General features: G+C 43.8%; 2 protein-coding genes, 1 long non-coding RNA gene and 1 pseudogene across 5 annotated transcripts; 2 read left to right on the top strand and 2 right to left on the bottom strand.

Annotated features, from left to right (window-relative positions):
* Nucleotides 1-7,123: 7,123 nt before the first annotated feature.
* Nucleotides 7,124-7,214, bottom strand: LOC119815952 (annotated as a pseudogene).
* Nucleotides 7,215-24,385: 17,171 nt separating this feature from the next.
* On the top strand, nt 24,386-74,679 carry Rprd1a (regulation of nuclear pre-mRNA domain containing 1A). 2 transcript variants are annotated; one of them, XR_005285376.1, is made up of 8 exons: nt 24,386-24,605; nt 47,232-47,361; nt 50,524-50,630; nt 50,707-50,804; nt 52,218-52,344; nt 52,449-52,624; nt 71,254-73,185; nt 73,981-74,679. XR_005285376.1 is itself a non-coding variant. In XM_038329716.1 (7 exons), exons 1-7 carry the CDS (start codon nt 24,455-24,457, stop codon nt 71,401-71,403), a joined length of 939 nt encoding a protein of 312 aa, XP_038185644.1. In that variant the 5' UTR covers nt 24,386-24,454; the 3' UTR covers nt 71,404-74,679. The 2 variants fall into 2 exon arrangements, 1 of the variants encoding a protein (XP_038185644.1); XM_038329716.1 differs by having other exon boundaries at nt 71,254-74,679.
* A 4,565-nt stretch (nt 74,680-79,244) lies between these two features.
* Nucleotides 79,245-86,733, bottom strand: C5H18orf21 (chromosome 5 C18orf21 homolog). Of its 2 annotated transcripts, XM_038331907.1 has the most exons (5): nt 86,596-86,733; nt 86,483-86,505; nt 84,254-84,453; nt 81,757-81,956; nt 79,245-79,831 (listed from the first exon to the last, which is right to left on the bottom strand). In XM_038331907.1, exons 1-5 carry the CDS (start codon nt 86,670-86,672, stop codon nt 79,678-79,680), a joined length of 654 nt encoding a protein of 217 aa, XP_038187835.1. In that variant the 5' UTR covers nt 86,673-86,733; the 3' UTR covers nt 79,245-79,677. The 2 variants fall into 2 exon arrangements, with proteins under 2 accessions (XP_038187835.1, XP_038187836.1); XM_038331908.1 differs by lacking the exon at nt 81,757-81,956.
* Nucleotides 86,734-86,784: 51 nt separating this feature from the next.
* LOC119815662 lies at nt 86,785-88,540 on the top strand. The gene is made up of 2 exons (XR_005285551.1): nt 86,785-86,971; nt 88,336-88,540. It is a non-coding gene; the product is annotated as an uncharacterized LOC119815662 (long non-coding RNA).
* The last annotated feature ends 33,356 nt before the right edge of the window (nt 88,541-121,896 follow it).

Here is a 121,896-nt window from a genome sequence, read left to right as displayed (position 1 = left end):
TACTGCACATATAATAAAAATAAATAAATTATTTAAAAAGAGAGACAAGGAGACAGAGAGGGGGAGTGAAGCGGGGGAGTAAGGGAGAAAGAGAAAGGATTAGAGGCTAGAGATGGTTCTGGAGTTAACAATGCTAGTTGTAGGACTGGAGTTCAATTCCCCTTACCTTTGTCAAAGAGCTCGTAACTGTAACTGTAGTTCCAGGGGATCTGGCCTCTGTGGGCACCTGGACACAGTAAGAGGATGAGGAGCTTGAGAGATGACTTAGTGGTTAAGAGCACTTACTGCTCTCGCAGAGGACCCAGGTTTGGTTCCCAGAACCCCACATGGTGGCTCACAATTATCTGTAACTTCAGTTCTCTGAAGATCCCTAATCAGGTTTTGACATATTGGTAATGTTCTTGCGAAGTTAATTTATAAGTATTTTTGTCTTGTTTTCAATATTTTCGCTATGTTTTTGTTGCATCCAATGCCCTTTTCTGAACTCTACAGTCCCTGCATGTAGGTGGTGTACATAAACTCACATATATGCATATACACACAAAATGATTTTAAAATATTTTTTTTAAAATAAGGATGTGGCTGGACAGGAAGGAAAGGCAGGCAGGCCTCTGAGTTTGAGGCCAGCTTGGTCTACAGAGTGAGTTACAGGACAGCCAGGCTACATAGAGAAACCCTGTTTCAAAAATTAAAAACAAAACAAAATTTTTAAAGGATGTGGTACCAAGGCATGATGGTTCACACCTTAATCCCAGCACTCAGGAGGAAGAGGCAAGCAGATGTCTGTGAGTCTGAGGCCAGCCTGGATTAAATAGTGAAACACTGTCCCAGAAAACAAAACAAAATGATGGGGTATATTTGTCTCTTTTGATTTAATTATATTATTTATAACAGTAATTTATGCATGAATCTAAGTGTGTCCCTGTAGAGATTTTGAAGAGATGCTTTAATTAAACTTTAAATTTTATAAATTTACAAGATGATTAATTAAGAAATGATGCATATAGTTCAATTATTAGCCTTATTTTTTGAGTGATAACTAATTGGGATTTTTGTAACCCCTTCCCTCACCCATGCTGGGATTCTGGCTGGCTCAATCTTGTGGGGTCTTGTGGATACAGTGACAGCCTCCTCTGTGAGCTCATGTGTGCAGCAGCTTTGTCAGTCAGTAAACGGAGTTTTGATTCAGTCGTCCACTCCCTCTGGCTCTTAGTTGTCTGCCCTCTCTCACTTGTGGTACTTAGTGGCTTCAATGGCTTTTGGAAGAAGAAAAAAAGTCACATGAATTTGGGAGAGAATAGTGGAGCAGGGGAGGAGCTGTGTGTGGGGGGGAATGAAAGGTGAATCAGAAAATTGACTTTAAAAATTATTAAATAAGCCGGGCAGTGGTGGTGCACACCTTTAATCCCAGCACTCAGGAGGCAGAGACAGGCAGATCTCTATGAGTTTGGGGCTAGCCTGGTCTACAGAGCGAGGTCCAAGACAGGCTCCAAAGCTACAGAGAAACCCTGCCTCAAAAAACCAGAGAGAAAAAGAGAGAGAGAGAGAGAGAGAGAGAGAGAGAGAGAAAGAGAGAGAGAGAGAGAGAGAGAGAATAAATAAATTTAACTACTAAAAAGAAGAATTAACTTGGGGTTGAGGCTCCAGCTCTGTGGTGGAGTGCTTGCCTAGCATGCACAGGCCCAGGGTTCAACTCCCTATACCCTCTCACACATGCAATATAACTGGTTTCATTTAACATAGCTATGCAAGAGCTGTGTGAATAGAATTTCAATGCTGCTGTGGACATAAATATTTACATGAATATAAAGGTATTCCCTTTATAGATAGAAGAAAGAGACTGAAGACATGATCTGGGAGCTCGTGGGGGAAAGATAAATCTTCATCGTATAGAATGCTTTGTATCACAGGATTTCAGTCTTTCTCATAAGAGGATGTGACTTTAAAGGGAAAAAAATAAATACAATTCAAACATGAGCCAGATGGCTAGCTTTCGTATTGACTAAAGATGCTACCCAGTCTGCTAGGGGGAAAAACTATCAACAGTCTTCCCGAGCTGTGAGCCATGCAAGTTATGATGTTAAATTACCAGGCAAAATGTGTCCACTAGTTCAACAGTGGCACGGCTGTTATGGGGGTTGCCAACTGCTTTCCATGTTTGAGGTCTGAGGCAAAGGATGGAATTCATACCTGATACTGTAAACAGAAGGTCCAAGGAGGGACCCACTACTGTTTTGTTTAAATGGCCTTCTTAATGTTTATGCCCACAGGTTAGTCCTGCTTGACTCTCAGAGGAACTGCAATGAAAGTTGGCTAATGTAGAGGCTCACACTTAGCCAACCAAATTTGCTGAGAATAAGTGAGAATAGTATGTTCAATCCCAAGTGAGACGTCTATAACACGTCCTGCAAGGGCCAGGGAAGGTCATGAGGAAGGGCTGGTGAGTTGAGTTGAAGGACGAGGAGGATGTTCTGAAATGTCATCTTCTGGACATGGCGTGGCTGCTGCGCTCATGAACTCACAGCGGTGGCCACAGGAAGACTGTCAATTACTTTTCTATGGCTGCCATAAGACACCATAGCCAAGACAGCTGTGCTGATCTAAATGTGGGTAACCTCCACAGGCTCAGATATTTGAATGCTTAGTCACCAGGGAGTTGAACTGTTTGTGAAGTATTAGGAAGTGTGGCCTTGCTGGAGTAGGTGTGGCCTTGTTTTGTCGGGGGGTTGGCTTTGAGGTTCAAAAGCAGAGTCTACCCCCCCATGCCTATGAATCAGGATATAAAGCTCTCAGCTACATTCCTGCTTGTTTTCCACCATGATGATCATGGACCAACCCTCTAAAACTGTGAGCAAGCCTCGGATTAAATGCTTTCTCTTTTAAGAGTTGCTTTGGTCGTGGTGTCTCTTCATAGCAATTGAACAGTAACTAAGACAGCAACTTATAGAAAAAAGTTTATTTTGTGTTTACAGTTCCATAGGTTTAGCGTCCTTGATGATGGAACAGAGGTAGCGGCAGCAGGCATGTAGCTGGAGCAGCAGCTGAGAGCTCAAATCACAAACAGGGGAGCATACTCTGGTGCTGTAGGAACTCCTTCAAAAGATTTGGTTTGAAAAAGAGAAACCTTGAGAAAGAAATGACAGCTCATTCACAGAGGTGATAGCCATACAGGTAGTATAGAAACCTCATAAAGGCTGGGACAGGGTTCTGCTCTTGTCTTTACAGGAAAATAAGCATCAAAAAGTCAAGAGACCCTGGATGTTTGGATGCCTAAAGAGGAAAAAATAAATATCCAGAAAGGCTCACCAAGCAAAAAGGAATATGACTTATGAGAACAGGTCATCTGAGGGTATAAAAATTCATTATATATATATATATATATATATATATATATATATATATGTTAGATTTGGAGCTGGACAATGGCTACCCTTCTCTAAATCCAAGTATTCTGTTAAAAGAAAAAATTCAGAGTTTCTGTCTCATGTCAGGAGCCATCTGGTATGGGACAGAAAGAAGAGAGATTTTAAGGAAATATTTTACTTTTCCCCATGTCTATTCTTGTCTATGTCATATCTTTCATTGAATATATGTCTATATGTATAATGTTTTCCACAATGAACAGTAGATTTTCCTGCAGTAATCTTTGAAGTTTCCAGGAAGAAGATGGGATCCCACAATGACTTCTCCTGGTTTCTATGACGTCATGATGCTGATAGCACTACTCTAAGACCTGTTTGGGGTACCAGATGCTCAAGATGGTTCCAACTTGGTTAGCTGAAATGGTGCAATTTTTTATAATGTTCTGGCCAGAACTCCAAATATGAACCTCAGAGAAACCCTACAGAATACTCAGAGACTATTTGCAATTATACCAGACAGTAATCTTGAAACATAACCATCATTTTACTTTCACAGGATCCCATAGAAAGAACATTGCCCCCATGACAGCTGGAAGTAATTCTAGAAGACGACGTCCCCTCTTCCAACCAAGTTTGTCCTCAGGGTTAGGGATATCAGTTAGGGGTTAATTATAATTGATGTAGGGTTGGGGTTTGAGGGTGGAAATTATGTGGCTCAGGGATCTCTTTGAAAAAAAAAGAGGGAAATTGGATGGGATAATAGGTAGATTAGTGTGATCTTACACTAATAATAATAGTGAGTAATAGAATGAATACTTATGAGCTATTATTTATAGGCAATTTACCTTGGTATAGATTCTTGTATATTGATACAAATTCAAATTATATTGAATATGCTCCTGCTTCTGTCTATAATATTTGTACAGCTAGGCAAAGTTATTTTGCCATATTGTATGCACACATGCTTCTTTCTCTGTTTAAGACATTTTGTATATTGATACAATTTTAGGACATATCATATTGCACTATATATTTTTACCTCTGATCATTGTTTATATTTTGAGGTCATTACTGTCATTTGTTGCATAGTTGCTTAAAGACTGTTCAATAGTCTAATATGAAATCTTAGTCTTTACGCTATACAGATATTAAGAATTATAGGTCAATAGTCATTCATGTTTGTCATACTTATAGTTAGTCTAATCAGGTTCTTTAGATACATAGAGATTGTATCCGCATAGATAGGTAATCTTCAACCACTTCAAAGAACTGTAGAATATGGTATTTAAATGACCAACCGGACGGTGGTGGTGCACACTTTTAATCCCAGCACTTGGGAGGCAGAGGCAGGCAAATCTCTGTGAGTTCAAGACCAGCCTGGTCTACAAGAACTAGTTTTAGGACAGGCTCCAAAGCTACAGAGAAACCTTGTCTCTGTGTGTGTGTGGGGGGGAGACAACTTAGGGTTCTGTTGACACGAGACACAATTGCTCCTGGCAGCACCAATCTATTCTCGAGAGAATGCTGAGCACCAAAGACATTCCACTTGAAGCTTGTTTTATTCTTGGCAAAATCGGCCTTTGGGCAAGGAACTGCCCAGGCATCAACCACTGACAAAATGCATGATGTCTGGACAAGACAAGCAGGATACAAGGAAAAAAAACTGTCAAATCTTGCCAAGACAGGGTAAGACAGTTTTGAAAAATTTCCTGCCTCTGAAAATGGTCTGTCAGTTACTCTAGGCCTCAGCCAAAGTTGGTTGCTCCAACGTTACAAATGAGACTTTGGGTGATTGCCCAGGTAGTCAGTTTTCTCTGTCATTTTTTGGAATATGTTTGATTGCTTCCTATAAATTTCCTGTTTACTCAAGTAATATTTCCCGTCTCAGGTCTTTGATGGGATTGAAGAATAGATAGTCGTAGTTAAATTCCTCTCATGACTTGACCAAGTTATTTATTATACAAGACTTAGACTCCTTAGGATAAAATAATTATTGTAATATTTATATGTTTCTTGCTTGATATTATTTATGCTGGTTGTAATTCTAATTTTTATACTTGATATATGCTCTTATTGTATATAATTTTGTATTAGGCTTAGAACTCCCTTATTTAAACAAAAGGGGGAGGTGCTGTAGGAATGCCTTTAATGACCAGCCCACTTGGGTGTGGCCTCTTAATCTATAAATGCCAATGTAAAGCACGCTCTTGCTCTCTTTCTTCCTGTTGCTGGATTCTGTTCCTGTTCCCTGATTGAGCAGAGGACTGTGATCTGTGAGTCTATCCCTAAATAAATAACCCTTTATTATACTCAATTCTGAGCTAGGGTGAGTTTTCTTTTTAGCATCTGTCTTCATTCTGGGGATGGCAAGAGCCCTTCAGAACCTCAAAGCCCGCCCCCAATGACATACTTCCTCAAACAAGACCACACCTACTACACACAATAACTACCCAAAGTTATTGGCAATTATTGGCTTCTGGGGAAAGGGGAGCCATGCCTCTTCAGTGGAATCCCCTGTACTCATGCTCATGGGAGCAACCCTAATTACACTCGATGTCACACACACTAACACACACACACACACACACACACACAAAGATGAAACAAGCCCCTAGGAGAAGGGATTTGTTGGGGGCAAATGGGGTTCAGTGGAAGGGTAAGATATATACATGCATGGAATTTTAAAAGTACAATGATTTTTTTTTTAAAGAGCAAGGTAGAGCTGGGGAAATAGTTTAGTTGGTAAAATGCCACACACACACGCACACACACACACACACACACACACGTAAAAGAAATTTAAAACTAAATGGGAGCAAGGAACATGTATTAGTATTATTGTTTTTAGTGATGGGAACAGAAAATATCTTGTGGGAGTCTGATTTCTTTTTATACCATGTGGGTCCCTGATATTCAGGTTGTCACACTTGGCAGTAGCAACTTTACACTGACCCTCATTTTTTTCTTAACAAAAACAAATTTTAAAAAGGCGAATTGGATATTGGATAGGCTCATGAAGTGAAAAAGAACCTATGTGGCATATATGTATGTATACACATATAATTTATGAACGTCTACTGCAGTCCTCTCTGTAATTCCCCCAGCTCTCCAAACAGCCAACAATATTGACCTTACTAGTTATATATTGCACTTTAATGAAGCTTTCTGAGTGCAGTCGTTTTCATGAAATTTCCAGAGTTTATTAAAGCCACAGATGGGGCTCGAATTCCTGCCTACCAATCTCCCAGGCTGAAAACTTTGGGAATTTCGATCAGGCATCTTTATCTGAAGTGAGACTTCCTACTTTGAAGCCTGATTACCTTCAACATTATTTCTTTTGAGAGGTGAGCTCCCCCATTGGAGCCAAGTGTACATACTGAGCTGTGAGGGTCCAGCTGATCAGAGATTTTGTTTTCTTTTCAGTTCCCAGGAAGCTGCGTGGTTCTGGCATGGTGTGGTTACGAGGTGCACCTGTCAAACAGGCTGGACTTGCTGGATTGCACCATAAAACACCAGGCTTTGAGCAGAGAGGAGCCTGTATCCCAGGACTTAGCTGAGAGCACAACCTGACCGTATTAGGTCATTTAGGAACACTGTCATAAGAACGAACTACCATTGCAATAAATTTGCAAAATGAATCCTTCTTGAGCTCCTACTGGGACCAGAAGCCTTGTATGTTGGTGGTGTTGTGTTTTGTTTTCTAGAAACATTTTAATAACAGTTTAGAAAAGTGTGCCATCCCACGGGTTTTTAATGATGAAGAATGTTGTTTGCGCCAAATCAGAATCTGATAATAGTTAAATGATGACAGTGTCACAAATAAACAAGAACACTCTCTTCCCTGGTGGGGAAGTTGTTCCAATGTGTTACTCAGGCTAGCCCTGAACTATGGAGTCCAGGCTGGCCTCAAACTTGCAGCAACCTTCCTGCTTCAGCCTTCCAAGTGCTAGGATTATAGGCATCTCATTGGATTTACTGTTATGCTAATTAGCAAAACAGACCCAAATCTCTGCCCTCATGAAGCTTTAATTTAATGTAATAGCAGGTAGACAAAAGAAAAGATAAATGGGTAAGTTATACAACATGCTAGATAATGATACTTTATTTTTAAAAATTGTTAAAGAAAGGCTGGAGAGATGACTCTCTTCAGTGGTACAGTGGTTAAGAACACTTGCTGCTCTTGGAGAGGACCCAAGTTTGATTCCTAGTACCTCCGCTGGGCAGCTCACAGCTGTCTGTTACTCTATCTCAGGGCATCTAGCACCCTCTTCTAGCCCCCAAGACTCCCAGATGCATATGCATACACACACACACACACACACACACACACACACACACACACAACAATTAAAATAATTCTAAGAAATGAGGTGTTTCTCCTGAAAGGCCCAGACAGGGCACTGCCAATTCTAATAGTGGAGTTTCAGACCTCATCCTACCATCTCCCAACAGAACTCAACAGCTGACTATTCCTGTCTTCCAAAGCATTTTCCCAGGTTCCGAGATTCCATACTGCTGTTTCCCCTGATGCCGGTGGTTATTATTTTGAATATTTGTAGTTCATCTCTTCTCCCTTCCCCAACTTCTGAACATTTGGGGCATTCGCCTGAATTCACCCATTGACCTCCATCTGTCTGCACGTCCTTCTTGGTGACCTCACCCTGTCTCAACTGTAGAGCCTACTGTCTATACCCGTGCTCCCCAAATTACAGCTGTAGCACAGACTGCTCTGAATTTGCCTACCCGACATTGCCACTTATTACTTCAAATTTAATATGAATTCCTGTTGTTTTTTTCCCTCAAACCTGTGGCTTCCTACTGTCTTCTTTGTCTTGGCTAATGATAACTCCAGTCTTCTGGTTTTAGCTCAGATGAAAACTTTAACATCTTTGACCTCTCTGTCTCTCATCTCCATCCCCATCTGTCAGCCTGGTCTGTTCTACCTTCCCAGCTCACCCAGAGCCTGCCTGCTCCTCTCTTCTTATGCCAGCAGTAATTGGTCTCTGTAGATCTGGTGTCCCACCTATTCTGGGTTCTTTGTGTTAGAACAGACAAGAGTGCTTTTGTTTTTTAATTAAAATGCCAGACCATGCCGTTCTCCTGTTCAAATGCCTTCCAACAACTTGCTATGTCTCTCAGAGTAAAAGCCAAAGTTCTTGCAGGTCCCCCCGTGAACTGTTTTCTTCCTCATGTCTAATGATCGCCTTTTCTTTTCCTGTCTGGTCACCGTTCTAGGCCCCAAGCCTTTCTTGTGCTTGCACATCCATGAGGTTCCTGCTTTCCTCCTTCACATTTTGGAATGTCATTTCAGGAAGGCTTTTCCTGCCAAACCAGTTGGAAAATTCCAGAACCCAAACACCTATTTCCTGCCTCAATTTGCCTTAAACTACTAGGCATAAACTGATGCCGTATTTTACACTTGACACTAAACGGCTTGTTCTTCGCTTCCACATAAGGACTGAAAAATTGTCTGTTTTAGCCACTGTTGTATTCCCAGTGCCTGGCCCATATTAATTGTTGAGAAGGCCCTTGCTCTCTGACAAGGACTGCCAGGTACAAACACATACCTGCAGCTAAGTGGGTTTTGACTTTCTTCAGTGAGAAAGCATGTACAGCAGGGGGCGCCATAGAGAAGCGACTATGAAGGGCATGTATGGAGCACGGATACTCCGCAGACAGGATTCCTGTGGGGCATTCTAGGAAACTGGCCTTTGTTATTTACATACTGACCCATCCTGCATGTATTTTTACTTAGATGAGACCTAATGAAATTATCATCTTAAAAATATTTATTTATGGGCTGAAGGGATGGCTCAGCAATTAAGAATATTTGTTGCTCTTGCCGAGGATCCCATTCACTTTCCCAGCATTCACATGGTGGCTCACAACTGTCTTGGGCTCCAGTTCCAGGGGGCCTGATGCCTTCTTCTGGCCTTCAGGGGCACTGTACTAATGTAAAACCCATATATTCAGGGAAAACACTCATATGCATAAAGTAAATAATTTATGCATGTGTTTTGCCTGCATGTAAATCGGTATACCACGTGTGTGCCTGGTGCCGGGAATTGAGCAACAAGTGCTCTTGCAGCTGAGTCATCTCTGAAGGCCTTATAATTTGTTTTTGTATCACTTTTTTGAAGATCACAGTGTGGTCTTACCTGATGCAGATGTTCTATGAAAGTGTTATCACCAGAATACCTGGTCTCTCTGAGCACAAGGCCAGCCTCTCCTGCAGCAGGGGTGGAGCTCTTACTCTTTCAACCCTGTGAGTAAACACCTGCCAAGCTCCTTTAGAGAGGAGGGATTTCATTCTGACTCACAGCTGAGAGGGATGCTGTCCATCATGGTGGAAAATGCCAGCCAGGGCACCACAGTCTGTGGGGGCCAAGCAGAAGGGATGCCAGAGGCCCAACAGCTTTCTCCTTTTTAGTCTAGTTTTTCCTTTGTAGTGACAAGTCATAGATTCTTTGAGACAGAATCTCCTGTGGCCCAGGCCATCCTTAAACTCACTATGTAGCCAAGGATAGCCTTGGACCCCTAAACTTCCTGCCTCCACGTCCCGAGTGCTGAGATTACAGGAATGTGCTGCTATACGTTTTCCTTCATTCCTTCCTTCCTTCCTTCCTTTTTTTTTCATTTTTGATTCAGTCTAGGATTCCAGCTATTGAAATGGTGCTGTCTATATTCAAGGCAAGTCTTCCCATCTTGGTTAAACACTTCAGGAACATCCAGAGGGGTGATCCTTCCTAGTCAACAGTGAAGATTAACCATCACAGAAGGCGAGCTGAGGGCCAGGGAAGTTCCATATCGAAGATGCTTTCAAGCTCTTTTTCACACATAGGTTTGGTAAATGACTGTATGACTGGTTATGATGTGGTTTTCACATATCTATTGAGGTGTCACGCAGAAGTCAAGATGGGCTCGTTTTGTACGTGCTGGAGCAATGCATGAATAAGCAAGCTTCTCACCTGCATCAGAACTGTAACAAAATGAACCCCCATGGGGAGAGGAATCTCAATGACTTGCTCATTCAAGAAAATGATGGCTGGGCTTCTGTAGAAATGACTAACACATTTCGGGAAGGCTGGACCATAAGGCCTCAGCTTTCTGCGGAGTTCTTTAAAGATCTGCCAAAGCTTATCTGACCTTCCAAAAGCTTCCTGTGGAGGTCCCAGTAAGAATTAACCACTGGCTACATTAAAATGAAGCCATGCCAGCCCTTAAATATTATATGTTCTACTTGGCAGTGGTGGTGTACACCTAATCGCAGCACTCTGGATCTCTGGGTTCAAGGCCAGCCTGGTGTACAGAGCAAGTTCCAGTACAGCCAAGGCTACACAGAAACCCTGTTTTCAACAACAACAAAAATTAAACACTCATATCCCAGAGTGGTGGTGAGCCCTTTAATCCCAGTACTTGGGAAGCAAAGGTAGGTGGATTTCTGTGAGTTCAAAGTCAGCCTGATCTACAAATCAAGGTCCAGGACAGCAAGGGACATTACACAGAGATATCCTGTCTTGGGGCGGGGAGAAAGGAAAAAGAAAAAAAAAAGAATTATATACTCATGAAGCAAAGGGGGATCTAGAAGCAATTCAGTGAAGTTTATCAGGGCAGCTTTGAAGGAGTCCTCACCGGAGGTGGTACCCGTTGCATGCCAGCCAGAGCACCTCAGACTGTGGTGGCCATCTCACAATGTCACAAGGTCAAGAGCTGTACTTGGTGGCTTACATCAGCCACCATGCTGCTAATCCACAGTACCACTTCTGACTTTGTTTGCTTCTGCTGTGGTAACAAAACTCCTGAGGTTGGATAATTTATTTATAAACAAGTAATTTATTGACTCCAGACTCAAGATCATGGTGATGGTGTCCACTTAGCCTATTAAGGATCTTATTGCTGCATGCTAACATCAAACGGCAAAACAAAACAGGCATGGAAGCTGAGTTTTGACTTTCTCTTCTCGGAAAGTAACCAACGGTGTCATAGGGGAACACACCCTCATGACCTCACCTCCTAGTAATCATTTCCAAAGGCTGCACCTCTGAACACCGTTAACCTTTGGGTATGACATCTCCAGCTCGTAAACCAGGTGTTGGTTATACACCAGGCATAGGGTTCGGGAGTTCAAGGCCAGTCTCAGCTATACAGTGAGTTTAAACCCTGCCTGGACTGCGTGAGACCAGGTTTGACACAACAACTACAGTCAAGTTTGTACCAATGAGCTTCGGAAGGACACATTTAAACTGTAGCAGACACTGAAGGATTACCTATCTCAAAGTATCAACCCTGCCAGTGTTTGAGATATGGTGTATCCGAGTCAGGCAGTCATAGACACACAGAAGAAGAGATGTGTTGTGCTCACTCTGGGACAATGAGGAAAAATCTGACAGAAGGTGTTTGGGGGTTTTGTTGTTGCTGTTTGACAGCTTCTCTGGTTACTCTTAGACTCATTCTTAGTCAAGGGTGACCTTGTGAGAACAGAGGCTTTCCTGTCCCACTGGCCAAGCAGCTGCTTTTAAAATAATCACTCAGAGGCATAACAGTAATTATAAACTGTTTGGCCTATTGCTCAGCCTTATTGCTAACTAGTTATTACATTTAAATTAACCCATTTCTATTAATCTATATATTGCCAAGTGGCCCATGACTTACCAGTTCTCTGACATCTTGTTCCTCCAGTGGCTGGCTGGTATCTCCCCTGTATCTCCCTGACTCTGCCCTTTTTCTCCCTTGGATTTCCTGCCTGGCTCTATCTGCCTCGCTATAAACCAAAGCAGCTTCTTTATTGACCAATGGTATTACAACATATTCACAGCATACAAAAAGGTTGTCCCTCAGTAACATGAACTTCTGATTCAATTGCTTCCACCTCCTGAGTGCTGGAATTGCAGGTGTGTGCTTATGTGGTCTAAGGAACAGAACCGAGAGCTTTGTTTATATTCTACTAACCCCAACCTGAGTTTTTTTTTTTTTTTTTTTTTTTTTTTTTTTTTTTTTTTTTGCCTGCATGTATGTTTGAGACGTTGTCAGACACCTGGAACTAGAGTTACAGGCAGTTGTGAGCTGCCATGTGGGTGTTGGGAATTGAACCTGGGTTCCCTGGAAGAACAGTCAGTGCTCTTAACTGCTGAGCCATCTCTTCAGCTACCCACTCCCACCCAGAGCCAGATCTCAGTTCTTAATGAGATATACAAATTTACTGGTAAGGAAACCGTTTATTGTAGAGAAGCATTTTGAAATAAAGACATATGCAGCAATGGAAAGAGTAAGGCTTGCGGTTGTGTGGTCCAGGATGTACTTAGTGTGTAAAGGATTAGCAAGGAATTGATAATTACTTGAAGCTGGTGATGAGTAGAAGAAAGTATATATATGGTCTTACTATAGGCCCAAAACTTGTAGTCCTCCTGTCTCAGACTTTGGCATACTGAGATTAAGGGTCTCTGCCACTACATCCAGCAAGTTCATTATACTTTTAACTTTGTATATTCTTGGAGTTTTTCATAATAAAAATTCAACATAGATTTTTCTTTTGTATTTCGGTAAATTATGGCTAACATAACATTTGCCATTTAGTCCTTTTGAATGCGGAACTCTGGCAGTAACTACACTTCAGTGTGGCACAGCCGCCATCACTGTTTACAGGGGACTCTTTTGTCATCCCAAACAGAACACTGCACCTGTTAATAGTAAATCCTTCCTTCCCTCCCATGCTTTCTGTCTCTGTTACATGATACCTGGCTTATTTCCCTTTGAGTCATGTTTTCAAGGTTCACCCTTGCTGCAACATCAAACAGTTTTCTTTTGGGTGTACGTTCTTCATTTAGTTTATCCTCTCATGTGCTGGCCCCAACTAACAGGGCTCCTTTAATTACATTTATTTGTGGGTGTATATGCATGGCACAGCTTGTTGGATGGTCAGTCCTCTACTTCCGCCATGTAGAGCAGGGATCGAACTCAGAACCTCAGGCTTGGCATCGGGAGCCCTTCCCACTGATCTGAATAAATATTTAAAAAGGAATTCTTTTGGGATGGAAGAGGTGGCTCAGTGGGTCAATGTCCATGGTGAAAATGTAAGGATCTGAGTTCATATCTCCAAACCTGGGTAAACTGAGACACAGTGGAGAACTTCTGTAATCACATCACTGCTGTGATGAGAGGAGAGAGGAGACCGGAGAGTCTCGGAACTGGAGGGCAAGGTAAACTGGAGTATCCCGAGCAAACGAGACCTATCTCACGGTAGAAGCTGAGGAGCGGCACTTGAGGATATCCCCTGACCCCCACATGTACGCCACAGCTCCGGTGCATATACAGAGAAGCACACACCCACTCACACACATCCACACTCTCACATATTCCCTCACAACATACTCTCTCACATACACTCTCATATACACACTCATATGCACATTCACACACTCATACACATACAGTCACATACACACTCTCTCACACACACCCTTTTTCCTCACACACATACCCTCACATACACACTTACACACACATTCACACACACTCTTTCTCTCACACATACCCTCACATACTCTCTCACTCATTCCACATTCACACACTTATACACACACACACACACACACACACACACACACACACACACACACACAACTATTCTAAAAAGGAAACTCCCGGTATGTGTGCTATATCAACATTATTAGAATAATCGTGTTAGTCTTTACATGTTCTTTGTTCCTCTGTTTTGATAATGCTGCTAATATAATAAATCAGGGAAAACAATTTAGTGTGGCCAAGGTAGATATGAACTACCACTGTTCTTTTGAGTCACCTATTCAGGTTCGCCAGATCTCAGCCTTGGAACTTTTAAGGTCTAGAGATAAGAGAAGGGTCTTCATATATGTTGTTTGGATATTTTATGGATGGAAGAAGTGGAAAATAGATTTGGGAAATGGAATAATTTGTCACTGCTAGAGGCTCAGGGATGGCTTAAGGGGCTGTGGGCTGCAGAGCTGTGAGAATTGCCCTGCTGTGTTTTTAGGGACAACAGCATCAGTTCTTCAGAAGCAGGGGCAGGTGACTGGGGAGAGAACTGGTCACTTTTGTGCACAAAGCTAGAAGGTGAAAGTTGGCGTGAGGATGTCCAGGTAAAGGAGATATAGCTATCCCTACTCATTTTGGGATGATATTAGCGGCTTCCTTTTTGAGTTCAGGATAGTTGCAGAACAAACTTGCCTACTGTTAATATCCTTCGAGGATACATTTTTTTAGGGGTACTGCAGCTTAGGTGGGGAAACCAATGCTATCTTTGTACTCCCTCGGTCCAACCATCAGAAGGTTGTGTAGAAAATGTGTTTCTCAACTAAAGTCAGCGTGTCATGGTGCTTCTGTTGGAAGATGGACTGTTAGTCACCTGGTGTCACCCTGGGTGTGCCACAGCATTTGTGTGAATGGAATTTAACCAAAGCGCCTCATTTCCATTTTCTGTTTCCTGGGACTGACTTAGTAATACTGAAGATTCTGGAGACGTGAGGATGGAAGCACAATAGATTGCTTCCTTTCTTTTCTTTTTTTTTGGGGGGGGGGTGGTTTTTTTGTTTGTTTTGTTTTTTGAGATGGGGTTTCTTTTCATAGCCCTATCTGTCCTTGAACATGCTCTATAGACCAGGCTGGCTTTGAACTCAGAGATCCATCTGCCTCTGCTTCCTGAGTTCTGGTGTTAAAGGTGTGTGCCACCAATGCCCGGCCTGATTTCTTTTTTTAAGATGGCATGTGTTTTATCTTTTTTTAAAAAGAAGATTTAGTTTTAATTTTTACTAGTTTTAAGTATGTGTGTGGATATGTGATACATGCGTATGATATGTATACAAGGTGCCTGAGAAGGCCTGAAGAGGGCATCAGATCCCCAGGAGCGAAAACTAAAAGTTGGTTGCGCGCTTGCTGCTGTGGGTGCTGGAAATTGAACTCGTCCTCTGCAGTTAAGTACTCTCAACTCATCAGTCATTTCTCCAGCCTCACACACAAATTCCATCTGCAGACAACGATATTTTGTCAGCACCCTGGGATCTTCTGTCATGTGAGTGTATAACTTGATGAAGTCCTTTCCGCTGTGGCTCTTCTCTGATCCCCTCTAGACCTAGAGGCTCCGGTTCAGCCTGATGAACCTGATTAAGTGACTGGTGAGGACCACGACAGTTCACGTCTGCTGATGCCAGGCTAAATTGCCTTTCCCAATTTATTGTATCAGCACATTATCAAAACATAGGAGAGCCAAAGACTTAACTAAAGACCAATTTATTCTAAGAATACTGCTATATTGTAGATAGCAAGATTATTTTTTCTAATTCCATGTGTTTTAATTTAGTTCATAAAATATACAGCATATAATATCAGTTGAGATGGATATTTAAACCTGGAAACCTGTAATTTTATCTTCTGTGGGTTTTTACTTGCAGTGTTTGTAAATGAGCATTTGTGTGAATCTTTACCTCTGGGAAGTACAGAAACATTTGTTGTTGATTTTAATTAAAAGAAACATTTACTGTGTGAAAGAGTGTGTAAGTGTAGTGTGTGTGAGAGAGAGGGAGAGACAGAAAGAGAGAAAGGGAAATGGGGGTACATGCAATGCAAAGATCATAAGATCCTGGTCCTGGGATTACCAGCGTGCACCACGGTGCCCAGTGTATATGGGGCTGGGGATTGAACCCGGGCTTCCTGCATGCCAGACAAACTTCCTTGTGGTGATTTGAATGAAAATGATCTTCATGGGATCATAGGGAATGGCATATTTGAAGATGTGGCCTTGTTGGAGGAAGTGTGTCACTAAGGCTGGGTTTTGGAGTTTTAGAATCACAAGCCAGGCCCAATGGCTCTTTCTCCCAGTTGCCTGCTGATCCAGACTTTTGACTCCTTCTCCAGCACCATGTCTTCCTGTGTTCTGTCATGCTTACTGCCATATCAGTAATAGGCTAAACCTCTAAACTGTGAGCCAGCCCTGAGTAATGTTTTCTTTTATTTTTTTAAAATTAGTATTATTTGATTTTTTGAGACAGGGTTTCTCTGTGTAGCCCTGGTTGTCCTGGAACTCACTTTGTAGACCAGGCTGGCCTCGAACTCACAGAGATCCACTTGCCTCTGCCTCCTGAGTGCTGGGGATTAAAGATGTGCTTCACCACTGCCTAGCTGTTTTCTTTTATAAGATTTGCCATGGTCATGGTGTCTCTTCACAGCAATAGAAACCCTAACATATACCTCTTTTCTTTTCTTTTTCTTTTTTAATCTAAATTGGTAAACCCAAGATCTCGTATAATAATTCTGGGTTAATTAAAATTTGAGGAATGTGACTGGAGATATAGCTCAGTGGTTTATCCTTAGCATGCATGAAACCCTGGGTTCAATAACCAGCACCCAGTAAAAAAACAAGTATTATTGATAAAATTGGAAATAAACCTACTTTTCCTATTACCTTCTTCCTCCTTTTTGTATGGAGGCAAAATTCACATAATGTGGAACTAATCATTTTACTTTAATTTTTAATTTGCTAATTAACTGCCTTTAAGCTTACAAGCCACTGCTGTTTAGTACATCAATACTCCAATGCAGTCATCAATGCTATCTAGTTTTAGAATGTTTTCATCACTCCAAGAGGAAACTTCCATTGAATAATCATCCATTTCCTCAATCCCTATGGCAGCCTCTTTCTATTTCTGGGATAGCTTATTCTGAATATTTCATATAAATGGAATCACAAAATATATAGTTTTGTATCTACCTTCTTTTAGTTAGAATTATGTTTCTTGTTTTGTTTTGAATCAAGATCTCACTGTATATACCTGCTGGCCTTGAACTTGTAGAGATCCACTTGCCTTTGCCTCCCAAGTGCTGGGATTAAAGGTAAGTGCCAATACTCCCTGACTATGTTTTTGTTTTGTTTTTATTTTTTCTGAGACAGTGTCTTACTTTGTAGTCTAGCTTGACCTACAATTTATTATGTAGTCCAGACTGTTCTTAAATTTATGATTATCTCACCCCAGCAACCCAAACACTTGAAATACAGTCCTGTCCCACAGTAACAGGCCCTCAGGTCTTAGCATAACTGAATCCGTGATGGAAGTGCCATTTGGGCCATAAAACTCAGCACATAGACAGCATCATTGCCAAAATGAAAACAAACACCTAATAGGTCAAAGTCCACAGTTCTGGGAGAGTCTCTATATGTACTAAGCTTGTTTATTTGGCTTTTGTAGTTCTGCTTCTAGCTAACTGCTCTTGTTAACTGAAGTATGTCAACCCAGGATATAGTGTTTGTGTTTAAAAACTCACCCTGAGCCGGGTAGTGGTGGCTCATGCCTTTAATCCCAGCACTCAGGAGGCAGAGGCAGGTAGATTTCTGTGAGTTCGAGGTCAGCCTGGTCTACAGGAGCTAGTTCCAGGAAAGGCTCCAAAGCTTCACAGAGAAACTCTGTCTTGGAAAAAACAAAAAGCAAAGAACTCACCCTGAAAAACATTTGACTGGGATTATACTGGGAGCCTGAACACCCAATGTAGTAGCTGGCCAGCTAATAAAGATTTTCAGTTGGCTCAAAACTGCGTCTGAGTGAGTAGTCTTTGCTTGTGGATACCCCTTCATACTCAGCAAGATTTCTATGAGGAGAGATCATCTTACCTCTTCCTTTCTAATTTGTGGTTAAGAGACAAAACCATAGCACACTCCTTTAATCTCAACACTCATAGGTCAGAGGCAGGCAGATCTCTGTGAGTCCAATGCCAGCCTGATCTACACAGCTAGTTCTAGGACAGCCAGATAAAGAGACCTTGGAGAGAGAGAGAGAGAGAGAGAGAGAGAGAGAGAGAGAGAGAGAGAGAGAGAGAGAGAGAGAGAGAGAGAAAGAGAGAGAGGAGAGAGAGAAAAAAATAAGTCATAAGTATGGGATACATATTATTATTATATATTAGTATTATATACTGTGAAAACAGCAGCGAGTAGCAGGCACACGTGTACAGAATACACTGGGTATTTAGGGCAGTCACAGATGAGTCGGACTGAGGACCAAGAGAAACAGAAGGTTCACTGACAGCAAAATCTAGCTGGCAAGAAAGCATGCATACTAAATTATGAGCAAATAATAGCACCAGTACTGAACAAGGCACACAAGTCACTGGGCAACGTAGGTAGGAAAGAAATTGTACATGTTAGATTGGGAGGGAAGAAAAGAAGGCTGGAAGAAGATGGATTGCAAAGTTGAGGAAGGAAGGATTGCAGTAAGAAAAGAGGGAGATAGAGCCCCCAGTGAACACAGGAATTGAGAGATGCAAAGAGAGAATAGCATTAAAGACACATGTGAAACTTGCGGTGGTGGCGCACGCCCTTAATCCCAGCACTTGGGAGGCAGAGGCAGGTGGCTTTCCATGAGTTCGAGGCCAGCCTGGTCTACAAGAGCTAGTTCCAGGACAGCTAGGATTGTTACACAGAGAAACCCTGTCTCAAAAAACCACACACACACACACATACACACACAAAGATACTTGTGTATCTCTGAAGATGTGTAGGTTTAAACTCAGACTATGTTAAGGACTAAAGACTAGGTCAAAGGAACTGGATAAACAGAAGGGCATGCCAGGAAGAGAATGAAGATTGTGGATATAGGAGAGGACACTGCAGGGGAGGTGGAAAGGGAGTCCCTCTTAAACTCCCTCCGAGCCTCAAGGTGTCGTACTATGAAAAACGGGACAAACTCTGCTTACAACTAGTCAGATTTGAAACATTCACGTTGTTCTTCTTGACACAGAGTCTTACTCTAAACCCCAGGCCAGCCTTGAACTCTCTGTGTTGCTCATGCTGACCTTGAATTTTCAGCAGTCTCCACGGCTGAGCCCACCAAGTGCCCAGACAGCAACCACACACTACTACACTTGGCTACCAAACAGATTAATAAACATTTGATGCCTGCTGCATCCAAGGTTCTTTGTCATTGGTTTGTTTGAGACAAGAACTCTTGGGGTCCAGGCTGGCCTCCAACCATCTATTTAGCCACAACAGCTTTGAACTCTGATCCTCCTGATTTTATTTCCCAAGTGTGAGGATACAAGTGTGAGCAACTACATCTAGCTTTGCTAGAGTTCTTGAGCCACTATGATTCTCAAAGGATGCTTTAGGAATGCTTGTGTTCTTTTTTTTAAAAAATATTTATTTATTATGTATACAATATTCTGTGTGCATACCTGCAGGCCAGAAGAGGGCACCAGACCCCATTACAGATGGTTGTGAGCCACCATGTGGTTGCTGGGAATTGAACTCAGGACCTTTGGAAGAGCAGGCAGTGCTCTTAACCTCTGAGCCATCTCTCCAGCCCCGAATGCTTGTGTTCTTATGTATCTTTCTGGAAACCAGCTTTGAGCTCATAGAGATCCATCTGTCTCGGCATCTCAAGCACTGAGATTACAGAACAGCACCAATATGGTTGAAAATTTCTTCCTTTCTTTTTTCCTTTTCTTTTTCCTTTTTTTAAGATAGGATTTCTGTGTAACAGCTCTGGAACTCACTCTGGAGACCAGGTTGGTCTCGAAACTCACAGAGATCTGCCTGCTTCTGCATCCCAAGTGCTGGAATTAAAGGCTCACACTAAAAGGCACCCAGCTGAAAGTTTCTTATATTAATATTCAGAACATGGCAATGCCCTCTTTTGCATCCTATGGTATTAAATGTGCTGGACTGATTCTGAGATCACTAAAGTTATCTGAAAAAAATTGAAGCTCTGGAGATTGAACTCAGAGTCTAGTTCATTACAAAGCATACCTGGGGCTGGGTATGGTAGCGTAGCTGGTAGAGTGTTTGCCTAGTTTACACAAAGCCTTTGGGTTCAATCCCAAGCACTAGATCCACAAGTCTGAACCCAACCTAAGAGACAAGAGACTCTGTGTCTTAACTAGGGTTTCTATTGCTGTGAAGAGACACTCTGACCACAGCAAGTCTTATAAAGGAAAACACTGAATTGGGGCAGCTGATTTACAGTTCAGAGGTTTAGCCCATTATCCTCATCATGGAAAGCAAGGCAGCATGCAGGCAGATTTGATGTTTGCAGTGATATTTTGTTTGTGTTTTAATAAATAAAGCTTGTTTGAAGATAAGAGTGCAGAGCTAAGCCACTCGAGGCCAAGCGGTAGTGGCTCACACCTTTAACTTCAGTACTAGGAAGGTGGAGACAGGAGTGATATGGCTGGGTGGAGAGAAGAATATAAGGCAGGAGGAAATAGGAGCTCAGATGCAGTCTGAATTGCAGTCTGAGTTGCAGTTTGCAGTCCGAGGTTTGGTGGACACAGATGCAGTCTGAGGATACAGTCTGAGCAGGCAGTCTGAGGACAGGATCTTATTTTTGGTCTGATCGTTGGTAGAGGTAAAAGGTCTCTCTAGTGGTTGGCCACTCTGCTTCTCTGATCTTTCAGTTTTCACCCCCTGATAGCTGACTCTGGGTTTTTATTTATTAAGAACAATTAGAATTCATGCTACAGGTGTTGGAGCTGAGAGTCCTTACATCTTGATTCAAAGGCAACAGGAAGAGAATTGTCTCACTGGGTGTGGCTTGAGCATAGGAGATCTCAAAGCCCATTCCCACCACGACACAACCAACTCCAACAAGGTCACAACAAGGCCACACCTACTCCAACAAGGTCACAACCCCCATTAGTGCCACTCTCTTTGGAGGCCATTTGCTTTCAAACCACCACACTCTGTCTCTAGAAGTAACAGCAGTAGCAACAAACCACCAGTCCGGTGAGATGGCTCAGCAGGTAAGGATGCTTCCCACATAAGCCGGACAACCAAGTTCAATCTCTGGAGCTCGCATAAAGATGGTAGGAGAAAACCAACACCACAGGGTTGCTTTCTGACCACCACTTGTGTGTATTCCCCACACCATACACACAGTAGTGATAATACAAACCCACACATTTTACTGAGCCACATCTATATATCAAAATAATTGAAAGTTTATGCCCTGGCAATGCTGAAGCATGCATGGGCAGCCTGTATATGTCGGGTTCTGTTGAGCTTGTCCATATTGGATTTCATGGTCTAAGTTGATGAGGACGACTGACCAGGTCTCTTCCTCACTGACCAGATCTCTTCCTCACATCTCTATATAGACTCACTTAAATGCCATATAAGTAATGCATAAACCTATTACTGTCATAAGCACGAAAATATAAAAGCAGCTTAAGGATTCAACTTGGATCCTTTCCAAATTCGACTGTAGAATATGTTGTGTTTTCTTCCAGACCATCTGTCACACCTAAGTGCTTCTCGATTCATATAAAATACCTACTTAAAAAAAAAAAACCTGGGTGCGGTGTTTTTTGTTGTTTGTTTTTGTTTTTTTTCTGTCAGCCTAGCAGCTACACCTGAATCTACTAATATTTTAACTACCATCTGTGACTTGCGGTCTCAAGTCAGAATCACGCTGGAACTGGCTTGGTTACCAAATGTAGATTTTAACTAAGTCTTTATCATTGTGTTTACTAATAAAGACTTGGGTCAGATATTGGGGTGAAAATCTGCTAGATCAGAGAATCCAAGAAGCAACCAACTGGCCTTTCTTTTTTGGTCAGAGATCCAACAAGAGAAGAGCCTCTCCACTTGTCTTCAGACTTCGAATCCCCACTCCTTCCTGTACGACTCTCTATCCACATTCCTGGCCCCTCTGTCTTCTCTGTGGTCTATTCCTGCCAATTAGTCTCGGCTCTGCCTCCTGATCCCAGGTTAATTTTATTAACACAGCTTTGGAGTCTCATATTGCAATCAAATATCCCAAAGCAATGGTGTACACCTTTGATCTAGCACTCAGAAGGCAGAGACAGATGGGTCTCTATGTGTTCAAAGCTAGTCTGGTCTAGGTAGCATGTTTCAGGACAGCCAGGAATACACAATGAGATCCTGAATCAAAAAACAAAACAATAAAAAATGCAAATTGTAATTTTGTTTCCATAACTTAAACCGATCCACTATCTCTGTCTTTCCAATTGCTATATGCATGTTGTGATGTGTGTGCTTCAGAGTTCAGCTGTTTACCCGCAGTGCTAAAGTTCCGCAGGGCTTGAACCTCAGCTCCTGGTGCCACTCACTGTTGCTCTGACTGTTCTGCTGTCACTGAAAGCACCGAGATGTATTTTTTCTATAGTCGTCATGTTTTCAGTAAATTGCGCTTCTTTTTTTAAATAGAATTCTTGACCTTGAATCTGATATAAAACAGCTGATAATAAACTTTGCTGTTGAAGTTGAAGATGTTGCACAGAAAAATATTGGCCAGCTTTCTGAGGGTAAGAAAAGTGCCCGGAGGGAGCCAGCACCCATTTCTTCCTCAGGGAGTTTTGCAGAAGCATGGATCCCATCTGCATGTGTGTGGTGGCCAGGCTACATGCACACCCCATATAGCATACAACACACATATATACAATAAAGCACACACTCACGTGCCAGGCAGTGTTGGTACAAGACTTTAATCCCAGCATTTGGGAGGCAGAGGCAGGCAGATCTCTGTGAGTTTGAGGCTAGCCTGGTCTACAAAGTGAATTCCAGGACAGCCTGGGCTGTTATATAGAGAATCCCTTTCTCATGCCACCCTCTACTCCCCCAAACACATGGTGACTAGCTTGGTGTCTGTAAGTCATGTGGTCTAAGCCTTCAGGGTCTGAAGAAGTACAACAAAGAGGTCATGACACTTAACTTCTGGTGGCACATTGTGGCCTCTTTCTGCACATTCCTCCCTGGGAACAGGTGTAACTTGTAGGAGATGGGCAGTTAGCATTGAGGACACGAAGCACCTTTCGGTTCCTGGGTTTCTGGCATTCAAGCCATATCTGAAGGAGCAGGAAAAGCAAGTACCGAGGCTAAGGCTTGGCCAGGGAAGCCACAGAGCTACGATGACTGCTGCACATAGTCTTGGCCAGCAGCAATCTTACTCACTTGGCAATAGCTGAGTCTGGGAAAGAAAAGCAGCCAAACCTTGTGGATCCCTTGGGTGAGTTATACTAGTTTTTGTTTTAATTTTAAAAAATGTATTTATTTTTTTTGTGTGTGTTGTTTATGTATGCATACATACCTAGGCAGCCAGAAAAGGGGGTTGGATTCCCCAAAGTTGGGGTTGCAAGTGGCTGTGACCCACCCTATGTGGGTGCTGGGAATTGAAATCAGGTCCTCTGCAAGAGCAATAATTACTACTAATAATTATTAAGCCGTTTCTCTGGTCCCCCACCCACTTTTTGAGACGGGTTTTCATTATCCTTAAGCTGGTCTCAAATTTGCCATGTAGCTGAGGCGGAGCTTCTGATTCTTGTGCCCCCACTTTCCAAGTGCTGGATTGCAGCAGCAGGCCAAGATTTTTAGTGCTGTGTTGGGGAAAGTGCGTAGAACTTGCTGCATGCTAGGCTTCTAGGCAAGAATTCTGCCAACTGAGCTACAGCCCACATTTGTATGTTCGCTTATTTAATTACTGACCTGAGGTTTGAGCCCAAGGCTTCATGCAAGCTAGGCAAGCAATGTACACCCCGAGCCCTGTTTCTTTGTAGACAGGGTCATACTTCGAACCTACGCGGACCCCCACCCCCAACGACCATCAAGTGGTCACCATCAGGATTATGCAGTATTTATGTAATCGATCAAGCAAATTGTCCTCCAAAGTGGCTGCACCAATATATACCAATGTACAGCCTACTCAGATACCCGTCATTCCTGTTAATGTAGGGGAGCAGTTTTCCCTAGAAACAAGGACTCAGAAAACCCAGTGCCTCTTCCAGGCCTGGCCACGGCCCAGGAGGCCCGCCCTCACCGCCCCGCCCCCTTGCCCCGCCCTCTCACAGTACCTGCCTTTTCCGCTCGTTCCTCCCTTTCACTCCCGCCTCGGGGCGTCGTCTCCTTTCCCAGGGTGAGCAGCGCGAGGGGCGGGGCCCTACGCATGACGTCACTGCCGGCCGGGCGCCATCTTGCTAGGTTGCGGCCGGCCTCGGACTCGGGGGTGGCGGTGGTGAGGGCGTGGGGAAGGGTGGGGTGTGGGGGCGAGGCGGCGACGAGGGCGGCGACACTCTCCTCCACTCGGCTCCACGGCGTGGGACGGCGCGGACGTGGTTTCGGAGGGATGTCCGCCTTCTCTGAGGCGGCGCTGGAGAAGAAGCTGTCCGAGTTGAGCAACTCGCAGCAGAGCGTACAGACCCTGTCCCTGTGGCTCATCCACCATCGCAAACACTCGCGGCCCATCGTCACAGTGTGGGAGCGGGAGCTTCGCAAAGGTGAGCGGCCGGGCGCGTCCGACCCTGGCTGCCGGCTTCCTGGATCCGGGGTCCTGCTCCCGGCTCCCAGTCTTTCCCCAGGTTCCTCGCTTCCCACCCCGAGCTCCCCGCGCCGACTTCCTGAGTTCCGCCTGGGCTCTCTAGTTTTTCCCAGGTTCCTGCCAATTCGATCCGTTCTCCCTGGCTTCCCTCGCCACCTCCCTACACCCTACCCCAGGTTCCCGGTGATCCGGTCCGGTGTGCCGTGTTCCCGCGCCCTGCCCTAGGCTGCCCTCTTTTCACTCCTGGATCCTAGCATCTCACGCCGCACCCCAGCTTTCTGGATCCCGCGTCCTTTCCCGGGCCCTGGCACTCGGTAAACCACTCCGACCCCTTGGTACTCTGTTTTTAGCCCTGTTTCTGCGCGTTCCACCCGTCCCCGCCGGGCTCCTGCGTACTTTCCCGGGGTCTTCGGGCGTAGGGATTACTAGTGTATCCCGATCTCATTCACTATGCCTCCTACAGAACCGGTGCTTGTTCCTCAGTGACAGACTAAAAGTGTAAATAATCAAAAAGTCCACAACCAAACACTAAATAATATCGAGAGATTTGGGCCCAGCACCAGTTTAGAGCCGAAATTCATACAGTCGGCGTTTTTCTCATCCTGTAGTTTTTCATGGAAGATAGGAGAAGGAAAAAAATCACAAAGTTGAAAGGAAAAAAAAAAGTAGCGTTGGGAGTTGTGCTTTTTCTGTGATAGATCAAATTTGCTCATGTATAACTAATACAGGTATGTCAGTTTTTGAACCGGGAGTTTGAAGACACGTGACGCGGAGTAAAAGAGGATCTCGGCTGGCGAATTCCTTTTAGCTTTTGGATTGTAGATGCCTTACCTGAAAATGACAGTAACCTGAGGACTCTTTAGTTCAGTGTCTTCATTTTACAGAATATTTAATAGTGATACCTAAAGCCAGGGGAACTTTTTGGAACAAATGTCTTTCGCTCACCGACACGCAAAAATTTAGTTCATTCCTGCTGAGTAACTTTATCTAAAGAGCTAGTTTGTGCTAGATCTGCAGAAAATAAAATAGGTATTGATGGACTGGTGTAGTGGCACACACCTTTAATCTTAGCACATGGGCGACAGGGGCTCTTGAGTTCGAGATCACCCTGGCTGGCCTATGTGAGTTCCAGATCAGCCAGGGCTACATTGTACATTGTGCTTGTCTTTTTTCATTGGCTTAATCTGAATTGTACATTACTTCTTAGATCATTGAACAGAGTGGCACTGTTCTTTATTGGTTCAGACATCTGCATAGCTTTCATATAAAGTGTCTGTGCTTAACTTTTTGTGTGTGTGTGTGTGTTTGTGTGTGTGTGTGTGTGTGTTTCCTGACAGGATTTCTCTGTGTGTCTTTGGCTGTTCTGGAACTCAACACCAGGCTGGCCTCAAACTTAAGAGCTCTGCCTGTCTCTGCCTCTCAGGTGCAGGGATTAAAGGTGTGTACCACCACTGCCAGGCAACTTTATTTATTACATTAATAAAATTAGTTTGATGTGTATGATTGTTTGCCTTAATTATATGTGTTCTCTTTTTGCTGTGCCTGGTGTCCATGAATGCCAAAAGAGGATGTTGGGTTGCCTGGAACTATAGTTACAGGTATATGTGGTTAGACTTGATGTGGATATTGGGAACTGAACCCAGGTCCTCTGCAAGAGCAGCAAGTGCTTTTAATTTAGCCATCTCTCCAGCCCCCTTATTGCACTTACTGTAGGGGAAACCCCAACAGAGCTGCAGTTGGTTTGATTCTGGGATGTTGGCACCTAGCCTTAATCCACCCTTTGTCTTCAACACCTTCTGTTTGAAATACGTAAATCGTGTCTGAGTTTCCCAAAGGTGCAAAGCCTATACAAAACTTGGTTGGAAAAAAAATCCAGCAAACTGTGATATTCCTTGATTGAGAATTTGTATTTGGCATTGTCCCTTTGAGAGACTTAGATGAGATGTTTTGGGATATGGAAATGAACTTGCTAAAGGTGTAGATTGGATAACAATAAAAAGCCCTGGGCTAAGGCTCATACCTGGAGATTGAAGTTGAAAGTGTGTGTGTGTGTGTGTGTGTGTGTGTGTGTGTGTGTGTGTATGCCTGTTGATGTCAATGTTCTTTTGCTAGGAATATATCCTGTAATAGAGCACAGATTGTGTATTGCATTATAAAATGGAAATTTAACTTAGTTTTTTCCTTTTTTAAAAGATTTATTTATATATTTTGTATATAGTGTTCTGCTTGCATATATGTCTGCACACCAGAAGAGGGCACCAGATCTCATTACAGATGGTTGTGAGCCATCATGTGGTTGCTGGGAATTAAACTCAGGACCTCTGGAAGAACAGCCAATGCTTTTAACCTCTGAGCCATCTCTCCAACCTCAAATAACTTTCTTTTGGGGGTGTTGTGGTACTGGGCATTGAACCTAAGGCCTTGTACACTGTAATACTGTTTCCTTAAAAGCAACATAACCCATTTTACGATACCGTGTACAGTGATAGTTTCCTAGTTCACAATAGTTAAATGATTGCCATTGGCTCTGTGCTGTAAGAGATGAGATGTTAAGTTGATAAACAAGAGTGTAGGAACGTGAAGAGGACACATGGTCTGGGTCCTTAAAGAATTCCATTGAGTTACATTTCCAGCCCTTACAAAGTGGAAACAGACATGCTGGTAGGAGAAAATGACCTTTATGTTGTGATATTAACACAAATTAGTAATGCTTAATAGTTTTGTTGTTGTTTTTAATTAGTGAACTAGATGCAGGTAAGTGCATTCTGCAGCTGGAGGGCTCCTTGCAGCCAATATAAATGTGCCCAACACAGAGTTTTGAACATGACAGTATGATTTTTTTAAACGTGTGATTTTATTGTTCTTTGGTCATTCTGTTGCACAGAAATTTTTTTAAATTTTATTTATGTGTATAGGTGTGTATGTATGTTTGTGCACCATTTGTGTGCCTGAGGAAGCCCGAAGAGGGTGTTGAAACCTCTGAAACTGGAGTTATAGATGATTATGAACCACCATATGAGTGCTGGGAATTGAACCCAGGTCTTCTGCAAGGGCAGGAAGTGCTCTAGACCACTGAGCCATCTCTCTAGCCCTATTGCATAGTTTTTTTTTTTTTTTTTTTTTTTTTGATTTTTCGAGACAGGGTTTCTCTGTGGCTTTGGAGCCTGTCCTGGATCTAGCTCTTGTAGATCAGGCTGGCCTCGAACTCACAGAGATCCGCCTACCTCTGCCTAAGGATGCCATAAGAGATCTCCCGGTTGTGAGCCACCTTGTGGGTGCCCGGAGCCGAACTCCAGTCCTCTAAGAACAATTGCTCTTACCCACTGAGCCATCTTGCAGCCCCCTTTGCACAGTTCTTGAGTTTTATAGATGATAGTGTGTTGTAGTGTCAGAATGCTGGGCATTCTTTATAGAGCTATGTGGAACAGCATAACTGAATTAAGGAACAACCAAATCTTATGTAAAACAGTCAGGGTACAGACCGGTTTGCCATTTAGAAAAGTTAGAAAACTCTCAAAATCTAGTGTTTACATAACGTGCAGTTGCAACAAATGCATGTATAGCTCTGATCTTGGTGATGCTTACCTGTAATTCCAATTTGGAGGCTGAGGCAGGCAAATTAAAATTCAACTTTAGGCTGCATAGAGAGACCTTGCCTCAAACAACCAACCCAACAAAACAAGAGCTATGTGGAAAGCAGTGGCTAAGCACTATATTCCAAGAGAATGATTACCAAAAGCAGGAAAGGGAGGCCTGAGATGTGTGCGAGGTGATTTCAATATATTAAAAAGATAGTGGTGCAGGCGTGCAGGCAGATGGTAAAATGCTGTGACCCTGACTGGGGACACCCTTATGTGATGAAATGCTTTATACTTAGGAAGAAAGTGACATGTAAATAGATGTTCTGAATGACAGTGCAGATAGTACTGGTGGTGGTGAGCTTGCTTCTGCACAGAACTCACAGTGGTCTGGATTAGTCTGCTCCAAAATTCCTTTCCTCATCACAGGTGATTTGTAGGGCCTCAACGGAGTGCCCTTCCACTTCATCAGCTTAGGATTATCTTTATCCCCTCAGCACCACGATTGTGTACTAGGAAACTATCACTCTGTTGTGTTGTAAGTGGTGGTTGTAGTGGTGTGGTATGTATAAAGCAAATAGTGGACTCCTTTGGGTTTTCTTATTTCAGTTTTTAGTTGTTTTAGCTCAACTGATTGAAGTACTTGTTGAATTTGTATTCACTGATAATGCTTTAGATCAGTAAGAGGCGGCGTTAATAAAATAAAGACTGTATATTACCTGCTCTAATTTGTTTTAAAAACAGCACTGTGTGTGTATTCTTGAAGACATTCTGTTTTAAAATGACAGTTTTCTATGTTGTGTGATACTGTTACTTATTTCTATTTTGTAGTTAGAACTAAGAAAGTTTGCACTGAAGTTTTCATAGTTAAAAAGAATTGATGGAACCAACAGATGGTGCTGGCATACACTTTTAATCCTAGCACTGAGGAGGTAGAGGCAGGTAGATCTCTGAGTTTGAGGACAGCCGTGGCTACACAGAGAAACTCTTGTCTGAAACAAAGCAAAACAACAATAAGATAATGGATGTTCTCAAACCAATGTAGACTGTATCTTTGAAGATAATTGTTGAATTGTAGCTGGATAACTTTCCCCTCATTTTCTTTTTTCTTTTTTTTTTTAAAGATTTTTATTTATTATGTATAGTGTTCTGTTTGCATATATGCCCACTCTCCAGATGAGGGCACCAGATCTCATTACAGATGGTTGTGAGCCACCTTGTGGTTGCTGGGAATTGAACTCAGGACCTCAGAAAGAACAGTCAGTGCTCTTAACCTCTGAGCTATCTCTCCATCCCCTTTTCCCTCATTTTCATAGATTTCTTTTCACATCCCTTTCCAGGAATAAGATCTGTAGTTAAAGTGATTTTTGTGTTATTTTTTTTTTTATGGAATAAATATCTAAATTATCAGTTGATAGGCCGATCAAAAAAACAAATTGCTGGGCTGTGGTGGTGCACACCTTTAATCCCAGCACTTGGGAGGCAAAGGCAGGCGGATCTTTGTGAGTTTGAAGCCAGCCTAGTCTACAAGAGCTAGTTCCAGGACAGGCTCCAAAGCTACAGAGAAGCCATGTCTTGAAAAAAAACAAAAACAAAATAAAAAAAGAAAAGAAAAAGAAAACAGAAAAATCATGAAACATGTCAAATAAATATAAACATCATGTAGTTGTCTCCTAGCTTTAGCAGATAATCTTTACTAACACCTAAATCATGTTAGCTTTTTCTTTTTTCATCTTTTTTTAAAAGTAGGATACAAATTTGCATTTACTACATTTGTTAAGTATTGAAAAATTACTGAGTTGATTTTCTACAACATAAGATGTTTGGGTGAAAGTTTGTTTCCTAATAGAATATTAGGAAGAGGAGTGACCATTTCTACATTGTTGTCTGTGGTGCTGTGGGTGGAGTCCAGGCCCTCTTGATGCTAAGTGGGCTACCTCAGCCCCTGCAGATCTTTTAAATGCCTTAGAGGGGAATGAATTCTCATGTTTGTTTCTGCATTACATCACATATCTCATGCCTGCTGAAGAACAGCACTGAGTGTGTAAGAGAGAGAAGGAGGAAAAGACACAGGAAAGTTGAGCATGTTGTAGAGGTAGTTCTGATTACATGGACCCCAGGAGATGGTTTTGAGGATCCCAGGGGACCCACAGACTAGATTTTAAGGAATATTTCTCTTTCCTGTAAATGGTTAGTTAGCTATGGAGCAGAAGGTGCATTGCTGTGCCATAAACATGCTTCCTTTAAAATATGAATTCCTCTGAATTGAAACTTTAGGTTTTCTTCCCTGTGACATACATTTTTTTTAAAAAGTGGCAATTCCTAGTTAAGCAAGTTTCCTTTAGTTTCTAATAAAGATAAACGTGCTCTTACTTTGAACAAACAAGTGTAGTTTTATAGGGCAAAAAACGAGGGGAAAGGTCCTGTAAGATGGCTCAGTGTGTAAAGATGTGCGCTCCTAAGCCTGGTGATTTGAGTTCTGTTCCCGCTACCTGCCTGGTGGAAGGAGTTGTCCTCTGGCCTTCCCATGCATTCTGAAGAACGAACACACATGCCGTGTACAATACACACATAATATATGTAAAAATATAAAAGAAATTTCTCGTGCATGTTTGTATGCATGGGTGTGCCACCTGTATACGTTCATTCAATGCCAGAGGTTGCAGATGATATCTTTTTTCAGAAACCATCTACCTAGTTTTTTGAAATAGGATCCCTCATCCAGTGATTACTGATGATGCTAAACTGGCTAGCCAGTGTGCCCCAGGGGTCTGCCTGTCTCTGCCTCCTCATTGCTGGGATGTACTGCCTGACTTTTATGGATTCTGGGCATTGAATTCAGGTTATGCATCAGCCATAAGCCATTTCCCAGCCCAAGGTGTTTTTGTTTGTTTTTAATAAAATGAATATTCATTTGAAATGTACAAGTAGATCTTTTGCTTTATTCAGGAAAAGGTTTTTGTATTCCTCTTAATGGACGAAGATGATTTAGCAGATAAAATGCCACAACTTTTTTTCAGGGAGCTTTCATAGCAGCCAGGGAAGTGGATTCTGCAACTGAGCAATTACACAGGGGACCTCACTTAGTTTAGGGAATGGGGAAGACTTAAAGATTATTAGTGAGTATAATTTGTTACAAACTGTACTAAGAATACAGATTTTATAGTAGCTTTAATAATTTGTTTTCTTATGTTGCTGGAAGTCAAACCCAGGGTCTTGCACATACTAGGCAAGTGCCCTCAGCTGTTCTGATCATTAGAATGTGGGTATTTGCCATGCATTTTCACTGAACATTTCTAATTCTAAATTTCTGTTTTGGAGGAAGGAAGGGAAGTAGCTTCTTAGATTACCTTTGGTGGCTTCTCACTGTTCCACCCTGCTGGTTTGTGTTCTCAGGCCCTGCTGCCACACTGATTCCAGGGCTGCAGGATATCACCACTGCTCCAGCCCCACAGCTGTTCTTCAGAATTTTCTTCTTTTTCTGTATTAACTGTTGAATTATCTTATTAGCTGCAAGAAAAATACATTTAGGTTTTTGAGAGGGCATAATTTCAAATTATTACTGTCTTAAAGACAGTTAACATCTTTGCAATGGCAATGTTTTTAGTTGGGAAACTGTAGTCTTAATCTGCATGTGTGGTTATTATAAGTGGTTCTCAAACTTGTTCACTATCCTCCCTCTCTGTCTTCCTTGTGAAAAAAGACTCTAAACTGAAAAAAGCTGTGTTTTTGTAAATTAAGAAAATGGTCTGTACTGTTGAATGTTTGTCCTGCAACACGTTGGTCCAGTTTAGGGAGCATAGTTTTGCTTCAGAAGCAGTTTAAGTAAAGCTCAGCATTTCACCTAGCGTGTTTCCTTCAGCTTTAGGATTTGCAAATATCATAAGTAGTACTAGCATTTGTTCCTAGATTGTGATTTTAATTTTACTCAACTTCTTATTTACTCATAGGCAGGGTCTTATGTAACTCAGGCTGGCCTTGGTTTATTTGCTGTGTAGCTAAGGATGACTTTGACTTCTTGAACTTCCCGTCTCTACCTCTCAAGAGCAATTTTATAGATTATTCTTCAAATCAATTTTAGTTGAAGTGGTCAGGATTGTATTTCAGCCAAACTACCAGATCATCTATTTCTCTTTTCTTCCTTTTTTTCTTCTTGTTTTTCAAGACAGAGTTCCTGTGTAACAGCCCTAGCTGTCCTGGAACTAGCTCTTGTAGACCAGGTTGGGCTCGAACTCACAGAGATCTGCCTGCCTCCGCCTCACGAGTGCTAGGATTAAAAGCATGCACCACCACCGCCTGACTTAATTTTCTTAAAAGTTTATTATAAAATATGTTTTTTTCTCTTATTTGGTTGACTTTTTTGAGTTAAGAATCTTGCTGAAATGTGGCTCTATCTTCTTGGTACTTATATAGCTCCTGCTGATACCTGGCTTTTGATTTTTTGCCAGTCCTCATGCTATAGTCTTCCAAGTGCCTGATACAAGGTAGTATCTTTTTCTTTTCCTTTTTTCTTGGGGAGGCAAGGTCTCCCTGCATTTTTAAAAAGTTTTATTTGTGTGTGAGTGTTTATGCATGTGTCTGTGCATCACATGGTGCTTGGAGCTCATGAAGGTCAAGAGGGTGTTTGATCCCCTGGAACTGGAGTTAGAAATGGTTGTGAAGCCACCATGTGGGTCCTGGGAACTGAGCCCCAGTCCTGCACAAGCATTTGATCTTACTCGCTGAGACATGCTTCAAGCCCCCAGGCAGTACTTTTCCCCAAACACTTTTCACCTTTAACAGAAATATTTGCTGCTCAACTTGAGTCTCCATCTATAGCCTTCAGAAAACTGTTGGCACTCCTGATTCTCATGGGTTCAGCTAGAGCTACACTATTGGCTTTGCTGGATTTCTAGTTTGTCAGCTTTGGATCTGTGTGCTTAACAGATCCCTAATCCCATGAGCTGATCTCTCATAACAAATATCTATGTCTTTCTCTGAGCACATACTATGTATTGGGTCTGTATTCTTTAGCATTACTCTAACCCAGAGTTGCCTGGACATTTTACATTTATGAATATTGAGTCAGCTGGTATGTTTACAGCTGATGGTTTGGTTTTTGTTTTTGTTTTTTTTTTTTTTCGAGACAGGGTTTCTCTGCGGCTTTAGAGCCTGTCCTGGAGCTAGCTCTTGTAGACCAGGCTGGTCTCGAACTCACAGAGATCCGCCTGCCTCTGCCTCCCGAGTGCTGGGATTAAAGGCGTGCGCCACCACCGCCCGGCCTACAGCTGATGGTTTGGATGGCATTAGATATGCTGTTTACCTCAACACACTCATGACTAGGTGAATTTTTTTTTAGATTAAAAACTTTTTTAAAGATTTATGTATTTTATGTATGAAGTCTATCTGAAAATATGTCTTTATGCCAGAAGAGGGCAGCAGATCTCACTAGAGATGGTTGTGAGCCAACCACGTGGTTACTGGGAATTGAACTCAGGGCCTCTGGAATAGCAGCCAGTGCTCTTAACCACTGAGTCATCTCTCTAGCCTGAATTTTTAATTTTATTTTATTTTATTTTTATTGAGCTCTACATTTTTCTCTGCTCCCCTCCCTGCCTCTTCCCTTCCCTTCAACCCTCTCCCATCATTCCCATGCTCCCAATTTACTCAGGAGATCTTACCTGTTTCTACTTCCCATGTAGATTAGATCCATGTATGTCTCTCTTAGGGTCCTTATTGTTGTCTAGGTTCTCTGGGATTGTGATTTATAGGGTGTGTGTGTGTGTGTGTGTGTGTGTGTGTGTGTGTTTGCTTTATGTTTAAAAACCACTTATGAGTGAGTACATGTGATAAGTGTCTTTCTGGGTCTGTGTTACCTCACTCAAAAAAAAATCCATTTGCCTGCAAAATTCAAGATGTTGGTTTTTTTCTGCTGTGTAGTACTCCATTGTGTAAATGTACCACATTTTCCTTATCCATTCTTCGGTCGAGGGGGATTTAGGTTGTTTCTAGGTTCTGGCTATGACAAACAATGCTGCTATAAACATAATTGAGCACATGTCCTTGTGACATGATTGATCATCCTTTGGATGTATACTCAAAAGTGGTATTACTGAGTCTTGAGGAAGGTTGTTTCATAATTTTCTGAAAAATCACTACACACATAAAAAAATTATGAGGGGGCAGTGATGGCTCATGCCTTTAATCCTAGCTCTCTGGAGGCAGAAGCAGGTGGCTCTCTTAGTTCGAGGCCAAACAGCCTGGTCTACAGACTGAGTTCTAGGACCACCAGAGCTACATAGAGAAACCCTGTCTCACAAAGACAAGCAAACAAATTATGTGTGTATGTCTCAGGGGTTGGGAGGTTGAGGTGATATATTCCTGTGAGTGCAGATTTATTTGGAGGCTTGGAAAGGGCATCCGATCCCCTGGTGTTGGAATTTCAGGCAGTTGTAAGCTTCCCAGTGCTGGTTCTGAGAACTGAATTTGGTCCACTGTAAGAGCAGCAAGTACTCTTAATTTCTGAACCTCTAACCCCAAACTCAGTGATTTTCTTAATCATGAACCTGAATTCCCCCACCAGCTGACTAGGTAAATGTGATATATCCATATACTGGAGTACCATTCAACCATGAAAGGAAGGAAGTGCTGACATATAGCAGTGTGGACAAACCTTATAAACATCATGGAGCAAAAAGAAGCCGCATATAGAAGGTCACATCCTGTATAATTCTGTTTCTTTGAAATATATAAGTTAGAGAAAATCATAGAATAGAAAGTGGTAGTTGAAATGTGAGGGGGAGGGAAATAGGGAATGAAGGCTTAATGGATATGATGGGTCTTTGGAGGAACTGAAAATATATTGGAACTACATAAATGCAATGGTTACATAATTCTATAAATATGCTAAGTGCTCCTGAATAATTGTCTGCCTTAATATGGTTAAGTGAGTTTCATCTTAACAAAAAGAATGCACTTTTTGTGTGTACTTGTATGTTCTCTCTCCTGTTTCTCCTGTGTTTCTTAGCTTCCGTTCTCTGTCGACAGCTTCTCGCTGCAGTTTTAGTTTCTCTTTTGTACAACCAACTTTGTTTTGGTACCAGTTTTCTTCAATAGCATCCAAAAATAAATCTGTTCTTGTTCAGCCGTCCCTGCTTTTATGTAGTTGTCTTCACAATTTACATTTTTTGTGTTGGACACTGTCTTAGGGTTTCTATTGCTATGAAGAGACACCATGACCATGGCAACTCTTATAAAGGAACACACTTACTTGGGATGGCTTAGAGTTCAGAGGCTCAGTTCATTATCATTATGGTGGGACAGGGCAGCAAGCCCACAGGGCTGGAGAAGGAGCTTAGAATTTTACATATTTATCTGAAGGCAGCAGGAAGTGAATCGAGACACTGGGCATGGTTTGAACAGATATAAGATCTCAAAGCCCGCCTGCGTAGTGACACACTTCCTCCAGCATGGCCATACCTACTCCAACAAAGCTATACTTCCTGATAGTGCCTCTCTTTCCCTGTGAGCTTATGGGGGCCAATTATTCAAACTATCATAGGTACTAATGAATAAAGGTATACTTTTTTTGCATTTTGATTGTTTTCAAAGTATGATGTTGCACATCTGTAATCAAAGCCCTCTGAAGGGAGAGACACAAATTCAAGGTTAGTGAGCCGGACTCAAACTTATCAATCAAATAAAATACCCTTGGTAGCATGGTGCCTGGTCCAGAGTGTGAGTTCCAAGATAATCAAGACTACACAAAGAAACTTATCTCGAGGGCTGGATAGATGGATCAGAGGTTAAGAACACTGACTCCTCTTCCAGAGGTCATGATTTCAATTCCCAGCAACCACATGGTGGCTCACAACCATCTATAATGAAATCTGGTGCCCCCTTCTGGTGTCCAAGCATACACGCAGGCAGAATACTATACATAATAAATATTTATTTTTTTAAAAAAAACCTATCTCAAATAAACAAAATGAAAAAGCAACAACAAAAGCCTATGATTTCAGAGGTCTTAGTCTCATCTGTCATCAGTAGCTCCATTGCTTTTGGACCCAACATAAAGCAGAATATCAGGGCAAGGAGCATGTATGTAGTAGAGCAACGTTTGGTTTGTGGTGGCCAAGAAACAGAAAGAGCACATACGTGGCTAAGGATAAAATATACTCTCCAAGTCACATCTGGTTCATCCAATTAGGCCTCATGTGCTTGAACTTCACTACCTCCCCAACCTTTCAAGTGTAAATCAGTGAGTGCACTGTGGTTCCCTGTGAGCTAGGCTCAGAAAGGCAAGAGATTGATGTGATCACACTAGAATGCGGAAAACAGCCAGGAAAGAGGAAGGCAGGCCAGGCTTGAGGGCTCCACAGCGGTCATCCAGGTATTGTCCCTTACTATAGGCTTACTCTGAAGTTCTTCCATGCGGGCCTTCATTAGTGCCAGTGTTTCTATTCCATAGAAGGTGATGTCCTTCCTTTGTCTTAAAGTCATAGTAAGGTCACTGAGATACCTCAGGAGGTAAAGGCACTTGCCAGTCCTGACAGCCTTAGTTTGAGCCCCTGAACCCACATGATGCAAGGAGAAAACTGACTCCTGCAAGTTGTCCTAACCCCCAAACCTGTGCCTCTCTTTGTCCCGCTCCTCCCCAAGTAAATGACTGGGAGCCTAAGTAATTGGAGGTAAGAAGGTTTGGAAAGAGATTATAGGAAAGGATTGGATGAATTTAGAAATAAAATTAAATTAGCTAAGTCAGTGATTGAGCCATCCTTCTGAACTGTGTGACGGTTACAAACTTAAAATACAGTAATACTGACTTTTGTGTTTGCTTTTATACTTACCCTTACTGTTGAGTATTATTTCTTAGGACTTTTCAATTAGTATCTAGTGTTTTTCAGGTCAGCCTTAAAGAGTTCTTTTAGTATGTCCTATTCATTAGGTCTATTAGTGTTGAATTAACTTACTTTAGCTTTGGTAGCTTGAAAGGTCTTACGTAGGTGGATTTTTCTTTGGACCACCAGCTCACCAAAAAAAAAAAAAAAAACCAACAACAACATGGAGACTTTTATTAATTATAAAAGCTTGGCCTATAGCTCAGGCTTGTCCCAACAGCTCTTATAACTTAAATTAACTCATATATTTTAATCTATGTTCTTTTATGTGGCTCGGTTACCTTTACTCTATACTGACCATCCTGCTTCCTCTCTGTCTGACCACTCCGCCTTTCTTCTTCCCCGAGACCTCTCTGTCCTCATGCCTAACATGCCTAGCTTTATTAAACCAGTTACAGTGACGCATCTTCCCACAGTGTGAAGGAATTCTCCTCAGCAGTCTTAGACTTTGTTCCACCTTTAAGGGCAGTCTTCTGGATGCTGGAGAAAAGGCACAGTATTCAAGAGCACTGGTTATTCTTTTGGAGGACCCAGGTTCAATTCTTAGCACCCATAGAGCAGCTCACAACTGTTTGTATTTCCTGTTTCAGAGGATCTTCTGGCCTCTAGGCACCAAGCACCCAAGTGGTGCAGACATACATGCGCGCAAAATACCCATAGAGGCAAAAAATAAGATATATTTTTAATGGTTGTTTTATAACTCAGGCTATGCCTGAACTAATGGTAATCCCACCACAGACTCCTATGTGCTGGAATTACAGGCAGGAACAGCTGTGCCCATCTGAGTTTTAAGTTGCATTGATCTTTTCCAAGAGTGGGCTTTATTTTCATCAATCCCTTCTTCCTCTTTAATTTAGTTGATCTCGTCACTGTTTCTTCCTTTCTGCTTGCTCAGGTTTATTTTGTGGTGCCCCCATACCTTCCTAGATTTTGGGGCTCTGAGCCTGCATTATTGATTTGAGGCATTCTTCCTGTGGTGTGTGTTTATGGTGTTCAGTTTCCTTTCTTGACACTACTTCGCTTGTGTTCCATAGATTTGAAATGTATTTTAAAGCATATTTTCATGCATTTTTATGATGGCTGCTTTAAGATTTTGTCACGATTCTCATAACTCCTTGGTGTTGGCATGTATTGGTTATTGATTTTTCATTCTATTTGAGAGCTTCTAGTTGTAGCATGTAAAAGCTGACTCACTGCTAGGTATAACCAACACTTGGGAAACAAAAACACTACTCCAAGCTCCAATAATAGTGAGAACCAGTCTCAGAAAACAACAGATAAGAAACAAACCCCCCAAAAAGTTGATTCATATTTTGTTTGTTTTGAGACCCATTTTCACTGTGTATCCCTGGCTGTCCTAGGACTCACTGTATAGACAAGGCTGGCCCCAAGCTCTCAGAGATCTTCCTTGCTTTTGACCCCTGCCAAATTGGGTTTGAAAATAAGTGCCACTACATCTGGCTTTGATTCATAGATTTACTGCACGATGTTATGAAATTCTCACTCTTGTTCAGTCTTGTTTTAGTTGGATTTAAGACACAGCACATCATAGGAGGGAGGTATGATGACTCGGGTCTTCAGTGACATCACAGGGAGGGTGGGAATGGTGTAGTAGCTTGTTATTGGTGGGCTTTTGTCAGAGTGGGTCCTCCCAGGAAGTGCTGGTTAATAGAATCCATTTGTAAAGAGGTCAGTATAGTGATCTCCAAATTAAATTGTAAATCCAGAGAAATCCTTAAGGGTGTGGGGTGTTTTTTTTATAGCACAGACTGGCTTTGAATTTCGAATTGTGATTTTGTTGCCTCGGCTTCCTGGTACTGGGATTATGGGATGCACCACCTGCTGCTTAGGAATTGTGTAAGAGAGTATGTGTTGTGTGCTTGCATGTGGAAATCTGTTTTCTTTGCCATAGAAGTTCTGTAATTGGTGGTCAAATTCAGTGATCAGCACTTTTACACACTGATCCATCTTTCTGATCTCAGGATTTTTTTTTTTTTTAACAAGAAATTTAGAACTAATTCTAAAGATTAGATTACTGGGAAAAGCAGACTTGGAAGCCAGAGCCTATATCATTTTGAAGGGAAGCCAAGAGTGGAGGTAGTGTCCATTGTAAGTTTCCAGGCAGACTATAAACTTGTTTTACTCCAAAACAACGATGTTGGCACAGGAGTTAGAAGTCTATTAATGCAACAGAACAGAGCAATGGTTGAGGATGATATGTTACACGAAAAACCTTTGTCATTTTAGACACTCAGATCCACGAGAATGATTGGAGTATCAACAAGTAGTTCTTATCCCACCCAGTGCCACAGAGAAAGCTAATTTCACCTGAATGAATGAAAAGCAGTTATGCAAACTGAAAGTGTGCACTTACCACTGCTTCCTGATGCAGCAGGTAGTTTTCCTAAATATGCTATCAGCCAAGATTTATGTAGGAAATAGATTTAGCTGCATAAATCTCCTAAAGTTTATGAGTATAGAAAATAGCTAGCAGTAGCTCCAGAGAAGATACTTACAACATGAAAAGACTAATTTATTCATAAATATAAATTAATAAGGAAAGCATATATCTCAGCTGAAACCAGGCAACATGATACGAATGGGAAGTAACCAGAAAAGGGAATATAAACATTTTCAACCTCTAAAGGTGGTAATGTCACATACCTTTAGTCCCAGCAGAGGCAGATGGATCTCTAAAGATCTCTGAGTTTGAGGCCAGCCTGGTCTACATAGCAAGTTCTAGGACAGCCAGGATTCATACATAGAGAGATCGGTCTCAAAAATCCAAAAGAGAAAAAAGATTATACACAAAAGTCAGGAGTGGCCTGATACTTCATGAACACCATCCAGTTTCAGCATCATCGCTTTTGAGACAGGCTCTCATGTACTCAGGGCTGGCCTTCACCTCATTGTATAGTTCAAGCATAACCCTGAACATATGATTCTTCTGCCTCCATCTCCCAAGTGCTGGATTGCAAGTGTGCACTACTACTTCCTGGTTTATGCAGTACTGGGGGTTGAACCCAAAGTTTGTGCCTGGTAGGCAAGTACTGTGCAGCTAGCAGTAGCTTCAGCCCAGCCCCGGTCTCATCAGGTTTCAGCATTAGTGACATTGTGTCTTCTCTGTTTCATGCCTATAGCTTCTCCATTTTGCTGTTTGCTTCTTTCCCCTGGTTATTTAAAGCAAATATCAGATATGGAGCCATTTTATCATAAAGGATATGTTTACAATACTTTAAGACCTATATTAAACTTTGACAACCATAAGGGGGAAATCATACCCAATGAAATTAACCATGACTCTTTTTAGATTTATGTATGTGCTCATGTTTGCTCCACTGAGCCATCATCATAATTATGAGCCTCATAACTGATAATTTTCAACTTAGTATCTATGTGTAGTATCCCAGGTTCCCTTAGAAATGTCTTGAATAATTAATATATAAAGTAGAATCCAAGCTGGGCGGTGGTGGCACACACCTTTAATCCCAGCGCTCGGCAGGCAGAGGCAGGTGGATCTCTGTGAGTTCGAGGCCAACCTGATCTATAAGACCTAGTTCCAGGTCAGACTCCAAAGCTACAGAGAAATGCTGTCTCGAAAATAACAGTAAAGTAGAATTCATACATGGGTTTTGGCTGACAGATCTTTTTCTCACTTTACCCTCCTCCCTTTAATTTTGAGACAGGATTTCACTGTGTAGCCCTGGCTGATCTAGAAATTACTACGTACATCAGGCTGATTTCAAACTCACAAAGATTTGTCTGCTTCTTCCTCTTCAGTGCTGGGTTTAGAGGCATGTAACTACCATGCAGTTTATGTGCTGAAAAGATTGTGTTCTGTGGACTATAGAATTTCTCTCACGTCTGTCTTCAGCAAGGCATGTTGGTGTATACTTGTAATTTCAGCACTTTGGAGATAGGCAGTAAAGTCAGCATGTGATCTAGGCATACCCCTACATAAGGGTTTTAGCTAAGCTAGCTACAGCTACATGGTGACACCTTGCCTTAAAAGAAAGTTATAGGTCTCAGACTGGTAGCATCAGTATCATCTGAGAACTGTGGAAATGGATAATTTTGAGATTTACCCCATACAGAAGCTAGGTAGGACCAACAGTTTGTCTTTAGGTGACTTTGGTGACTCATGTTTGGATACCCAATCTGCAAAGAACTTACTCTTCATCAACCATTGGTTCTCTGAAATATAATTCATACAGGGGGAAAAAGCACAACAGGGACTGGAGAAATGGCTCAGTGGTTAAAGAGCCCTGACTGCTCTTCCAGAGGACCCGGGTTCAATTCCCAACACCCACATGGCAGCTTTACAACTGTAACTCCAGTTCCAGGGAACCCGACACCTTCGTGCAGACATACATGCAGGCAAACCACCAATGCATATGAAATAAAAGTAAATCATAAAATGAAAACCAAATAATTAATTAAAAAACAGAATAGTCTTCAGGCAGCCCTCCTCCCCCCAGTATTGGGGCTCAATCTATATTAGTTGCCTTTCTTATCACTATTACAGTACAATATCTTTTACATTAACAATATCTCAGGAAAGTTTTTGGCTCATGGCTTCATAGGTCTTGTCCCATTGTTCTGGCCCTCAGATGAGGCAGAGTATCATGGCAATGAAGAGAAGACCTTTTCTATGTAAACGCCCCTCTGAAAGCAAAGGAATGGATACAGGTTGTTAAGATGAGCAATGAGAGCAAAAGACAGAAACCCAAGCTCCAGTTTGAAATATCCTCTTCTTTTCTGACCCTTTGCTGTATTCTCAGTGTCCAATAGTAACCTGTAACTACTGTGGCATGATACTTTAGCAGATCAACTTAAAAGGAAGAAAGACACACTTGACAAGTGGAGGCATACCTTGTCTCGTCAACACCCACAAACCAAACCAAAAACTGGAGGAGGGATTTTCTCTCACTCATGGTTCAGTTTATGGTTGGTTGACTCCTTTAGTTTTGGAACTGTGGAGAAGCAATATTGTGGTGAATGTGGGGTAGCAAACCTGTTCTCCTGCCTCATGGCTATCAGGAAGCAGGGAGGGGGAGAGGGACATTCCTCCAGTGACCTCTCATTGAGACTTCACCTTCTGAGGTCTCTTACACCTCCCAAAAGTTCCACTGTTTCTACACCTGAGCCTTTGAGTAGCATACCAGACGCAATGATAATACCAATCCTTCCTGTTTGAGCTTTCCTAATGCACCAGAGGGTGTATCTGTGTGTCTTGCACACCACCCACTTGTAGAATGGCTGTGCGCCATTTCCTGAACAGTGAAGCTTAAACTTTCTTAGTCTTTTTAGAATGTTGCCACATTTTATTTAATTATTTTGTGTGCATGTGTGTATGTGGGTTTGTGCATGTCTGACTGAAAGTTGTCTTTTATTCCTAGTGCTTAATACAATGCCTGTGAATATAGTAGATACTAAATAATTTATCCGAGTTAATGAAGTAAGAAATGGTAAAATTAATTCAGAAACTTAATTAAATTGCACTTAAAATTAGAAGACTTAAACTGGGAGTGGTGGTATGTACCTTGATTCCCAGCAGAGGCATTTCAGATCTCTGAGTGCTAGTTCCGGGTCAGCCAGAGCTACACAGTGAGACCCTGTCTCAAAAAGCAGACAAAATTAAGATTTAATATATACTTAGTGTAATCTTATTGTCCGTAGCAGTTCAGTTTGTCAGGGAGGAAAATGTTGGCGATTAAGCCCAGGGCCTCCGCATGTGCTAGATGAATGTTCTACCTCATATTATAGAACTTTGAAAAAAATCGCTATGTTTATTTACTGAGCCCACCTGTAGAGCCCCATGGACAGCTGAGAGATGTCAAGAGATGTCAACTCCTTTACCACAAGGGTCCTGGGGATCAAACTTAGGTAGTTGGGCTTGTCAACAATTGTCTTTACCTGTTGACCTGTCTGAGTATAGGTCTTTTTTTTTTTTTTTTAAATGAAGTCCCATAACATATTCCACACTGACCGCAAACTTGTGGTCCTATTGTCTTAAGCGTTCTGAATGTGGAATTACAAAGCATTGCTATGTCAAACCTTTCTTTGTAATAAATTTTTGTTACATGATAATGACTTTTCTCCTGATATTCTGTAAGATCTAAGTGTGCAGTTTGTGTGTGTGTGTGTGTGTGTTGATATACATGCTCTAGGAAGATCTATACCTCTACACCCAGTGCAGCTTAAGATTTATCTCAGGGAGCTGGAGAGATGGCACAGAGGTTAAGAGCACTGGCTGCTCTTCTAGAGGACCTGAGTTCAATTCTCAGCACCCACATAATAGCTCACAACCATCTGTAATGAGATCTAGTACCCTCTTCTAGCCTGCAGACAGAACACTATATACATAATAAATAAGTAAATCTTTAAAAAAAGATTTATCTCAGGGAAGTAAGTGGGATGTACAGTGTAGTACTTCATTAATAATTATTATTAATGATTATTAATTATTAAATGGCACTTGGCTTATGCTTTATTGATAGAAATATAGCAGAATACATAAATACAGTGGGATGTAATGTTTATAATTGCTTTCATGTTGATGTGATTGTATTTATGTAGAGAAGAAATAAAGGAAAAAAGAGCTTGCATTTTATTGTTGGGTTTATAATCTGCCAGTGTGTATGTAGTTTGCAAAAACTCCCAACCAGTGAATAGGGCAGGAAAGGTAATTTTTGTTTTTGTGCCAGTCATGGTTCCTGGCACACAGCAAACACTAAATAAAAATTGTTTAAATTGAATGGAAAATGTGGAAACTGGGTTTCTTCAGGGAATCTTGTGACCAGCAGAAGCTTAGGAACTGACGAGGTCACATTCGCGGCCTAACCTGCCTCTCTGCCGCCCAGAGGTGTTTCTTCAGGGAATTAGGGATTTGAGACTGAAACCCAGGTATTAATGGATGCTAGGCAAGTGGTCTACTCCTGAGCCACATCCCAGCCCCTTTGTTTCGTTTTTGTTGTTTTGGATTTTGAAGCTGGGGCTTACTTTACTTCTTAGGCTGGCCTTAAACTGTTTGCAGTGGCCTCCCAGGTTTTGCTATTACAGGCCTGTGTGAAAGCGTTAATGGCTGTTATTTTTAAAACTGTCTGAATTTGTTTATAAATCATTTTTGCAATTTTTCTCCCAGAATTGTTGTGATTGTTTTCTTTCTGTCTTTTCTTCTTTCTTTTTCTTCCCCTTCACCCCGCCTCCTAGATAGGGTTTCTCTGTGATAGCCCTAACTGTCCTGGAACTTGATTCATAGACCAGGCCAGCCTTGAACTCACAAAGATCTGCCTGCCTCTGCCTCCTGAGTGCTGGGGTTAAAGGCGTGCGCCAATACCACCTGGCAGAATTTCTCATGTTTTAACCTTGGTTCCAAAAGAGGAAAAATTGAAATTGGTGTTAGGACCCCAACCATTCCAAGCTTCTGGTATGCAGTGTGTGTGTGTAAGCCAGAGCAAAACCTCTGATTAATTCTTCTACGGGTATCTACCACTTTTTTTTTTTTTAAAGACAGATCCTCTCACTGGGACCTTTGGGGCTTGCTGATCAGGCTAGCCTGTCTGGCTGGCAAGCCCCAGGGATCTTCTTGTGTCTACCTCCTCAGCACTACTTTTTCCTTGTCTGTGTTTTGAGATGGGATCTTACTGTATAGAAAAGAATGTCCTGGAACTTACAGAGATCTGCTTGCCTCTCCCTCCTGCTTGTGGAGATGAAAGGCTTGTGCCACCATGCCTGGCCTAATTTCATGAACGTTTATAGTAACAGAACAAAGAAAGCTATGAAGTCAAGACACTTTTCAAATACATTGAGTAGTACATCTGGTAAGCAGATTTTAGCAAAATGAGAATTCTGCTATAGGATTTTGCTACTCCATTCTTCCTTGGCTTTTTTTTGTTTGTTTGTTTGTTTGTTTGTTTTTCTGTGTAGTCCTGGCTGTCCTGGAACTCACTCTATAGACCAGGCTGGCCCCGAACTCAGTAGATCTGTCTGCCTTTGCTGCCCAGGTGCTGGGATAAAGGGTATGTACATCATCATGGACTGGCTTCTTTCTTAGCTCTTTAATTGTTGGAAACGAGGGGGCCTATGCATACATTCCAAAGGAGTTTTATCTGTTAATCACAGGATATTAGATCTGGAACAGAGGTGGGCACTGAATGACTGTTTAGGAAATTAAAGATAACTAAAGAGAAATTTTCATTAGGCTCTGGGCCTGCAATATTCCAACCTCTCCATAGCACAGCTTTGGAGTCTCCTTTGTAGACACAGCTTCTTTCCAGGAATTCGTTGTCACAGTTATCCAACCAGTTTATATTCTCTCTTTCTGTCTTTGTCTCTGTCTCTCTTTTCTTCCTTTCTGTAACACGAGGGGCCTGCTCATTGGGGTTTCTGTCCTGTCCGGTACCCCACAGCCAGCAAGCCCCAAAGAAAATCACACAGAGGTCTCTTCTCCATAAATTATAAACTGATTGGCCCATTAGCTCAGGCTACTTATTAGCTCTTGTAGCATATATTAACCCATTGTTCTTATCTATGTTAGCCACATGGCTCAGTACCTTTCTCAGAGGGGCAGTTCACATCCTGCTTCTTCGGTGGTCTGGACAGGAGTGGGGAAGAGCTTCCTTCTTCCCAAAATGCTCCTGTTCTCATTGCCTTGCCTCTGCTTCCTGTCTGGTTGACTCGCCTATACTTCCTGCCTGGCCAGTCAGCATTTATTTAAAACATGATTGACAGAATACAGACAATTCTCCTGCACCACCTTTCCCCTCTTTCTCTCTCCCTCTGCTTTTCTCTCTCTACCTGTCTCTCTCCAAGGCTTCATGCATACCAAGGGAGTGTTCTTCCATGGAGCTGTATTCCCAGTCCTTGGAACTCCTCAGCTTGTGAACCTGGGATATCTCACTGTAAATGAAACAATATCCTCTGCTTCTGAACCTTAGCAACCTTGCCCTCCTGTGTCTGGCTCTGTGGTTTGACTTTGGGTACTGCACCTAAGGAGAAGAAGAATAGTGCTTATCTGTTTGTGACTGGACTCTTCCACTTGATGTCCACAGAGTTCATCTATAGTGTAGACTGTCAGAATTGTCTTTCTTTGTCAGGCTGAAAAGCATTTGGAAGGGGTGACAAGCACATTTTATCTGTTAGTGAACATGTAGGACGTTAGATCTTGGCTGATCATGCCCCCTATTTCACTGTGGGTAAACAGCCTTTTTGATATTTCTTTGCCCAATTACTAAATAACAATTTTTTACATTATTTGGATTAAATTAGATAATACATACATTGCTTAGAGTGGTATGTAGCATATAATAAAAGCTAAAAAATGTTGTCATAACCTAAAAAGGACCCCATTTATTGGCTCAAGCACCCATTCAAAAGTACTGCAGTCAGTCTGCCATTTAGATAAGAAAAAATAGTTTTAAAAATCATTTGATATAGTGGGGGGACTTGGAGGAGGGGGGTGAGGGAAAACTGCAATGGGGCTGCAAAAATAAATAAATAAATAATTTGATAGAGGCTGGACATGGTAGTGCATGTTTTTAATCCCAATACTTGGAAAGGAGAAGCAGGAGGATGTCTGAGTTTGTAGTCAACCTGGTCTACGTAGCAAAATACAGGGATGCTAGGATTACATAGAGAGACACTGTCAACTTGGGCTGGAGAGGTGGCTCAGTGTTTAAGAACACTGACTGTTCTCCCAGAAGACCTGAGTTCACATGGGACCACTCAAAACCACCTGTAACTCCAACCTCGGGGTCTGATTTCACATGCATGCATATACATCACATACACTCAGACAGCTAACATGCGTATACTCATAAATAAAACAAAGTCTTACAAAATTAATAGGAGAGAAAGTAAAAATTTGGTAACTCTCAGCTTTTCCCTGGGTGAAAGCTGGGACAGCAAGGTCCATCACTGACCTCTGTGTGCCTCTTTGATTCTTTTTTTCCCCACACACATCTGACCTTCAGAAGCGGTAGAGTGGCTGCCCTGGTAATGTCAGTAGCAGTAGGTGGATGAGTTTGTAGGAGAAGCTGAAGCTGTTCCAGTGGGAAGAAAGTTTGCCTGCATTCAGTGAGGATGTTTTATATGTCTTAATTTTTTTCCTTTTCTCATTTTTTTTAGCCAAACCCAACAGGAAGCTTACTTTTCTCTACCTGGCCAATGATGTCATTCAGAACAGCAAACGGAAAGGACCAGAGTTCACAAAAGACTTTGCGCCAGTCATAGTGGAAGCGTTCAAGCATGTTTCAAGGTAGGGTCCTTTTTGTACATGAGGTAAGGTGTAGGACAGCAAGAATATATGGAATGTATTTGTTAGAAGCTTTTTTTAATTTGTAATTTGATGGTTTTTGCTTTCTGTGAGGATTTGAGCTGCTTCTGAGGGCATTTGGAATACTCGAATCATGGCTTTCCTGTAAGAAACCAGAATGCCTCCTTTCTTGGGATGAATGTCACTGAGAGTAAAGGAACTGGACTGTAAATGCATGCTTGTAGAACTCCATCTTATGTTTGACATTTCTGAACTTAATACCACAAGATTTTTACGGTTTTCTTGTGTGTGTGTGTGTGTGTGTGTGTGTGTGTGTGTATACTTCCTAACATTTTAAAGTACTTTAGAAATGAAGAATATAGGACTGGATAGATGGCTCAGCAATTAAGAGTACTAGCTGCTCTTCCAGAGGTCCTGAGTTCGATTCCCAGCACCCACATAGTGGCTCACACTGTCTGTAATTCAAGTTCCAGTGGATATGACATTTTCATACAGATATACTTGTAGACAAAACACTAGTGCACATAAATAAAAATAAAAAAAAAGAATGAATATTTAATCATAAACTTTTCAAACATTTTCTTCAGGTAACTTTGTGGAAATCCTGTGGAAATCCTAGTTTATGCACTCTAAATATTTATATTTCATTTGTTTGTGTTTGTGTACATATGCCACAGTTGGAGATTAGAGTTGGACTCAAGTCACTAGGTTGTGAGACAAATGCGTTTTATCTACCGAACCATCTGGCTCTGTCTTACATACTTATTTTCAAATATTATATGCTGGAATGTAATAGATTTCCTGGGCAACAGTGCTGAATAAGATAGTAAATCAGGCTGAGCTTCAGCATATGATGGTACATGGCGATCATATCCATCAGTGCTCTAGGGTGAGAATGTCCACGTCAGGTGTTGCTGTTACTGCTTTCTTAATATCACGTGACCTGCAGTTTCCACATTGCCTTCTACCCTGCATCAGGTGTGCTGCTTAGAGCTAGGTGCTACACCCCACCCCACCCCAGTCCCACAAGACACAATGTGCTTATGTAGCTCTGGCTGGCCTGGTACTCATTGTATAGACTGGCTAGCCTTGAACTCTCCATCTCTGCCTCTCCCTACCAAGAATAAAGGCCCAAGTCTGGCTCAGTTGAGACTTTTTTCTTCATTCCTGAGCTGTATGCCCAGTTACTTGTTGATGTTTCTACTCAGGTGTCTCACGCTCACTGTCTTAACTATGAACTATGTCCTTGTTCCTGCCAAATTTGCTCCTTCTCTAGGTCTCATTATCTCAGTGAATGACAGCTTCATTTGTCCTGATAGCATGATGGGTGTCATCTACGCTTCCTTCTCCTTCACTGCATGCTCCATGGAGCACACAGCCTGCCGGGTGCCATTTTCCTGACTCGTTACTGTCATCTTTTCTTGGTGGTGCAGTAGCCACTCCCCTAGTATGGCTTGGTCTTCTGGGAAAACTGTAGGCAGAGTGTCAGAGTGCTCATAATACTCCCTTCTCTTTGAGCAAGACTGAAGGTGCTCCATTATGGAGCTCGTCTGCCTCTCTGTACTCATGTGCACTGTGCTTTTCCCACCTGTAGTCTGCATTTTAAACTAACAGACCCTTTTCTAAGCTCCTTGTACCTTCAGCTACTTTTTTGTTTTCAAGACTGTTTGTTTGTATGTGCTTGACTCTCCTAGAACTAGCTCTGTAGACCAGGCTGGCCTTGAACTCACAGAAATTTGTCTGCCTCAGCCTCCCGAGTGCTGGGATTAAAGGCCTACGCCACTGCCACCTGGCAAAATAAATGTTTTTGCTTGTTAAGACAGGGTTTCTTTGTGTAGTCTCAGCTTTCCTAAAACTCCCACTCTAGATACTTTTATTTTTGAGATAGGATCTCATACATCCCAAGCTGACCCTGAACTTGGTATGTAGCCAAAAATGACTGAATTTCTTTTTTGTCTTTATTTTTATTTTTGATTGTGAATTTCTTATCCTCCTACTTGTCCCTCTCAAATGCTGCAGGGATTACAGACATGTACCAACATGCATGGTTATGTGGTGCTGGAGATCAAGCCCGAGGTTTCATGCATGCTAGGGAAGTACTCTACCAACTGAGCTATATGCCCAGCCCCATCTTATGTTTTTATATATGTTCCTCTCTAGAAAAATTCACCTACAGAAAAGATTTTAGGTAGGAAGAGTGAACCGTAGTATTCTGGGCAAGTCTGAAGATCATCAAGGAATGTGGAGAGTTTGCAAGAAGCAGAGGCTGTGGGACTGTAGTTCAGGCTGAGGATTTGGGTTTCAGAGATGGTTGATTTGACATAGAGTGGGTATTTTTTAAAGTGGAAGAGTTGAGGCTGGAGATGAGTGAATGATGGTGGTATAAAACCCAGGCAAGGCACTTGAGCATGACTCAGCAGTTAGGAGCATGCATAGCTCTTGTAGAGGCCCCGGGCCAACACCCACATGGAAGCTCACAATTGCCTGTAACTCCAGTTCCAGGTTATCTTACACATGCGTGCACGTGCGCACGCACGCGCGCACACACACACACACACACACACACACAGTGCAAAACCCAGGTGAGGTAGTGCTAAAGGAAGTGACAAATGGTTGAAAGTTACCCATGTCCCCCCATTTTCCTGTAGATCCAGCCCCTGATCTCTGACTGGGCTGCATCTGTCAGGATGATGTCTGTAGTACCACGTCCTCATTCATAGTGCTTATGGACAACAGCTGCTGGGAAGTTCCCCTTGATTTCTGTGCCTAAGACAGTGGTAGGTTCAGCAAATGTAAAACGTGCCCCAAAACTTTCCTTTCACTTGCGAGCACCATCACTGTAAGCCCCTAGTGTCTGCTTCTGAAAATTTGGCAATTAAAACCATTTGATTTGCTTTGTCTTACTGAGTTTTTTTGTTCTTTTAGGTTTTTGTTTGAGACAGGGTTTCTCTGTATAGATGTTACTGAGTTCTTAAGGGAAGCAAGGATGGTGTTTGCATCACACCTTGACTGAGCTGCTGCTGCTGATGCTCAGCACACCTAAGTAGCTCTTGCTGGGAGCCAGCATTGGTCCCATTTTAAATCAGCATTACTTTGTGTAGTGTTCACTATACATTTTTATTGTCAGTATTTTTTTTTATTTAGTGAAACTGATGAAAGTTGTAAGAAGCACCTTGGCAGAGTGCTGTCTATTTGGGAAGAGCGGTCCGTCTATGAGGATGATGTGTTAGAGCAACTTAAGCATGCACTCTGTAAGTATAGGGTCTTGATTTCTTTCTCTGGCTGTCAGGAAAACACATCTCTCATAGACTTCATGTTTTAAATCAGATGGAGATAAGAAGACCAGGAAGCGGACTTATGACCAAATAAAGGTGGATGAGAATGAAAATTGTTCTTCTCTGGGGTCCCCAAGTGAACCACCACAGGTAAGAATGCAAGACAGCTGCAGGGTTTTTACTCCATGTGACCTCTGGGCTTTGATAATTTCAGTGTTCTGGGTGCAAGAAAGGCATTAAGTTAATCTCTCATATGTCTGGTTAACAAATTGCTTTTCTTTGACGTAGTATGATGTGTATGTGTGTGTGAAGATTTTGTTATTTTAGTTATGCATGTGTCTGTCCATGGGTACATGCAAGTGAACATCAAAGGAGTTAGGAGGTGTCTGTTTCCCTGGGCTGGAGTTCCAGCAATTATAGGCTACCTACCCGTCATGGTCCTAAAAACTGAACTCTGCTGCAAGAGCAGTTCATGCTCTTAACCACTGTGATATCTTAAGTGCTGTATTGTATGCTTTATATAGGGAATGCATTTCCAATAGCTAAATATGAATAAATGTAGTGAAACACCCGCTATTTACACTAAAGATTTTATTTTTGCTGGGTGTGGTGGTGCACTCCTTTAATCCCAGCACTTGAGAGGCAGAGGCAGGCGGATTTTTGTGAGTTCAAGGCCCTCCTGGTCTACAGAGTAAGTTCCAGGACAGCCAAAGATACACAGGGAAACCCTGTCTTAAAAACCAAAACAAACAAACAAACAAACAAACAAACAAAAACCCAAAAAACTAAAAACCGTTTTTTTTTAATAAAATAAAACCAACACATTTGTTATATGGCTTAAACTAAAATCCTATGCTTAGATGAACATTTTGTTTTTAAACATAAAATGATTGCTATAATGGTAACAGAATAGGTGGTAGTAACGCAATATATTATGTGTAAAACTTTTCAGGAAATAAAAATTTTCTAGATTAATACTGTCTAGGTCAGAGTTAATAACTGCCTTCTTTTTCCTCTGAGGTATCTACCATATAACCAGCCACTTACCTCAGTTTGCTAACTAGAAAAGTTTTTGCACTCTTTGCTTTCATACACTAGGGTGTGAACACTTCAAGGTCTAAAGTGGTGCCTCATGTTCAACACTTAAAATAACATAGTTTTTTTAACTTAGCATATAAAAGAAGGATTAGGGACAGAAGAGATGGCTCATCGGTTAAGATCACCATTACTTTTTCTCAGTTAAGCTCTTAACCTGAGAACCCAGCTTTGATTTGGTCCCAGGACTCATTAGACAGCTTACCACTATCTGTAACTCCAGTTCCAGGGCATCTGGCTCCCTTTTCTGACCTCTGGGGTACCAGGTGTGATCGTGTTGCAGACAGACATACATGGAGGCAAAACACATGAAAAGAAGTAGTGTAAAATGTGTCTTAAGAATGGTATATGTTGTAGACTTTTGCTAGTGAGTACTTCATAAGGATTAGGCGTATGAAAGAGGTGTCAAGTCCTCTATATTTGTTAGAGTTTTATTTCTTTTGGTTCTGAAGTTGTGTAATTTTTTAGACTCTCGACCTTGTTAGAGCATTACAAGATTTAGAAAACGCAGCCTCAGGTGATGCAGCAGTTCATCAAAGGATAGCTTCTTTGCCTGTTGAAGTTCAAGAAGTGTCCCTGCTTGAGAAAATAACAGGTAAGAAAAGAGTGAGGTTCACAAGGTTATTTTGGAGGTGGGTATGGGAGCGGCTTGTCATTGTTTTGTTGTGCATTAATTGTATTGCCTTGTGTTTTTCTTAGATAAAGAATCTGGAGAAAGGCTTTCTAAAATGGTAGAGGATGCTTGTATGTTGCTGGCAGATTATAATGGCAGACTGGCGGCAGAAATAGATGATAGAAAACAGCTCACTCGAATGTTAGCAGATTTTCTTCGTTGTCAAAAGGAAGCCCTTGCAGAGAAAGAACATAAATTGGAAGTGCGTAACCTTTTCCTTCTTTAGTGCATTTTTAATTTAATTTTCTGTACCTTAATGTATCTGTGCATCTTAGAGTTCTTTCATCATGGACTATTTTAGGCAATGACCCAGGTAAGCTGCTTCTTGCTATCAGTTTTTCCCTATAGACTGCTTAAGTAAACGTAAAATTTTGGTCTTAGCAGAATTTGTTACAGTTGAAATCATCTGTGTGAAATTTCATGTAATAGTAGAGATTTAGACCGTCTAAGCACAAACATAATAAGAAAAAGTCAAGTCTAGTAAGTCTTATGTTACTGGTAATAAATTGTTCAGCTTATTGAATTCCTATTATCAGCACATACTGTCTTTTAGGTCTATTATTAAGTATTCAAATTACCCCCTCCACATCTGATTGTCACACTTACCATATTCCTCCTCAGCCATACTCTCTGGGCTTACACAGTGCTGTTCCGGAAAAGGTTGTTGATGGATTAGGTATGGTTGTTACTGTTGGTGGAGTAGCTATTGTCAGCATAGGAGAACTGGGTTTAGCTTTATTTAAAAGACCATTCAATTAACGGGTTCTTACTTGAGTTGTTTTGAATTTCAGTGCCTTGTGAAAATATCTTGAATTCAGTCCCTGTATTATAGACATCTCACTCTAAATTTGTAGGTCTATCTTGGCTCAGCAGTTTCTTACTAATCCCCAGGTGGTGCTTAGACTGGCTTGCTATTGCAGTTCTGAGAGAATTCCTTGATTATTCCACATACTCCACTCTTAATTTTATGCTGTCCTTGAAGAGGTTGCCTGCTTGAAATGGACTAGATAAGTGGAGTTTCCTAGAACATGAATTTGGTCGCTCACGTAACCTGTTTGTGATGTTGTAGTGGCCTTCAGTCTTAATGTACCCTTACTTGTTTCGCATTTGCAGCATTATGGGTGAGTATGTCAACAGTTTTTGTCTTCAGCCTTTTGGTACAGTTTCTTTAACTTCTGTTGAGCTTCTATTGCAGGTATTGGACACGGCATATCTTCTTACGATGTCATCACCATTAGCATATTTCCGGCTAAAAATAAACATCAAACTCCAAAGCCTGTATTGTCTCATGTTTTTGAAAATTGAAGAATGAAGATTTTTTTATTCTATTTATACCTACTTTCTCACTTTTGGTATTGACTATCTTTGGTTTCAAAAATAGAATTTATATTTGACATGTAACTGTAGAAAATAGATCACCGTCCCTGCCCCATTTGCTGGTACTTTCTAGCCAGATTTACTAGTTAATAGTCATACATAGAGCTGATGACGTTAGCGCTAACACTTACCATGTCTCTGGGGTACTGTTCAAGGCTCTTCACATAGTCCTATACAGCAGGACACACTATTATCCACACTGTATCTTCATGGAAGTAAGGCATGGGAAAATAAAGTAGCTAAGCACTACTGGATTGTTGAAAGCCCCAACAACGCCTCCAGCTTTGGTGCGTTCACTCCAAAGTCATGTTGACTTTCTGTTCTTATAGAAGTAGTATATCCCTTTTGAAACATCAGAAGTCCTATTTCTCCAATGCTTTCTAATCTACCCTTTCCAACTAATCACAGGCTTGAAATCAAGGAAGTTTGATTGTTCAGCATGGATGAATTTTAAATTGAAGAAGCCACCCCAATTATGATTAGGGTTTTTTGTTTTGTTTTTGTATTTTTAAGTCTTTCTAGTTTTTCAAGACAGGGTTTTTCTTTGTACCCCTGGCTGTCCTGGAACTCACTTTGTAAACCAGGCTGGCCTTGAACTCAAATATGTCTGCCTCTGCCTGCTGAGTTCTAGAATTAAAGGTGTGTGCCATTATGCCCCAGCTCATGATCATATTTTTAAAGATGCCATTTTTATAAACTAGGAAGTTATTTAGCAAGAACTCATTGTAAATTGTCATTGAGAAGCCAAATTTTTGGTGTTTTAGTTTTTTTTTTTTTTGTCATGTGACGTGACAATGACTTTAGACATGCTTTGTATTAGTAGGTGGCATCACCCTGAAGTAGAGACTGAGAACTGAAAGTTTAAGGTTTTGTATCAGTTGCACTGTCTCTTAAACTGTTTAAGTATTGAGGTCACTAATCACCATTGTTAGAAAATGAAATAAAAGTATCAGTTTAAGAAGTGGTCTTGTCTTGAGGAAGTTAAGAAGTGGCTCATGTCTTGAGAAAGCCACTATTTGAAATGATGAAAATATGAAGTGCTTCTAATTGGTAATTTTGGATTAACTTTGATAAGTGAACAGATAATAGACTTTTAATCTAGGCTGTTGCACTTGCTCATAATCCTAGTATTAGTGAGACTGAGGCAAAGAAATCCTGAGATTAAGGCCAGTTTAGGCTATATAGCAATCTGACAGGGGTGGGGGATGTATGTATGGATGGATGGATGCTGGAGATACGGCTCATTGGTTAACAGCACTAGCTGCTCTTTCAGAGGACCTGGGTTCAATTCCCAGCACCCACATGGCAGCTCACAACTGTTTGTAACTCCAGTTCCTGGGGATTTGATATCTTCACACAAACAAAACACCAGTGCACATAAGATGGGGAAAAAAAAAAAGATTTATTTGATCTGCAATCTTGAACCTCTTGCCTCAACCTTCTTATTTCTGGGATTGTGTCTACCACCATATGATAACTTAAAGTGACTCTTTGATGTGATGTTTTTTGGAGAGGAAGCAATGTACAGATGAGAAGTTCTTTCATATCAGTGAGATCCCTGATTGCTTCGTTTCTAGAAGTTAGTGGAAGAAAACATGATTTTATAAAATCGGTGCTTGCCACCTTTAGTCCCAGCTTTCAGGAGGTAGAAGTGGGTGGAGCTCTTAAGTTCAAGGCCAGTCTGGTTTACAGAGTGAGTTCCAGTACTGCGAGGAGGCTACACAGAGAAACTCTAGAAAAGAACCAAAATAAACACATGGGTAAGCATACATAATGATAGTGCTTGCTAATCTTTGTAAACTGTGTGCTTCCAAGTCTAGGAATAGATTATAAAGAAGGAATCCATAATTCCAAACACTAGAAATCATAATGAGAAAGCATATAGAGAGGATAAGTGCTTATTTGATAAGTGAATATTGATTAAAGCTTGTTCTGGGGTAGGAAGATGGTCCAGTGAGTAAAGTTATTTCTGGGCAAACATGAGAGCTGTTAGGATCCATAACCCTCTGTAAATGATGAGCATGGTGGTATGCACTTGTGATCCCAGCACGAGGAGGCAGACAGAACTTTTAGCTGAATCTGAGTTCCAGGTCCAGAGAGAGAAAGAGACCCTTTCTCAAAGTGGAGAGCAGTGGAGGAAGACACCTGACTGTTGACCTCTGTCCTTCACATGCATTTGTGTTCAAGCACAGAAAGCTCCTTTCCCTTGAGTTGTCATGGTGCCTCTGTTAAACTATTCACTGTATGAATTTGCTTAATATGGATAGAACCGTAGTACAGGCTTGAGCATTGTAAGATGTTGAGGATTGGTTTGAGGTAGGGTAGAGTGCTGGGGTTCATCCAGAAGGTCTCAGTCGTGCTAGGTATGTGCTCTCCCACAGTTATATTCCAAGCCAGGCTGTCAGAACCTGCAGCATAAAGGCATCTTTTTGTGTATGATTTCACCCATACTGAGTATTGCATATTTGGAAGTGTTTATTTTTTTTTCAGTTTCTTTTATCTTTTGACCAGTCTTAAGTTCTGATTTTATGACTTATCTTTGCCTGTGTAGACATAGATATATATTTAAAATAGCCTTCTCTATCTATAACCATAAAGGCCTTGTGATGTTTTGTATATTTCTCAATAATTTTATTGAAATTTGTTTTGCAGAGATGTAACAAATTGAAAGTAATAATTAATTGTCCTTTTATTGATTGGTAGTAGGACAGGTATAGTGACTCAGGACTTAATCTTAGTACACTGTGGACTGAAGCAGAATCATGTCTTTGAGGCCAGCTTGGTCTTTGTATGATCTCTGTTACATAGTGAGATTCTGCATCAACCTTCTCCCCTAAAACCCAAAATTAATGATTTCTTTACTAGTGTTGTGAAATGCTATTTCTTCCAAGCTTAATTCTTACATGTGCATACTGACCTGTAAGTTTTACATTTAATTGTGCAAATTGTGCCTTTGATTGCTTTCTAATACCATTCATGTTTGCCATTTCAACTAATCATGGTTAGTGTATGTATGTACTTTTTTCTCTTTTCAACTTTGTATTTTAATTGAGAGTGCTCATTCCATTATCATGTCATGGGTCATTTTTCTCCCTGCCATTCATACCTAAGATAAAGTTTAATTAAAAAGTTAGATATAATAAATTAATAACAGTTTAATAAGCGTATGAAATGTGGTTTCTCTTCCTCTCATATCTTGGTTTGCTGTAATAAAATTGGTGGATGCTGGTGACTGAGGATGATAGACACTGTGAGGGAGAAAAGCCAGGAGGACTGCTTACTAGAAAGACTGCATGGAGCTCAGTGTATACAGTGACTAAAGTCTGGCTCAGCCATTTGAAAAGAGAAAATGGCCATTTTTTACCTTGTGAAAGTGTACCTGTTTTATTCCTCCCGTTAGTAAGAGCAGCACCTGAGTATCTATGACTACAGGGATCGAGGGAGCAGTGCTGAGGCTGAAAGGGGACAGTGCCAGGTGGGCTGGAGCTCCCCTCTGTCCCTACTGCCGGAGTGGAGAGCGGGTGCCGATGAACAGGTGTGCTGCCTGCGGAGGCAGAGTCCTTATTTGGTCAGCACCGCCTACAGTTTGCTATTGTAGCAGCTGAGGGTTCTTAGGAGTGAGAGGAAATTCAAAGTAGATTGGAGCCACAATGAAGAAGGCACTTGAATTTCCCTGAAGAGATGATTACACAAGTTCAAGGGGCAGGAAGGAGCAGTAGTGCTGGCTGTACTCTTGGTTGCTGAGTGAACCAGAGAGGGAAGGTGGGCAAAACTTCATCTAAACTGCTTGCTGGCAGTGGTGGTCTGAGATGCCCAGGTAGTAGCAATGAAGTGTTGGATGGATTCTTTCTTGGCTCTGAAACCCAGACTGGCCTCTTTGTTGCTGGGTTTACAAGTGTGCATCACCTTGCCTGTGTGAAGTAAAGCTTTGTTAATACTATAAAGGTCGTATGTGTTCATCATAGTTTTGCACCCATTGCTAAAAGCATAGATCCTACCTACAATTCCATTATTCCTTAACTTTTAACAAGATATGAAGGAGGAGATTGTTGTATCCATGTCTGTTTTTGTATCCTGTCTTATTTTGCACTTGTACTGTAAACATGATTCCATATAATCACCACCCCAACCCCCTTTCCCTTTTGTTTTTTGGGATGGCCTGAGCTTTGCCCATGCCAACCAGGCTCTCCTCCATCTACTCTTATCTTGATTATCAGTCTGACTTTAATAGCCAAGTTATAGCCTGTTACATAGTATTTAACTATCTACTTTTTTGTTTGTTTTGTTTTTTGAGACAAAGTTTCTTTGTGTTGCGTGGGTTGTCATTGAACTAGCTCTGTAGATAAGGCTCTCTGCCTCCTGAGTGCTGGAGTTAAAGGCGTTGCACCACCACTGTCTGACTTCTTTCAGTTTCTTCCTTTTGAATCTATTGGCTGAAATGACATTTAGCAATTAATAGACATTTTGGCGGGTCTATTACATTTAACTTCTTGCTGGTGGAAAATACTGCTCTGAATCTATTTCAGGTTAAATCTCTGCTTGTTTGTGATAGTATTGAATTCTTATGAGGAAAAAAAAGGGCAGCAGAAGATACATGGTTTTTATGTGTGCGCAGGTCACAGGACAAAATCAACTATTGTTTCCCAAGCACTAGACCTGTTGTTCTTTAGACAGCGTCTCTTACTAGCTTTGTACTTGCCAAGTAGGCTAGGCTGGTTGACTAATGAGCATCCGAGGTCTCTCTGTCTCTTAATTCCTCAGTGCTGGGATCACAGGTGGGCTCTGGGAACCAGATCCAGTCTTCATGCTTGCAAGGCCTCCCATCTTTACAACCTTTTCGGTAGTGTTGAAGTTTATTCTGTTGTCGTATGTCCTGCTTCCGGGACTCTTCATTTTACAGAACTTGTGCTCTTCACCAGGAAACAAGTTTTCCATGCTTTCCTTTTACTTGGCTACCAGCACCACGGTCTGTGATCTTGGCTGCTAGAATAGTGAAATGTTTGTCTAGTTTGCATTGCAGCTTCTGGGTCTGTTCTTGCTGTAGCATCTATCAAAAACAATCTCATTCTTTTAAATTTAAAGGATTCTTTGATTGGCTAGGTCTCTGAGTTCAAGGCCAGCCTGGTCTATGTAAGAAAAGGGGTTGGGGGAAAAGGAGGAGGAGACAAAAGAAAGAAAAGTTATTCCTGTTAACTCTTGTCAAAATTCTTTTCAGTAGAGAGTAGCTTAGTTGAGCAGCCTTTTCTGCCTCTGCATTAGAGGCTGGAGTTTTATTGTTCACAAACCAGAGTTTGAAGGTTTTGAAGACTTGTTCTTTTTGCAGGGAGACCTTAGTTGAATTTTAGCTTTTCTCCTTTATTACTTAGACCTTTTCATTGTACTCTTACCATGCATTAAGTATTCTGAGTTGTGACTACTCCATCTTGCTCATCCTTTCTCCTGGTTTAACCATTTCTAGAATGTTTTTCCTCTATATTCTGCCACTATTGCTGACTTGTGTTTGTTTTGTTCTTCTAGTATGGAGTCTTTATTGTCTAGTGTTAGTGGTGGTGGCTGTCTCCTCATCATTTTGTTGTTGTTCACTGAGATAAGATCTCCCTCTATAGTACAGGCTGGCCTAAACGTGAGAGTTTCCTGTTTCAGTCTTCCAAGTGCTGGAATCACAGGCATTTCCTTCCACGCCCAGATTAATATTGAATAGAGTTGGTTTTGTCAAATTGTTTAAGTCTTTGTTGAAGAAAGGGATTTACTATCACAGGTGCTTAACTAGTTTGCAAACTGTTATGTAGGATGAATGGAGAGGGAACCAGAAGACAGGAGTTCCATTTCAAGACTGGATTTCTGGACTCACCTAGACCTGAATGGAAGTGGATTTTCCCACTGTGTGTTGATTATTGTCTAGTATGCCTGCTGTTGTTACGGTCTGTGGGTTTTTTAACTTCGCTTTGGGGAGCTGTAGGAAACGTAGGCTTCCTTTTAAAAATGACTTGAATTAAGTTAGCAAGGATTATGAATGTCTGCAGTGACTCTAAAATATTCATGCCTTCAGAGCTTAGCAGAGACCATGGCAGTGTCAGACTTGTTCAGCATGTATGTAAAATACTGTTTAATTAGCTCCTGTGTCTTTTCTACAGATGTGAATGTGTGCTTCTTGCTTAGTCGGTTAATTCCTTAGACTTTTGATTGCTGCGAGTGGTTCTCGACCCTCCTCTGTCTACCCCTCCCCTTCCTTGATTTTCCTGAAACTCACTATGTAGACTAGACTGGCCTTGAATTTACAGAGGTCCCTCTGCCTGTCTCGTTAGCACCACTTTTACTTTCCTAGCCCATGGATTGAATAATTAGGGAATTCAATGGTTTTTGTTTGTTTGTTTTTCAAGACAGGGTTTCTTTGTATAGCCCTGGCTGTCCTGGAACTAGGTCTGTAGACCAGCCTGGCATCGAACTCAAAGAAATGCATTTGCCTCTTCTCCCAAGTGCTAGTATTAAAGGCATGTACCTTTTAAAGTATATGGTTGATAGACAAGTTATGTCCTTTGAGAAGAAAAAAAAATCTAGGGATAATTTAAGTAAGCAAAGTAAATTGCAAAATACATAATGAATCTTTCATTTCTATTCTTTAGAGAATATTCAAACAAATTACAATAAAAACATCCTTTTATGACATAAATTTATGGCAGTTTTTTTCTTCTAGGCACTGACAATTTTTTAGGTTTGTTAGAGTTTTATTTCACACACACACACACATACACACATATATATACAATTACCTTGATCTTACTTATCCCTATTATTCTCTTACCCCTTTTCACACTGAAGAATATGTCTCCCCTGGCAACAACTGGGTCCTGAGTTGTTTTAGTTCAGTATTAGAGTACTTGCCTAGCATGCATGAGGTGCTGGGATTGGTCCACTGCTATCTCAGCACTATACGAGTGGGTAAGATATGGGTGTGCGGGGAGGAAGAACAGTCACAGAAGAGTAACTATTGGAAGTACCCTAACTAGGAGATGCTATATATGAGCGCTCTCTCTCTCTCTCTCTCTCTCTCTCTCTCTCTCTCTCTCTCTCTCTCTCTCAATCAATCAAGGAGAACTGAGGGATTCTAGACAAGGCAAGAAAGAATATAAAGCAAAAGCATCAAAGTCATAATGGCTATAACCTTAGGTCAGGGTGCAACAAAGTGAGTCACTTTGTAGTTTGAATTTAATATGTTATGGTGATACTTTACCTGTGAACAGGATTTAGTTATAAAAATGTTTTAAGCCGGGCGGTGGTGGCGCACGCCTTTAATCCCAGCACTCGGGAGGCAGAGGCAGGCGGATCTCTGAGTTCGAGGCCAGCCTGGTCTACAAGAGCTAGTTCCAGGACAGGTTCTAGAAACTACAGGGAAACCCTGTCTTGAAAAAGCAAAAAAAAAAAAAAATGTTTTAAGAGCTGATAGCTTAGTTGATAAGGTGCTTGCTGCCAAGCCTGATGACCTGAGTTCAATTCCTGGGACCCACATGATGGAAGAGAGAACTGACTTCTGCAAGTTGCCCTCTAATCTCAAGTGTGTGTACAATACACTAAAGAAAAATGTACTAGCCGGGCGGTGGTGGCGCACGCCTTTAATCCCAGCACTCGGGAGGCAGAGGCAGGCGGATCTCTGTGAGTTCGAGGCCAGCCTGGTCTACAAGAGCTAGTTCCAGGACAGGCTCTAAAAAAAGCTGCAGAGAAACCCTGTCTCGAAAAACCAAAAAAAAAAAAAAAAAAAAAAAAAAAAAAGAAAAATATACTAAAAATGTGTATAAAACAAAGTATTGAGAGACCGGTGAGATAACTCAAGAGGTGAAGGCATTTGCTCCCAAGCCCTACCTGAGTTTGGTCCCCAGAACCCATGTGGAGGAAGGCAAGAGCTGGCTCCTTCAAGTTATTCTATTACCTCTATACTTGTGCCCTGGTAATGCACCCCCTCCTGGGTGGATGGGTGGGTGGGTGAATGTATGATTAGGCTGGGGGTGCAGCTTGGTTGGTAAAGTGTTTGCCTAGCATGCATGAAGACTTGAGTTTGATCCCCAACACCACAGCACTAGGGAGGTGGGGGCAGGAGGATCAGAAGCTCCAAATGGTGCTTAGCTACATAGTGAGTTAGAGGCCAGCCTGAGCTATATAAGACTGCTTCTAAAAATGCAGTTACCAACATTTATGGTACACAGGGCTGGATGGGGGGGTTAATTACAAATTTCTTTATATTTTGGCTTATAAGTCAGTATTCAAGGTATAAAATTTGTATGCTCATAAGAAGTTAATTACAAAATATAGATAGTATAGTTTAAATGCTTCCCCTTGGAGCGAAAGAAGAGTAAAATTTAACAGGAAGATCATGTTTGGAAAGATTTGGTTTTTAGTAGATTAAATGTTTCTGGGATTTTGATGGGCATGCCAGTTCTTGAGTCTGTCAGACAAAACATTTAGAAATCATTTCTTGATTCTATTTGAATCCATGAAATCTCCTTGCATTTGTATCACTGGGAATGTCATACAGTTCAGCTGTGTAACATCTTTATTGTCCTGTGGTGTGGCACGCAGTGTCAGCTGAATATCCCTGTGAAAGGACCAACGTTTGCCACTCATGGTGTCTGCTGGTCCTCACAGTGTCATCGCTGAGTCACTGCATAGGACCTGCTGTATGAAATGAAATGTGGAATGGGGAATGTAGATTTGTCAGGAACGATAAGCTGTTTGGTTTACTATCGTAAAGTGGGTTTTGTGTGGAAGTTGGGCATGGGGAGGTAATTTTGAAGTTCAGTAGTAGAACTAGGGTGAAGCAAGGGAACAAAACAATAACGACAGCAATTAATAGACAGTGCAGTTATCTTCTGACCTGCAAAGTGTGCTGTGTCTTCAGTAATAGGGTTTTACAACTTGGTTCTATTAGGCATTCAAGACTGATGACAATAGCTTGTGTTTGAAGGATTTCTCTGACCAGTAACTCATGGGGGGATATTCCAGGACTGGCTGAGATAAATCGTGACCCTCTTAATGATTAGACATTTAAGACGAGCCTAATGATGTTGAGAGTAATGTGATTTCATAGGTAGAATTTGGTCAGGCTTACTGGCCTATAGTCAGTCTTTGTAGAACAGTCCCCAAACCTCATGTTTTAGGTCATGATGAGGAACCCCTAACTGCTGTGGGTCAAAGTCTGTTCCATTCATGACGCTTCTGTGAGTCTTGTTCCAACATAAGGTAATATGCTTGGGAGTTTATAGGAATAATCAGAATTTCCATGTCACAATGCAGAATTAAGAAACTGGTTGTGATAGGAATTCAGTGTTCATAAGCCACAGTGTTTTAATTCCAAAGACTATTTTAGTTAGTGTACTGTTGAGAAAATAACAAGTGTGTTTAGTTTTTTTGGATTAAAAATATGTACCTAAGCAACATCAGAAGCATATTATCAAGTAATTAAGAAGAGGAGATAGGTAGTTTTTTGTTGCCAATTGTTTTGAGAAATACATGTATGTGCATGCACATTTACTCTCACAGTTAAGTTGCTTAGAGCTACTTTGGAAAACTCACCCAAGATTAACTTGACCCATGGTTAAGATTTGCTATTTACTAGGTAATGTCAATTAGGGAAAAGCACTGGTTAAATGTAGCTGTTAGCCAGGTGATGTAGCTAGGATGGTATTGAGCTGAACTAGTAAATATGGGATACTGCATAAGCAATGTGAATGAACTGTCCACAGTATAACTAGAGCCTGGAGCCCTGGCCAGGGCATTAGAGGAAGTGTAGGCAGTGCCTTAGAGTAGAGCACTAGGAGAGAGAGCTGGGGACTGAAGGCATGTTGTGTCTTTAGGTGCTTAGAGGCTATGAAAAAAAAAGTTTGGTTTACTTCCATGGGCAGAACCAGGAGCAGTACTGTTAGTTTTGGGTCTTTGGTCTAACATCTAATTCAACCTTAAATAGTCTAATTCCCATGAGATTGACATAGTGCTTTACACCCAAAAGTGTTTGCTTCAGTATTGCCTGGTACATTGTTTCAACGTCAGTTAAAAACAAAACAAAACACACTGATCACTAAAAGGCAGCCAAGAGAGACAAAGCAAATATCAGAACCAGACTTAACCTGGGACTTTTAAAAATAACTGGGCCAGGAGTTTAACAAATGATTAATATGCTTAGGGTTCTAATGGGTAAAGCAGACACCATGCCAAATTGAGCAGATAAAAGAAAAGTACACCAGTTTTTATCGACAGATGACTAACTCAGTAGACGACAGCCATGGGTAATTGGTGAGCTTGTGAGAGGCCAATGAGAATTTCTTAAACAAATGTGGAGTAGAAAATAAATGGGAAGACACAAAATGAAACCCATAAATAATACATCCAAGAATGGAAACAGTCTTGTTTCTTGCCTGGAATACCAGAAGAGAAAAGTAGAAGAAATATGAAGCCACCGTGACTTAACAATTTCCAGAATGAGTGGTAGAAACCTGACCCCTAATCTAGGGAAACTAGAATGTCCGGCAAGCTTAAGAGAACAAAATGCAGTTTAAACCTAGACAGATCCTGTTTATATTGCAGCACTAGCAAGAAAACCTGGAAAGAAACCAGAGGAGGAAATACATGCAACAAAGAAAGGCAGTAGACTTTGCAGAGTTGTTCAGGCAAGGTGTGAAGGGGATCCAATAATGATGCCTAGTATTCAGGAAAGCTATGGTAAAAAAAAAAAATGTTGAAATACCCACTGGCCTCGGGTTTTCTGTCAAAAGATATTTGAGCAAAGAAAGTAGTGAGTTTGCTGTTAGAGGTGATGAAGTAACAAGGACATGGGAAAATTGGATCCAGTGTTGGCGTGAGTGAGATCTGTATGACTGACTCCGAGGGCAGCTTTATGCAGAAATTCCCTCTTAGTGCTTAGCTTGTGGTATCAGCATGTGGGGGATACAACAGAAATGTAGTATAGATCATTATACAAAGTTTTTATTCCAAACATCTTTCTGGCATCATTGTTAAAAGCTGTGAAATAAGATTCTGTGGGGCATCCTGTTTAGATGTCATATTGTAGGACATTTGAAAATTCCAAGGTAATATGTTATAGTAGCAACAATATAGTATATGTTATAGAAAATGAACTAAGGGAGAGACTAAAAGAGACACAAGCATATTTCAACCTAACAAATGATGTCAACTTAGTTTAGTCATCACTATGTGTAAAAGCAGGTCATCTGTAAGTTGCATCTTGCTTTTGAAATTGTCTGGTTACTGAAGAAGTCGTCAGTGTTATACACTGCCTTTCAACCCCTGGCCACCCTTTTTATTTTCTTCTGTAAAACTTTTTTTTTTTTTTTTTTTTTTTTGGTTTTTCGAGACAGGGTTTCTCTGCAGCTTTAGAGCCTGTCCTGGAACTAGCTCTTGTAGACCAGGCTGGTCTCGAACTCACAGGGATCCGCCTGCCTCTGCCTCCCGAGTGCTGGGATTAAAGGCGTGCGCCACCACCGCCCGGCTATTCTTAATGTCTGTGTAGGAGACAGTGGTGTGACTCTGTGCTGCTGAAAAGAAAAAAGTCACAGGTGTTTAATGACAGGCCTATTGGTCCAAGTCATAGTTGTCTCCTTGGCTCTTGAGTTGGAAGTCAGTACTGCTAACCCTTTTCAGTGGGCAGTCCTGTAGGTGATTTAGGACTTTTGCTTGGAAAATATTCAGAATATCCATAAAATTAATTCCAGGTCTCAAGAAACAGATTGTCATAGTGGGCAAGCATAAGGACTGAACCAGTCTGTATAGATTTGTGTTTCCTTTTCTTCAGTTGTCAGGTTTTTTTCAAAATAAGCAATCCATTTTTATCCATTTTTTTGGATGAATCTTCTAAGGGAAATTTTATTTTCAATCCCAGTTTTAATTTCTGAAAATGGGTAGGTATAAATAAGGTTACATTATCATGGTGTGAGTTTGTCTAGCCCAGATATAATTAATCTCCATTGTAGTTTTGTTTCTTCCTTTTTTCTCTCCCATCATAGTTCTCTTTCAACTTTCCCTTCCCCTCCCCTCCCCTCTTCTCCTCTCCCCTCCTCTCCCCTCCTCTACTTTTCTCTTCTCTTCTTAGCTTTCCTCATTTTCTACTTTAACGTGGGTACTTGGGGGAAACTTTACTCAGTCAGAGTCGGGCAAGACAGCCATACTAAACACTCGTCAGTCCCCAAACTACCAGCTGTCGGTCTTGAGTGAAGACCTTACTGGTTGTGACTTAGTTTCATCATCTGTAACATGTAGTCTCCACCTTAGAGGTTAAATGGAGTGTATAGAATGACTGGCGGTTTTGGGTTGGGCTAGAGTGTGCTCAATGAAACATGTTGAGTCCATAACAGAATTTAAGTGATCAGATATCAGCTTAATGATACATGCACAGAAAACTACAGAGATGAACTGCCTGGATATTTATGTATCTGACCCTTCTGAAATTCTACGGAAATAATATTCCATTTTCTCCATCTTTAAGAAATTTTGTGGAGAAAGTCTTTGACGATTGTGCTAGGATGTTACTGTTCTGAAAGAGTAGAGATGCTTATGTTGGTTATTGCCAATCTCATCATGTTATTCTTAAATAACAGTGGAGATAGCAGTTGCAAAGGGAGGAACGGACGTGTGTAAGCCTGTTTTCATAGCGTTCTAAAATCTGCTTAAGTTGCTTCCAACAGGTCACAAAACCAGCTCACGGGAATCAAGCTTTGGGGTTCCTGGTTTGGTGTAGTACTCTTTATAACACAGCAGAACTGTCCCAAGAAGTGGGTGGGGTTTTAATAGGCAGGTCCTTCCCACTGCTGATCCTTCTTGGCATCTGGGAGATTCAGTGGAAATTCTCCACTTTTTGTTTTTAGGGTTTTTTTCATTTGTTTTCTAAGAAAAATGTATTTTATTTAGTTACATCTCAAGACCAGATATCACTAGTTCAGGCCAGCCTCAGTCCTGCCTTACTCCTCCCAGGTCCTGAAAGCACACACATGTGCTACCACATCCAGTTCTTTTGTGGGTTTTTGTTTGTTTATTCTTGTCACAATTGTGTATGAAGAGGGAGGGCAGGAGTAGGAGCACCTTTCAGAAAAGGTGATTACATGTACAAGTCGAGAACATTTAAGCCAGCCAGGCAGTGTTGATGCATGCCTTTAATCCAGTACTCAGGAGTCAGAGGCAGGCAGAGTTTGAGGCCAGCGTGGTCTATGGAGTAAGTCTCAGGACAGCCAAGGCTACACAGAGAAACCCTGTCTGGGAAAACAAGAACAAGAAACACTTTAAATCAGTAAGAGTTTTAGAACAGCTGTATGAGACCTAAAATAACATTCCCCCCCCCCCCCCCTTAAAGATAGGGTCTCCAGAACTCTGTAGCTCAGGCTGGCTTGGTACTCACTGTATAGATCAGGCTAGTTTTGAATTTTAGGCTGCTTTGCCTGTGCCATCTAAGTGCTGGGATTATAGTGTGTGTGACCACACCCAGCCTGGGAAGTTTATTCTTCTAGCTCAGTGCTTCTCAGCCTGGGGGTCACCTAAGACCATTGGAAAGCATATTTACATTAAAATTTATAACAATAGCAAAAGTATAGTAATGAGGTAGCAATGAAAATAATTTTATGGTTGGAAGTCACCATAGCAAGAGGAACTATATTAAAGTGTCCAGCGTTAGGGAGACTGAGAACTACTGCAAATCTAGCTGCTTGTTTTGAGCTAATTCAGATGCTACTGGAGAATGTTAATCACATAGCGCTTTATGATTTGAAAGTTCAAGGTTCTTTAAGCATCCTGGATCTGTAAAACAGATGCCCTTATTTTCTAAAGAGAACATGGGGACTTGGATGGTCAGGTAGAAGATTAGGGTGGCAATGGTCTATCTCAAGTCTCCTGGCTTCATGACTCATTGCTCTGCTTGTTACCATAAGAAAAGTTGACTTGGGAAAACTGTCCTCTCCAGTACAGATGTGGAGCTTGGAAACAATCCAGACTATTTAGAGTTAGAACAAATGAGAGCTTTGAAAGGTGAGCACATAGGAAATCCGCTGAGGCTGGAGTAGGCATTGTTGGTGGCTGTATTTGGTCAAGATAGAGTTTATGAGGTCGTCTGGGATATTCAGTATATAGTAGGCATTGACTGCAGAGATCTAGTTAAGGCTGATCACATCATCTAAGGGACAGGTTTGAGCCCAGGCCTTCAGCATAATAGGATTTTGTAAATCTGAACTTTAATGGTAAAGCATGGCAAGATGAAGGCTCCTGCTGTCAAAGATGACAGGCTTACTTACCTTAGTGTGTAGGTGGAAGGATGGTCAGACACTGAAATAGCTCTATAACATTGAGTTAGTTTCCCCACCTTGTGGGGAACAGAGCTATCTTCCGGCCTTAACCGTTGTTTGTTTGAGATGGGATCTCTGTAGCTGTGCCAATTCTGGAACTGTGCATAGACCAGGCTGGCCTCAAACTCAGAGGTCCTGCTGCCTCCGCCTCTTTGCTGAGATTAAAGGTATGTACCACACCTGGCTTATGGGTACAATTTTTAAGGATGGAGGACATGGGTTGAACCAGTGGTGGTGAGCTTTGTACGAAGCTGGAACTGAAAAGACTGCAAGCTTAAGGGTTGTGGGGATGAGACTGGCCAGAGATGTGGGCTTTTGTGAGTGAGCAGACGGGCGGGACATCGGAGACCAAGCTTAGGAGTATAGGCTGCCTGAGGAGTCAGTTCTGTTCGTCTTACTGTGGGGGGGTGAAACTCAGATCAGTACACGATTGCTTAGGTTTTCTCTAGTGGAGATTTTTTAGTGAGTTAGCTTAGATATATGAAGTAAATAGTGGTATATGCTGTTTTGATGAAGATATAAAGGATGATACAGCCAAAGTTTGACAGATAGTGATTTAAAATTAGGAAAAAATATTATGAGGAAGGTTTCTGAGAAAGCCCATATCTTTTCAAAACTAAATATCTTCTGTGTGTACACATATTTGTGTGTGTGCCATGTTGCATGCATGGAGGTCAGAGAACAGTGTGGGACTAAAGTTGTAGAATAATTTAATGGTACATGAAAAAGAACGGGTTATACTAGTAGGTGGAGGATTATTTTCAGTTTTGATTAAAGATTTAAATATACAGGGTTACAAAACCCCCAGAATGTCAAATACAAAAATGTCAGCATTACTGTCCATGTTTAGTTCTTACCTTTGTTTTCACACACACATCCTATTTGAAGCATATGCGCTAGTCTAGTGTTAGGTGTTACACTTTTAAATTTTTATTTATTTATTTGGGACTGTGTTCTTTGTCACTCTGGCTGGCCTAGAACTCACTGTGTACATTAGGTTGGTCTTGAATTCACAGAGGTCACCTGCTGCCCCTTCCTGGGTGCAGGGACTAAAGATTCCACTATACCTGAGTGTACTTCAATATTTAAAACCAGCTATCCAGGGCTGGAGAGATGGCTCGGTGGTTAAGAGCACTGCCTGCTCTTCCAAAGGTCCTGAGTTCAATTCCCAGCAACCACATGGTGGTTCACAGCCACCTGAAATGAGATCTGGTACCCTCTTATGGCCTGCAGGCATACATGCAAGCAGACCACTGTATACTTAATAAATAAATCTTAAAAAAAAACCCTATCCAGTCAGTAAAATAAGATAAGATGGAAAAGAGTAGAATTTGTAGAGAAAGGGATTCAAGTCATTTTTCTTTGGTTAAGGTCACTCTGGGGGTTGGAACTTAGGCTACACAGTGAAATTATCTCAGAAACAGCAAGTGTTCTGGTAGTTCATTGTGCCTTTTCCTCTTTCAAATACAATGTTTTACCTGTTACTGATGAGTGAACCAAGGGCTTTGCATGCTAGGCAAGCACTCTACCACTGAGGTACGCCCGTTAACTCTCCAAAATTGATGTTTAGAAGTATATAGTTAGAAATCTATTTCCCTGCTTCTAAATGTTTTGTGTATACCACTCAGCTGCCATGGTCATATGCACCTTTGGTATTCTAAGACTGTCCTTGGCAAGTAAAGAGTTAGCTGTGCAGCTTGCCATCATAATTGGTTGTAAAGGCAAGGGTGTTGTTACCTCTGATGTTCGTGGCTATCTGGTGCTTTGCAGCTAATGTGCCTAGTTCTCTTAGACACCCTCCCACCCCATTTCCTAAGTGCTGTGGGTTATAGTAATCTGACAAACCACTGCCCTGCCAAGTAATTCTACTTCTACAGAGAAGACTTAGAAGTACCAAGACTGCTCCCTGGTTGATAATATTTTAGGCATCAAAAATGTAGGCAAATGGCTCACAATTTTGGCTGCTAGCATCATTTGGGAGGCTTTTTACAAAATTCATATGATCTAGACCCCTTTTCAGATATTCTGAGATACTGGTGTGTAGTGGGGCCAATAGCTTTCTTTTACAAGTCAGGTGGGTTCTTAGAAATCCCAAGGAGAATGAGGTGTGCAGCCAGCAGAGATACACTGAAGAGGGGTTCTGAATGCTTACTGTATTGTTCCCACTGTAGGCCTCTGTTGGCTAAAAGAATGTGTGCATTTTCACATGCTGTCCTGGGGAACTTAACTGAGGATGTCAAACCTTCATACCTGTCACAGACAGTGATCTCTTCTGCTAAACCAGATGATCTTGATTGACCTCTAGTCTCTCATTCCTTGGGGTACTGGTTGCCAGCCTTTTTAAACCTGTTTTTTGGTGCCCAGTTTTGTGAGCTGTATAACCCATTTGAAGTTAAATGTTTTAAAATACATAGAAGAAAATGTATACCATTACTTCAAGTTGCATTCAAGTGCGGCTATCAGAATCTCAGAGTGTATAATAATGTATCACTTATTAGTAACAGTGGGGATGTAGTCATAACCTTAATTTTAAAACAGTAATAAATGGAGATATTAGAAAAGACGCTGGGGCTGGGATTGTAGCTCCATTGGTAGAGTGCTTGCCTAGTGTACACAGAGCCTGAGTTCTTCTCCAGCAGCACATAACCTGAATGAGCCAGCACTCAGGAGGTGGAGACAGCAGGCTCAGACACGGGCCATCCTCGGCTACACACTGGACCATGGTCAGCTGTGGTTACATGGAGCCATCTCAAGTCTACCATCACCAACAGAACTATAATGTATTATGAAGGAGCTGCTTTGTATTGGAGACAAAGTCCCAGTTTACTGATAATGCTGCAATAGTTTATTGCCAGCAGTCACAGAAAAGAATTTGAAGTTTCAATTTAAGGAAACATAATATTTTGATACAAAGTAGTGTTGCTTCATTATGTTATTTTCATGCATGGATTTAATACACTTTTATTCAGCCCCTTTATTGCCTCTGTAGCATTTTTGACTAAAACTCACAGGGGAATGTTCTTTTATTTGGCATTAACTGAATAATACACTCTCTGCAGAGATCAGTAGAACACTAGATTGCTTTTTCATCATGAAAGCTAACAAGAGTGGTTTGTCGTTGCAGGAATATAAGCGCAAGTTAGCCAGAGTTTCCCTGGTTCGCAAAGAACTCAGAGCCCGGATCCAGAGCCTGCCAGACTTATCTCGATTGCCCAATGTCACTGGCAGTCATGTGCACCTGCCCTTTGCTGGGGACATCTACAGTGAAGATTGATGGCCAGTCTCTTCCAAGGCCAGGACTTTGCCAGACGTGGAGACAGGTTAGGTGAATAGTCCTGCAGAGTTATTTTTGTACGTTTTCAGAGAATGGTACAAGAAATGACAAGGAATTATAAAATGGTTTAAATGTTGGTTTGTTTACTCTTTTATTAGTGAGTTAACATGACTTAGTTAAAACCAAGTGATTTCTGTGTATTAATGAGCCTAAAATAGTGCTTATTTTCAAAAGATCTTTTTGTAAGTTTTGTTTTTTGATGTTTTTGAGGCCTTGTGAGAAATTCCATGTTTCTGTTTCTTCATGTATTTTCAATTGTTTTTCTTTATTTTTTTTCAGTATCTAATCACTGTACACTATCTAATTCCTAAGAGAAGAACTGATCAAGAGCTGATGTGAGACTGTAGTATGGTATTGTTAGGACTTGATTATAGAAGAGACTAAATGTTTCAACCTCACCTTTACCCTTCTTACCACCCAAATATTGCTTCTCTGTGTCCTCATGCCTTTGAATTTTTTATTTCCTAGAGGTCAGTAACTTAACCCTAGGCATGGGTGTCCCATGGAGGGTCAGATTACAGCCTGTGGAGCGTTTTCCAGAGTGCTGCAGCAGCTCCACCCGAAGGCCAGCCCAGGATAAAGGCCTGCTCAGTAGACTCCCTTGATTACACTGTAGAGCTAAGTGCATTCAGTGCTTTGAGGACCATGTAAGTTTTGACATCCTACCAAGAGTACAGCTGACTGCTTCTGTCAGGTCAGTCATCATGTGTCATTGGTCCCTTTAACAAAACACCAGCCGTGGGGAGTAAAGGAAACGTCAGAAAGTGACATGCTTATTCCCTCGTCCGTATAATGTAAAATAGCACTTAGCTTAAGTAACTCAAGAACTCAGTATCCATAATACTCAGTTAAGCAGCCTGAAACATTTTATTTCCTTAAAGTTTTTGAATAACTATATATTTGGGAATTAAGCAATGCTACTACAGGGTAGATCTGGTGAATTTTATACTTGTATGTTTACAGATGTACATATAAAGCAAATGTACCTTTACTCTGTCCTGGTGTGTTAGAGCAGGTGCATGCTCTCCAGCTTTCTTTTAAGTTACATTGTGAACCTGCAGGTTTGTATTTGATAATGACAGGGGACTATTTTTCTCTTTCATTGCTTTGCATTTCTCGTTGTAATCAGAGTCAAACTAGTTAGTTAATAGACCACCTTTTAAGTTTCAAGGGGCCAATTATATCTTGCTACTCTGAATGGCTTCATTGTTTCTTTCTCAGTATTAAGAGACTATAGTTGAAATGAATTACATGTGAAGGATGACAGGTAATTTATCTTCAATAGTCAGCAGGTTGGGAAACATTGCTTTTAACAATCTTGACCTCTCTCCAGACAGCTCTGTGTATAGCATCATCCATCCCCTGCATGTCCTAGCTTCCAGTGCTTTAGACAGCTTTTGGAAGTTAGGACACATTTCCTTATAGAAGCTATAGCAGGTTCCCTGTGCACACCACTGAAGCTCAGCTGGGAGCAGATTCACCTGACCACAGATGTACTTAACCTGTACTGTGGCTGAGTGGCTCATGGCACATCCTGAGCAGCATTTGTCTGTCACAGGAAGGGGTTTGTGTGTGGCAGCCAGCCTCTTCCCTGACAGCAGGGTGTCTGCCAGTGCTGCTATCTTTTCCCTAGGTGTAGGGATGGAAGAAAAGATTCAGCAAAGGAGGGTGGACAGATGCACATTTCACACCCTGGCTATGCCTGTTTTGAAAGTATGCCAAGTAAGTTAGTTTTTGTTGTTGATGTTTTTGGAAGCAGAAGTTTTGTGTGTTAACTTATTTTCAGTATCTTGAACTTATTTATGATTTGCTGACATGGTGATTTATCCATCTAAAGTAGATACTTTTTTCCATTTAAAACTAATTTATAAACGGTGTACTCTTGGGAAGATACAAAATCTTTTAGAAGTTTGCTGAAATATTTTCACCATGAAGACAGACTTAGATACTCTTTTGATGCCAGTATCTGATCTAAATATTTATGATAAAATGTATTATTTTTTTAAAGAGCTTGATGAGATCTGTGATAAATGCTAGTACTTAAAACCTGAATCCCACAAACCACAGTTGTTAGTTAGCTCACTAACTGGACACAAACTGTACAGTATGTTCTAGAAGTTTTCCAGCCTTAATAGTAGTTAACAGGTAAGCCTTAGGAGATAGTCTAAGCTGGGTGTGGTGGTGCACGCCTTTAATCTGAGTACTTGCGAGGTAGAAGTAGGATCTCTGTGAGTTTAAGGCCAGCCTGTTTGTTCTACAGAGTTCTATGTAGTGAGATTCATGCCATTAGTTTCATGGTGAGACCCTGCCTTAAAAGAAAAAGGAAGGAAGGAAGACAGACAGACAAACAGGTTTAGGTGAGGGTATAAAATACCGAACTCTAAATCATGCACATTTTCTCTACCATGCATCTGAGGTGTGAGAGCAACCTGGCCTGGCCCTCAGGGCAAAGTGAGTCACATTTGCAGCAAGGCCCTGTGCTGTGAATGGACACCCTCCTCTTTTCTCCACAAACAGTGCAGAGAGCTGTCTGCAGTGGCAGTTTGAACAGATTCCTGGTGCCTCTCTGCTCCTGCAACACTACAGTAAGTAAAAGAACCACAGGGGGAGCTGGGAGCCTGGAAAGGAGCTGTGCTCTGCGCCAGCCTTCCCTGAGGAAAGCCACCCCTGAAGGTGTGTGACAGCGCTCCACAGCATTCTGAATCAGGGCTTCTCTTTAAGAAATCCCTTAGAATCAACAAAAGCTAGGATGATCCAGCCATCATGATTTTCAGAGTTCAAAGAATGTGGTTGGTCCGCTGTCACTGTCGTGTGAGCAGTGTCAGTGTGTGTTCATGGACTGGTCTGAGAAGTCTGGAGAGGACAAGGACAGTGACTGGGAGGCAGGAGGCCTTCCTGAATTCCCACTCTGATGGACAGGATGTGAAGTAACACAAAACCCTACTCTACCAACTGGTAGGAGTTACTCCTAAAGAGGAGCCATGCTTCCCAGGTGTGCTCTACAAAGTTGCTAACAGTGTGGACTCGGCTCTCCTGTACAGAAAGGGAACATGTGTCACTTAATGGATTTGGTTATACAGAGCTTGTGATGCCATCTACAGTCAGTCTGAGGTGACAGGAGCACATGGGAAGAGAATTCTCCCCGTCTTTTACAAACCCTTTAGCTGTATCTGATGACAGTATAAGATATTAATAAAGTTTTATGTTCTTTTTGAAGAGTTTTTGTGCGTGTGATTTCTTTTTCTTTTCTTTTTATTGGTGAATCCAGTTGATTGCATAAAGGACAGAAAGGCATGGGGCTAAAGGGAGGGAGTTGGCAAAGTCCTGGAAGTGTCAGTGCAGCAGAAACTACAAAAGGGGTCTCTACTTGGTCAGTAGTCCAGACTTGTAGGACCATCAGTATTACTACGTCATTTGTTAAGTTGCAGATGACTGAGCGCCAAATTCTTATCTCAAATATTTAAGCAGGGGCTGGGGAAATAGCTCAGTGGGTAAGAGCCCTTGCAGTAAGTAAACATGAGGACCTAAGTTTGGCTTCCCAGCACCTGAATAAAAAGCTGGGCATGGTTACAAGTGCCAGTCCTGGGGGTGGAGACAGGCAGATTCCAGGAGCTCCCTGGCCAGCTAAGATAGCCAGAATAGCTTCAGGTTTAGTGAGAGACCCTATCTCAAGGTACAGAGAACAACAGAGAAAGAAACCCGATGTCCTGTTCTAGCTTCAGCTTGGGCACATGTGCCATGCATACACACACACTAAAATAGTTTAGGAATTATGGATAATGAAGTACAGGTTTACAGTTCATCACATAGTTGGCTCCTTGGAGGCAGAGAAGAGCCACTTGTTACATGCCAGCACTAGCACAGTGCTTTCAGGTGGACAGCCAGTCAATACTCGAAGCTTCCTGGAGTATAGGCTTCCTGTGACATCCTGAATTAATTTTTGTGGTGCTAGGGATCACAATCAGGGCCCGTGTATGCTAGGTGTGTGCTGTAGTGGTAGCTAAACTACTCGTTTTCATGCTTTGGATTTAATGTAAAATTGGAAATACTAGAAATCTGTGTTGGCAAGAGTTTTGATAAGCCTCAGCTGTAGCTGGGAAAGTGGTTCAATTGTAGAAGGCTTGTAAATAAGACTACGGCCCTGGTTAGATCTCTGACATAACACACACACCACTCACACACACACACGACTTAGTTGAAGTTACTAGAAAAGGTCAAACTGTCCTGATTTTTGCACTCTGGAAAATTTGGGAAATACGGTCCTCTGGCTAGTGCCCTTCCCCCATTCTTACATGGCACTTGGCCACTTCATCTGAATTCATGTGCTTCCTGTTCGCATTACTCTAGTAGAATGTAGGTTTTATAAGCTACAGAATCCTTTGACTCAGAATCCCATGCCAGAGGCTGCAAAGAGGCAGGCCCGGTGTACATTTGAGGGACCCCAAGGGTCTGCATGACAACTCTGCACCTTCCCAGTTCTCCTTCACATTTTATTATTATTATTAATAATAACAATAATATCTAACCAGCAGTTCACCGAACCAGCTCTGCCTTGCCTTGTTCTTTTTCCTTCTGGTTTGGTTTTGTTGGTTTGCTAGGCTTTCTCACAGACACCTAAACTGGCTTGGGAGTGGGGTCTCGCTGCCTCAGCCTGCTCAGTGCTCACATTGATTTGGACTGCCCTTGATTGCTCTTCTTAACCTGCTCATTCTGTTTCCAGCGGAGCTGTCTGGTCTCTTCCCTTCATTGTTCCCTTTGTCTAGTCACTGTTCCTTCTTCCGGCTTCTCTGTTTAATATTAATTGCTGGACTTGCTCTGTTTATTTCCTATTAATCCCTACCTTTAAATTTTAGATTCCATGAGACTGTCCACGTTCCTTTACTCCCTTCCAAGTTAGGAAAGCTGAAAATCACGTTTAAAAATTTATTTGCCAGGCGGTGGTGGCTCATGCCTTTAATCCCAGCACTTGGGAGGCAGAAGTAGGCGGATCTCTGTGAGTTTGAGGCCAGCCTGGTCTACAAGAGCTAGTTCCAGGACAGCTAAGACTGTTACACAGAGAAAACCCTATCTCGAAAAACCAAAATATGAATGAATGAATGAATGAATGAATATATTAACATTTTATCTATCATCTATCTATCGTGGGATTATAGGTGTGTACCAGCACGGCAGCTATAGTGAACTGCTGATGGAGATGATTTGATGGAGTGTTTTTGAGGTACACGGATTACTACTCAGCTGCTCATGTGTCCTCAAATGTCTAAAAGCTAGTGGGAATGGAATAATACAATTTTCAGAATTTTATTTTTCTAAGCTAGGGGCATGTAAGATCAGAACCATTAGCCTTGGCCAAGAACTTGTTCTTAGTGCAAATTTTTGGGCCTAGGTTTACAGAATCACAATATCCAAGGTTAGGTATATGCACGTCTTAAACAAATCCTAGATAATTAAGATTTTTACAAAAACATTTTAAAGAACATTTTGTTCTTTTATCTTAGGTGTGTGTGCGTGTACAGATATGTACATGTACCTGCAGGTCAGGGGGTTTAGATACCCCTAGAGCTGGAGTTATAGGCAGTGTGAATTGTCTGAAGTTGGTGTTTGGAACAACTCGGGTCCTCTGCAAGACCAGTAAACCTCTTAATTGTTGAGCCATCTCTCCAGCCCCTGGACATCCTATCTTAAGCATCCATCAGTGCTCCTAATATCTTGCTAAAGTGGGATATATAACAAACTTTAGAATTACCACATTTGAGTTGTGCTTCATGGAGAAACACAAAATTTGAACTTTGAATTAATTTAAATAATTGTGATTCAGAACCATTAGCTAATCCAGATATATCTAGAAATACTGCTTTATTCAGTTAATTCTGTCTTCCTGTGTGTGTGCTATTGAGAATGGAACCCAGTACCTTGCCCATGGTAGTCACTCACTCTGCCACCAAGCAATATCTCAGTTTCTTTGTTCACCAAATAAAACTTTATCTTACTTATGGAAGTACAAGTTGAAGGAGGAATTTAAGTCATATATTAATATGTGGCTTTCCCCAGATAATAATGTCTTTTTTACTATTGCTTGTTGTCACAGTCTCACTATGCGGTTAAGGCCAGCCTTGAACTCACAGTCTTGCTGAGTCTGGGATTATAGGCCGCAAATTCTTTCTGAGACCAAGCTGTTAAATCACTCCCAGTGCTATTGTGTAATCTCATTATATTCACTATGCTGCCATAAATAGGGGAGTGGGGTTTGGTTGTGGTTTTCAGATCTGAGCTGCAGTTAACACTTTTCATCTGGTTTTGAGCTGGTATGTGAGTGTTGTAGGGCCTCAGGTGAGCTTCCCGGCCAGCTCATCATGTACCTGTCTGTTGGCATAGACGCCCAAGATAGCAACACATGTTTGGCATTCTCACTGTTTGAGGAGCTAGTCTAAATGTCTTTACTAGCATTAAGGAAGACAGACAACAGTTGTCAGCCCCTGCCTCTTTGCTTCTTTTTATGCCCATTAATGGGATAGAACAGTAAAATTTTAAATCTGTAGCATAAAACAAGGTCCTTTCCAGTCATCTAATTCCCCACTGTGAACTTATAGAAAGCTAACTTCCAGTGACTGCGCTTATTGGTTCTTACCGTGGTTTTTCTCTTAAGCAGCACTCCTAGTGATATGGTGCGGTGCCAGAGTTAAGAAGCAGTTTTTCAGTAGTACACACTTCAAAGCATACCAATTAATAACAGTATTTAGAGGAATGTCTTACTATTTAGGAAAGAATTTTCATTATGGATTTTTTAAAGATGTATTTACGTATTAGTGTTTGCCTGCTTGTATGTCCGTGTACTAAGTGCATGGCTAATGCCCAGGGGGATCAAAAGAGGGCATCTGATCTCCTAGAACTGGAGTTCTGGATGGTTGTGAGGCACCATATAGATGCTGGCAAATCTGGGCCCTCTGCAAGAGCAGTAAGTGCTCTTAATCACTGCACTGTCTCCAGTCCTCGTGTGGTTATACACATAGCACTTGTAGGAGTCGGCCCTCCCCTTCCACCATGTAGGTCCTAGGGATTACCCAGGCCGTTGTCTGGCGGTAAGTGCTTCTGCTTACTGGTCATCCTTCCAGCCCTCTTGGAATATTTTAACATCTTTATAGTCAGTGAAATAATCACTTTCAAATAAACCAGTGTGGTAGGCATGCAATTTTAGTTTTAGATGTTACTCAGCCATATGTGAAATAAAACATTTATGAGGTCTGTTTTTGGCAGTTAATGACCTGAATATTCCAGTGCTTGTTATCTGTCATTTCAGAGACTTTAGTTTCTTATAAAGCTGTAGACATTTATCAGGTATCATTTGTTTAAAATATTATTTGTTTTTTCTTGCTTTGATTTCTGTCTTTGTCACACTGGTACACCGTGTGGATCTAGACCATATTTATGATACCATACATTACACTAAAAGTTTTGATTTTTTTTTTTTTTTTTTTTTGGTTTTTCAAGACAGGGTTTCTCTGTAGCTTTGGAGCCTGTCCTGGAACTAGCTCTTGTAGACCAGGCTGGCCTCAAACTCACAGATATCAGCCTGCCTCTGCTTCCTGAGTGCTGGGGTTAAAGGCGTGCACCACCACCGGTGGCCTAGGCTAAATTTTGAAAATATTTTTTTAAAATACAGGCTTTTTTTTTTTTTGTATGCTGCTGAAAGAAATCGTCATTTGTATTTTATGTTGAAGACCTTTGTTTCCTTCTGAAATAAATGACAATAAAAACTGTTAAAAATGAAATAAATGCTACCATTCAAAATCCACTATACCTTTATTGTAAGAACTGTCGAAGTTTCTTAAACCCTCAAGCCTTTATTACATTGACTCTTTATATATGGGGGGGCACACACTCATGTGCATGCCAGAAACAACTGGTAGTGTGGATTCTTTCTGCCTTGTGGGTCCTGGAGATAGAATGAATATAGGTTGTCAGGCATGGCCCTGTGCCTTTACCCTTGAGCCATCTCTCTGGTCTGGTCTTTTGTATTTGATCTTTACATTTACCCAAGGGAGTCCCAGTCACTTGACTTAAAGAGGCATTTTCTGTATAAGCACCAAAGGATGCCAAGAGCTTGTTTTTGGACCAAGTCTCCATGTGCTCAAAAATTCAAGTGAAGACAAAAGCTGTTAACTAACTCAAGTCTGAGAACGTGCACTAGGCAGTCCTTTTCAAAGGGCGTTCTCCTCACAGAGAAGATAAGAAGTGCCTGAAGTCCAGCTTTGGGTTCTTCTCAGACGCATCCTGACTAAGCAGCGCTTTTAGTTGAGAGAAGTGTTTCTTTCTTTTGCTCCCACTCCTTGAGGAGCAAACGGGTGTTGACTGTCCAGATGCAGGTGTTCTGAAACGAGAGAATGACTACTGTTCACACATTTGCCAAAGGACACACGTTCTTCTGTAGAGAACTCCTCCCAGCATCTTCTACTCGGCAAACCACATGAATCTCAGCTCTCTATGGGCACTGGCTGTCCTCATAGTAATTCTCATTAACAACAACAAAAACCTCTTGGAATATCAGATTCTGTCACCATTTAGGAGGCGCACTGGATGGTTCTAAAAGCACCTATGATACCCGAAAGATAAACTGCGAGGTAATGTTATCAGGCTGAGTTCTCTTTCCACCTGACTGCAGGATTCATGACAATTCTAAGTGAGAACTTTAAGAACATTCCATCCTTACAACTGAAGATCAAGTCATTCCTCAACAGTGAAAGGCTTGGGAGGCACCATTCCACCATGTCTTCCCATTAGACTGGCAGTGCCACAGACAGGCACCAGCCTAGCAGGTCTACATTCTGGTACTTTTAGGTAGTGCCAGGTGCATACGTCACACTCCACAGACATCCACAGAAGCCATTCACCATCTAGTATGAGTGTTCATGTGGGTGCTGGGGATCTGAGCTCAGGTTTTTGTGCTTACAGACTACCAACTGAACCCTGTCCCCAGTACCCCAGATGCAACTAAATTGTTTTAAATATGCCACAATTTTCTTTTATCCATATTTACAAAAAGAGTGACATTTTCTGTTGAATTCTTACACAAATACTGACTAAAATTAATAATATACATAAAAGTGGAGTTGACATTTTTAACTCAGTATCATAAACTTCGAACTCAATAGAAATTTCAAACATTGAACAGAAATAACTTCAGTCCTTGCTAGATTTTGTTGTTTATGCTCAAGATATTTCAATTTCTTTTGTAAGAAAATACTCTAAATTCTTCCCACAGTATCTTTGGAGTTGCATTTAAGTGTATGACTGCACAGTGACAGAGTACTGAGAGTCCTAAAATGAGAACTTGCCATCTCTGGCAAATCTCCATTCAGTTAGATTCCAGAAAGCATTTGTGACAAAGCAAAGTGGTACAGTTTAGAGACATGGTGTGAGGGCTTCAGGTTTGGTGGCACAGAGTAAGCCAAGGACACAATGGGCAGGCAGGAGTGAGTGGGGCTGGGAAGCCATGACCACGTATTTGACCCGTGCTAGAGTCAGGGTTAAACTCTGCAGACAGCTGCATGTTAGCCAGGTCTTCATCAGGACACTGCTGCAGTCCTCACAAAAAGTTACCGAGGACCTCACCTCACGCAGGACAGCAGCAGCAGGAAAGAACAGGTAGAAACTGGTAACAAAAAGAGCCAGGCAGTGTTGGCACACACCTTTAATCCCAGAACTCGGGAGGTAGAGGCAGGTGGGTCTCTGTGACTTTGAGGCCAGCCTGGTCTGCAAAAGCTAGTTCCAGGACAGGCTCCAAAGCCACAGAGAAACCCTGTCTTGAAAAACAAAAAACAAAACAAAACAAAAAGACTAAGGTGTAGAAGGTAGCGATCCTCCTGCCTTTTTAGTGAGTTTGTATAGAAGGGCATTTTGTCCAGAGTTAAACAGGAGGGAGGAAAGCCTTGGTAAAGTTGGCTGTGGATGTATGTCAGGTGCTAAGAAAGACAGCATAGAAGTCACATGCACCGACCTAAGAGTTGAGGATTAGAAACCAAAGGCTCCTGAAGAAAATATGCCAGGAAGCTGGGCGGTGGTGGCACAGGCCTTTAATCCCAGCACTCAGGAGGCAGAAGCAGGTGGATCTCTGTGAGTTCGAGGCCAGCCTGGTCTACAAAGTGAATTCCAGGACAGGCTCCTTATCAACAGAGAAACCCTGTCTCGAAAAACAAACAAAAAAGAAAATGTGCCAAGGCCTGTAACACACGGAATACTCAGGAGTGCATATTAAGTGATATTTCATATTTCATAGCAGCTAACAAATTAAGGTACCTGAAAGTCAAGGGGGGGCTTTTGCCTTTGGAATCAGACATCTTGTGACTTGGGTGCGTGGAGCCTGGGGTATTTCTCTTTGGTGTTTTCAGGTTGGTTTTGTTTGCAGCAGTGGCTGCGCTGCTCTTCAGTGCTGACAGGAAGCTTCTACTCTTGCCATGGTGTTTCACTGTTTTGTTGCATGTTCTACAGGTAACCAGCTACCACAAAAAGAAGTTGGTGCCATGAGTTCTCTGGTAATGTAACCAGTAAACCACGGTATCCTCAGGTTCTATGTCAGTATTGACAAAAACAAGTTAGCACAGAGACTACCCCCAGTCTACCAGGAGGAATCTGACAAGACAAAAACAACAGAATTGCTAATAAGAGGGTATTGGCTAAATATTTATATTTAAAATGCTATACAAAGAGCTACAGGCAACTAAGAAATGTGGAAAGCAGGAGGAATAGTCTTCCCCAGGGAAGAACGTACCAACTGGCTATCTAATGCTAAATGCCCAGTCTTGAAAATGTACATACATATAGCAGGTTATATTTAGGAATATATATGTACATACATAAATGCATGTAACAAAAAAGAGGCCATGAATTTGAAAGAGCAATAGAGTACATGGGAGGTATGGAAGGAGGAAAGGGAATGAGGAAATGGTCTATCTCAAAATAAAATAATTTTTAAAAATATAATCTGTACTTCTTCAACATGAAACTGGTTTGTGTGGGAACTGGGTTTTGGAGACCAGGCGCTAACATTTGGTTAGTCTTTGTAACAGCAGTAAAGATTGACTATTTCCTTTATGGTATATTTTAGATTTATTTTTCCAATAAAACATGGCAGATCACTGACATTTTAAGTAGTGCCTTAAGATCCATAGTGATTCTGTAAATGTTGATATGACTATAAAAATCTTTCAGTTTCCATCATTGCTTCTAGAAGTTAACTCTTATAGGGTTCAGATTTAATATGTTTTGTTTTATATATATGGATGTTTGCCCGTACAAATATATGTGTACCATGTATATGACTGGTCTCATGAAGAGGCCAAAAAATGGTACAAAAGGTTGTATTGGTTATAGGAAATGGCTGCTGGGAACTAAACAAGCAGCACATGCTTTTAGCTGCTGAGCCATCTCTCCAGTCCCAGTAGGATGTATTGTTAAGACATGGTCCACTTGGTACTTAAATGCCTTTTCTACATAGCTCATGTCTCAGTAGAATGTAAATCTGAGGTACTCAAGATTTCAAACACAGACAAAAATGCAAATGAAGATCTGTGTGGTGGTTTGAGTGAGAACAGCCCCATAGGCTAACGTGCTTGAAATCCAATTGGTGTAACTGTTTGGGAAGGATTAGGATGTTAGCCTTGCTGGAGGAAGTGTTACTGGGGTCAGGCTTTGAAGTTTCAAAAGACGGTGACTCCCAGTGTCTCTCTCTGCCTCAAGGTTGTGAATCAAGATGTGAGCCCTCAGCTGTTCCTTCATTCAGCCACTATGGAGTCTAGTCCTGGAACCGTAAGCCTCATTAAACACTTTCTTTTATAAATTGCCTTGGTCGTGGTGTTTTATCACAGCAGTAGAAGTGTGACTATAGCAATTTGCCTAAAGGCCTGCTGCCTCGTAGTTTTTGGGAAAAGATTGCATACAGATTAAGATAAATCAGCTAAACATCCCGAGCCTATCTAGTGATCGCTAACTAAAACTTCAGCAAAGGAAAACATCAGAAGATTTATCTTCCTATAGGAACATTTTCCAAATATGTTGCAGTGATGTTTTCTAACAATTTCCTGTGGCAGGAGGCTCATAGGTTGAGATCAGCCTAAGCTACACAGTGGGTTTAAGGCCAGTTTTGGCTGCATAGCAAGACCCTGTCTTAGGCCAGACCTAAGCTATAGTAATATCTAGTGCCTACATGTACTTGAGTAGGCTGATAATGTTCACACAGAGCATGAAAGATATAAAACATCTGATGGTGGGCTTCATTTTGTAAGCCCTAGGGAATTTTTGTTGTATTCCTGATACTAAACACTTTGCCGGGTGGACAAGTACTACATGCTGACACTGGACTGTGTACACAAGGGTGTACACAAGGGTAGTGTCACCAAAGGAAGGATTAAGTGGTACCCCCGATCCTGTAAGTTACACTGGAAAAACACAGTGACGTGAGCACAGGTAAGCTCGTCTGTCACTTGTTTTCAGGCAGTTATCAAAAATAAAAATAAACTAGCTGGTGTAGTGGCACACACCTTTAATCCCAGCACTCAGGAGGCAGAGGCAGGCGGATCTCTGAGTTTGAGGCCAGCAAGTTCTACAACGGCTAGGGCTACATGAGAACCCTGTCTCTAAATAAGTAAATAAAAGTAAACTGTGCCCTTGGTGAACTGCTATTACAGAAACATTGTGTGTGCCCTTAACAGTCCAGATGCTGGCAGGCTGATTTCTGACCTAAGGGACGGAAGACAAAATAAGACCACATTTTTATGTCCTAGAGCTGCAACCTTACCAGAACACTTGTGGAGTCTTTGTACTTTCTCAACAGCTTTGCTTCTTTAAAACTGAGTGTATAATTTCTTGCTTCTCGATTAAGGAGTTTCTGTATCTTGGGTGTCAGTTTGGCCTTGGGTTTGAGGCGCACTCTAGAGTTATCCAGAACCAACAACTGGAAGCAGTGTGGACATGTTTCTTCAAAAGTGCTGTTTTCCTCTACAATTACATAAACCAAATTCACAAGTAAGCATGTTTGTTACCTCAAACAAATGGCATCATAAATGGGAAAGAGATAAATATACCCATGATATCAGCAGATACAGTCTCTCTTTTTTTTTTTTTTTTGGTTTTTCGAGACAGAGTTTCTCTGTGGCTTTGGAGCCTGTCCTGGAACTAGCTCTTGTAGACCAGGCTGGCCTCGAATTCACAGAGATCCGCCTGCCTCTGCCTCCCGAGTGCTGGGATTAAAGGCATGCGCCACCACCGCCCGGCCAGATACAGTCTCTTGAAGCAAACTCCAGATACAAAGATTCATAAAAGCAAACTGGCAATGATGTACTTTACAGAATTCTCTAATTCCCTCCATCTTCTTCTTCAGCAACATATAGGCAGGCCACTGGCCTTTACTACTTTGCTCATTTGTTGCTTAGTTATCAATACATTTACCACACTTAAACTGCACAGAAGGGGTTTTTCCTCCCTCCCTTCCTTTCATATTAGTACAACCAATATTTTTCAGGTACTATGAACAATGGACAACCAGATGACAATATCAAAGTGTTGGGCCAGGGGGTGGGACTAAGGGAGGAGATCAGAGGTTGGTCCCGTTATTGTAATTAAAGAAGGTGGCTAGGGAAGGCTTCATCAAATGACATTTGCAGAGAGAAATGACAGCAGACAGTAAGTAGAGAGTTCCAGGCATGCTAAGGCATTCGGAGAAGCCCTGGAATACAACAGCAAGCAGGTCTGGTGTGGCTAGAGTCAAGTGAACAGACAAAGTATGTCAGAGAAGTTATTTGGCATGCTGGCTTAGAAACAGGCTGCAGGAATGCAGTTAGCAGCAATCCAGGAGAGGAACACTAATTGTTTGGACCAGGTTGGAAGCAATGGATGTAAAAATGGGGAGGTATTTTAAAGCCAATGTGATTTGCTGACACAAGGAACAAGGAGAGATGTTAGGGAGTAAAGAATGGCTTCAAAGTAAGGACAGGATCAGTTTACTGCAGTGGGAAGAACTAGTCATTAAAAAAAGCTAAGAAGGCAGTGAGATCATATGAGTCTAGAATCTGGAGATCTCTAGGTTGGAATCAGGAATGTCTCGGTATACCATACCCAACCCTAAGACTGAATGAGAAACTGACTGTCATCTAAGAACTGAGTTCTGGGGCCACAATATTTGGATCTTGGAAGATTAGGAGAACCAACAAAGTATACTCAGGTACAGGAGCAAGAAGTCAATGCCTGGAAGAGAGGTGGGAACTCCTTCTGAAACAGTATGCTGTTGAGAAGGTTCTGTGGGTCACGGCACAGAGTTCCGTCTCCAGGAACCCATCTAGTATGACAAAGTGTATTCCCAAAGCTCTCTGACTTCTGAACGTCCATGCTCTTGGAAACACAAACACAATGTGTGGGCAAGAGAGATGGCTCAGCAGCCAAGAATGTTGGCTGCTCTTCCAGAGAACGCAGGTTCGATTCCCAGCACCCACTTTGCACAGCTAACACTTGCCGGTAACTCCAGTTCCAGGGGATTCACCCTCCTCTTCTGGTCACCAGGCTCCCAAGTGGTACAGACATGAGGGCAAAATTTACACACTTAATAGAATAAAATTTTAAAATAGAAACTGATCAAGGGACTGGAGCGTTAGGAGTATTTGCCGTTCTAGCAGAAGACTCTTCGGGTTTAATTCCCAGCACCCACGGAGAAGCTCACAACCAGCTGTAACTTCCAGGGATCCGACGCCCTCTTCTGGTTCCTGCCACACCAGGCACGCACGTGGTGCCCTGATATACACGCAAGCAAAGCACAAAAAACACATTTTTAAAAAAGACTGACCAATGTGTCAAATGGTAAGGGTTAAGACATATTAAGAATTTGGAACTTAGGTTTTTCGTGCAACTGAGAAACCTAGGACTTTGTTTTTTCTGAGACAAGTCGATCGGCATTCTCTTTTGGATCTCTGGAATGTCAGAATGGCGCAGAGCTGGGCGACAAGGGCCAAAGCCACCGCAGCCGGCGTTCTCCTACCGTGTGTCGAATTGTAGGACCAGCTGCAAAAGAGAGCAAGGAGTGAAGTGAGGCCGGGACACAGTGGCCGCCCTCCCAGCCGCCCACTCTTTCTCCCTCCATCCCTCTCCTACAGGAGGTAGCGGGCCTGGCCAGGGCAGCTTTCCACCAGGCCGCGAGCCGCCGCTTCAAGGTAGTGCTTCTGCCGCATAGCTAGTGCGCCCGGCCGCCGGGACGCTGCGAAACACCATGCCGGAAGTCAGCTTTCGTGTGTAACCATCGTGGGCCTCCGTACTCAAACTCCCTCCGGAAACACGCACTCGCGATTTAGAAGTTCCGATCTTCTCGGTTTCACGCCGGGAGGTCTCCGTCATCTGGTTTTGACCTGGTCCTCTGTAACATCCATAGCGAAGTTCTTGTGCCCGGAATGGAACAGGCTTCCGAGCCCAAGGCTCCACCAACCTCACTGACTTCATTCTTGTTTTGCCTCTTTTAACCATCAAGATCTGGGTAACTTAACAACGTTAATCAGTTAACTGCCATCTAGGTGGTTTTCTTTTCTAGTGTGTGCTCCCTCCCTCCCTCTCTCTCTGATTTATATATTATGTGTATGGGTGTTTGCCTACGTGTATGTATGTGCATCTCTTGCGTGCAGTACCTGGGGAAGTCAGAAGGTATCCCGGACCTTGGAACTGGAGCTAGAGCTGCCACGTGGTTGCTGGGAAGAAACCCTTAATGGCCAAGCCATTTCTCCAGCCCTAGTTTGATTTATTTCACGCACATTCTTTATGAGTTCACTTTACTAATTTAATTTTTTTGAGAGAGTCTTTCTTCATAGCTCTGGGTGTCCTGGAACTCACTATATAGACCAGGCTGGCCTTCAACTCACGTATTTGTTTGCCTCCTGAGTGCTGGGATTAAAGGCAAGCACCACCACGCCAGCCTGACACACATATTCTTGAACTGATATTAAGTGTGATTATTTTTTTCTTAAGTGTAAACATCTGATTTTTTTCCAAGATGAACAGCAAGTTAGCAAGTTATGTTAAGGCCTTTCTTCATAGACCCTGGCCTCTTCTCATTTGAAATATAGTGGAGAGCAGTTTGTAATGAACATGACTGCTAGGTGCTTTTCTTAACACACTAACATGTATTGTTAACTTATTAATCTTCATAACAAACCCAGAGCATAAATGCAATGCCACTTCATCTTCAAGAAATGTTTTTTTTTTTTCCTTTCTTGAGATAGAGACATACCTTGTAGTCCAGGGTGTCCTCAAACTCCCTCTGTAGCCCAGGCTGTTATCTTACCCTGCTTTTTGCCTCAGCCTACTGAATCCCAAGATGACAATTGTGAGCCACCACACCCCCTTTCACCAACCTGTAAACTTTCCATCACCCCGTCCTTCCCCTGCCTTTTTCCTCTCTAGACCACTCTCCTGTATTCAAATGCCTGCTCGGCAGCTCTTCTTGACTTCTCACCTGTTTTCTCAGTGGCAGAGTTGCTAAAATAACTGTCCTGATTGTCCACACAGACCTGCCCGGGTGCCCAGTATACTTCCCCCATCGGATCCTGACCCCCAACCCCTGATTCCTCTTTCCACCACTTCCCACGGCTCTGCTCTCAGGTCAACAGCTCCCTCCAGGAGCCAGAAACCACGACTTTACACTACAAGGTCCAGCATTTCCTGAGAGGGTTATCTCACACATTATGAGTCCAGGAAGAGATAAAACCAAAAATCAAAATATGGCTTTCCCAGAAATGTCCTTGGTTCTCTGGCCATAAATGCCAGAAGGGAACTCTAGTTGTTTCTTCTTCTTTTGTTGTTTTTTTTTATTTTAATTTGTTTTATTTTGTTTACTTTTCAAGACAGGGTTTCTCTGTGTAGCTCCGAATGTCCTGGAACTCGCTTTGTAGACCAGCAGCTCACAACCACCTGTAACTCCAGATTCAGGGGATCCGTTAACCTCTTCTGGACTCCTTGGTCACCAGGCATGCTTGTAGTGCACAGACAAACATGTAGGCAAAACACCCCTACATATACAACAAAATAAATCTTTAAAATAAAATAAGGTGGAGAAATGACTAAAAATGAATTGCATTTTCTTCATGTGGCATATAAAACAAAACACAGTGCAACAGAATAATCCGCGTACAAGTAGTGTACATTCCCAAAGCCTGTAGTGGATGGAAGACCCCGCCCCCACCCCAGGTGAGAGGCCAGCAGGAACGCAAACCTTTCTGCATTTTTTTCGCTCGCTTGCAGTTCCCTACAGTCACCAGCAGAGGGAAAAATAGTTTAGTTTCTCGTGCATCCCCGCGAGGCGCAAATTCTCTTACTAAGGAGAAACAACCAAGAGCACCGGGGAGACCCCGGTCTGTGGGCGGGTAAGCTGGCTTGGAGGAGTCACTCGGACCGCTCAGGCTCCGCCAGGTCGGTGCACAGACTCTCGGCAGCTCCCCTCAAAGGAGATACGAGGGATAACTTGGTTGGGACTCCCTGCTGACCGCCCAGCCCCTGACTCCTACACTGCTGCCTAGCAAAGCATCTCTGGAGCCGGCGGACCCTGAAGGCGTCCGAGTGTAACCCTGAGGGACGGAGCCCAGGTCCTACTGGGATCCCGGTATCCGGGCCGAGTGCGAACCAGGTAGGTAAGCATCCTCTGGGGTCCGAGCGCGATCCCGGCGAGAATCCTCCGTGGTTCGAGCGCGATCCCGGCGAGCCCGGGCCAGCTTCACCGCGCATCCCCGGAGCCCAGTCCATCCGCCCCAAGTCGTGGCCAGGGCCGGGCGGAGGACTCGGGCTCCGAGTGCTGAAGGATCCGGGCTGCAGCCCTGGGCATAGATCGCGGAAAGGACCCTTTTACCAAGGAGATGAGGAATAAACGGTAAAAACAGTCACGCTACTACGCGGGTCAGTGAGGGGGCTGGAGAACCGCTATTTATTAGAACGGGTGTGAAGAATTACGTCGAGGACCTCGGCTTGGACTGTGGTGAGCAGTGCAGAGCCTGGATCAGTGAGCTATGGAAAGGGAGACACGGACCTGCTCCGGGGACGTTTCCAGACACAGTGGATGGAAGCAGAAACAGACGGAGAGATTGCACGGGAAGAGAACGTGCAGCGGGGTGGGAGGTTTGCCCGGGGAACAGCCCGACAGCAGCCGGCTCGACCGGCAGCTCCGCCAGCGCGGGCCGGGAGAGCGGGAGTACGCGCAGGTCCGAGTCCACCTGTTACCACCGACTCTGTACGCCGGTCACCCGGCCCAGGGAGCAGAAGGCCGCCGCACGCAGGCAACAGGTTTGCTCGGGGCGGAACCGCAAGGGAAGACGCGAAGCTCTACGGGATATGGAGGCCAGCTGCCAGGTGCTGTGTTTTTCTGTGCCCCGGGGTATTTCTGAAAAGCCATTAGTGTTAAAGATTAGACTGCAGGACCCCAAGATCTTGTCAACCCGCACGGTGAATAATTTGTTTACACGATGTCTCATAATACTGTGTGCAGCAGCCGTGCCTCTCTAGTTATATTTAAATATGTTCAGAAAGGGATCTTTTGTTTTTAGCTAGCTAACCGCTCTTTGAAAATAGATGGGGGCAATAAAATATTTCAATAACTTGAAATATATGCAAAAGTTTTGCCAACCTCTACACGAAAACGAATGAAATGATAGCGGAGGCAAGTTCAGCCATCGCGAAAGAAAACGGTTCTGCTGGGCAGCCATCCTTCCCCGGTGTCGCTGCTGGAGGCTAGAGGGTCATGGCAGACCTCTCCTATGTGCTCCACTCTCATCTGCAATCCCCAGCTTGTTTTCTTTGCTAGACTTGGCGGCTATGGGGTCCCCTGGGCACACCTGTTCTTGCTTCAGATATTTGCCGGTTGTGTGAATTTGGAAGAAGTGAAGTTTCTCAGATGGTGGCAGTAGAGATCAGCGATGAGAGGGGGTGGTTGACAGCGAGGGAGCCGTGGGAGGCGGGAGTGTGGGTTTGATTACCCGGGTTGAACTTTCCCTGCTGTTTCCCCCTAAGTGCCATGCCAGGAACCAGATCCTAAGCTCCCTCCGCTGTGGTAAAAAGGCTGTAAAGGAGTCTCTCCTCCAGCAGCGAGTATATGAAAGAATAGGACCGGCCTAGCATCTTCTACAACCCCAGGGTTCCCCAAACCTCACCACCAAACCTTTGGCTTGAATAAAAACTCACAGTTACTCAGGATTAGAGCTAATGTATTTTATAAACATCACTCACGTGGTCCAGGTTAGCCTTGAACTTGCTCTGTGCTGAGGATGAACTTATATTTAGGAGTGTGTGGTGCCTGTGTGTATATCTGTATGGGTTCATTCTCCTGCACATCTGGAGGCCAGAGGCTGAGGTTGGAATGCCTTGCCCAATCGCTTCTATATTTTATTTTACTGTAAAAAAATATTTTTTATGTGTATGGGTGTTTTGCGGACATGTTTGTCTGTGCACTCCATCATGCCTGATGCCCAGGGAGAACAAAAGAGGACATGGGGTCCCCTGGACCTGGAGTTACAGATAGTTGTGAGCTTCTGTGTGGTGCTGGAGGGTCACAGCTGGGTCCTCTGGAAGAGCAGCGGGGGCTCTAAACCATGCGGCGCGGTCACTTTTAGTTTTGAATCTCTTACAATTTTATCTTAGCTAGGTGGCCAGTAAGTCGGGGACCCACCTGTCCTGTTCCCATGCCACACACTCGGCATTTTTTGGTGCAGACTGCTGCACTCGGTTTTTGCGGGTGCCGGGATCCAAACTCAGATCCTGTTTGCGCAGCAGTCACTCCTGGCTAAGCCGTCTCTCCAGCGCATCTGGTTTTGGAAACAGGGTCTCTTGTAGCTCAGGCTAGGCCTCGCATTCTATGTGTTGCTGAGAAGGGTGGTTTGATGATCCTGATCCTTCCGCCTCTACCTCCTGAGGGCACCACGCCCAGTTTTATGTGGTGCTTAGGGGTCAAGACTGGTGCTTCTTGCGAGCTAAGCAAGCACTGCACCACCTGGTCAGCCTCCGTACCTAGGGACAGCTTTTAGACGAGGAAATGCTGCAGTGTAGGCCATCTGTGGTTCCTTCCCTTAGCTGTGCACATTTGCAGCTGAGAACACTGTGTTTTATATAATGGAGAAACCAAATAACCTTTGTGCGCATCAGGTAGCTCTGGAAGGAGCAGTGCCTGGTGGGACAGATCCTCTCGGGGAAACCTTCCTCCGTCTCTCCTTTCCTCAGTGGGCAGCTCTCATCTCCCAGGTTGCCTCACGGACACAAGATGACCGCTGAAGTTCCAGTCTCCACACCTACATTCCAGGCAGGGAAAAGGAGAAATAAAGGCAGATAAGTCTGCGCAACTGGTCTGCTTGTATCTTTTGTGGCAGATTGTCTGCAAAAACAGCTGCCAATAACCCCTGTAGGCACACGCCACTTTTCCTATCAAGAAGTAGAATCTACTTTTCATTTCTTTAAGTCGATCTGGTTCTATGATCCGCTTTTTTGTTGTTGGTGTTGTTGTTTGTTTTTGTTTTGTATTTTAAGGCAGGGTCTTTCTACATAGCCCTGGATGTCCTGGAACTCACTATGCAGCCCACTTTGACCAATAGAATGTTTTGAAAGGCCCAGCAAGGGCTGCTGTTTCTGTGTCCCCTTCTTGGCATTCAGCTGTCAGGTAGAGCAGCTTAGTCTTTGCCGCTGGGTGACAGACATCGTGGTGACCCAGGACCCACGTTCTCTAGCTCCTGCGGTCACTCTTGCCAAGGCGTCAGTCCAGGCGTGAAACGTCCTGGCTGCGCAAGCCCCAGCCCTGGTTGCTCCCATATAGAATGCGAGACCCAGCCTGAGCCAATTCAGAACTGTCACAGAGGGAAGTCATTTCTGAACTGTGTAGACACATAAACGGCCACACCCCCAAACGCCAGGCCCTCCAACTGTGAGGTTTCTGCGGTGACCCCTTTGCTTTGTAGCCCTGCTGTAAGTCTGGTGATCACAGAGGAAGGGTCATCTCCTCCACATGGGCAAGAGAGGTAGCAGAGACCTCGGCTGCCAGGCACCAGGGGGACAGGCCGGGACAGAAGTCCCACTGAGACCTCAGGACAGTCTTCTTTGATGGTCACCCTGCTTTGGCGTCAGTGTGCCATCCTCTGGGTTGCACCCCAGCTCTGCTCCTGGCTTCTGTGTCCACCAGGCCCAGGCCTACCCTAAGCATATGGCATGCTCGCAACTCTGGCCACAGTGTCTGGCCACCTGGCTCCTGATCCCGGTGGGACCGGCTCTGTGTCAGCCTGGCCTTACTGCCACGCCTGCTGCATCTGAGCAGCCTTCTGCAGTCAGGTGTAGCAGGAGGTGGCCCAGCTTTGTGGGTGTGCCAATAATGGGACTGTGAGGTCAGATAGAGGCCCCTTCGAGGAGCATGGCCAATGTGGGTACCAGGGTGTCCTGTGCATGCCTGAGCAGAAACAACGTCTCTTTGGTGTGGTGGATTTGGCCTTGAGCTTTAGGAGCACTGGATAGGCTTCTTCCTGGCCCTGTGACCTTGAGTGTGTACGGTTGCACACTCAGTTTCCACATTTATAAAATGAGGCTTCCGGTCTCCATTTCGCAGGATTCTGGGAGATTGTGTGTAGTGTGTGCTTGGTAAACGGTGGCTGCTCCTTTGCTGTTTTGTTTCACTTAGTGACTTGTGACTTAGCAACTGAGTGGCTTGGTTGAGGGTCGATGTTTCTTGAACCCTTAGCTGTTCCTCTTCCCCCAGAGCCACTGGAAGTTAATGGCTGCTCCCTTAATGGCTGCTGGGAGAGGAGAGTAGTTTTTCATCAGTGGCGTAAATGTCCCCATGTTGCTCATGTCCTTATAAATAACCCCACTGTGCTCATGCAAGCAACCCTAGTTAGACTCACTGGTCGCCACTCTTCTTCCTGTACCAACAATAAGCAGAGACATGAAGGCAGCAGCTGCATGTGGTGGTCAGTGCTGATTATCAGTGCAACAACCCAGAATCACTTGGGAGGTGAGCCTTCAGGAGTCCGTTCTCGTTCCACGCTGTTGGACTCAGGGGTCTGATTTAGGCTGTCAGGCCCGATGGCAAGTTCCCTTATCTGCTGAGGCCATGTCACTTGCCCAGGACCCGGGCAGCCTCCTGGATGGTGTAAATGGAGAAAGGATGGTGAGCAGCAGTGAGCATTCATCGCCCTCTGCTTCTGGTTGTGGGTGGTGCTTGGACCAGCTGCTCCAGGCGCTTGCTGCCTTGTCTTCATACTCCTCTTGAGCTGTGAGCCGGATCAGCCTTTCTGAAAGACCCCTTTTCCCTTAAGTTGCTTCTGTCAGGGTGTCTTATCACTGTGATAGAAAAGGAACAACCAGGGGCTTGCTGGGCAGAATGAGGGATTCAGCCAGTGTGAGGGGGGGAAGAGGATAACAGGTGAAAATGATCAAGATGTATTGTATGCATTTATGAAATCATCAAAGGCCAGATTAAAACGTTTTAAGGAATTATGACTGTGAGTGTGTTGTGTGTGGGTATGTGCCCTTGAGCACAGATGCCCACAGGGGCCAGAAGAGAACATCAGATCCTCTGGGGCTGGAGATACAGGTGCTGGTGAACTGCTTAATGTGCTAGCATGGGTGTTGGGAACTGAACTCGGGGGAGCAGTCTGTGCTCTTAACCACTGAGGCATCTCTCCAGCCCCTAAAAATACTTGTTAAGGTGTTACCTGTCAATCAAAAGGCAGTTCTCCATAGATGTCCACATATAAAATTGAGAGTTCTTTCCTACTGAGAATGTTGCGGCCAATATCGTTACTACATTTAATGAGTTAATTTAAAGTATTGTAAATATTATTATTTTAATTACTTTTAAAAAGCTGGGTGTGGTGGCACATGACCTTAATCCCAGCACTTGAGACGCAGAGGCAGGTGGATCTCTGAATTCAAGGCCAGACTCTACAGAATGAGTGTCAGGACAGCCAAGGCTACACAGAGAAACTCTGTCTCTAAAAACAACAACAACAAAAAATCATGAATTCAGAAGAAAATTATCTGATCATATCTCCTCTCATTCTGTGTCCCTCATTTTCACTGTCTGGGATGGGGTTGGAAGTTGGGAGCAGGCATGAGGAGGCCCTTTTACTGAACAGGTCATGTGGCTACTCCATGCCTGTCTTGGAAGATGGAGACTGCTCCCTTGGGGCCAGAGGAGCCTGAGAGGAAAATCTGTGAGACTGAGAGCTTTGAACAACACATTTTCAATTCAGTCTGACTTGGACTTAGTCCTAGGTGCAGTAACACCCTCCTGTGTGTGTGTGTGGGTGTGTGTGTGTGGGTGTGTTACACACAGGTGTGCACAGAGTGAAATGTCATGGTGCACACATGCAGGCTGATGGACAACTTGCTGGAGTTGGTTCTCTCCTTCCACCACATGGATTCTGAAGGTCTTCAGACTTGGCGGCAAGTTCCTTTGCTCACTGAGCCATCTTCCCCCCCCCCCATTGCTTAATAGCTTCTGGAGCTTGTAACATTAGAATATGAAAATGGAATCAATAGAGTCATTTTTTTCTGCCTGAAAGAAGAGACTTTGTCTCCACTGACTGGAAAACTAGAAGCAACTCTTCTCAGACCCCCATCACTGACCTCTCCCAACAGCCTATGAGTGAAAGAATGCTTTGAAACACATATTTCTGAGACCTCCACAAGTTGTCTAACAAGACCAGGGTGTGGTGACTTCTGTCGCAGGTCACTTTGGAATGCACCTTTGTCCTTCCGAAATTGTGTAGCCTGGCAGATGGAGTCCGTGGAAATCTTTGGCCTTGGGTGGATCTGGAGATATTCCTTCTATACCCTGCTCCTCTGTGGCTTCTCTCTCCTTGGCAGATTTCAGCAGCAAAGGACTGAACCCTAATATCGTGTTTGCTTCAGTGATGATGCCTGCTCTCAGTTTACGTCTTAGTCACTGTTCTGTTGCTGAGAAGAGACACCACGACCATGGCAGTTCTTATGAAGGAAGGCATTTCCTTGGGTTTGCTTACAGTTTCAGGGGTTTAGCCCATCACTATCGTGGCAGGAAGCGTGGCAGCATGTAGGCAGACATAGTATTAGGAAAGCATCTAAGAGTTCTACATCCAGATACGCAGACAGCAGGAAGAGAGACCCACTGGGCCTGGCTTAGGTCTCTGAAACCTTAAAGGCCACCCCTTGGTGGCATAGTTCCTCCAGGAAGCTCATACTTCCTCATCCTCATAAATAGTGCCGCTCTCTGGTGACTAACTCAAATACATAAACCTATGGGGGCATTCTTATTCACAGTTTATGTTTCTACCAGAGGTTCTACTGCGCATGGTCTATGTGGAGAGTGAGAACGAGTTGGAGAAGGAGCTGCCTGTGTGGGTTGGGCTGTGTGCAGGAACCAGGGCTGCAGGGCTCCCAGAACCCTCTGCAGAAGGCCCGGAAGCTTCAGGTTTCTCATTAGCTTGTGGTGCCCATGGGCTGTAGCTCCCTGGGGCCGGCTCATTATTTTGCACCTCTGGAGCACTGTAGAGGGAGCATGCGGTGATGTGGGAAGGCTCAGCACAAGCCCCGGGGTGGAACTGCTAGCCCAGCTCACAGGAACCACCTCCTAGAAGCACAGATAGCATGGATGTGGCCACAGCACTGAGCAGGGGGCTTTTGGACCAATCCCCTAGTTATGAGGCTGATAGCCAATCAGCACTGTCCTCATCAATGTAATAGGGGTAAAAATAGCATCACAGTTACCTTGTGGTAAGACTAGGCATGGTTATGCAAGGTCTTCCTGTTAGCAGTTATGTGCCCTGGTTCTCCTAAGGTAACTACAGCTACTCTACTGCTCTGTGGTTCTCGGGTGTGCGGGGAAACATGGTGGCCCCTGGCAGCTTGTATCCCTGAAGACTGCTTTCTCTCTTCCACTGCACTGTCCTGCCGAGAGCACCTCCCACACCATCCCCTCTCATTCATCCCCCTGCTTCCCTGCTTTTTGCCCTGTCTGCAGAGGGACCGCACAGGCCAGAGCCTCAGTGCATCCTCTACTCCTCTACTGCTGCTGGCAGCCTGTGCTTCCTTCGAAGGCTCACTGCTGCCCGCTGTGCGCTCTTATAAGTGCTGATGTGAACATTTCTCTGCCAGGATCGGTGACATTCGCACACTGCCAACACTTAGATTAATGTTGACATTTTTGGTGTTGCTTGAAATACAGATAAGCTGAAGTGTGGTTCTGCTAATGTCAGCATTCAGGGCCTAAGCTTTACAAGCTGGCTGCCAGGGATAGTAAGATCGTAATTTTTTCCTTAGCTGGCAAGACGTGCCCAGCTAAGGTGTGAGTATAGCAACTAACCCTCATTGAGGTTTCATGATGTATTGGCCTTTTCCCTAGATAGTCGTCTTAGTTGCCATTCTATTGCTGTGAAGAGACACCATGTCCAAGGCGACTCTTACAAAAGAAAGCATTTAATTGGGGCTTGCTTACAGTTTCAGAGGATAAGTCCATTATCATCATGGAGAGAGTCAGACAGGCATGGCACTGCGGCAGTGGCTGAGAGCTTTGCATCCTCATCTGTAGGGAGGGAGGGAGGGAGGTAGGGAGGAAGGGAGAGAGAGAGAGAGAGAGAGAGAGAGAGAGAGAGAGAGAGAGAGAGAGAGAGACAGAGAGAGACAGAGAGACAGAGAGACAGAGAGAGAGAGACAGAGAGAGAGAGAGAAAGAGGGAGGGAGAGACTGGGCCTGGTAAGGACTTTTGAAACCTCAAAGCCTACCCCCAGTGGCACTTTCTTCAACAAGGCCACAGCTCCTCCAGCAAGGTCAAGCCTCCTAATTCTTCTCAAACAGTTCAACTAACTAGGTACCAGTATTCAAATATATGAATCCATGGATGCCATTTTCATCCAAACCACAACAATAATTATTTATTATTTTAATTACCCTCAAATATAAGCCAGTTTTTGTAAGTTGATTCAAATCCTCTGAGGTGCAAGCAGTGTTTGGGTGGAAAATAATGCCTGAATGATCTGAAGGGTCAATCAAGGCTCCAGCATAGCCTGGGTAGGTTACTGGGTCAATCCTGAGACTAACACCTCAGAAAGCCAGGGTTTCCAGAGCTTATCACCTGAGATGGTGTGTGTATGTATATACATGTGTGTTCATGTGTGTGTACACATGTTCTCGTGTGTAAACATGTTAGTGTGTCTGTGCATGCATGTGTGCGTGCATGCATACAGAGGCATCAGGTGTCTTTCTCAACTGCTCATCATAGTTTTTGAGGCAGGGTCTCTCTGAACTTGGAGCTCACTGATTTAGTTAGACTGGCTGGCCAGCACACCCTTTGCTCCCTCCTGTCTCCGCCTTCCACACTGGGATGACAGGTATGTGCCACTGCACCCAGCTTTTTCTGTGGGTGTCAGGGATTCAGATCCCCTCTCACCTCCACAGTGTGTGTGAATATGTCCACAAAGACCCTCCCTCTCACATCATACATTCTGTAAAGAGCTGTGGAGAGGGGTCTGGATTAACCAATGAATATTCCAATTTGTTTTAGAAAATAACCTTTTTATCTCACCACCATCAGTATTTTCTTACATCCAGTTACAGTCTATGCCTAAAATCAATGGCTAGTAGGGACCAATGGGCTTCATGGGAAAGAGAACCCTGGAAATACATATTTGACATACACACTCAGCACCCCTCAACCCCACCTCAGGACTCAGAAACTGTTCAGGTCAAAACCTCATTTTGGATCTTGGGGATTGCAGCTGAGGCAGAAGGCCTCACTGGAAGTGCTCTGAGGAAGAAGGGTGGGGCCTGAGGGCATTGTGGGGTTGAGCAGGGCCAGGCCCTCCCTCCAGTAGTGTCTGGGGAAATGGGATGGAGATATGGGTGGAGAAAGAGTCCAAACCATCTTCATATCTGTCAGGAGCCCCTGGGCAAGCTGCAGCCAGAGCCAGAGGGTAGAAGGTGGCTTCAGCTTGCACTCCAGGCTGGACTCTCCCACGTTCTGCTTCCCAAGCCCTCAGCTTCCGTTTTGAAAAGTCTTTGCCTTTTATTTTTACCGCGCACGTGTCCCTTCACACCTCAGTACTCCTTCCTTTGCCTCCCCCGCCCTTTCTCCGCTGGACGGGGATGGGGGGAGGGGGTCACTGCAAAGGGCCCTGACCTTGAGCAGCACAATGTCTGTAGGCTTTGCTTTCTCAGTTCCCACTGCAGACCAGAGGCTTGGCCATGTGTTCCGATACCCAAGTGCACGAGGGAGAAAACAGTCCAGGAAGAAACAATGGCCAGTAAGGGGACTCCCCAAGAGCCTGCCCGCTGCTATGAGGCCGCAGTGCCTCCATCGCCCCAGAACTGAGAACTTGGAGAGTCTGTCCTAATAAGGGAAACCAGGCCAAGAAGGCCCTAGCTGTTTCTATACCGGGGAAGGTGACGGGGCATCAGGAGGTATAGCACCTTCTCAGGAATTACTGCTGACTGATTAGCAAGTCTTCATCTTGACACCCCTGCTGGGTCTGTAGGACCCAGTGTGCTTTTGGTGAGGGCACAAGGTAAGTGAGGTCACCAAGATTGTTTCCTGTCTTGAGACAGTGCTGCACGTCTGTGCAAGTGAGTATGAACCATCTGTCTGGGCTTGGGGCGGGGAGGGAGGGGTGATGAGCTCAGTGGAGGTGTACTCTGGGGAGGACAAGGGACAAGGCGACAAAGGGCAGAGCAGGGCTGGGGAAGCTGCTCAGACAGAGGGATGACCCTCAAGAGGGTGCTGGCCTCTGAGGATTGTCTTATCACCAGTGGCAAGGACACAGCCCAGCAATGCTGCAGCCACAGCCAGAGGATCCCACCAACAGGCATCCATCAGGTAAAGCTCCACACGTGACTATACCGGGAAAAAAGTTCAGGATGAGCTAGGGTGATCAAAGTAAGTTTAATAAATAGAGAAAAAAAATACACTTCAGGTTAGTATACAAATTAGAGAAGAGAAAGAGGGAGGGGGAGAGGGGGAAGAGAGAAATAGAAGGGAGAGAGGCAGAGAGAGAATTCAAGGTAGAGAAAGAAAGAGCTAAGAAAAGGGCAGTATGCATCCAGGAAAATGGCTGGGAAGCGTGTTACTCAAAGTGTATGATTTGTTAAAAGATTGAAAGACTAAGCAAAGCCTGAAATTTAAGTATACTATAAAAAATAAGCAAATGTGTATGTGCTGGCATACTGACCTCTTTAAGAATTTCCTTTTGTAAAGCTGTTCTTTGCATCACTTGGGTTTAGAGAGAAGAGAGCAGTGACGTAACTCAGGGTCTTAACATCCTGGCCTTAAGCTACTGTCATTTATTTGTTGCTTTGAACATCTTTGCTTAAAATTGCCTTGGGAAAGGGGACGCTGTCTCTAGAAACCAGTTGGGCTTTGTCAGCTGTGGTGAGGTTTCTGATTCCCAGCCAGGTGCTGGGGCAAGGGGTTTCTTTCCCTTCCTATGTCGCTACCATAGCCTTTCTACCCTGCTTGGCCGGGAAACCCTGGATTCATGTGCCTGGGACATAGACAGAAGCTGGGTGGAAGCTTCAGTTCTTAGGTCCTGCCTGTTGGTCAGGGCTTGAGGCAGAAGCTCTGGCTTGTGAGCAGTGTACATGGTGGGGGTTCCAGACTCACTCTAGACATGCTGTTATTCTAAGTCCCTGGTTTCAGGCCTTGTTTGCCAATGAAGAGAGGCCAGGGCTGCAAACTCAGACTATGCAGAAACTATGAGGGCAGCTGCACACGGATGTATAGTTCCTGCCTTGCACAAAAGCCCAGGGGGAGCAAGTGGGGCTATTGTTCAGTCAATATTCATCACCCAAGTTGCATCCCTCAATACAGGTCTGGGTCCATGCAAGAGAGAGCTCTCTTTATAATTCATATATACAGGCAGCATGGGCTAGTGGCAACCCTGGGGACACTCACCCAGGAGCTCCCAGAGGGCATGGATTGTTCTTCTCCTATCCCTGAAGCCCAACACAGTGCTGGACTCACAGTTCTCCCAGGCTTAGTGAGTGCAGGTTGAGCCATTTATTTCTTGGGTCCCACCTTCTCTTCTGCCAGGCATAAGGGGATCATTCTTAAAAATTATTTTATTTTTTTTACGTGTGAGTGTTTTGTTTGCATGAATGTCTGTGTATCACACATGTGCCTAATGCCTTTGGAGGCCAGAAGAACATTGGATCCCCTGGAGCTGGAGTTAGAGATGGTTGTGAGCCACTGCGTGGATCCTGGAACTGAACTCAGGTCCTCTGCAAGGACAGCCAGTGCTCTTTACTGTTCAGCCATCTCTCCAGCCCACGCACCTTACTGTTTTAAATGAAGAAGCTTTAGTGCATGCTTTAGTATATTATAGTTAGCCCTGACTTGATTTTTTTATTGATTTCCAAATTATGTATGCCATTTTCTGCGTGAAATTCTGAGTGGCTTTATTGGGATTATTGCTTATATACCATATATTTCACCCACTTAAAATATTCAAATCAATAGTTCTTAGGTATTGGAGCTACCACTACTTTAGAGGAATTTGCCTCTCCTAAATGAAGCCATCTACCCATTATAATCAATCACGCACTATTCTACCTTCTACCCTTGTCCCTGCTTAAGCAATCATTGACATTTCTGTGGCTATGAACTGTCCCTTTTCAGGACATTTCCTATAAATGTGTTCATAGAATATATGGCCTTTGTTGACTGATCAACTTATGTAGCTTGATGAAAATGCTGATTGGTGCTTTGGTTGGTGTCCAGTTACTGTTCTATTGTTGGGAAGAGGCACCATGACCAAGACAACTTATAGAAGAAAACATTGAATTGGGGATTTTCTTACACTTTCAGAGGGTTACTCCACTATCGTCATGGTGGGGAGCATGGCTGCAGGCAGGGAGGCGGGTATGATATTGGAGAAGTAGCTGGGAGCTACATCATGATATTCAGGCAGCAGGCGGGGGAGGGTAGACAAACTCCAGAACCACCCCCAGTGCCACCGCTTCTCCAAAGAGGCCACACCTCCTAATCATTCTGGAATAGTTCTGCTGAGGACTAAGAGTTCAAACATATGCACCTATGGGGGCATTCTCCTTCAAACCACCTCAACTGGCATCTCATTACACTTGTACACTAGTTAGATGAGAACTGACATTTTTGCGGTGTAGAATTTCCTACCTAAGAGAATATGCTCAGCCTGCTGTGTCCCAGGCTCCCTTCCTGTTATTGAGAACTTTGATGAGTTTCTTATTCAGGTTTAGACATTTCTAGCCACCTGGTCCTACACAATTCACTTCGCTTCTTACTGGTGTCTGCGGGTGGGATTGCTCTTGCCTCATGTCTTTTGACATATAAAAGCTTTTGCCTCAAAAGATTCCCACTATCTTCTTTTTGCTATGACAGTTATTTGGGGGAGCTAGTCACACTGACTCTCCAGGCTTCTGCAGGTGTGAGCCCATGTCACCCACAGACAGACATAAGCCGATGCCCTCTTCTGCTCTTCTCTAAGATAGGCTCTCTATGCTTTCTCTAATCTAAATGTGTTGGCTACTGCCTGCAACACAGCGCTGAGCAGCTGACTGGAGGACTCTTCCTTATTGTACTAGCAACGCCAGTAATAATGAGCAAGCCCTGCCATGGTCACATACAGCCTACATGGTTTATTCTTGTTTGCTCAGTGAATGAATAAATATTTACTCCTCGCATTTTGGACTGATAACCTAAAATCTTCTTCTTGAATCAGCAGATCTCTTCACCGCACAGTGCTCTGTGATGTTAGGTTGCAGGGAGCTGTTCCAACCTGTATACTAGAGCACCAGATCTTCCACAACTTCTTCAACGTGCATTATTGCACTTTAAAATAATTTTCCTTAACTGAATGGATAAAGTGTTACAGTTTTGGCACAATTACTCATAAATTTTATAGCAATATCTAATGAAGCAATGCAATATGATAAAGATATCTTGTAATGTGTACATATCCCAAGATAAATATATATATGTGTGTATACATCCCAAATATATATATGCACACACACACCCAAAATATATGTGCTAGAATGGTAATAAAAGCTTTATTTATAGTAGCTGAAAAACAAAATTTGGGATACAATGGGATATATTCCAACAGCAAAGCCCTCGCTCTGCATACAACGGTGATACTGAATGGTCAGGGTCTACTTGTCACCGTATTGCTGACTCTCACAAGCATGAGTAAAAGAAACCCCAAACACTACTTAGTGTAGTGGTCGGCTGTAGCAGGGACAGGGTTGGAGGGCAGGGAATGGCATCACCCTTTAGAACAGAGGTCATTGACTAACCTATAAGAAGACAGCAGGCTGGGCAGTGATCTTACCTGTGGCCTAGGTTAATGGGCTGAAGGGAGGGGAGTGAGAAGGGTGTCTCCATTTCTGTTCAGTTTCCTGATGCAATTTGTGCCATGTGAAGGGAGATAGAAGACTGGCTAGTTCTAGAAAGTTAGTGTGATCTCTCCTTTTCCACATCTGCATCTATGCCATGCAAATAAAAACCATAGAAATAAGGGTAGTCCTGGCTGATCAAAGCTCAGCCTCAGTCAGTGAGTCTCAGGGTGGGGGGTGGACAAAGCTCAGCCTCAATCAGTGAGTCTCAGCGTCGGGGGTGGACAAAGCTCAGCCTCAGTGAGTCTTAGGGTGAGGCTCTGTGGAGTCAGGCTACAGTGGTCCCAGCTAGCAGCTGGAGATTTCTGAGCCAAGCTTCTAAAAGTCTGTAAGGGGACCATTTTCTGGTCTTGGATTACTGGCCTTTCCCCTCCGCACTCACTGTGTGTGTTCATTAGCCAGTGACCCTGTTAGTCAAAGGTGTCAGTGTTTTGGAAGAGCGACTGGGAAGAGGCATAAAGGGACCACTGGGGGCAGGCCGTGCTCTGAAAGGGATGGGACTGTGGATGTCTTTGTAACATGAGGGGGTCTGCATGTTGGGGTTTCTGTCCCACCCAGTACCCCGCAGCCGGCAAGCCCCAAAGAAAATCACACAGAGATCTCCATAAGTTATAAAACTGATTGGCCCATTAGCTCAGTCTTCTTATTAGCTCTTGTAACTTATATTAACCCATTATTCTTATGTATGTTAGCCATGTGGCTCAGTACCTTTCACAGTGGGGCAGATCACATGTTGCTTCTTCGAAGTCTGGGCAGGAGTTGGAGGAATAGGCTTCCTCCTTCCTAGCATTCTCCTGTTCTCATTGCCCTGCCTCTACTTCCTGTCTGGTTGACCCACCTATACTTCCTACCTGGCCAATCAGCGTTTATTTAAAACATGATTGACAGAATACAGACAGTTATCCCACACCGTGTCCTGACTCTTTTTTCATAAGATTTCTGAACTTTCCTGTGTGTAGATGGCACTGCAACAAACCTTATCGCTTGTCAGCAACACATGTGAACACGGATGTGCGTTTCCATTCTACCAAATGCTGACTTCCTGGGGTAGCTGTGACTGAGGTAGACATAGGAACTCTCAGGTCACACCTCACAAGCCACACACTGGATATGTCTCCATATGTATATATGTAGATTACAGAACTGTGGAGGCCTAAGAGGCCACAGCAGAGTTCAGGAGGGTGCAGAGGCTCGAGAGGCAGGAAAGAGGGTAGATGAGAGGAAATGGCATCTCTGTCAAAGCCTCTGGAGAGGCTGCTGCTGTGGGTCACAGGTCTGAGAGCAAAGCTGTGGAGTGGAGCTCAGCTGTAGAAACGAAAGGGCAGGACCTTTGTGTTGAGACAGGCAGATGGGCAGCCGACCTCAAGGCTAGATGGGTGAACAAGAGGCTGATGTCAGTTGGTCACATCAATAGTGGGGACCAAAGATGGGAGTTCTCTGCCTGTCGGTCCTCGACATTGACTGGTCAGTGGGGATTGTCACTGTCATAATGCTAGGTGTCCACCTCTCTATGGTATCTGATGTGTCTGGCAGGTTCTTATGTGTGGGTTTTCTGATATGATCTTAATACACCTACCTGCTCCTACAGTCTCAACTCACCCCAGTAAATTTGTAGCGTGTTCCCAGGAATAAGGCATTTATCAGCCTATGGTGCCTGACAGTATCATTCAGATGTCCACCCAGGTGCGGAGTCAGCTTCCAGACTCAAAATGGAGCCAAAAGCTGCTTGCAAAATGAAGTCTTCTAGGGCAACACACAGCCTGAAAAACCTGTGATTCGTACAATGTAGAGTAGCTTAGAGAGGACACAGCCTGATTCCAGTGTGGGTTCGTGTGTGTGTGTGTGTGTGTGTGTGTGTGTGTGTGTGTGTGTGTGTGTTTTGAGAAAGCCTCACTGTGTATTACTGGCTGCCTGGTACTTACTCACTTTGCAGGTTGGCTGGCCTTTAACTTGTAGAAATCTTTCTGCCTCAGCATCTCAAGTGTTGGGATTACAGCCGTAAATCATCACGCCCAGTTTAAAATTACAAGTTTTGTTTGTTCATTTGTTTGTTTTGGCTTTCCAGTTCAGGGTTTCTCTGCTTAGCCCTGGCTATCCTGGAACTCTCTCTGTAGACCAGGCCGGCCTCGAACTCACTGAGATCTGCAAAGGTACAAGTTTCCCTCACAGTATCACGTGTCTGAGAATAAGGAGGTCTTACAGCCGGCAGCTGTGCTTCAGGAGGGAGAGCAATTTCAGACTCGCCAGGTCTGGTCCTTGCTGTAGGCATGGACAACTCCTCCAAGGCTGCTGCATGGGCACACACCTCAGCTCCACCCGGCAAGGCACGGCGGGAGTGGGACCCTGTGCCCCACACTCCTGCACCCCTGGCCTGTGACCGGCATCCTAATCTCAGACCCAAGGTCTGAGCACCAGGCTGATGCTGAGGAGAGCGAGTACTGAGGGGCACAGTGGCTGCTCCATAGGCCCAGGAAGGTGAAACATGACCTACTTGTGGGGGAAAAAAAGGGACACTTCTCAGCATGGGACTTTAGTCTTCAGAACATGGTGGACCAGGTAAGTGTTTCCTTGAAGAGCTTGTGGGGGGGGGGGCCTTAAAGACAAATGTGGGTGTTCAGATGTGTGTCAGGCCCTTTGGTGTCCATATTACTGTTGTTTTAAGACAAGGTTTGAGATTGTCCCCCTGCCTCAGCATCCTATGTGCAGGGATTACAGGAGTGAGCCTAGCAAAGCATGCTTATAGTTACAAATGCCTGAATCCATGTGTGTGTGTGTGTGTGTGTGTGTGCTCACGCGCGTGCATGAGAGAGAGAGAGAGAGAGAGAGAGAGAGAGAGCGCCAGAGAACAACCCCAGATGTCATTCCTCAGTCATTGTCCACTTTCAAAAAAGAAAGAAAGAAAGAAAGAAAGAAAGAAAGAAAGAAAGAAAGAAAGAAAGAAGAAAATTATTGTGTATGTGTGATGTCAAAGGACAATACTATGGAGTCACTTCTCTCATTCCACTTTTGTGTGGTTCTGGGAAACAAACTCCGACAACCAGGCACGTGCTGCGAGTGCTTTACCCAGTGGGCTGTCTTTCTGGTCCTGCTTTTTATTTTTGAGACAAGATTTCTCACTGGCCTGGAGCTCACCAAATGGCCCAGGCAGGCTGGCCAGCAAGCCTCAGGGATCTGCTTGCCCAGTCCTGGGATTGCCAGTGCACACAACCACATCTAGCCTTCCCCATGGATTCTGGGGCTTGAACTCATGTCCCCAAGTTTGAGAGGCACACATTCTGCTAACTGAGCTACTCCACCCCCAGCCCTCCTGGCTCCATTTTTTTTTTTTTTTTTTTTTTTTTTTTGGTTTTTCGAGACAGGGTTTCTCTGTAGCTTTTGAAGCCTATCCTGGAACTAGCTCTTGTAGACCAGGCTGGTCTCGAACTCACAGAGATCCGCCTGCCTCTGCCTCCCGAGTGCTGGGATTAAAGGCGTGCGCCACCACCGCCCGGCTCCTGGCTCCATTTTTAACCTCTGTCTTTACTTCATTTCTGTGTTTCCCATGCTTTCTGTTACGTTGCTGCATCTGGCATCTGCTTTAGGTTGGCCTTCCACAATCTGCAGAACCTTTGTTAACTCTGTGAGCTCTTCTCACACCGTCCATGGCTTGAAATCATCATGGTGGAAGCGATTATCTCAAAAATATAAGAAATACTACAAATTAGACCTTCAGATTTTTCTTCCAGGGATCTAGTCTCCCAGCATAGTAGTGTTTATCTCTGTTCTGGGAAAAGTGGAATCTAGCTAAATGTGATTATTTTAAAAAGGATATTATTATTATTAATTTGCTTTTTCTAATACAAGGTTTCTCTGCATAACCCTTGCATCCTGGAACTCACTCTGTAAACCAGGCTGGCTTTGAACTCAGAGATCCACTTGCCTCTGCTTCCCAAGTGTTGTTACTGAAGGTGTGCACCAACACTGCCCGCCCGGCTTTTTAAAAGGCTATTATAAATTATCTACTTCCTTCAATGTTATACATTGTTTAAAGTCTTTTCCTTTATTCTTTTCAAAATTTAAATGTGAATCATTTTAAACTGGTGCGTTAAGTGTAAACATCTGTGTTAGTGGTGTTCTGTGATAGTCGTGTTAGTGTGCCTACGCTGCCTTTGAACCAGGTTCGGCAACCTGTCTCTCCAAACACGTCTCTTAGGGATAAGCAATATTTTACTACCTCCAATCACCCCGTCGTTCAATACTCATCTGAACCTCTAACTTCTGTGCAGCAGCTCTGCAGGACTCACTGGTCAACCTCACCCCAAATCTTCCTTCCTGCTGTTCCCCAGCCTCCAGTGACTATCGTTCTCCTCCCAGTTCTTCAGAGATCAGTGTTTTTTATAACGTACAAATGATTGAGACCATGTGGTATTTGTCTTTCGGTGTCTGCCTTTAGTGCTTTCTGGTTCCATCAAAGGTTGTCTCAAATGTCAGGATTCTACTCCGTGGATTCCGACCGAGTAGTGTTCTGTGTGTGCGCGTGACAATTTCACTATCCGTTTCTCAGTCGATGGACACTTGAGTTGTCTCCCTCCCTTTCCTTCCTTTTTCTCCTTCTTCATCTTGTCTTTCTGCCTCTGTCTGTCTCTGTTTCTCCCTATGTCTCTCGTCTGTCTCTTTATCTCTCTGTCTCTGACCCTCACTCTCTGCCCCATTGGCATCCAACTATGTAACCAAGGTTGACCATGTGCTTCTGATCCTCCTGCCTCCACCCACTGAGATCTGGGCTGCAGCCATGTGCCCCCTCCCCTCCCTTTAAACAGTGCTGATCTCAACCCAAGGGCTTTATGCATGCTAGGCAAGCACTCTACCAAGGGGGCTACCTCCCCAGTCTATTTGTGTCTATGTTATAGCGATGCTGAACAGTACAGGAAAGAACAGGTGCTGATGTAATTTCATTTACTTTTCATATACACCCAGTGGTGGGGGTTCTAGCTCACAGGGTAGTTTTGTGATTTGCTTGTTTGTTGTTTTTGTTTTGTTTTTGACAAGGAGTCTCACTATGTATCCCTGGCTGGCCTGGACCTTGCTATGTAGACCAGGGTGGCCTCAGGCTCACATAGCTCCTCATGTCTCTGCCTCCTGGGTTGTAAGGCTAAAAGTGCGCATCATTACCCCAGCTGTCAGTTCTGTTTAGAATTTTGGAAAGAATCTTCATACTATTGCTCACAGTGGCTATTCCTAATTCACAGTCCCACTAACATGGAAAGCTCCCCCTTTCTCCAATTCTCCCCAGCGCTTGCTGTTGTATTTACTTTAATTTAATAACCACTTTATTGGCGAGTGGAAGAGTCTTACTGTGGCTTTGATCTCCATCTTCCTGGTTATCAGACACACTGAACATTTTCATGCCTGTACTGCTTATTTGTCTGGATGTCTCCCACTGCAAGCCCATTCTACCAGAAGCCGCTCCGTCTTGGGTCTAATAGTGTTTCAAGGGTAGTAAACTGTTGAGATTGGTTTTTCTTCCCTTAATGGCCGAGGAACAGCGTGCTCCACCCCAGATGTGCCTTCTGAGCAGCTTGGTTCCGTGCAGTTGTTCAGCAGAGGGCATGTGTGTATCTGGATGCGGTGGAAACTGTTCCCGGCTCTGTTTATCGCATGTTAAATTGTACTCCGGAAGAGCGACAATTCTGGTGAATCTAGCAGGATTAGAAGCAAGTTGGTATCCAAAGCAGTGTCTGATGGTTGCTAAGGGGCCATTCAATGCAAATTAGAAGCAATAATAGCTAGGTCTAAAAGGGCAAAGAATTAGGACTGGAGATGGAAATGAGTCCCCACAGGGGCCAAGGGTTTTGTGCGGTCAAATGGAGATGCACTTGCTGCTTCTAGGATGGGGGTGGGGGTGGGGTGGCAGAGAACCAAGCAGGGCTAGGGACGAACGTGAACAAGGATATATGAATAGGAGTTAAGGCCACTATGCCATCAGAGAAACTGGAGCGTGCTACAAATAAGTAGTAGAAAAGAAGTTTGTTATTCGGAGTCAGTCGCCCAACCATTTTGAACTTGGGTGGTGTGGGAGAGAAGAGAGCGAGGTTTCTGGCAATAGAACAGCATCCCTGAGTCACAAGCAACAAGATTGAAGGCAGCTGGAGAGGGCCGAGACCTGCAGGTTCCCAAAGGCCTGCAGCGGATGGCACGGCTCATTGGCCACAGGAAGAGCGCGCTACAAATGTGCTAATAAACACCTCACTCTGCATTAGCCATTTAATCTCACAGCAGAGGAAGACACCCAGCATGGTTCCCCAAGGTGCCCAGAGAATAGGAGTGATCTGAGCTTCTGCACCCAGCTGCTGAGATCAGACAGGAAAGATTTGTGTTGATGAGGAGGGGCGAGGTGCCAATGAAGAAAGGATGGGCAGATTGGTGAGGAACGAATGGCTGTGTGCGCAGGAGCGCAGGAGCGAGCAGACAAGGAAGGGCTGCAGAACCTTGAGAGAGAGGGAGGCAACCTCCCCACCCCCGCCCCTGGAAACCCACATACTTTAGTCACCTAGGAGGCTTGCTGCTGTTAGAGACAACCACAGTGCTGGGATCACAGAGGTGGGAGCAGCTAGTAAAATGTCCAGTTCAGGGGACTCAGTGGCTTCCAGAAGGAACCTATGATGCCAACTCAGGGCAGTTTTCACAGAGGACCATTCTGAACTGTGTGTCACGTGCATGGCCCTGTAAGCTAAGAGATTGATCCGCCTGAGATGCAGAGACCCCGAGACAGTCAAGAGCAAAGCTCAGCAGCTACAGAGCTAGACTTATCTGAGAAAATGGGAGTTTAAATAAGTCAAAGTGAACAAGGAAAATTTGGCTGGATGGGCACTATGGTTTGGGGATGGCAAGGGTGTGTCCATGGGGCTCATATGTTAAAAGCTCCACCACAATGTGGTAATGATACCTTTAAGAGGTGGGGCCTATTGGGAGTTGAGTAGGTTGCTGGGGCCCTGGCTTTAGCCATATGGGCCCTGGCTAATCCTCTTAAGGGTGGACATGATGGCTGACCCATCCCGTTTCTCCTTTTGTCTCACTGTGTGATTTCTCCTTCTTCCACAATGCCATCTATCACAGGGACATCATGCTGGCACCATGCCCTTGGTCTCTAAAACGGAACTAAATGACCCTCTTTTTTGTATATATTACCCAGCTTCAGGTATTTTAACAGCAGAAAACAGATAACTATGATGAGCAAGCCCTGGTTCTTGAGAGTTCCATCTGTCCTTCTCTGAGGGCCGATGTAGCTGAGAAACAGAGCCCGATGCTGAGTCTTCATGGACTGGTAAATGTATTTGTAAGCTGCTGATTGTGCCACTGTAGACTAACTAGCTAACCAAACATTCCCAGGACTAGCCTTTGTTAACATCTAGGGACCTCTTGGTTGCCACAAAATAGAGCCCTGATTTCTACAAGTGGCTTTAGAGTTTTTCCAGCCAAGCAGCAGGGAAGACAAACTGTGATTTCTGAGCAATGAGCATGGCATCCTAGAGATAGAGGTCCTTCCCAGAGGACCCATGTCTTCTATAATCAATGTTCTCCTTTTATAAGTTTATTGAGATAGAAATTTTTATATACATCACAGTATTTACCTGTATGAAGCATACAGCTTGGTGGATTTAAATGTATCCTAGAGTAGTAGGTATATTACATGGCCTGGTTTAAGAAGTGTCCATCACTTCAAGATCAGTTTTCTGGCATTTTTTGCATGCGCATCCTGTATCCACATCCTGTATCCACATCAGGCCTGGGTGAGCATGGATGTGCTATCTCTGAGGAGACTAGACTTGCTTTTAGGCACAGCTGTGCTGCACCCGGAGTGGCGTGAAACAACCGAGTCACTATTCTTGCATAAGATAAAGTTTAGTCTGAAAATTAAAGGATTGACCATCCGAGTATGCTAAATAATGCAACTCCCTGCTCACACAGCTTCCCAGGACTCCCTGCTCAGTCATTGGCTGACTTGAAGGTCCCAGGGCTCACTTTCGCTTAGCCTTTTATTTGCCTCTCAAGTTCTGTGTGGTTGGTTTAACTTTGCCCCTGGGTACTCCTCAGAGTACCAAAGTATGAGGAAGTGGCTCCAATGTTTGAATTTCCCAGATGGCTTTCATCTCTCTTGCTTTCTGCAGTGTTAGGTAGTCGAGTGTGACATTTCTTCCCCTCTGTCCCAGCCCTCTGCTTGGGCATTCTTCCCTCCTCTCCTGTGTGGCTGAGTTGTCCCTTTCTTCTAGAACATTAACAATAGCCACCGCTTGCTGCAATTTACAAAATTCTCTTTGACTTAACTCCCCCTTCACATACTGCTTATTATCTCTGATTTTACCTTTTGATACGGTTCTGTGGTTAGAATTGACTATGGGCTGTCCCGTTGCTGCTCCACTGATGTCCTCAGTAACATACCTAGGCAGGGGTTTGCACCAGCATAGCCCAGACTTTAGCTGCTAAGGTCCTTGTGGCCAATCCAATAGCTAATCCTCAGACTCCCTTATCAGTTGCCTGCCATACTTTGAGTTAGCTTCCTTCTTGTCCCTCAGGTTCTTTGTATCTGTGCTGGTTACTGCCCATCAATGCAGCCAAGGTTTGGTAGGGACTTGACCCTCTGGGGGTGGGGAAGCCTTGGTTCTTTAGCCTCCTCCTCTGCCTGGGACACTCTTAGGTCGGTTCATGCAGACAGGCCGTTTCTTGAGAGACAAAATTCCATGCTGACTTCCATGTTTGTATCTGCAGCTGTGTTAGTCATCTTTTCCCTCTGGGACACTGAGCATTATGATGTGAGGAAGGAAAGATTTATTTTGGCTCCTGGCTTTGAAGGTTTCTGTCATTACATGGGGAGGGTGTGGTAGAGCAGATTATACCCCTGGAGTGGCCAAGAAATCACTGGTGAGATTTCTTCCTTCTCCTGTTTATTAAATTCAGACCCTCAGCATGTAGATTGTGCAGCCCACACGCATGGCCTGTCTTCCCTCTGTTGGTTTGAATGTGGGCTCTTCCTGCATGCTCTGGTTTCAAGCTCTTTGTGGGGAGGTTTTTGGGGTCTGGCTAGTGTGAGGGATCATGGAGGTGACGTTGAGAATCACAGCCCGACCTTACTTCAGGTCCCACCCTCTTGCATCCTGGTCCATTAGATTGTGAACAAAATGCTAAGCTCTCTCTGCCATTGACCGAGTCCCTGCAGCCACCATACTTCCCACCATGGTGGGCTATACCCTCAGAAACCGCACCTTTAAATATCTCTCTGTTCTCTTTCTTCGGGTTATTTATTTTATTGTATATGTATTTTGCCTGCATTTGTGTATATATGTGAACCGCACACATGCCTTGGTGCTTTTGATGGTCAGGGGAAGGCGTTGGATTCCCCTGGAACTGGCGTTATACGTGATTGTGGGCTGCTGTGTAGGTGCTGGAAATCGCACCTGGGTCCTTTGCAAGAGTTCTTGGCCACAGAGCAGTCTCTCGAGCCCCAAACCTCTCCTCTCTTAAGTTCTCTCAGGCATTCTGTCAGCAAGGAGAAAAGCAGCTAACACAAGATGTACCTTGTTAAACTCCTAGACCCTTCTCGTCTCAGTCAAGTTGACAAAGTTAGCCTTCACACCAGCCCTGCTCAAGCCTGGGACAGGAGTACAGAGGGCTGTCTGTCTGTGGAGAGGCGTTAGGCCATCTCTCTTGGGCTGCTGTGCTTCCTCCACATTCCCTCGTCCAGTCTCGTGACTTTTTTAAAAAATAAGGTTAACTATTTCTTTCTGCCCCTGGCTTCTGCCTCTGGTGTTACATCTGAAAACTTGCCACTCAAGCTTGGGTTGCCTGGATTATCTCCTGTATCTTCCACAAACCCTGTGGTTTTATGGTTTGCATCTCTGCTCATGGCCTGTGGTGAAGCCACTTTTTAGGAGGAGCCCAAGGCAGTCTGTGTCCATTCCCTTATATTCCTATCAGCATCTGATTGGCCCAGTGCTGCTTGTTGGAAAGACCTTTCTGTCTCTGCTTCACTGTCTCAGCTCCTTGGTCAGAGACCAGTCGGTTGTTTTGTATGGGTCTATTTCTGGGGTTTCTATTTTTCCAGGTCACAGCTTTAAATCACTTAGGTGCTGATGATTCTCAATTTATACATGGAGCCTGGACTTCTCCCCTGGAGAGGAACATGCCTACTGCCTCCGTGATGTCTCCTCTCGGGTGCCTAGTAGATAGGAAACAGCACAAACTAACGCAGCTCCATCACCTGCTTCCGGTCTCCTCTGCCTCACTTAGTGACAGCTCTGTCTTTCGTGCTGCACAAGCCTCAAATCATGATCTCCATCATCTCTCAAGTCCTTATCAAATCTGGCAGGAAACGTTGACTTTTCCTTAGAACAGACCAGGAACTTACCACGTCTCACCAGGAACTTACCACGTCTCACCAGGAACTTACCACGTCTCACCAGGAACTTACCATGTCTCACCAGGAGCTTAGCCACGTCTCACCAGGAACTTACCACGTCTCACCAGGAACTTAAGCATTTCTCCCTGCTGGTTTTGGCCTCTGTCACTCTGTCCAAAAGAGCCTGGCCTTCCAACTGGTGCCTGTACTTCTGCTCTTGCTTCTTGCTGTCTGTTTGCCCACTGAGCAGCTAGAGCCCTGACGTACCATGCCATTCTGCCTCCCAGGTCCTCCCAATATCTCCCTCTTGGATTCAGAAGGAATTTCAGAGATCTTATATGGGTAGAGGCACAGGGGCCTCCAGTGTCCCTCTGTGAGGTGTGAGGACACGAGAAGACTTAATTTGACGCTTAGAAGTGGACTTACAGAGAGGGAATTGTACTAGGTAAGGTTCTCAGGATGTAGTGTCCATGATTGGATCCTGGTGGCTTTATATTATCACACACACACACACACACACACACACACACACACACACACACACACACAATCTCTTGCCCTTTGAAGCTCCAGGCCACCTTGAAACTCTGCCAACAACAAGACCATCACCAGATGAGGCCCCTGGACCTTGTGTCTTGGGCTTATGAGCCCAGCAACTGCCTTCTCTTTATAAAGTAGCCTGCCTCAGGTTACTTCATCAAAACCAAACTACTACAGTAGCCTCGAAAGTCTTTTTGCTGTTGGCTCCACCCACTTACCCCTCTAAACCCACCTCCTGATACTGCCTTGTTCTTTCTGCCCCAGTCATACCCCTGGTCTCCTCTTGGTTCTTAGTTTCCTCTTAATCTCCCTGGCTTCCTGGTCTTTTTATCCCTCCTCCCACTTTGCTCAGCCCCATTTCTTCCCTGTTAGCACATAAATTACCGGGTAGTGTTTATGGCGTTATCCCCAGTGCCTCCAGTGGTGCCTGTCCCCCAGTCCCTCCCAAGGGATTGTTGAGTGAATTTTGGGGCCACTCTCTGGCCTAGCATTGGCACCTCCAGCACTCACTCTGGGTAGAGGACCAAGAGTCTCTGAGTGGTTCAGGGAGATCAGAGGAACTGTCTCTGGTGGGGCAGCCCCAGGCCTTCCCTTTGTTATGGTCGAGATGGTGGTGGTTCCTGGGACTGCAGGGTGGTTGACTGAGCTGGGATGTGGGGCAGAGGAGCTGCTGTAGGCCAAATCAGGATCAGGGTGTGGCTGGAAGAGGCAGAGTGGGGCAGCTCGTCTGCGTTCCTCCATGGTGGAAAGGTGTGGAGAGGAGGCTGCAGGCACTTGGAGAAACCTGCCCCCCCCCACCCCCTACCCCGGTCTGCAGCATTTGGATGGCCCCTTTCTAGGGACAGCACAGCCATCAGGTAGCCCATGAGGCACCACAAAAGGAAGCCACATTTCCAGATCCTTCCTGCTTATCCTCTGGCTGCCCCTTCCTTCCACCTTTGTGCTAAGAGTGGGGAGAAAAAGGGGCTGGGTGCACCATGTAGAGTCCTTCCTATGCCCCTCACCCCTGGTGAGTTTGGCCAGAGTTAGACAAAGGGCCAGACACGAGGCTTAGATTTGAAGTGGGCCGCTGAGGGGAATGCCTGAGCTCTCCCAGAATACCCGAGGGAGGGAAAACCATGTTCCCCTGAGCACACTGGGGAAGGTGGGAGAGGGAAGGCAGCCAAGGCAGGAAACAGTCATGGGTCATGTTAATTAAGTAAAGCATCTGTGGGAAAATAAAGTGTTCTGAGGGGAGCGGCTGCAGGTCCAGATCCACACAGAACGGCAGACACCTTTGCTTTTCCAGACAGCTGTACAGAGATAAAAAGCAGAGGAGGACTTCTGAGAATGGCTTTTATATTATTCCAAGAGTCTTCAGAACAGAATTGAACACACCAAGGCACGAGCCCCCATCTCAACTCCTTGCCATTGGTTTCCTCAGGGACCCACAGGCAGAGAAACAAGGCAATTGGCTTGTCTTCACATCTCACCAAAGTGCCAGTGTGCTTCGTTATAGAATCATAGGGGTCTAGAAATAAGTGACAGGAATTGGCCTACTTCTTCATTATGTGTAAGACAAGTAGGGTCAGGTGGAGCAGGGTCAGGTCATCAGGATCACATGAGTTGGGGGGTTCTTGTAGACAGAATAGCGTTCCCCAACAGTATTTACATCCTTATCCAGGAAGTATGTAAATGTGTCCCTCAGAGGATGAAAGGGTCTCGAGGCCAGAGCTTTTCCTGGAGTGGCCGAGTGTAATCACAAGGGTCACTGTGAGGGGGAGGCAGGGTGGTCAAAGGGAGGTCTGACAACACAGACAGAGGTCGGGGATCAGGAGCTCAAGCAGCTTCAAGAAGGGGAACCCAGGGGACTTAGGAAAACCTCAGCAGCTGATGATGTTTGACCTAGCACAATCTCCTCCAGAGGCGGTGGGGGGTAACATTCATGGATCAGTGTCTCTCACAGGCAAGCTTCCTCGCTGAGACCGCACAGAGCCAGGCCCTCAGCCAACCACGGCACGTGCCTGTGGGTTTAAGATGTCCACAGCCTGTGTGTTCATTTCAGATCCCTTCCACTTGCACACTCCTGTGGCTGAGTGACTGGAATCTCGCATGAGCATCTGTCCTTCCCTGTTATCACGGTGGGATTTAGAATCTCCCAGGAAACACACCTCTGGATGCACCTTTGAGGGAGTTCACAGAGTGGTCTAACCGAGGAGAGGAGGCCCACCCTGCATGGGAGAAAGCGAGCTGAACACCAGTTGTGTACCAAACAGCAGTATTGTCCAGCCGAGACAAGACATTTGCTGAGGGCAGTCAAATGTCAGACAGTAAAGATTCTGTAGGGTGGAATGGAGGAAAATTCTCGTGGCTTCCCAGTACTGACTCTTACTGTAGAGCTACTTCAGCGTGAGGAAACCCATTAACTGCTGTAAAGCCAGCACGGATTCCTAAATGAGATGTCATAAAAGCTACAAACCCGATACACTTCAGATTAGCGGCTTTCACTTCATTTGATGAACGTTGGTGTACTGAAATTAAATCGCCACACATGGAGTGGACACAGCTCTCCTGCCATCCTCATTCTGAGCCAAGTCTCTTGACATACCGCTTGAACGTGCCTGGATTCTGGCGTGGTGGCACCTCAGCCACGACTAGAGGATTGAAATGGACTTAGACGAGCCCAGACCACACAGCAAGCGACACAGCTTCTCCAGAATAAATGGACTGGGACAGCTGCTGTCTGCATTAGCCACATCCATCATGCCTGGTCACGATCGGTCAAGCTGCTCAGCTTCCTGGCATTTGTACCTGTATCTGCTGGGGGCTCGGGGGCTGTTCTGCAGTCCGTCCCCTCGTAACCACAGAGTCAGGGCAAGACTGAAAAGTAAGAGACACAGACACGGAGTGTTTCAGCAGCCGAGGAGAAAAGGCTCAGAGCTGCTGGGGAAGCCACAGAGGCACGATGCCATGAGTAATGCTCATGACGGTGACCCTGAGTGAAGGGGAATGGCTGGGTGGTGCCAGCAATCTCATGCTTAGGAAAGCGAGACGGTCCCATGTGGACCCTTACACAATGTAGCTATCTCTGTGCTCTGTCTGTAGATGTCCCTTCGTGACAGGGAGAAGGATGTGTGTGTGTGTGTGTGTGTGTGTGTGTGTGTGTGTGTGTGTGTGTGTGTGCGTGCGTGCACGCGCGTGCGTGTGTGGTGTAGGAGAGGACACGGAATTCTATGACATTCAGAATAACTGGTCTCAGATGATTAGTGGTGCCCCTCCCCACCCCGGCACTTAAGGCTGCTGCTAATTGCCCCCGTCTCAGGATTCTGCAGTGACAGACCAGACCTACGGAGCTTTCATCTTCATACCTCTTGTGACAGATAATTATGGTTGAGTGTGAGCATCAACAGGAAAGCAGACCTCTTATCTCTGCGCTGGGTCCTTAAATGAGCATTTTAAGGCAAATTATTAATATCTGTGCTTGAGAAAATGATCTCAGCTAAAGCTTTTGAGATACTGAATTGTGTTATATCTGCCAGAAAAAAAAAGGGCCTTTTCAGTGATAAAATGGGGGAGGGTTATAAAGCAATTTAATTTATCCAACAAATATTTATCACATACCCTTAATATTTCATATTCTTTATTAGAGACCTGGGATATAGGATTCAGTTCCTGGCAGGGCAGAATTTTCCAACCCAGACCTTCTAACTGTATTTACTATCTCAAAAGATGTGTAATATAAAAACTCCCAGAAGCTCAACATAGTCTAATCTCGTGAGAGGATGAGATGTGAGAATTTCCCACCCTAGTGGGCCCTGGAGAACATAGGCAGGAAGGGGCTGCCCTATGGCAAAGGAGCAGGGGAGATAGGAGCAGCAGAGACTGGCAGGTGACAGGCAGGGGGCAATCAGAAGGGAAGGCCGATTAGGGCAGTTGGGAAGGAAGTCGGATGGGGAGGGGATGATCTTGTGCTATGTGTATGTGGGGTGTGGGCACAGTGAGGAGCGTGGGGAATGGCTCAGGGAGTTGAGCCTCGCTTAGTGTAAGGGGTAGCAGACTGGAGGCTATGGGGGAATATAACGACTGACTTGTCCCATTTCCCCCTGGCTTCCTGTCTCACCAATCGATCTCTCCCTCTTCCACATACAGTCACAAGTTGGGGTTAGGATTTGAACAGGTGAGCAGGACACATTTGGTACATTACACTGCTACATATGACAACAAAAACATTGAGCTCTGGGATCTCCCTCTTCTCCGGGTGCACAAGTGCTTCTCACAGGCAGTACACCGTAGCCTGCCTGCTACCATTCTCTCTGTGACGTCATCACCCTCCCATTTTTCAGATGTAGAGACTTATTTTTAGGGTCTTCCAGTCACATAGCTCAGTGGCTGTATTTGAACTCAGAGCAACCTGACTCCAAAGGTTAGGTCCTTACTCCCACACTGCTCCGTTGCGGTTGACTGTGGGCAGGAGACTCTGACGGCAACTCAAGCAGGCCAGGGGGTTGCTGCCTTTTCAGTGTGTCAGGTAGACCTGGTATGCAAAGAGGCTCAACATATGTTTGATGAATGAATTCAGAGTGAATCATTTTCCTCTAAGTGTAGTGAGGAGCTCCTCACTACACTCTAAGCATTTATTTATCTGGGCTCACGGAGAAGATCCAGCCTGTACTGTCTGTAAACACAACTCTACAGAGGCCAGATCAAGGTTTTTGCCTTTGTGTGTGTGTGCTCATGTGTGTCCGGGTGCAGAGGTGCATGTGTGTCCGGGTGCAGAGGTGCATGTGTGTCCGGGTGCAGAGGTGCATGTGTGTCCGGGTGCAGAGGTGCATGTGTGTCGGGTACAGAGGTGCATGTGTGTCCGGGTGCAGAGGTGCATGTGTGTCCGGGTGCAGAGGTGCATGTGTGTCCGGGTGCAGAGGTGCATGTGTGTCCGGGTGCAGAGGTGCATGTGTGTCGGGTACAGAGATGCATGTGTGTCGGGTACAGAGGTGCATGTGTGTCCGGGTGCAGAGGTGCATGTGTGTCCAGGTGCAGAGGTGCATGTGTGTCGGGTACAGAGGTGCATGTGTGTCGGGTACAGAGGTGCATGTGTGTCCGGGTGCAGAGGTGCATGTGTGCCCATGCGTGTAGACACCAGAGGTCAATCCCAGGCATCTTCTCCAGTCAGCCTCCATCCTGTTTCTTTTGAGACAGGGTCTCTCACATTGCTGGAACTCACCCATTCAACGATACTGGCTGGTCAATAGGCCACACTGATCTGCTTGTCTCTTCCTCCCCAGCTCTGGGGTGATAAGTACACCTCACTATGCCCGGTTTTCCCACATAGGTTACAGGTTCAAATTTAGGTCCTTGTATTCATGTGATAAACACTTTACCAACTGAAACGTATTCTTCACTACGATAATCATACAGTGGAGACATACGTTGCACCAGAGGGAGGGGATTGTAAATGGGTGAAAGGTGATCATTTAAGATGCAGCCTCCCCTTGTATGGGGTGTAGAAACAAAGAGGAAATAAGTCCAAACAGAACCTGCTGCAAATGGAAGGCAAACGGGCCTGTTTTTCTGTGAGGCAACATCTGCTTGGTAACAGCTGTGTCTGTTGTCCCTGAGTAACCAACCATCTTGCGAATGGGGCTGTGTCTTCTCTCAGTTTCCTTGCAGCGTCCTCAGAAGGTGTCTAGATTTCTCAGGGCATGAGGAGTGTCTTCGCCTACTGTCTCCTTCCTCCCTTCCTGATGGTCTTGTCCTCATCATCTGCCTTGGACATGTCCCTGAACCAGGCAGGCAGGGCTGGAGCCATGGCTGTCACAGAGACCCTCTTGGTTAATGTTAATCTAGCTTGTGCAAGCTACAAGCCAGGCATGCGTGCTTCCAAATCCCCCAACATCCTGCCCTCTAGCTCAGGCCTCCCCTCTGGCAAGGTACTTGAAGAGTCATCATGTGCCCTTCAGTTACTGGGAACATCTGGGGTTCTGCATCCTCACTCTTGGCAGGAGCTCTGTTGCTTCCCCCTCTCCTGCAGGCCTTAGTCCACCGGTGCCTCCTGTCCCTGCTTGCTGGAGAAGCTGCAGGGACACTTGCTGCCTCCTGTTATGGCCCTGGAATCTGGCTGCATTTCCACAAGGCTATTCAATAAGGAACTTCTTCTGTCTTCCCCAGTTCTACCACACTCCAGGCTTCACCATCCCTAGGACGCTCCTGACCCACTTGTCACAGGCAATAGTCAGAGCCCTCTCCCCTTGTCCTGCCCCGATGCCCTGCTTTCCTTGATGTCCCCTCTGAAGGGAGCAGCGAAGTGCTTCAAGGTCTGTTCTTGGCTTCTCTCTGGTTTTCATTCTCTCTTCCTCTACTTCTCCTTGGCATGTGGAGCCAGGCAGCCCCCTCAGTCTGGGCAAGGTGATGTGGTCGGATCTCTCCAGCACATGGGAGGTGGAGCTGGAGGTGGACGGTCCCTGGCAGCCAGCAGGGACAGGAGGCTGCCTTTTCCTTGGCTTGTTACCCACCCCATTTTCTTCTCTCTGCTCCAGCCCAGGAGTTTCCCTGCTGTCTGGGGCTTGCTCCTCTGCTGTTCCAGTTCTGTGTGTAGTCTGGGAAGAGGACCCATCCTATGGCACCTGGGAGGACATGCCACGAGGCAGGTGCAGAGGCTTGCTCAGGCTCACACAACTCTGATGTCCCTGATGGCCCACACTTTAGTTGTTCCTGGTTCCTGAGGATGTGAGGACTCATCTTGACTTCTGAGTGTTGTGGGACTTTTCCTAGGGAGATAAATAAACATTTGTTCATCCCGGATGGGGTACTAATGACAATTGGTTACCAGAGTCTACTGTGGAGAGTCAGTGACTTTATTAGGGTTACTTACAGTAGCATACGGTAGTTGCCTCATAAGAAGTCCTTCCCAGCACAATAATGAGTCACAAAACCTCCATCTCTGGAGCTCCTGCACACCTTATAGGCAGTTCCACAGAAGAGTCTTCTCCCTCGGTGATTGTTAGATAATCCCTGGGAGGGGCTTGTGGACCGTAGACATTTCCTAAGTGTTGTATGAGGCTCCTGCCTCCCTCTAGAGGTAAGGAGTGATGAGAAAATGGTCACTCGATCATGGTCACCAGCTCTGCTAGAGAAGAATACAGGGGGAGGGTGTAATGATTGTTCTGTCTCTTTAAGAGACAGGCCACGCCCACTCACCCCCCCATCCGCTGAGGCAGGCTGATCTTCAGCTTCCGGCCTGAGCTCTTTCTCTTTTCCCTCTCAGAGAGGCAACTTCTGCCTTTCTCCCCACTTCTCTCCTCCGCTTCTCTCTCTCTCTCTCTCTCTCTCTCTCTCTCTCTCTCTCTCTCTCTCTCTCTCTCTCTCTCTCTCTCTTTCTCTCTCTCCTTCTTCCCTTTTCCTTTCCCTCCATAACCCCCTGAATATTCAACCTCACTCTGCATGGCGTGCCTGTCCATGTCTCTGTCTCTTGCCCGGACCGCCACGTGTCTCCCTGCATGGGACCAGCCACTGCTCGGGGTCGGGCAGCCGTCTCTGCCGCTAGGGATCCTGCAGCATTTTTAATTTTTCCATTACAGAGGGGATGGCTGCCGGAGAGGCTACGCTGCCTGCCACACAGCCTCTGTCCTCTTCTGTCTCGTCCTACAGTCCTGGGAGAGGATGGCTCAGCAGGTACAGCAGGTTATGCCACACTACCTGGGAAGAGCCTCTCAGATACCTTTTAGATACTCTGAGCAAGAGAAGGGATTTTACTTCCCCTCTAAATTGTTTAATTTTAAATCCGGGTACAAAGGTGGACAGGCTATGATGTCATTCTGCATCCTGCTTTGCAAGTCTTGAGAGTTTTGTCTTTTATTGGTAGAAAACCGTGTGACCCTTCAGTTCTGCCCTGAAGCACGATGTCTAATCTGGCTCCATCCTGCCTTCTGTTGGAACCAACGGACTTGTCTGCTTTATTGAAGACAGAAGCCAGGTGAGAGCTGGACCCAGGTGTGATCCTTGGTCCCATCTACTCAAGAGGCTGATTGCTTGGGCCGGGGGATGGAGAGTTAGAGACTAGCCTGGGTAACAGTAAGACTGAAACAGGGAGAGAGACAAAGAAGGGAGGGATAAGGAGAGAAGAAGGAAGGAGGGGAGAAAGGGGGGAGATACAGCATTTC

This window comes from Arvicola amphibius, chromosome 5 (genome assembly GCF_903992535.2).
Source record: "Arvicola amphibius chromosome 5, mArvAmp1.2, whole genome shotgun sequence".
NCBI classification, from domain to species: Eukaryota; Metazoa; Chordata; class Mammalia; order Rodentia; family Cricetidae; genus Arvicola; species Arvicola amphibius.
The sequence above is the reverse complement of the archived record's forward strand: the minus strand, read 5'-3'. Positions and strand labels throughout refer to the sequence as shown.

Coding starts and splice junctions, on each gene's coding strand:
- C5H18orf21 (XM_038331907.1), bottom strand. CDS start 86,672: ATGCGGCAGAAGCACTACCTTGAAGCGGCGGCTCGCGGCCTGGTGGAA. Junction 84,454..86,482: donor GTCCTACAATTCGACACACG/GTAGGAGAACGC, acceptor ATGTAATTGTAG/AGGAAAACAGCACTTTTGAA. Junction 79,832..81,756: donor AGCCCCCCCTTGACTTTCAG/GTACCTTAATTT, acceptor CTCTCGTTTCAG/AACACCTGCATCTGGACAGT.
- Rprd1a (XM_038329716.1), top strand. CDS start 24,455: ATGTCCGCCTTCTCTGAGGCGGCGCTGGAGAAGAAGCTGTCCGAGTTG. Junction 50,631..50,706: donor GCAACTTAAGCATGCACTCT/GTAAGTATAGGG, acceptor GTTTTAAATCAG/ATGGAGATAAGAAGACCAGG. Junction 50,805..52,217: donor CCCCAAGTGAACCACCACAG/GTAAGAATGCAA, acceptor GTAATTTTTTAG/ACTCTCGACCTTGTTAGAGC.